Here is a 144,179-nt window from a genome sequence, read left to right as displayed (position 1 = left end):
GGTACCCCTTACGTTTTTTTTTTTTTGGGCGAAAAATTAAGTTTCTCCAATCTTCCCAAAACTCTGGATTCTGATAGAGGGCCATGAGACTTAGACCTGAGTGCAAAAATGGAGGCTCTAGCCCCTTCCAGAGCTGAGATATGGAAACTCAAAAATTCGGCCCGAAAAAAAAACGACAGTGGTACCCCTTACGTTTTTTTTTTGGGGCGAAAAATTAAGTTTCTCCAATCTTCCCAAAACTCTGGATTCTGATAGAGGGCCATGAGACTTAGACCTGAGTGCAAAAATGGAGGCTCTAGCCCCTTCCAGAGCTGAGATATGGAAACTCAAAAATTCGGCCCGAAAAAAAAACGACAGTGGTACCCCTTACGTTTTTTTTTTTTGGGCGAAAAATTAAGTTTCTCCAATCTTCCCAAAACTCTGGATTCTGATAGAGGGCCATGAGACTTAGACCTGAGTGCAAAAATGGAGGCTCTAGCCCCTTCCAGAGCTGAGATATGGAAACTCAAAAATTCGGCCCGAAAAAAAAACGACAGTGGTACCCCTTACGTTTTTTTTTTTTTGGGCGAAAAATTAAGTTTCTCCAATCTTCCCAAAACTCTGGATTCTGATAGAGGGCCATGAGACTTAGACCTGAGTGCAAAAATGGAGGCTCTAGCCCCTTCCAGAGCTGAGATATGGAAACTCAAAAATTCGGCCCGAAAAAAAAAAACGACAGTGGTACCCCTTACGTTTTTTTTTTTTTTTGGGCGAAAAATTAAGTTTCTCCAATCTTCCCAAAACTCTGGATTCTGATAGAGGGCCATGAGACTTAGACCTGAGTGCAAAAATGGAGGCTCTAGCCCCTTCCAGAGCTGAGATATGGAAACTCAAAAATTCGGCCCGAAAAAAAAAACGACAGTGGTACCCCTTAAGGTTTTTTTTTTTTTGGGCGAAAAATTAAGTTTCTCCAATCTTCCCAAAACTCTGGATTCTGATAGAGGGCCATGAGACTTAGACCTGAGTGCAAAAATGGAGGCTCTAGCCCCTTCCAGAGCTGAGATATGGAAACTCAAAAATTCGGCCTGAAAAAAAAAAACGACAGTGGTACCCCTTACGTTTTTTTTTTTTGGGCGAAAAATTAAGTTTCTCCAATCTTCCCAAAACTCTGGATTCTGATAGAGGGCCATGAGACTTAGACCTGAGTGCAAAAATGGAGGCTCTAGCCCCTTCCAGAGCTGAGATATGGAAACTCAAAAATTCGGCCCGAAAAAAAAAAACGACAGTGGTACCCCTTACGGTTTTTTTTTTTTGGGCGAAAAATTAAGTTTCTCCAATCTTCCCAAAACTCTGGATTCTGATAGAGGGCCATGAGACTTAGACCTGAGTGCAAAAATGGAGGCTCTAGCCCCTTCCAGAGCTGAGATATGGAAACTCAAAAATTCGGCCCGAAAAAAAAACGACAGTGGTACCCCTTACGTTTTTTTTTTGGGCGAAAAATTAAGTTTCTCCAATCTTCCCAAAACTCTGGATTCTGATAGAGGGCCATGAGACTTAGACCTGAGTGCAAAAATGGAGGCTCTAGCCCCTTCCAGAGCTGAGATATCGAAACTCAAAAATTCGGCCCGAAAAAAAAACAACAGTGGTACCCCTTACGTTTTTTTTTTTGGGGCGAAAAATTAAGTTTCTCCAATCTTTCCAAAACTCTGGATTCTGATAGAGGGCCATGAGACTTAGACCTGAGTGCAAAAATGGAGGCTCTAGCCCCTTCCAGAGCTGAGATATGGAAACTCAAAAATTCGGCCCGAAAAAAAAACGACAGTGGTACCCCTTATGTTTTTTTTTTGGGGGGCGAAAATTAAGTTTCTCCAATCTTCCCAAAACTCTGGATTCTGATAGAGGGCCATGAGACTTAGACCTGAGTGCAAAAATGGAGGCTCTAGCCCCTTCCAGAGCTGAGTTATCGAAACTCAAAAATTCGGCCCGAAAAAAAAACGACAGTGGTACCCCTTACGTTTTTTTTTTGGGGCGAAAAATTAAGTTTCTCCAATCTTCCCAAAACTCTGGATTCTGATAGAGGGCCATGAGACTTAGACCTGAGTGCAAAAATGGAGGCTCTAGCCCCTTCCAGAGCTGAGATATGGAAACTCAAAAATTCGGCCCGAAAAAAAAACGACAGTGGTACCCCTTACGTTTTTTTTTTTTTGGGCGAAAAATTAAGTTTCTCCAATCTTCCCAAAACTCTGGATTCTGATAGAGGGCCAAGAGACTTAGACCTGAGTGCAAAAATGGAGGCTCTAGCCCCTTCCAGAGCTGAGATATGGAAACTCAAAAATTCGGCCCGAAAAAAAAACGACAGTGGTACCCCTTACGTTTTTTTTTTTTGGGCGAAAAATTAAGTTTCTCAAATCTTCCCAAAACTCTGGATTCTGATAGAGGGCCATGAGACTTAGACCTGAGTGCAAAAATGGAGGCTCTAGTCCCTTCCAGAGCTGAGATATGGAAACTCAAAAATTCGGCCCGAAAAAAAAACGACAGTGGTACCCCTTACGTTTTTTTTTTTGGGCGAAAAATTAAGTTTCTCCAATCTTCCCAAAACTCTGGATTCTGATAGAGGGCCATGAGACTTAGACCTGAGTGCAAAAATGGAGGCTCTAGCCCCTTCCAGAGCTGATATATCGAAACTCAAAAATTCGGCCCGAAAAAAAAAACGACAGTGGTACCCCTTACGTTTTTTTTTTTGGGCGAAAAATTAAGTTTCTCCAATCTTCCCAAAACTCTGGATTCTGATAGAGGGCCATGAGACTTAGACCTGAGTGCAAAAATGGAGGCTCTAGCCCCTTCCAGAGCTGAGATATGGAAACTCAAAAATTCGGCCCGAAAAAAAAACGACAGTGGTACCCCTTACGTTTTTTTTTTTTGGGCGAAAAATTAAGTTTCTCCAATCTTCCCAAAACTGTGGATTCTGATAGAGGGCCATGAGACTTAGACCTGAGTGCAAAAATGGAGGCTCTAGCCCCTTCCAGAGCTGAGATATGGAAACTCAAAAATTCGGCCAGAAAAAAAAAAACGACAGTGGTACCCCTTACGTTTTTTTTTTTTTTGGGCGAAAAATTGAGTTTCTCCAATTTTCCCAAAACTCTGGATTCTGATAGAGGGCCATGAGACTTAGACCTGAGTGCAAAAATGGAGGCTCTAGCCCCTTCCAGAGCTGAGATATGGAAACTCAAAAATTCGGCCCGAAAAAAAAAACGACAGTGGTACCCCTTACGTTTTTTTTTTTTTGGGCGAAAAATTAAGTTTCTCCAATCTTCCCAAAACTCTGGATTCTGATAGAGGGCCATGAGACTTAGACCTGAGTGCAAAAATGGAGGCTCTAGCCCCTTCCAGAGCTGAGATATGGAAACTCAAAAATTCGGCCCGAAAAAAAAACGACAGTGGTACCCCTTACGTTTTTTTTTTTTGGGGGAAAAAATAAGTTTCTCCAATCTTCCCAAAACTCTGGATTCTGATAGAGGGCCATGAGACTTAGACCTGAGTGCAAAAATGGAGGCTCTAGCCCCTTCCAGAGCTGAGATATGGAAACTCAAAAATTCGGCCCGAAAAAAAAACGACAGTGGTACCCCTTATGTTTTTTTTTTGGGGGGCGAAAATTAAGTTTCTCCAATCTTCCCAAAACTCTGGATTCTGATAGAGGGCCATGAGACTTAGACCTGAGTGCAAAAATGGAGGCTCTAGCCCCTTCCAGAGCTGAGATATCGAAACTCAAAAATTCGGCCCGAAAAAAAAACGACAGTGGTACCCCTTACGTTTTTTTTTGGGGCGAAAAATTAAGTTTCTCCAATCTTCCCAAAACTCTGGATTCTGATAGAGGGCCATGAGACTTAGACCTGAGTGCAAAAATGGAGGCTCTAGCCCCTTCCAGAGCTGAGATATGGAGACTCAAAAATTCGGCCCGAAAAAAAAACGACAGTGGTACCCCTTACGTTTTTTTTTTTTGGGCGAAAAATTAAGTTTCTCCAATCTTCCCAAAACTCTGGATTCTGATAGAGGGCCATGAGACTTAGACCTGAGTGCAAAAATGGAGGCTCTAGCCCCTTCCAGAGCTGAGATATGGAAACTCAAAAATTCGGCCCGAAAAAAAACCGACAGTGGTACCCCTTACGTTTTTTTTTTTTGGGCGAAAAATTAAGTTTCTCCAATCTTCCCAAAACTCTGGATTCTGATAGAGGGCCATGAGACTTAGACCTGAGTGCAAAAATGGAGGCTCTAGCCCCTTCCAGAGCTGAGATATGGAAACTCAAAAATTCGGCCCGAAAAAAAAACGACAGTGGTACCCCTTACGTTTTTTTTTTTTGGGCGAAAAATTAAGTTTCTCAAATCTTCCCAAAACTCTGGATTCTGATAGAGGGCCATGAGACTTAGACCTGAGTGCAAAAATGGAGGCTCTAGCCCCTTCCAGAGCTGAGATATGGAAACTCAAAAATTCGGCCCGAAAAAAAAACGACAGTGGTACCCCTTACGTTTTTTTTTTTGGGCGAAAAATTAAGTTTCTCCAATCTTCCCAAAACTCTGGATTCTGATAGAGGGCCATGAGACTTAGACCTGAGTGCAAAAATGGAGGCTCTAGCCCCTTCCAGAGCTGATATATCGAAACTCAAAAATTCGGCCCGAAAAAAAAAACGACAGTGGTACCCCTTACGTTTTTTTTTTTGGGCGAAAAATTAAGTTTCTCCAATCTTCCCAAAACTCTGGATTCTGATAGAGGGCCATGAGACTTAGACCTGAGTGCAAAAATGGAGGCTCTAGCCCCTTCCAGAGCTGAGATATGGAAACTCAAAAATTCGGCCCGAAAAAAAAACGACAGTGGTACCCCTTACGTTTTTTTTTTTTGGGCGAAAAATTAAGTTTCTCCAATCTTCCCAAAACTCTGGATTCTGATAGAGGGCCATGAGACTTAGACCTGAGTGCAAAAATGGAGGCTCTAGCCCCTTCCAGAGCTGAGATATGGAAACTCAAAAATTCGGCCCGAAAAAAAAACGACAGTGGTACCCCTTACGTTTTTTTTTTTTGGGGGAAAAAATAAGTTTCTCCAATCTTCCCAAAACTCTGGATTCTGATAGAGGGCCATGAGACTTAGACCTGAGTGCAAAAATGGAGGCTCTAGCCCCTTCCAGAGCTGAGATATGGAAACTCAAAAATTCGGCCCGAAAAAAAAACGACAGTGGTACCCCTTATGTTTTTTTTTTTGGGGGCGAAAATTAAGTTTCTCCAATCTTCCCAAAACTCTGGATTCTGATAGAGGGCCATGAGACTTAGACCTGAGTGCAAAAATGGAGGCTCTAGCCCCTTCCAGAGCTGAGATATCGAAACTCAAAAATTCGGCCCGAAAAAAAAACGACAGTGGTACCCCTTACGTTTTTTTTTTGGGGCGAAAAATTAAGTTTCTCCAATCTTCCCAAAACTCTGGATTCTGATAGAGGGCCATGAGACTTAGACCTGAGTGCAAAAATGGAGGCTCTAGCCCCTTCCAGAGCTGAGATATGGAAACTCAAAAATTCGGCCCGAAAAAAAAACGACAGTGGTACCCCTTACGTTTTTTTTTTTTGGGCGAAAAATTACGTTTCTCCAATCTTCCCAAAACTCTGGATTCTGATAGAGGGCCATGAGACTTAGACCTGAGTGCAAAAATGGAGGCTCTAGCCCCTTCCAGAGCTGAGATATGGAAACTCAAAAATTCGGCCCGAAAAAAAAAACGACAGTGGTACCCCTTACGTTTTTTTTTTTTGGGGCGAAAAATTAAGTTTCTCCAATCTTCCCAAAACTCTGGATTCTGATAGAGGGCCATGAGACTTAGACCTGAGTGCAAAAATGGAGGCTCTAGCCCCTTCCAGAGCTGAGATATGGAAACTCAAAAATTCGGCCCAAAAAAAAAACGACAGTGGTACCCCTTACGTTTTTTTTTTGGGGCGAAAAATTAAGTTTCTCCGATCTTCCCAAAACTCTGGATTCTGATAGAGGGCCATGAGACTTAGATCTGAGTGCAAAAATGGAGGCTCTAGCCCCTTCCAGAGCTGAGATATGGAAACTCAAAAATTCGGCCAGAAAAAAAAAAAACGACAGTGGTACCCCTTACGTTTTTTTTTTTGGGCGAAAAATTAAGTTTCTCCAATCTTCCCAAAACTCTGGATTCTGATAGAGGGCCATGAGACTTAGATCTGAGTGCAAAAATGGAGGCTCTAGCCCCTTCCAGAGCTGAGATATGGAAACTCAAAAATTCGGCCAGAAAAAAAAAAACGACAGTGGTACCCCTTACGTTTTTTTTTTTTGGGCGAAAAATTAAGTTTCTCCAATCTTCCCAAAACTCTGGATTCTGATAGAGGGCCATGAGACTTAGACCTGAGTGCAAAAATGGAGGCTCTAGCCCCTTCCAGAGCTGAGATATGGAAACTCAAAAATTCGGCCCAAAAAAAAAAACGACAGTGGTACCCCTTACGTTTTTTTTTGGGGGCGAAAAATTAAGTTTCTCCGATCTTCCCAAAACTCTGGATTCTGATAGAGGGCCATGAGACTTAGACCTGAGTGCAAAAATGGAGGCTCTAGCCCCTTCCAGAGCTGAGATATGGAAACTCAAAAATTCGGCCAGAAAAAAAAAAAACGACAGTGGTACCCCTTACGTTTTTTTTTTTTGGGCGAAAAATTAAGTTTCTCCAATCTTCCCAAAACTCTGGATTCTGATAGAGGGCCATGAGACTTAGACCTGAGTGCAAAAATGGAGGCTCTAGCCCCTTCCAGAGCTGAGATATGGAAACTCAAAAATTCGGCCCGAAAAAAAAAAACGACAGTGGTACCCCTTACGTTTTTTTTTTGGGCGAAAAATTAAGTTTCTCAAATCTTCCCAAAACTCTGGATTCTGATAGAGGGCCATGAGACTTAGACCTGAGTGCAAAAATGGAGGCTCTAGCCCCTTCCAGAGCTGAGATATGGAAACTCAAAAATTCGGCCCGAAAAAAAAACGACAGTGGTACCCCTTACGTTTTTTTTTTTTGGGGGAAAAAATAAGTTTCTCCAATCTTCCCAAAACTATGGATTCTGATAGAGGGCCATGAGACTTAGACCTGAGTGCAAAAATGGAGGCTCTAGCCCCTTCCAGAGCTGAGATATCGAAACTCAAAAATTCGGCCCGAAAAAAAATTGACAGTGGTACCCCTTACGGTTTTTTTTTTTGGGGCGAAAAATTAAGTTTCTCCAATCTTCCCAAAACTCTGGATTCTGATAGAGGGCCATGAGACTTAGACCTGAGTGCAAAAATGGAGGCTCTAGCCCCTTCCAGAGCTGAGATATGGAAACTCAAAAATTCGGCCCGAAAAAAAAACGACAGTGGTACCCCTTACGTTTTTTTTTTTGGGCGAAAAATTAAGTTTCTCCAATCTTCCCAAAACTCTGGATTCTGATAGAGGGCCATGAGGCTTAGACCTGAGTGCAAAAATGGAGGCTCTAGCCCCTTCCAGAGCTGAGATATCGAAACTCAAAAATTCGGCCCGAAAAAAAAACGACAGTGGTACCCCTTACGTTTTTTTTTTGGGGCGAAAAATTAAGTTTCTCCAATCTTCCCAAAACTCTGGATTCTGATAGAGGGCCATGAGACTTAGACCTGAGTGCAAAAATGGAGGCTCTAGCCCCTTCCAGAGCTGAGATATGGAAACTCAAAAATTCGGCCCGAAAAAAAAACGACAGTGGTACCCCTTACGGTTTTTTTTTTTGGGCGAAAAATTAAGTTTCTCCAATCTTCCCAAAACTCTGGATTCTGATAGAGGGCCATGAGACTTAGACCTGAGTGCAAAAATGGAGGCTCTAGCCCCTTCCAGAGCTGAGATATGGAAACTCAAAAATTCGGCCCGAAAAAAAAAACGACAGTGGTACCCCTTACGTTTTTTTTTTGGGGCGAAAAATTAAGTTTCTCCAATCTTCCCAAAACTCTGGATTCTGATAGAGGGCCATGAGACTTAGACCTGAGTGCAAAAATGGAGGCTCTAGCCCCTTCCAGAGCTGAGATATGGAAACTCAAAAATTCGGCCCGAAAAAAAAAAACGACAGTGGTACCCCTTACGTTTTTTTTTTTTTTTTTGGGCGAAAAATTAAGTTTCTCCAATCTTCCCAAAACTCTGGATTCTGATAGAGGGCCATGAGACTTAGACCTGAGTGCAAAAATGGAGGCTCTAGCCCCTTCCAGAGCTGAGATATGGAAACTCAAAAATTCGGCCCGAAAAAAAACCGACAGTGGTACCCCTTACGTTTTTTTTTTTTGGGCGAAAAATTAAGTTTCTCCAATCTTCCCAAAACTCTGGATTCTGATAGAGGGCCATGAGACTTAGACCTGAGTGCAAAAATGGAGGCTCTAGACCCTTCCAGAGCTGAGATATGGAAACTCAAAAATTCGGCCCGAAAAAAAAAAAACGACAGTGGTACCCCTTACGTTTTTTTTTTTTTGGGCGAAAAATTAAGTTTCTCCAATCTTCCCAAAACTCTGGATTCTGATAGAGGGCCATGAGACTTAGACCTGAGTGCAAAAATGGAGGCTCTAGCCCCTTCCAGAGCTGAGATATGGAAACTCAAAAATTCGGCCCGAAAAAAAAACGACAGTGGTACCCCTTACGTGTTTTTTTTTTGGGCGAAAAATTAAGTTTCTCCAATCTTCCCAAAACTCTGGATTCTGATAGAGCGCCATGAGACTTAGACCTGAGTGCAAAAATGGAGGCTCTAGCCCCTTCCAGAGCTGAGATATGGAAACTCAAAAATTCGGCCCGAAAAAAAAACGACAGTGGTACCCCTTACGTTTTTTTTTTTTGGGCGAAAAATTAAGTTTCTCCAATCTTCCCAAAACTCTGGATTCTGATAGAGGGCCATGAGACTTAGACCTGAGTGCAAAAATGGAGGCTCTAGCCCCTTCCAGAGCTGAGATATGGAAACTCAAAAATTCGGCCCGAAAAAAAAACGACAGTGGTACCCCTTACGTTTTTTTTTTTTGGGCGAAAAATTAAGTTTCTCCAATCTTCCCAAAACTCTGGATTCTGATAGAGGGCCATGAGACTTAGACCTGAGTGCAAAAATGGAGGCTCTAGCCCCTTCCAGAGCTGAGATATGGAAACTCAAAAATTCGGCCCGAAAAAAAAACGACAGTGGTACCCCTTACGTTTTTTGTTTTTTTTGGGCGAAAAATTAAGTTTCTCCAATCTTCCCAAAACTCTGGATTCTGATAAAGGGCCATGAGACTTAGACCTGAGTGCAAAAATGGAGGCTCTAGCCCCTTCCAGAGCTGAGATATGGAAACTCAAAAATTCGGCCCGAAAAAAAAACGACAGTGGTACCCCTTACGTTTTTTGTTTTTTTTGGGCGAAAAATTAAGTTTCTCCAATCTTCCCAAAACTCTGGATTCTGATAAAGGGCCATGAGACTTAGACCTGAGTGCAAAAATGGAGGCTCTAGCCCCTTCCAAAGCTGAGATATGGAAACTCAAAAATTCTGCCCGAAAAAAAAACGACAGTGGTACCCCTTACATTTTTTTTTTTGGGCGAAAAATTAAGTTTCTCCAATCTTCCCAAAACTCTGGATTCTGATAGAGGGCCATGAGACTTAGACCCGAGTGCAAAAATGGAGGCTCTAGCCCCTTCCAGAGCTGAGATATGGAAACTCAAAAATTCGGCCCGAAAAAAAAACGACAGTGGTACCCCTTACGTTTTTTTTTTTTTGGGCGAAAAATTAAGTTTCTCCAATCTTCCCAAAACTCTGGATTCTGATAGAGGGCCATGAGACTTAGACCTGAGTGCAAAAATGGAGGCTCTAGCCCCTTCCAGAGCTGAGATATGGAAACTCAAAAATTCGGCCCGAAAAAAAAACGACAGTGGTACCCCTTACGTTTTTTTTTTTTGGGCGAAAAATTAAGTTTCTCAAATCTTCCCAAAACTCTGGATTCTGATAGAGGGCCATGAGACTTAGACCTGAGTGCAAAAATGGAGGCTCTAGCCCCTTCCAGAGCTGAGATATGGAAACTCAAAAATTCGGCCCGAAAAAAAAACGACAGTGGTACCCCTTACGTTTTTTTTTTTTTTGGGCGAAAAATTAAGTTTCTCCAATCTTCCCAAAACTCTGGATTCTGATAGAGGGCCATGAGACTTAGACCTGAGTGCAAAAAGGAGGCTCTAGCCCCTTCAAGAGCTGAGATATGGAAACTCAAAAATTCGGCCCGAAAAAAAAAAACGACAGTGGTACCCCTTACGTTTTTTTTTTTTTGGGCGAAAAATTAAGTTTCTCCAATCTTCCCAAAACTCTGGATTCTGATAGAGGGCCATGAGACTTAGACTTGAGTGCAAAAATGGAGGCTCTAGGCCCTTCCAGAGCTGAGATATCGAAACTCAAAAATTCGGCCCGAAAAAAAAAACGACAGTGGTACCCCTTACGTTTTTTTTTTTTTGGGGCGAAAAATTAAGTTTCTCCAATCTTCCCAAAACTCTGGATTCTGATAGAGGGCCATGAGACTTAGACCTGAGTGCAAAAATGGAGGCTCTAGCCCCTTCCAGAGCTGAGATATGGAAACTCAAAAATTCGGCCAGAAAAAAAAAAACGACAGTGGTACCCCTTACGTTTTTTTTTTTTTGGGCGAAAAATTGAGTTTCTCCAATTTTCCCAAAACTCTGGATTCTGATAGAGGGCCATGAGACTTAGACCTGAGTGCAAAAATGGAGGCTCTAGCCCCTTCCAGAGCTGAGATATGGAAACTCAAAAATTCGGCCCGAAAAAAAAAAACGACAGTGGTACCCCTTACGTTTTTTTTTTGGGCGAAAAATTAAGTTTCTCAAATCTTCCCAAAACTCTGGATTCTGATAGAGGGCCATGAGACTTAGACCTGAGTGCAAAAATGGAGGCTCTAGCCCCTTCCAGAGCTGAGATATGGAAACTCAAAAATTCGGCCCGAAAAAAAAACGACAGTGGTACCCCTTACGTTTTTTTTTTTGGGCGAAAAATTAAGTTTCTCCAATCTTCCCAAAACTATGGATTCTGATAGAGGGCCATGAGACTTAGACCTGAGTGCAAAAATGGAGGCTCTAGCCCCTTCCAGAGCTGAGATATCGAAACTCAAAAATTCGGCCCGAAAAAAAAAACGACAGTGGTACCCCTTACGTTTTTTTTTGGGGGCGAAAAATTAAGTTTCTCCAATCTTCCCAAAACTCTGGATTCTGATAGAGGGCCATGAGACTTAGACCTGAGTGCAAAAATGGAGGCTCTAGCCCCTTCCAGAGCTGAGATATGGAAACTCAAAAATTCGGCCCGAAAAAAAAACGACAGTGGTACCCCTTACGTTTTTTTTTTTGGGCGAAAAATTAAGTTTCTCCAATCTTCCCAAAACTCTGGATTCTGATAGAGGGCCATGAGACTTAGACCTGAGTGCAAACATGGAGGCTCTAGCCCCTTCCAGAGCTGAGATATGGAAACTCAAAAATTCGGCCCGAAAAAAAAACGACAGTGGTACCCCTTACGTTTTTTTTTTTTGGGCGAAAAATTAAGTTTCTCCAATCTTCCCAAAACTCTGGATTCTGATAGAGGGCCATGAGACTTAGACCTGAGTGCAAAAATGGAGGCTCTAGCCCCTTCCAGAGCTGAGATATGGAAACTCAAAAATTCGGCCCGAAAAAAAAAAAACGACAGTGGTACCCCTTACGTTTTTTTTTTTGGGGCGAAAAATTAAGTTTCTCCAATCTTCCCAAAACTCTGGATTCTGATAGAGGGCCATGAGACTTAGACCTGAGTGCAAAAATGGAGGCTCTAGCCCCTTCCAGAGCTGAGATATGGAAACTCAAAAATTCGGCCCGAAAACAAAACGACAGTGGTACCCCTTACGTTTTTTTTTTTTGGGGCGAAAAATTAAGTTTCTCCAATCTTCCCAAAACTCTGGATTCTGATAGAGGGCCATGAGACTTAGACCTGAGTGCAAAAATGGAGGCTCTAGCCCCTTCCAGAGCTGAGATATGGAAACTCAAAAATTCGGCCAGAAAAAAAAAAACGACAGTGGTACCCCTTACGTTTTTTTTTTTTGGGCGAAAAATTGAGTTTCTCCAATTTTCCCAAAACTCTGGATTCTGATAGAGGGCCATGAGACTTAGACCTGAGTGCAAAAATGGAGGCTCTAGCCCCTTCCAGAGCTGAGATATGGAAACTCAAAAATTCGGCCCGAAAAAAAAAAACGACAGTGGTACCCCTTACGTTTTTTTTTTGGGCGAAAAATTAAGTTTCTCAAATCTTCCCAAAACTCTGGATTCTGATAGAGGGCCATGAGACTTAGACCTGAGTGCAAAAATGGAGGCTCTAGCCCCTTCCAGAGCTGAGATATGGAAACTCAAAAATTCGGCCCGAAAAAAAAACGACAGTGGTACCCCTTACGTTTTTTTTTTTGGGCGAAAAATTAAGTTTCTCCAATCTTCCCAAAACTATGGATTCTGATAGAGGGCCATGAGACTTAGACCTGAGTGCAAAAATGGAGGCTCTAGCCCCTTCCAGAGCTGAGATATCGAAACTCAAAAATTCGGCCCGAAAAAAAAAACGACAGTGGTACCCCTTACGTTTTTTTTTGGGGGCGAAAAATTAAGTTTCTCCAATCTTCCCAAAACTCTGGATTCTGATAGAGGGCCATGAGACTTAGACCTGAGTGCAAAAATGGAGGCTCTAGCCCCTTCCAGAGCTGAGATATGGAAACTCAAAAATTCGGCCCGAAAAAAAAACGACAGTGGTACCCCTTACGTTTTTTTTTTTGGGCGAAAAATTAAGTTTCTCCAATCTTCCCAAAACTCTGGATTCTGATAGAGGGCCATGAGACTTAGACCTGAGTGCAAACATGGAGGCTCTAGCCCCTTCCAGAGCTGAGATATGGAAACTCAAAAATTCGGCCCGAAAAAAAAACGACAGTGGTACCCCTTACGTTTTTTTTTTTTGGGCGAAAAATTAAGTTTCTCCAATCTTCCCAAAACTCTGGATTCTGATAGAGGGCCATGAGACTTAGACCTGAGTGCAAAAATGGAGGCTCTAGCCCCTTCCAGAGCTGAGATATGGAAACTCAAAAATTCGGCCCGAAAAAAAAAAAACGACAGTGGTACCCCTTACGTTTTTTTTTTTGGGGCGAAAAATTAAGTTTCTCCAATCTTCCCAAAACTCTGGATTCTGATAGAGGGCCATGAGACTTAGACCTGAGTGCAAAAATGGAGGCTCTAGCCCCTTCCAGAGCTGAGATATGGAAACTCAAAAATTCGGCCCGAAAACAAAACGACAGTGGTACCCCTTACGTTTTTTTTTTTTGGGGCGAAAAATTAAGTTTCTCCAATCTTCCCAAAACTCTGGATTCTGATAGAGGGCCATGAGACTTAGACCTGAGTGCAAAAATGGAGGCTCTAGCCCCTTCCAGAGCTGAGATATGGAAACTCAAAAATTCGGCCCAAAAAAAAAACGACAGTGGTACCCCTTACGTTTTTTTTTTGGGGCGAAAAATTAAGTTTCTCCGATCTTCCCAAAACTCTGGATTCTGATAGAGGGCCATGAGACTTAGACCTGAGTGCAAAAATGGAGGCTCTAGCCCCTTCCAGAGCTGATATATCGAAACTCAAAAATTCGGCCCGAAAAAAAAACGACAGTGGTACCCCTTACGTTTTTTTTTTGGGCGAAAAATTAAGTTTCTCCAATCTTCCCAAAACTCTGGATTCTGATAGAGGGCCATGAGACTTAGATCTGAGTGCAAAAATGGAGGCTCTAGCCCCTTCCAGAGCTGAGATATGGAAACTCAAAAATTCGGCCAGAAAAAAAAAAACGACAGTGGTACCCCTTACGTTTTTTTTTTTGGGGCGAAAAATTAAGTTTCTCCAATCTTCCCAAAACTCTGGATTCTGATAGAGGGCCATGAGACTTAGACCTGAGTGCAAAAATGGAGGCTCTAGCCCCTTCCAGAGCTGAGATATGGAAACTCAAAAATTCGGCCCGAAAAAAAAAACGACAGTGGTACCCCTTACGTTTTTTTTTTGGGCGAAAAATTAAGTTTCTCAAATCTTCCCAAAACTCTGGATTCTGATAGAGGGCCATGAGACTTAGACCTGAGTGCAAAAATGGAGGCTCTAGCCCCTTCCAGAGCTGAGATATGGAAACTCAAAAATTCGGCCCGAAAAAAAAACGACAGTGGTACCCCTTACGTTTTTTTTTTTGGGCGAAAAATTAAGTTTCTCCAATCTTCCCAAAACTATGGATTCTGATAGAGGGCCATGAGACTTAGACCTGAGTGCAAAAATGGAGGCTCTAGCCCCTTCCAGAGCTGAGATATCGAAACTCAAAAATTCGGCCCGAAAAAAAAAACGACAGTGGTACCCCTTACGTTTTTTTTTGGGGGCGAAAAATTAAGTTTCTCCAATCTTCCCAAAACTCTGGATTCTGATAGAGGGCCATGAGACTTAGACCTGAGTGCAAAAATGGAGGCTCTAGCCCCTTCCAGAGCTGAGATATGGAAACTCAAAAATTCGGCCCGAAAAAAAAACGACAGTGGTACCCCTTACGTTTTTTTTTTTGGGCGAAAAATTAAGTTTCTCCAATCTTCCCAAAACTCTGGATTCTGATAGAGGGCCATGAGACTTAGACCTGAGTGCAAACATGGAGGCTCTAGCCCCTTCCAGAGCTGAGATATGGAAACTCAAAAATTCGGCCCGAAAAAAAAACGACAGTGGTACCCCTTACGTTTTTTTTTTTTGGGCGAAAAATTAAGTTTCTCCAATCTTCCCAAAACTCTGGATTCTGATAGAGGGCCATGAGACTTAGACCTGAGTGCAAAAATGGAGGCTCTAGCCCCTTCCAGAGCTGAGATATGGAAACTCAAAAATTCGGCCCGAAAAAAAAAAAACGACAGTGGTACCCCTTACGTTTTTTTTTTTGGGGCGAAAAATTAAGTTTCTCCAATCTTCCCAAAACTCTGGATTCTGATAGAGGGCCATGAGACTTAGACCTGAGTGCAAAAATGGAGGCTCTAGCCCCTTCCAGAGCTGAGATATGGAAACTCAAAAATTCGGCCCGAAAACAAAACGACAGTGGTACCCCTTACGTTTTTTTTTTTTGGGGCGAAAAATTAAGTTTCTCCAATCTTCCCAAAACTCTGGATTCTGATAGAGGGCCATGAGACTTAGACCTGAGTGCAAAAATGGAGGCTCTAGCCCCTTCCAGAGCTGAGATATGGAAACTCAAAAATTCGGCCCAAAAAAAAAACGACAGTGGTACCCCTTACGTTTTTTTTTTGGGGCGAAAAATTAAGTTTCTCCGATCTTCCCAAAACTCTGGATTCTGATAGAGGGCCATGAGACTTAGACCTGAGTGCAAAAATGGAGGCTCTAGCCCCTTCCAGAGCTGATATATCGAAACTCAAAAATTCGGCCCGAAAAAAAAACGACAGTGGTACCCCTTACGTTTTTTTTTTGGGCGAAAAATTAAGTTTCTCCAATCTTCCCAAAACTCTGGATTCTGATAGAGGGCCATGAGACTTAGATCTGAGTGCAAAAATGGAGGCTCTAGCCCCTTCCAGAGCTGAGATATGGAAACTCAAAAATTCGGCCAGAAAAAAAAAAACGACAGTGGTACCCCTTACGTTTTTTTTTTTGGGGCGAAAAATTAAGTTTCTCCAATCTTCCCAAAACTCTGGATTCTGATAGAGGGCCATGAGACTTAGACCTGAGTGCAAAAATGGAGGCTCTAGCCCCTTCCAGAGCTGAGATATGGAAACTCAAAAATTCGGCCCGAAAAAAAAAACGACAGTGGTACCCCTTACGTTTTTTTTTTGGGCGAAAAATTAAGTTTCTCAAATCTTCCCAAAACTCTGGATTCTGATAGAGGGCCATGAGACTTAGACCTGAGTGCAAAAATGGAGGCTCTAGCCCCTTCCAGAGCTGAGATATGGAAACTCAAAAATTCGGCCCGAAAAAAAAACGACAGTGGTACCCCTTACGTTTTTTTTTTTGGGGGGAAAAAATAAGTTTCTCCAATCTTCCCAAAACTATGGATTCTGATAGAGGGCCATGAGACTTAGACCTGAGTGCAAAAATGGAGGCTCTAGCCCCTTCCAGAGCTGAGATATCGAAACTCAAAAATTCGGCCCGAAAAAAAATTGACAGTGGTACCCCTTACGTTTTTTTTTTTTGGGGCGAAAAATTTAGTTTCTCCAATCTTCCCAAAACTTTGGATTCTGATAGAGGGCCATGAGACTTAGACCTGAGTGCAAAAATGGAGGCTCTAGCCCCTTCCAGAGCTAAGATATGGAAACTCAAAAATTCGGCCCGAAAAAAAAACGACAGTGGTACCCCTTACGTTTTTTTTTTTGGGCGAAAAATTAAGTTTCTCCAATCTTCCCAAAACTCTGGATTCTGATTGAGGGCCATGAGACTTAGACCTGAGTGCAAAAATGGAGGCTCTAGCCCCTTCCAGAGCTGAGATATGGAAACTCAAAAATTCGGCCCGAAAAAAAAACGACAGTGGTACCCCTTACGTTTTTTTTTTTTTGGGCGAAAAATTAAGTTTCTCAAATCTTCCCAAAACTCTGGTGTGGGTTCGCAGACGGTGGAATTTCGGGACGGCCCTTGGTGCCACAGACTCGGGGGGCCTCCCTGAGTGCAGTAAAATGGTTTTCATCCCAAAATTTTGAAAGCTAAGCTTAAAAACCACGTGTCCACAAACCCACTATTTGTCCAATAACCCACTATTTTTATAATGTCATAAATACCACGTGGGATCTCAATATCTCAGCTCAGGAAGGGTCTAGAGACTCCATTTTTGCACTCAGGTCTAAGTCTCATGGCCCTCTATCAGAATCCAGAGTTTTGAGAAGATTGGAGAAACTCAAAATTTCGCCCCTCGAAAAAAAACGACAGTGTTACCCATTTTGTTTTTTTTCGGGGGGCGAAATTTTGAGTTTCTCTGATCTTCTTGAAACTCTGGATTCTGATACAGGGCCAATAGACTTAGACCTGAGTGCAAAAATGGACTCTCTAGACCCTTCCTGAGCTGAGATATTGAGATCCCACGTAGCACTTATCCCATTATAAAAATAGTGGGGTCGCGGACGGTGGAATTTTGGGATGACGCTTGGTGCTACGGACCCCGTGGGGCTTCTGAGTGCAGCAAAATAGTTATCACGACAGGAACTTAAGTTAAAATGTCTATCAAATTTACCCGAAACCCCATTCAATAGATTGCAGGCGGGATGGTGTCCAATTGCAGCATGTTTAATGGCAAGTGATATTAAACAATGTCCTGGCCCTTCCAAGCTTTATATTGGCTGTAAATGGTTGTTTCCGTTTTGAAAGTCCATAAAAGTCCATCTATCCATGATACAAGTGTTTCTATCCATCATAAAAGTGCATCTAGCCATGAAAAAAATATATATTAATATAAAATATTTAAAATATTGATCAGTGTATCAGTGTATGACACACTGCCAACCCCAACAAACTTGTACAAGTGGGAGAGAGGACCCATTGTGCAAGCTTTGTGGGGAGAGAGGCACAATGGCACACATCCTGTCCGGGTGTAAAAAAGCACTCACCCAGGGAAGGTATAGGTGGCGCCACGACAGAGTGCTCATGACACTCGCCAACACCTTAGAGCAAGAGAGGAAAAAGAAACATCTACCACTTCGGAAGACAACATCAATCCAGTTTGTAAGGGAGGGGGGAAAGCCACCAACCACAGTAACAACAAGAGCCAATCTGCTACAAAAGGCTCAATCCTGGGAAATAAAGGTTGACCTGGGAGGGAGGCTGCAGTTCCCCCAGTTTGTCCAGACAACCCTGAGGCCGGATGTGATACTGTGGTCTGACGAGGGAAAGAAGATCATCCTCATAGAACTTACAGTCCCATGGGAAGAGGGGTGTGAACAGGCCTTTGAAAGGAAGAGTGCCAAATACCAAAACATTCTGCACGACTGCAGGGAGAAAGGCTGGCAGGCTTGGCTGTTCCCGGTCGAGGTCGGCTGTAGAGGATTCCCTGCCCAGTCAGTGTGGAAAATGCTCACAGCCCTTGGAATGACAGGGAAAGAGAGGAAGGTAGCAGCTCGTAGGATGGGGGAGGCAGCGGAAAGAGCCTCTTGCTGGTTATGGACCAGGAGGGAGGAGTTGAGCTGGAAGCCTGGAGGGGAAGATGGGCAGTGATCTGGCCACCACTGCCGACCCACAATCTGGAGGGTGTTGCGGATAAGGGTCGAAACACCCAATGAAGGATTGGTACCGCCTGATGACATCAACCCCTCCAGGCCAAGGCTACATTCACTTAAGGTGGATGAAGGTGAGAAGCATTTCCGGATGTATTTGTAATTCATATTTAAGTTGCGCTTTAGATTTAAGTCAAATCTATATGTTCTTTTGGCCGGAAGTTATTTTACTTTATAAAGTTTTAAATATGGATATTTTTCTTACATCTCCATCTTCCTCATTACTCCACATAAAGTCAACAACTGAGATATTTTCATCAGCTATTTGTTCAAGCACGAACTGTATATTCTGCACATGAAAAAGTTTCAAAAATGTATCGGTACTGTGATATATGTTTTTTTAATAAAAGAAATTTCAATCAGCAGACACATTTAAATAAAAATCCTGATTTAAAACGTGCAATTCTACAGTCGATTTTTAACTTTAATTAATAAGTTCAATCTTTCTATTTTACAGACAAACTATGAAATACTGGCAAAAATATCTACAAAATGTAAATACACCTTAGAAAATGTTGCTTGCTTCTGTGTTTGGAGTGAAGTGCTGCCATGCGTCTCTTCAATGTAGAGTTTATATATATATATATATATATATATATATATATATATATATATATATATAAATAATTACTACATGCAGAGCTTTACTGGCATTTGATTGGATGTCTCATGGACTGCAGGCTTTAAACTAGGTAAAATGCTCCAGAAGTTAAAAAAAGGGAGCTGACATGTGATGTCCATTGTAATGGACACATTGTCTGAATGGGTTAAAGGAGTAGTTCACTTTAAAAAAAAAAAAAAAAAAAAAAACTTTTGCTGATATTGCTTGTCATCCAAGATGTCCACGTCTTCAAAAATCAAGATTTTTGATGAAAAAATTCTTTCTCCATATAATGCACTTTACTGGTAACCAAACGTTTCAAGGTGACGATGAATAAGGGTCTTATTAAACGAAACGATCGCTCATTTAAAAAAAACAAAAACAAACAAAGTTTAAGTTTTATAAGCTCAAATGCTCGCCTTGCTCTGTTCTGTTTGCTCGTTTGTGACTCTCCTGTTCGAACTCGTTTATCAAAACGAACAAATCTTTTTTCGTGTCATTTTGAACGAATTGACTCGGAAAAAGATTTGATAATTTTGATGTTCTTTGTTCTTTTGTATAAATATGAAAAAGTAAAACACATGAATATATTTTTTTATTGCGAGTGAGTGATCTTATATATTTAATGTCACATTTTAATTATTCATTAATGTATATTTAGGGAAAATTTTGTTAGTATAAAATACTTTGTATTTTAGCGTTATTCATATTTTTTTTTTTTTAAATCTCAAAAACTACTTCTGTCTTTGGTTATCTGTTTAATAGTTTAGACTTTTTTTAAGCAAGCAAAAGTTGATTATCCAAACATGTTTTAGAAAAATCATGTTGAAATCTGAGTATCAAATATGATACAACAGACCTTTAAGGAACATTTATTTAGGGCTGTCAAACAATTAATTGCGATTAATCACATCCAAAATAAAAGTTTGTGTTCACATAATATATATGGGTGCACTGTGTATAATTATTTTGTATATATATATATATATATATATATATATATACACACACACACACACACACACGCATGTATATTAAGAAAAAAATATTTATAAAATATTTATATTTATATATAATTATATAAATCTATATACAGTATATACATGAAAATATTTCTTAAAATATATACAAGAATGTGTGTGTATTTATATATATATATAAAAATTATACACAGTGCACCCACATATATTATGTAAACACAAACTTTTATTTTGGATACGATTAATTGCGATTAATTGCTTGACAGAGATATATTTACATATATCTCGACATTAAAAATAAAGAGCTTTGATCATAAAACTAAGCATTTAAATATTATCCTTACTAAGACATTGTTATTTTGCTCAGTTTGGGCCTCTAAATCAAATTGAGAGTATTGAGTGTATATCTGGTTTTGGGTCTTTCACTATACAGTAAATGCCCTAACAGCATGATTCAGGCTTAGACTTATATGCAAACTTTTAAATTTGTTTTATATATATATATATATATATATATATATATATATACATATTGTCTAAAGGTTCATATGTCAGGATTTACAGGGTTAATGCTTTGCAGTCTCTCAAAGTGTTACTGTATTTCAGAATGACCTGAGCATAAAACTGAAGAGGACTGTAATAAAACCCTGAGGTCCACAGGGCGCATTTAATACCGCATTCTCTGAGCTGAGCAACTCAAACACATGGAGTTACAGCATGATAGAATTCATCAGAATCCATCAACTGCAGATCTCTGTCATCACTCGGTGCGTATCACACACCGACAACAGTCTCGCGTCTATCCGGCACTTGAACCCGATAAGATAAGACCATCTCGGCAGTTTTAAAAGGAAAGTGCTGTCTGAGGCGAGCAGAATCATGCCAGTGATCTGCTGAAGCTCTCAGTGGAGGGATGTGGCATCTCTCACCCTGCCTCTACGATGTCGAGTTTTCATGTATCAGCGGGTGAGAAAAGAGATGCTTTTGGTCTTTTTGTGCTACCGGATCCTGACATGTTTTGCTCTGCAGAGTCTAGGAAATCCGATTTTATACATGGATATCGGATCTGCAAAAATGACTGAACATTTACAGGCATTAGAGTCAGGTTATATATATATTTTTTTCTTCAATAGCCAGTTTCACTCAGAAAGCCTCACTTTGTGAAAGTGGGTTGCCAAGGGAGTTTCATGATTCAAAACACTAAATATGCATACACAACTGTTCTACGTAGATTTGACAGCTCTGTTGATTAGCCATTAAACGTAATCGGCCTGTGATATACACGCTTTAAACATAAGATTGTCGGCCTAAGCGCCCCGATCAAGCAGGTTGTTCTGTAAGCGGCAGGAGAATTACGAGACGGGAGAGATGCTTGTTTCTATTTGGTTCCTGGAGAACCATCCACTCTGGCTGTGTCAAATCTCTTGCACTCTTCCAGAATGCCTCCAGGTATATTCCACTTTCATTTGTCATCCAGAATTATGATGGCATCAGCTCTTCAACTCCACAGAGAGAGTTTTTCATAACACTGCTGCAAGACATTGACAATAAAATATCCACCATTCACTTCTACAGGGGCCTAGGTGAGCCGATTTACATTAGGATGTTTTTAATGAAATACTTGGTTCAATATAAAATCTCACGTTTTGCTTGTTTACATTAAGGCATATTAGTTTCCTTGCCTTCTGTACTGTATATGAAGGGTGTTGCACATGAAGAACACTTTTATTGATAGTTTTCCTATTTTTACCCAATGTCTAACGGACGACAACTCTGATGTGTGTGTCGAGTTTCATGTGTTTTAAAGCATCCTAACACTCTCAAAAACACCTGAAAAGAATATTAAAGCGTGATGCCTTGTCATGGTAACAACATTTAAGATTTCAAGAATCCCAGTTTTCCATCTGCAGTGTCTTGACATTATTCTGACCAGCATTCAAAAATTGACACACTTCCTGCTGCCAGTTGTTGGCGCTGTAATTTTGACTCACAATAGTCACATCCATGTGATCGGCCTGCTACAACGAACATACAGCTAAAGTTTCATCAAAATTAGTCGATCTATGCTGATGTTATAGCCTAACACATTTTCTGTTTCATCAATTCATTGTCTCGCCACAGCCAAACCGTTTTCGAAAACTTTGCAATTTAGCTTCGCAAAAAGGCCTTTAGATGAAACTGACCAAATATGATGGTGATCTGATTAATCTGAGCTAGTTAAAGTTTGATGCCTGGAAATGGTAAAAACTGCACAAAAATAGAAAGTGTATAATTTACTGTTCAGAAGATATGAGACTCTTCCCGTTTTCCTTTTTTTTGTCATTACGTTAATCCCTCACCATCAAGATATCCACACTGTAAAAATTAATATGCTATATCTAATCAATAAAATTGTGACAACAGATTACAAGCAATATTATTAGTTAAATTTAACGAATTAGAACTGAGTTATTAATCAAATTAATTCCTTAAAAGTTAACCATTTAAAATGAGTCAAATTTACACCAAGAAATAAACAAAAATATCTATATAACAAATAGACGTCAAAGATGAATGAAGAACTCTTTATTTTATATTGCCGATATTTCAGAAACCTTATGTTAACAAGCAGAATCACTGAAGGAGAAAACCATAATTTTAAGTGATCAATGTTTGTTTTAGTTGGGCTCTTAACCCTTAAGTCAGTTATTTATTAACCCTTCAATCATTTATATTTGTTTTAACATAATATTTATTTCACAATCATTTTACTGGGTAAGATTTAAGGAATTAATTTGATTAATTATTGCTCAATTCTAATTTGTTAAATTAATAATATTGCTTGTAATCTGTTGCCACAATTTTATTGATAAGGTATAGCATTTTAATTTTTACAGTGCAAAATGCGTTTGCAATTTAGTATTTTTTTAGTATTTACCTCAGTGTTTTGTCATCGTGTTGACAAATTTTGGAGTAAACATAAACAAGAAATTTTAACGTGAAATGTTATGTTTTTGGTTTAAAAAAAACTTAGATTTATTGCATTAGGTTTATAAAGGTTTATTTATACAGGCTAGACAAAAAATTCCATTTCAAAACCCAGGTTACACGTCCACTTTCTCCTGTAATAGTCTCTTTTATTCTTCATATTTTTCAATCGGTTTTAGGGTTATTTTTTGTTAATATTTTGTAGCTTGACAGCTTCAGTTCTCGTTCACTATGATTACATTGAAAATCAGAACCAGAATATTTTTCTGAATATTAAATCTTTTGTGTTCCAGAGACAAGAGAAATCAAGAGTGATGGGTAAATAATGAATTTTCAATTTTGGGTGAAATTTTCTTTTCACTTTACAACACTGTTGCAATAACAGTTGGTCCTCAAGCAGTCCTCTCAAAATGTCTTGGCATGGTACTATGAATTTTAAATACGATATTCACATTCACAAAATTATACTAAAGTGTGCAGCTCTGAATCTGTGACCTTCGGATCGGACCTCGGATTCTTTGTTGCGCTAACATTTGAGTAACATTTGTGTGAAAAAAAAACATGTGCTTTTAAAATAATGTCCCGGGTTGCACCATATGTCCTTCACAAAAAAAAAAAATACAAAACCCACTTTATTTTTTTTCTTCACACTTGTGACAATCATGGGTGCATAATGCTAAATCCATCGAGAAAAACGGCACGGTTGGGGCAGTTGGCAGTCAGACAAGAAGCGCATGAAATTACAGTGTTTGTGTTCCCCATGGCTCGTATTCAGCGCCAAGAGCTAGTTTTTTTTTTTTGCCAAAAAACCTCATGTTGCCAATTGTGACTATTTACGCAAGTAAAATCTGTATCTTTTCAACTTATTCTAAAGGCTGATGTCGGTGGTGATGGTGCAGTGGATAAGACACATGCCTCTGATGTGAGAGACCCGGGTTCGAATCCAGTGTGAGACACCAATGTGTCCCTTAGCAAGACACTTAACCCCTAGTTGCTCCAGAGGCGTGCGACCTCTGACATATATAGCAATTGTAAGTCGCTTTGGATAAAAGCGTCAGCTAAATGAATAAATGTAAATATAAATGATGGCAGTTTTCTTTCCAGTTTCTGTTGAAATACACCAGTTTCTTGCCAGTTCCACTGGCAGCTCTGTCCTTTTTCCTCCACTGTGCTTGTTTATTTATTTATTATTATTATTATTACTACTATGTAATTATCCATTTATTACAGTGTCATTATACATTTGTTACGTTTTTATTATACTTTTTGTAGCAATTGTTTTTTTAAAAAGTATAGTGATTATTTTTGAAAAAGGAGTAAAGATTCTTTTTGAAAAAAGTGTAGCAATTCATTTTGAAAGTAGAGATTCATTTTAAGAAATGTAGCAATTCTTTTAAAAAAGTATAACGATTCTTCCTGAAAAAGTAGTGATTCTTTTTGGACAAGTAACGATTCGTTTTAAGAAAAGTAGCGATTCATTTTGGATAAGTAGCGATTCATTTTAAGAAAAGTAGTGATTCTTTTTTTTTTTTTTAAAAAGTAGTGATTCTAGGGAAAAGTAGCAATTAATTTTGATAAAGTAGTGATTATTTTTTTTTGAAGAATTAGCGATTCTTTGAGCTTTTTGGAAAAGTCAAAATCTTTTTGAAAAAGTAGTGATTTAATTTAAGAAAAGTAGTGACTCTTTTACGAAAAAGTAGCAATTCATTTATAAAAAAACAGATTTATTTAAAGAAAAGTATCAATTCTTTTTGAAAAAGTAGCGGTTAAGCTTGAAAAAGTAGCGATTCGTTTTTAAGAAAAGTAGCGATTCATTTTAAAAATGTATCGATTCTTTTTAGGACAGTAGAGACTTTTCTGATAACTTTTTAATTTTTAAATAGACATTTAAATATTTAAACAGCAAAAACTGTTCTCAACATTAATAATAATTCAATGTTTCTTGAGCACCAAATATTACAGCATACAGTATTAGAATGGTTTAGGATCATATCACTGTATATATAACTCTGTTTTTTGATCAAATAAATGCAGCCTTGGTGAGCATAGCACAACCTTTTGAACACATGTTACACTTACCATTATGTAATGCTATGTTATATTTTAAACAAAACTAAAATTAGTCATTTTAAACGCTACAAGTGAATAAAAAAATGCAGCATTGGTGGATAAAGAACTTCAAAAAATTTTCAAAACTTACTATCTCCAAAATTTTGACCTTTTGGTACGAAAAAGTGTTATGCATGCAGCTTTTAGTCCCATCTCTGATCGTGCTGCACTACTGAGAGCTGTCATTAGGAGGAATAGTGGGCTAGAAGCAGGGAGGATTACACTTGCCTAATAACAGACATCTGGTGGCCATTCATTAACTTGACCATCCCTCATGTCCTCGACCCGGAATGTCATTTTATTTTTACTTTGTAGAGATTCAACTTTGGTCAAATCAACATAAGAAAAGGTGGAGAGGAAATAAGCTTTAAAGGGAGGGCAGAGGGACAGTGGTGAGACGTTCATTAGCTGAGTGGATTCCTGCCGTGGGACGTTTTAGAGCACTAGGTTTTTTTTTAGTTCACTAGATCAGAGGGATGGACAGGTTGGAGGATGAGAGCCACTGATCTCAGATGACCTGATTAACTGAGGGGAATTTGGTGCTTGTGCAACACGGGATCTTTACATTTTGATTTACCACCCTTAAGACAATCGGTTCAGCTGTAAGAATAGGACGGCTCTGACCTACCTAAACTTGCTGAAAGGTCATATTTTATCCATAACTGTATATAGATTTTCAGAGCAATATAAATACATGTTTGAGTTGTGCTTGTCTGTACAAAACCCAGTGTTGCTCCACAGTTCTTACGGTAGTTGTTTTAGTGCGATAAGTGGTTGAGTGAGTGGGTCTTAGAAGTGAAATGATGTGAAGGCCACGCATACTACTCGGAATTTGTCCTCTACATTTAATCCTTCCAAGTTAGTGCACACACATTAGGTGCAGTGAGTAGTGAACACACTGGCCTTAAGAGTCTGGACCAATAGTGATGCTTTGCTTTAGCAAACACTTGTTTCTTGCAGCTTAGTACAATAAAGGAGTGTCTTGTGGCAACACATTCTTTAGCTGCGCAGGTTTACTTTGGCCTTGAGCAAAGTTTGTCAAGCTAATTTATAGTATTACATAGCTGATAAAAGCATCAAAATCCAGGATTATCATTCATTTAAAACGAAAAATATACAAATGTATTTATTAAATTTTATTATAAAAAATATTTGAAAAACTTAGAAACAAAAAAACAAAAACATGTTGCCTTGCCTTAATAATACATGCTATATATCTCATATCTTATAATATTACAAAAAACTAAACCCAAAATAAATTAATAAAATTTATAAAATAAATAAATAAAAGCGAAATAGATTGATAAACATAAGCAAAAAATTTAATTAATAAAACGTAAAATTAAAAGAAAACCATAAAATTTAAAATAAAAGCCAATTCAAAATAGTAACTACTATATATAAATAAAATACAACTTAAACCACAATTAAACAAAATAAAAGTCAAGGGTGTTCTACAAAAACGTCATAACAAACATAACAAAAATTTCTAACCGGCATACACTGCTTCAAGTCAGCCACCAACAAGCCTATGTACTGTAGCTGTGTCCGAAATCGCATGCTTCCCTATATAGTAGACGAAAAACAGTAAATGAAAAAAGCAGTATGCCCAAATTCACAGTACTGATAAAAGAGTATGCAAAAAAGTAGCTGGATGACCTTCTACTTCCAGCGAGATTCTGGTGTGCATATGATATATAGAACATACTTTTTTTTCAGCAGCTAATTACTCAATTTCAAAATAAGCACCTACTCAAAGGAGTATGCGATTTGGTACCCAGCCAGTGACAGACAAGACCCAAACTAATACATGAAAAAAAAAAAAAAACCCAAAACAAGACATTACACCCCATCATATACCCCAATATCCTTTTTTTTATTTTATTTTTTTTAAGAAATGAAAATACAACATAGAATACTACTTGACAAATGTAAAAAATATTTACTTTGTTTATTTGACTTTGTTCAGCCATTAAACTGAATACTACAATAACTTATTTTTAAGGAATTTATCTAGATTTTTTTAATCATTAGGAATATAATAGTATGCAATCATAGTATGCAACATGCAATTACAGGTTTAAACTTTAGTGTTTTCGATCCTATTCATCTATTGTAATGTTTTAAAACAAAACAAAAATAAAATGAATAGCTAGTTTCATAGTAACATCCTACAGTAATTGACATAATTTTGTGGGAAAACAACACAGAAATCAGTAAGTATTAGCAAAGGATTTGATGAATTTAATTTGGATTTCTGACTGAGCTTGACTAAAGCATTTCTAAAGAATACTTTATCCTTTACACTAATACTTCCGGAAATTACAAGCATGTGCATGAATTTGAAGTTCAAAATGGACTACATAACAGAAATGACCCACATAATACACCTTGCCATTGTTTTCATATACCTTGTTCTTTGAATATGGCTGCCAGTTTATAAAACAGAAAAATAGTCATCTTATAATGAGAAGCTTATTTATCCGTTCAGTTTTAACACTTAGCTGCATTGTTGTTCCAAACTATGTGTGTGTGTGTGTGTGTGTATACAGGTATATGTGCGCCATGCATGCACACATCTATCCATTGAAATTACATCCACAATGTCTGGTGTTCACACTTCTTGCTTATCTACTGCTGGAAAGGGCATGCCGTAGGTCTAAATAATGCATTACATCTTTAGTTTATCTTGGCCATACTGCAAAAGAAGTCTATTTCCCCCACCGCCAGAGAAAATATGCTTGCAGTGCTGCTAAGGTGTCAGTGTGTGTACCTCAGAGAGAGAGAAAAAGAGAGAGAGAGAGAAGAGAGAGAGAGAGAGAGGGATAAATGTAGTTCTTGTATATTTGGATCTCTGAGTTTTGTATTCTGGAGAGGTGTGAAAAACTAACTTGGAAAATGGCAAGAATAATCTTCAGTCATACACCTGCCTCTGCCCCAGGGACTCGACCGTGCCAGGAAATATTTTTATTTGTATGTATTTGTCACATGAGGTTCGGTTTCTTAATGGAGCTGGGCTGGAATAATCTGGACTATAGTTAATCAAAACTGTTTTACCCACAGCTCTATTTAACACTATTTAAATTTGCATTACACCATATAAGGAATAAGTGACCATGTACCTTTAAATGAAACAGTGGATTTCCTTATTTTACATTTCTTGATTGTGATCGGTTAGTCGCTGCATTCAGTGACCAGATATTTCCCAATATCTCCTCCGAGTAACTATCCACAACTACTTTCATGGCCTCGTATCACACTATAGTCGCGCGGTCTTGTTTCATTCAAATGCTTTTGGGACCATCTTACACTATTATTAATTCTAGTGAAAATGAACTTCTATTAACATTGATGAATCCATGAAGAACTGTCACAGATAGACTGTGACCTCTGAAGAGCATGTACACCCATGAACAGTTTACACCAATAGACACAATCTAGATGCCAGCAAGGCAACATCAGATATACTAGATGTGTGGTTATTTTTCCTTTTAGGTGGTGTAATAGGCCCTCTGTTTAGTTCTATGGTTTTATTTATATAATATCCTTTTGTTGGTTGTTTGGTCTCAATATTTAATGATTTGTTTTGTTACAGTGGGGAGAACAAGTATTTGATACACTGCTGATTTTGCAGATTTTCCAACTTACAAAGCATATAGAAGTCTGTCGTTTTATCATAGGTACTCTTCAACTGTGAGTGACGGAATCTAAAACAAAAACCTTGAACCTGTTACCTGTATAAGACATCAGATAAAATGATAGACCTACACAGGGCTGGGATGGGCTACAGGACAATAGGCAAGGAGCTTGGTGAGAAGGCAACAATAGTTGGCGCAATCATTAGAAAATGGAAGAAGTTCAAGATGGAGCTATAAATATATGCAGTGTATCAAATACTTGTTCTCCCCACTGTATATGATTTAACATTCAAAGAAAGCACACTAAACCATTTTACAAATGTTAACGGTTTATTTCCCCTGCAACAAACATAAACATAAACATAAAAAATACTGTTGTACTCACATTGTGGGTCAAATCTCCACTGGCAAACCCATGTGTCTTCTTCTTCTTCTTCTTCTATTAGAGTTTTTTGGCGGTTGGCACACAATGAAATGGTGCACTACTGCCACCAACTGGTATGGAGTGTGGAACTGAATGACTATTACTTACTTAAAAATAAATAAATAAATAAATAAATAAATAAAGCCTCTCAATTATATTAATCATTCTAAAATAATGCAAAACAATTCCATAACACTTTTCTTTAGACTTTTTCCTAAAAAATTCTACTAAATCAAACCTTACTCTTTCCCTTTTCAAATTTTGGATTATTTCCCTCCTTTTTCTAGCTTTATTTTACTCATAAACTGAAAAATCCCATTATAAAACCAGCAGCACATTCGACTTATGTGTTCTGACGTCATACCTGCACCACTCTATAGCCATCTGCATAATTAACCAGAGAACTTTTGGAGTTTGACATGTAAATTCCCACAATAAATATTTCTTATTATTGTGTTAATTAATGCTGTAACAGATTCTAACTGATTTCCACGATTCCCATTTCAGTTTGCTCGCATTATCGCCTCTTATGTTTAAAACACCGAAGGTTACGAGTCGTGAAGTTTCCGCTGTACATATTCAGTGCATGCTTGTGATTCTTGAAACGTTTTGAATTCTGTTCAAATGTTCTTTGTTTTAATACTATTCTTTGTGCCGGTGCTGCTCACACACATTCCGGTGGCTTTTTCTTTGGAATTTCTCATTCTCATGAATTTCTTGAATACCTTTTACATTTCCACAATGGTTTGTCCTTCAGGAATCTCCAGCGCTCACACATGTTCTCCAGCACTATACTTCATTCAGGTATTCTATCTTAAGCGTGAAATCATGAACCCATGCACATTGTTGTGGGCTTAGATTCTCTAGTCCTTCAAATCTGACAAATGAACATCCTCATGCAGCCAAATACCAAATGCAGTGTGTGTTCTTCCCTTTTGAAAGTGCATGTTGCCAATTTTTTTGCAGAGATATTCCCATTAGCAGCAGAGGGAACAACATCCCCATGACTCCTCCAGGAGAAGGACTTAGATGGCGAGCCAAAGTTGGGCTTTTGTTCTGGGAAGAAAAGCGAGATGCTGAATGGTGGATAATGATCTTACCGAAGCGTGTTGGCGTTCTTCTTCTCCTTTGTTATCAACTTCAGATGGGTCTTCCAGAAACATATTCTGTAGTGGTTAGCAACACAAATATCTAAATACTTCCATGAGTTTTACTATGTGATATTAGCTGATAAAAAATAAAAGTGTTTGTAACTTTGAAGGTCTTACCCCGAGTAGGAAACCATAAATCAAAACCCTGAAATGGTCAACGCTAAATGAATCCTCGGTTTTTAATTCCTGTTATCAATGAAAAAGTTGGATGTGCCTAAAGTAAAAAAAATCATTATGTTTACTGAAGTGGAACTTCTTAACAAATGGAAAAGCTGATTTAAAAATCAATAGACCGCCTTGTTCAAGGGCAGATTAACTCCAGATGCTAGAAAAAATGACACGTTGCTTTAAGGGGAAAAATGCAGAAATGAAAACACTCACTAGATCTTTTTAGAAAATAATCTACAACATCTTTCCTCTTATAAATAGAAGAGAACAATGGGAACGATGCAGATGATTTGGCTGAGCCTGTTGGCTTGGTTCAAAGAATTTGTTGAATACACAGTGGATCTGCTGAGTATGTAGATGCACTGAATTGTTTATTCTCTTTGTCGGCGTTGCATATGTGATAAAGGGAATGTTGCATTTCTGAACCTATATATCTCAAATGTACACAAGGTGATGTTGTGAACTCGTTTTCACAGCCAGTAAAGAAATACAAGCGTCTCTGGACCAGTTGATCTGTGTTAGGGTGTACAGTTAATATATATATATTGTTTAAGATTAATTTCTATTAACTACCTATTTACTTTGAGATTCAACAGTTTCAAATTAAGAATATTTCAAATTAAATGATTAATCCCCCTTAAAAAAGGCAATTATGAAAACAAATTGAAGCAAGTTCCTTTCTAAAAATACTCTTAACAGAACTGAAATTTTAGTTTTGAATAAAAACATTTGAATCTTTAAAAAATCTGTGCAATTATAAGCCATTCATTTCTTAAAGTAACATTGTAAACAACGCATTCTCACCCCAAGGCGTCACCTTTGACCATGCTTCAATATTTGACGTTTTAGGCGCCCTTTAGCGTCACTTACATGACGCGATCCTACGGCGTCATCTAACTGACGCAAAAGGAAAGCGTCAGTTAGAGGACGCGGTTAGGTTTAGGTGTGGGGTGGGGGTAGGGTACACGCGATCCTAGGGCATCATCTAACTGACGCTAAAGGGCACCTAAAGCGTCAGATATTGAAGCATGTCCAAATGCTTCCCAAGGCGTCAGTTAAGTGACGCCTTGGGGGTGAGAATGGGCTGTTGTAAAGCAAGGAAAGAGTTGATAGATTATTATAATTTGGTCACAAATGTCCAAAATGAAAAACAAAAAATGATGATTGTGGTTTATAAAGAACATAAATGTGAATATCACTTTCTTTTGTTTTCTAAGCAGACACACACATACACAACACATGAAGATTCATAAATCAGCATCCAGTTTTTAAAGTATCACTGCAGATGAAGACAAACGTTCCTGAAGCATCTCCTTCCAAATGAATCATTTAGCAGGCCTGTGTTGTCACACACTCTATAATCGTGAAAACGGCTGTAAAACTTTCTGTTTAAAACAAACCTGTACGATAGATGGGCAGTTTAGTCACAGGCAAAACCAACTCCATAAAACAGGCTCTCAAAGAGACATCAATAGCTGTTAATATTTAATTTTGCCCATCCGATAATGCGTTTCACTGAAACAAATCATTACTCTATTGAATTTGAGATAAATGGTGTGTAGAAAATTCTGAGGCTTAAAGCATTTTCCACTGTTCTGCAAAGTATGCAATTTATATGCATGTTATATAAAGACATATGCGATTATTTATTAAAGGGGAGTCTTCATTTTGCAATAAAACAATACAACATAAAGTCCTTTTAAAGTTTTATTCACTTAAACTTTTCAGTGTTAAAGCAACAAGAAAACATTTAGAATGTCCTTTGGTGTGATTTTCTTTTTTTACATCTCAGTATATATACTGCATGTAAACTGATATTCTTTGATGCCAGCACGTTGCCAATATACTTTAGGAAAACGTCACAATCAAACTGAAGGAAAAGTGAAAAAAAGTGTAAATTAAATAAAAATTCAGACAAACGTAATCGAATATTTCTGTTTGCACCTTGATTGAACGCACTAAAATATTGCCCTTAAACACATTTCAGCAATAATACAAAAACGTTTATGCTCTACATCATCTTTACTCTGTCAAGAAAATAACTTCTGTTTTAATACAAAAATTAAATACACTGATGACTGTCTAAGCACTTCATCATTTGGGTGAAAACACATCTTTGACCATGGCCTGAGCAAACAGTCTGTCACATTTCAAAGTCAGAGTTTTTAATCGTATTTTTTGGAGGATGGGGGTTGTACCACATGAGTGTGACAAACATCACACAGACTGAAAGGAAACCAAAAATATATATATATGAAAGAGAAAAAAAATATCTCAAGGGTTACAGAATTACATTCACAAAAGCACATGGTGTAGGAAGGACGGGGCTCTTGACACAAAGGACACTCTAAAGTTTATTTTCGAGGGGTGGGGTCGGGGGTGTTGGCGGGACGAGCTCAATTTGAAAGCAGATCAAATGTGACATTCTCAATAGATTTCCTTGTATCCACAATGCACTGACAGCAAAGAATGCTTCTTTTCTCAAGTCTTTTTCTATATTATTACTGCTTTATCTTTATTTATTTTTTTGTAATTGTCCAGTTCACACGATCCAGACAGATTTCCATCGCTCTGTGTCACAATAGCCGAAAGCAGTCTACAGCCAACACGATACCCAGAATGGCTCAGGTGAGGGGCGGCAGCTGGCTTTACTTGTACATGCCGCTGGCTGAACGCAGCTCCCGTTGCCGTGGTGATAAAGGGAGGAAAGGGATGAGTATTGTCCGCTCCGATCCCTGTCACTCTCTCGTTTTGTTAGGGGAGTGAGTATCTATTATGGCTTGGTTCAAGTCTCTGCTTCCACTTATTTGCTTCATAAAGCATATGCTCAGGTAAATTCTATAAATAACACCTTGATTTTTTTTTTTTGAATCAATTTTTAGAAATGCTATTTTTGTTGATGTATTTATTTATTATATTTTGTCTGTCATCCTCTGAAATTTCGCTTTGATATTTGGGCACATTCCACATGGCCGGCCGAATGTCGGTGGGTCCGGTGCGCTGCTCATACAGAAGAAGCAGGATAGTCAGAGATCTGCCTCTCAAAGGACTGTGACCCAGCAGATCTCCAAGAGGAGAACGGGACCCAGGACGAAAAGCAGCAAAAGCAGGATCGGCACAGGGGGGCGGAGAGAAGCCTGGCCCGAGTACGACCCTCCGCAGCCGCCCGGCTCATTCTCACACCGCGGTTTCTCACACAGCAGGCCGGTGTACGCCGGAGGACACTGACAACGGATGTTGTTCATACACTCACCACCGTTTTGGCAACGCAGAAGTTCATTGTCACACACCCGGGCTGTGGTATTGAGAGGAAAAGGGTAAGCAGAAGACAAACACACACACACACACAGGCTACACCCAAACAAGTATGAACACTTCTATGATTACATAGAACTCTATCCTGAGATATCATATATTCATCTATAGCTGAAAATAGACAGAAATAGTCAATACAAAGTGCAGGCAAAGTATTGATTGAAATGAATCACAAGTAGAAAACTTAATATCATTAATAATAGAAAATCATAAGTAAAAAAATATTGATAGACATTTGTTTTACAGAAACTCTTCAGCTTCGATTATTATAATTTTGTTTTCCCTCAAAAAGTTTACTTGGCATTCCTGCTCATCGGCCACCTCAAAACTTATTTGAAAAAAATTGAAGTACTACAAACATGTCATTCAAGAGACCTCAGCACTGCCATTAACCCAAACCATTAACATGGCATAGTTTTCTACAAATCCCCAATATTTAACAACAGGGACGCCAAGGCCAGACCTGCTCCCTTCAGATGCAAGCTGTTGAGCAAGCTTCAGGCAAACCAATGCCAGTGCAAACTACCAAAACCAACATAGACAAATAAAAACCATTGAACAAGCCATGCCTCGCACATCTTCATCAAAGCTAGAAAAGCACTGGAAACCTGCTGATTGGAAAAGAATCATCTAAAGCACAAACACTGATCAATATATTGCGAGGAATGGTTCTGAGAGGACTTGTGCGTTGCAGCATCTGTTTAATGGCCGTTACCGAGCTATTTTGGGATGGACTGAGCTGACAGGAAGTGCTGGATGATAGAGAGAGGAGGTGTAACTCTCCCAGTCATAACAGGCTGATTAGGGAGCTGGCAGAACTACATGGTCTCCAGCTTCTCTCTCTCCATCTCCTGTGTGGATACGGGCTTTATGGTTGAGTCAGGGAAAAATGAGCCCCTGTTTGTGTCCATAATTCCCCCTGTTCATCACTGCCGAGTCTTTTTACGATGCAGATCAATCGTTCCCCAGTGAAAACCCACACTCGTACCACAAAACAAGACTCAGACACTGGACCTGCAAGATGAACAAGCTATTTGAATTATCAGTGATTAACACACATATAGATTGAATGCGTTCAATTAGTATTAGTCTCATTAGCATTTGTTAGAACAAAAACAAGCAAATCATACATTTCTTAACGTTTGGATGCACACTGATCTATGGAACCCCGCAAATGATATGCAGGAAAAAAATAGTAGGCTAAATTCTACGCACAATTTACTTATTCGTTCCTCCGATTTACTAAATCAAGCACACAATTTACTGTTATTTTTCTTGCATGTCTTGTGTGGTCTCCATACTATGGTAGCTTGTTGCAGACCCTGAATAAAAAATAAATAATTGCGACTTTTTATCTCACAATTGCGAGATATGAAGTCAGAATTGCTTGATATAAAGTCACAATTGTGTGATAAAAAGTCAGAATTGTGAGATATAAAGTCGCAATTCTGAGAAAAAACTATTTATCTCACAATTCTGACTTTTTTCTCACAATTGCGACTTTACATCTCACAATTCTAACTTTATAACACATAATTGCAATTTTATATGTCGAAATTCTGACATCTTTTCTCAGAATTGTGAGATATAAACTCGCAATTGTGAGTTATCAGGCTTATTCTAAGGGGAAAAAAGACTAACTTTTTCCTCCTCAGAAAAGTCTATATCTCGCAATTCTGACTTTATATCATGCATTTCTGACTTTTTAACACACAATTGCGACCTTATATCTCACAATTCTGACTTTATAACACAATTGCGACTGTCAGGCAATTCTGACTTTATATCTTGCAATTCTGACTTAATTTCTTGCAATTATGACTTTATAACACGCAATTGCAACTTTATATCTCGCAATTCTGACTTTATATCATGCAATTCTGACTTTATAACACGCAATTGCGACTTTATATCACGCAATTCTGACTTTATATGACTCAATTCTGACTTTATAACACGCAATTCCGACTCTATATCTCGCAATTCTGACTTTATATCATGCAATTCTGACTTCATATCTCGTAATTCTGATAAAGTCAGAATTGCGAGATCTAAACTCGCAATTATGAGAAATAAAGTCAGAACTGTGAGATAAAAAGTCTCAATTACCTTTTTTTATTTTTCATTCTGTAGCGGAAACAAGCTTCCATACTACAATTTAATTGTAATGGAAATAACAATTATGTGTGTTTATCTAAATGTTAAGAAATGATTATGACAATAAATTAATTGTAATCATAAACATTACCAGGTCAGTAAAAGGGAATGTTACATCATATGCTTCTTTTGTTCTATTGCTCTCTCTTCACAAATAAATTGTTTATATAACAGATCGCAGTAGGTTAATAAGTTAATCTAGTTTTTTTTTTCTTAAAATAATCAAAATATAAATTTAGACCAGTATGTTTTACTTTTGGGGCTCTAATGTGGTCATGAAATGACAATCAACTGTCCTTTTCCAAGCACATGTTTAACTTATCTAGCCTGCCCATAAGAAAAATTAAAGAAATTATGCATCAAAGGATGAAAAACAGCTGTTTTAAAATAGAGGCTTGTTTATAAAAGATGCTTTATTGATTCAATCTTTGTAAATCTCCACGTTGCCCAATGCTCTTTTATAGACACGATGTTTCCTTTTATAAAGTAATCTTATTTTAAAAAGATGTGTAGGGCATATTGACTCTTTGCAATTGAGACATCAATGTTGCCTCTTACCAAACTGTACAGAAAGAGGTAAGAGATAATGAGTTGATTGTGTCTGTGGAAAGACTTTTAGAACAACTCCTCTTTGCGGGAAAGAGCAAATTGATCGATTACCTTTTCCACAACTGTGGCCTTTGGCAAACGTGTTCTTGTGCTTCATCTAAAGAGAGACTTAAAAGAGGCAGTTTTGTAGATAATCTCTCAAGAGTTTTGGTCTTTTTGCTTCACCCTAAGAGTTCAACTCTTTCTGTCTCCTCAGTTTGATATCCCCTGATGACCAGAAAAAGTTGCTGAGGCAAGAAGAGCCCCGTCAGTGATTTATAGCTGGTATGGGTGCAAACAAAGCCTTTACCTTCCAAAAGAAGGGGGGTTTGGAAACTATTTACTCTGCTGTTGGTTGAGAATGTATCTCTCATATCCTACAAACTGTTTAACCTCTATATCCTACCTCACGCTCTCTAGAGCCCAGGCACAAGGCGGCGTTTTTATCTAATAAATACGAGAACCTATTTTGAGAGAGCAACAGAAGGTCTGTTTATGTTTAAAGCATGTGCACTCACAACAAGGAAAAATGTGCTCAGCCTCCATTTCTGCATTCATACTTTTCTTGAATGTAAATAAACCTTAATAAAAGAATAAATTGAGCCATTAATTGGGTTTGCTTTTGATAAGAGGGATAATATTTATTGAGAACAGCAGTAGATTGCATGGTGCGCTGGGAAGAAAAGGCTTATTTGAAGAAAGATTTGAGCTTTAATTGCATATTGAAATCTGCATGCAGATGGACGGGATCAGGAAAACGAGCGTTAGATTACATTTATCACACATATTTTGGCCTTTGGGACTTTTAATGAGACGAATGCAACAAACTTAAATCTCTTATCTAGGACATCTAACAAAAAAGCGTCTGTGTTGATGACAACATCAAATTAAAATGGTTATGGTGGCTTTACCGTAGTGCATACCATTGACTGAAACAGTCACATGATAATGCATCTTCAAGCTGGTGGGAGATGGATGTGTATAAAGAACATGTCTCTTTATTTCTCTTCGATCTTCTAGAAGAGACAGTAATGGGAGTGCATTTGCCACATGTCACCACTTGTACCAAACTCTCTGCATGGTTTACTTTAATCTTGTGACATGTGATGGTGTGAATTTCTGCTTCTCACACTAAACCAGCCTCGTACTGTTACATTCAAAGCCGCTTTGAACTCAACATACAGTACACATTTGCTGGACTGTCCATCTTACATTATTACAGCTAAAATCCCTTTGTGTTATCTGAGGCTTTGGTAAATGTTGACCTTTGATGCCGGGAGCCCATTGAAGAATACAAATCAATGCTTGACCTACAGATCGTTTCAACCGCAACACTTGGAGCCAAGAGAGAGAACCAACGATCATAATGTGGCCATAACAGCAAACAGCCAGAGAACACAGCGCAGGCGTCAAATGTTGTGCTCACTTCAAATATTAGCTCAGCTGTCTGCATTCATCTGCACAAATGCACATGCATGGGATTTGTTTGCATGATTTATCTCTGTGCTTGAGAAGAATTCTACAGTAATACTATTAATAAAAACAATTCTGATAAATTATGATAATATTTCCCTCAAAATTAAATCTGCAGTTAAACCACTAACAAGGCACCATAACAGGTGTGACTGAGCCTCGGATGGAAGTCAGTCCAAGTTTTTTTGGTTGTTCCCAAGTGCTGTAAGCAAACCAAGCTGCTCATTCCCGGGTAAGCCAAAAAAAGCAGCAGCAAACAGAGAAAATAGAGGGAGAGAAGGGAGAAGGGAGAGAGATGGAAAACAGAGCAAGGGACTGAAGCTGCAGGTTTGGTTGGAGGTTCTACTTACATTTGCAGCCATTGTCCCACAAATATCCTTGTAGACACTCATCGCACTTAGCCCCTGTCGTTCCCTCCTTACATTTACAATATCCTGTGCCATTACAGCGATCAGTGTCTGAGCCAAAGGGATTACAATTACAGTCTGTAGAAACAAGACACACACATACACACAGTGGAGAGATGGGGTCTGTGGTCTTCAGCCTCTCACATCAGCTCATGAATAAAGTCCCTGTTTTCTACACAAAAAGTAGCATTTTTGCTCAAAATGGGCCTCTGCTGCATCCTTCATGCACATTGCTATTCTACAAAGGACAGATTTATAACCCGTATAGCTGAATATTTACCTTACATCTTCCATTTCAAGGAAATATAATGAGAAGCATCAGCTGGGGAAGATGAGTGAGGGTGAAAAATGGAAAAAAAATGCCATTTACTTTAGTGAGGAAAACGTATGTTTGTGAATGTATAATGTCTTGGAAGTCCCATTATGCAAAAGTGTAGGGCGATGCAGACTATAACAGACTGTGCATTATGAATAATTTTATGAAAATATTTCTATATTTAGGTTAGCACTAAAATGAGTGGCATGAAGGGAAGGAACATACAAAGAGAAAAAGAAAGACAGAGACACGTGGTGTAGGGTTCCTGATTAGCCAATTTGTTTGCGGTAAGTGCATTAAAGTCAAATACTGATAATTTCTTAAAATAATCTCATAATTAAATCCTTTGATCCTACAGGAAACGTCATTGAAAGTCAACATGAAACAGCATTTGTAACACATTACACTTGCATAATTTTAAAATTAGATACTAAATAAAACCCCCTCCAAGTAAATGCTCAAGGTCATGGATCCCCCCTACTAACATTTGACCTTAAGAAATCCGGCTACTTCTTTTTAGTATAAATTCCCCAGTATGCCCAGCACAACAGAACTCTCTATATGTGTGAATATAGCCTTAAAGGGATAATTCACTTTTTCCACAGTATTTTCAATTTTGATACTTTTCGGTCAAACCGTTGTTGTCTATCAGTCATATAATGGAGGTTTAGGGGGTCCTCCCTCAGTTCACCTCAAAGGGCATGCACAGAGAAGTCCAAATTAAACATGATTTAATGACTCATAAATGTAAGTACACATTGATGGCCTAAGACACGAAACGAGCGGTTTGTGTGAGAAAACGAACAGTATTTATATCGTTTTTACCTCGTGTAACCACAGCCATGTCCAACTGATCTGACGGCACGGGGGCGCTTCGGTCTGCGCATGCGCTGGAAGTGATCGCTTGCGCTGGAAATTTTACCTTTTCACTAAACATATTTAGATATATCAAAATCATCTTCCATTGCAATTTCCTGTATATCTAAATATGTTAAGATCTTCACAGTGAACTGAGGGAGGACCCCCTAAACCTGCATTATATGACTGATAGACAACAACGGTTTGACCAAAAAATATCAAAATTGAAAATACTGTGGAAACAAAGACACCAACATCTTGGATGCCCTTGAGGTAAGCTAAAACATATCAAAAATTCATTTCAAAGTGAACTATCCCTTTAAGGTTTTTCTACAGAGCAGATTTCTACAGTAAGTAGAAGACATTAATACTTATTAATTATTAATGCTTTGCTAAAACACTAACACAGACCTCTCCCAAGATGCACTTCTCACATATTTTGACAGCTCGGTGGCCCTCCATTGAGTACAGAATTTGCTGGGTTGAGGTGGAGGTCAGAGTCTGTGACCTGTAACACCTAAAGATGTCTGTGTAAGTCACACAGCCGTGACCTGCTCCCAGACACCTCTCCCGCTCTCATCTTTCTCTTGCTGCTTCTTTCCCAGAGTGACATATGCAGCACGCAGCACCTTTTTCTGAGGGTGCCAGCCCTCCCAGACACCTCACAGCAGAAACGTGAAGGCAGACATCACCTCTGTCTCACAATGACACCTTTCTGACTTAATAGTCTGTCTTTTAGTTTTTCTTTGACTTTTCTTGTTCTTGTACTTTTTCCTTTCTGAGCTTTGTAATAAATATACAAAAATGATGTTTTATTAACAAAGTTTGAGAGGAGCTCATCCAGTTAATCCACTCAATTAGCATCAGGAGGTATATATACAGCAGACTTACCTCTGTTCTATGACAGTTTTCCAGCACCCCATCTCCTCACTTCTAACTATTCCTATCCCAACCTGGGATGGGGGAGCACTCTAGGTTCGGGTCAAATTCCCAGATCGGAGCCCTCCCCTCGGACAGCGCACCAAGTACGCGTAACCTTTACTCTATTTAATTCTATGTAAGTGTGAACTCGTGAAAAACGAATAAACATGCCAATTTTTCCTGACACGGTGTCAAATAATATAATCTGCCATGGATCATTTTGTCAGATACTTGCTGATTTTGTGGTCAAATATCGGAGGGATGTGGTTCAACGTGACGTTGCTGACTCACACAAGCATGCGTGAAGAGACTCGGGTGATGACAGAGAGATTGACAGACACTGAGAAGGGAGTGAAGGAAGAGATGAAGGATGATGGAGCAATAGAAAGGGAAGGCCTTTCTAGGCCAGATTTTGGGAGGGTGTGTGATGTGCGTTGGTGGATGGGAGTGCTGGAGGACTGACCTATGCAAACATTCTCATCGTCCAGCTCTGCTGAGGCATTGCGGTAGTATCCAAGCTTGCACAGTTGGCAGTGCTGCCCTCTAGTGTTGTGCTTACAGCTCACGCAAATGACGGTGTTTAGCACCTCGATGTAACTGCAGCGATTGGAGTGACTGAAGCATTCGCAGTCTTGCAAAAAGGGGAGAGAGATGTGGCTGTGTTTAGGGTAAGTGTGTGCGAGTCGCGGCGGCGCTGCAGAAGAGGGGCACCATGGCATGCGAGGTTTGGATGGTCTGAAACAGCGGTAGGGTGGCAGGCACTGCCATGGATGCAGCCAGCGGTGTTAGATGTACGATCACCTTAAGATGAATGGAGAAGCGGTGTTGTTATTAGAGAGTTCGCCTCGAGCAGACCACAGCAATGGAGAGGAAAATAAAAATAGGAATGCCACATGGAAATCAAACACGAGTAGATGTAATTTTCAACCTCGACAGAGCGCGAGTGCAATTTGAAATTTACATCTACAGAATGTATATTCTATTGCTCATGGAGAGTTGTCTGAAACAAGTGATGGAAGGGTGTTGTAGTGAAGGAGCTGGAACTTTCAAACATGAGAAGAAAACAATGGCTTCTATTTTCGATGCCCCCAAAATAACAAAGCCTCTCAGGTCGAAAATGGGTACACAAACGGTATCCTCTCCACAGAACTACTGCCATAAAAATGAAAGACAAAGCACTTTTTTCAGTATTGATTCTGTCAGCTCCAAAATGAGAAATAGCTCAACCAAATCAGAAATAACTTCCTATCTATTTCCCCACAGCCTCCAAAGAAACCAAACAACGTGTATCCAGGACCCGCAAGGAGTCTGTCCTAGTTTCAAAGTGAAGTTGAATCTCAATGCACGGATGCTGCTCTTGGCATAACATAACAAAGTGGCGCCCTGACCTGCCAGGGACACTTGCCAGGTCAACCAACTGGCCAGAACCCTCACTTCGACGGGTCTGACACATCTTCCCGTTCATAAAGCCTCTGTGTCCTTCCCTCCTAAGATGATTCCAGGGCTCTCGGGAGAAATGGAGGGATTCTCATTATCAACATCTGGATTGAGGTCAGACCTCCTCAGCAGCCTTTTCCCCTGTCCCCCGACTGGAGGAGTCGAGACAGACATATCTCCTGAAAAGCGATCTCTAAAGCTGCCTGGATATGTCAATCATTGTCTGAAAAATGTTTTAGAGGGCCCACTTTAACAAAAAAAAAATTGACAGGCTTCTCGCCTGTGAGCCACTGTGGAGTTATATCAGATTCAATGTTCTCATCCAAACTCGGATCAACAACATTGACTTTATACAACACATTAATCCGACAGAGTCAACATGATGCTTCCCCTTCTGATTCATCAAGTAAAAGCTTTGCCTCCTCGAATTTCGAAGTCCCAAAAGCATTCGGGACAGTTCGGGATGTTGATTCAGGATGGAGTTAATTAACGAACAAATCAAAAAATAAAGTAAACACAATAAAATCATTATCTTTTTAATGGTACATCTTGATACTACGGAAAGCGGGAAAAGTAAGGTCAGGGATAGATAGGTGTTCTGCAAGTACAGGACTCACTCTGGATTCATTCAGGGGATGGTGGTGGGGGTAATTCGGATGACATACACTGACACAGTAGTGAGAGGATATGAATCGAGTCCTCCTACCTCTCTTACTGTTTGCAACTTGTACAGAAGGAACGGTTGACAAAGCAACTTGAGGAGCTACTGGACAAAATAAAGACAAAATAAATCAAATGAAAACATTAAATCAACAGAAACCCCAAATTATATTATGAACATCAATGTTCATACCAAAAGAATGAAGTTGAAAGAATGCAGACTATTTAAATCCCGTTTTTTTGTCATGAATGATAAAAATAGACAAAAATGTGCACAGTGCACGTTCCATCCCTTCCTTGCAGCTGTTGTGGTTTGGAAGTTTTCAGCGGCTCTGGAAAAGAAAAAGCCTGCAATTGCTGGCAGAAAATGCTCAGCTGGCATTAGCGCATTTGTGCTTCCCAGGCTTCTTGTGTGAGAGCACATAAGGCTTAGATCCCTACGTCCCGCTGCCAGTCCGACACAACAGCAGAACAACAGGGCTCAGAACAATCCCAAAGTTATCAGCTTATCATGCATTCACAAATCAACCCAAGTTTCTATGAGCACTGTGTCCTTTCCTAACCTCCAACCCCCAATTCAATCAAAAGCACTGTTTATTCAGGCCTTCTGTTTGCATGATGTTTCTCTTCTGCGCAATGTATTAACTTGAATTAGTATACTTAAAACAGCCATGAAAACTCCCTAGCAGGGCTGAAAAAAAGATTGAGAGGGCCCAAGAGAGAGCGCCATTCCTAATTAAAATGGAGGGCTTTAAATCATCTTCGAGTGTCTTTATGTCTCGTTTCTTAGAAAAGCTGATTGCTCAAAAATCTCACAGCTTTCAGAAATGTCAGAAACTCGCACGTGAAAGAGAAAAAGCAAAAAGAACATCTGGAATGAGTCAGTATACAACAAATGTACAAAAAAAGACTAGCTGTCAGCAAACTTCTGCTGGATCTGTTTCACTCTTATAGCAGTCTAAAAATTGTTCTGTGAGTCAAAAGGAAATTTTATCCAAGTTGAAAAATGTACCCTACCTTGATTTCGGTTAGCGACACCTAGAGATGAAATGTTCTGCCGAACTGCATGCAAGCAGGAGAAATCAGGTGTTAATTGAATGCACTGGCTGTCGGATGTCAGATGCACTAGGACGGCTCAAGTTTGGACTCATGTACACATAAACAGCTACACACATCTCCAGATGGGTCATTCATAAAGTCGAGCTGATAGGCTCTTAGAGGACAAGCAACCAATAGACCAATCACAGGTCATCTGTGGTCATTGTGGCTTACTCTATATTAACACATGGGAAAGACGGCTGACAGAGATGAAGGGAAATTGTGACAGTGTTTCGGATTGTGCACGAGTGTGATCATGGTTGCGTGAGATACTTGTTCAATTCATCAAATTAATTCATTTGAAGTGTGCTTCCGGTTGAAAAAAGGCTGACAATTGAAATGATGGGAATATCCTTATAATTACATACGAATCATTTCCTTAGATGCGGAAATATTAAGACGGGGAATGGGGCAGTCTCTCAGTCAACTTCAGAGGCAGCACTAAAGCGAAAGGACCGAACCAAACGTTCCTTCCCTCCAACACAAACATGGTTAAGTCCCTTATGTGCTGCTTCATGGTTGACCTCAGTGTGTGGGAGAAGTGTGTAAAACGAGGACAGGGTGCAGGAATTCCAGTGAGACACGTCTATGAATTTGAATTCGATTTTTTTCACCAGGGACATAGCATGGTGTTTGGGGACTCAGAATGCATGCAGACGCAGGTTACTGACAGAGGAAACCCATCTTGAAGACCCATTATAAAATGGCCTCTATGTCCAATCACATTGGGAGAAATGACTTTTTTTCCATGTGATTCTGGGAATTCCGTGAAAATAACTGAGTTTTCAGTTCAAGCTCCAGTAATATTTTATGATGGAAATTAAAGATGAAAAACAAATAATTGGTCTTGTAAGATTACTAAGATAATGTTAGCTGAGGGTGTGTGTACATTGTAAAGTGTTTCTCATTTCAGCATCACTTCATCAGTTGAAGTTTTTTTTTTTTTTTTACTCAACCTCATTAAAAGAGACTATAAAAAAATAATGTTTTTACAATTATTTCAAATTGTGATTTGGCTTTAATTTGTAAACTAATACATTTTTCTAAACTAAAAAAAAACAAAAAAACAATTTGGATCCATCAAACGTATCTAATATTTGGAGAAACACTTTATTTTCACACAACTCTTTTCTAGAGGTTTTCTGTCTCTTTATTTTTAATCCAGTTAGACACAAAGAGTGAGAACACAGCAATGAACAATATCTTTTTGGAAGCTCTCAGATTGACAGATGAATCCAGTTATCCTCTTTCATCACATTACATGACACTCACACATGGAGGAGCCAGTGTCATGATACCCATGGGACAACGTTGAGCACTTTATTATTGATATAAAATGTGTTCTGTATTACCAAGTCATTAAGAGCGATGCTCATCACATCTGCTCTTCATTAATGTTTTTGTTGGTGAAAATTTGGAGAGAAAAAAATGGTTAAATAAGAAGTGAAAGCCTTTAATCAATGCCATCCCAGTAATGAAATGCAATCCTGTACAGTCAAAATCTCATCTTAAAATATTAATTTTGCTCTAATGCCTGCATTAGGCAATTCTGGCAGGCTTAATAAACTTGAAATAGAATTGGGAAAAGTCAATAAAGAATTCAATTACCCTCAAGCAACTCTGAGGAAACTGCAGTGTTTTCTTTTTCAGTCTCTGGCAAAACATTTCCATCCTCAAGGACTCACTTTACAAGGTCTCTCTCTAAAGTTTTTTTATGAAAGAGAGAGAGAATGGTGTTTATAATTGTTATAGTGATGGTCAGAGGACAGTTTTTATGGCTTCAGCTCTGTTTTGGTGCTAAAGTATCATCCAACTGTTCAGGACCCTAGTTGTACTGTGAGTGTCTCATCTTTGTGTCTTTCTGGACGGAGGTGTGTAAATTCACCATGAGGGACAGTGAGTGGATGTTCATGTTGATGATTGTATAAGAAATAATGGAGGTAGCCCATGCAGAAATGGCACAGCACAGACCATGCTTTACAGCCAAAGACAAAACACACTTGAGGAGGGTGTCCACTTGGTTTAACGTACATTTCTGATTAAAAGTGCAACTTGTAGTGCAATGTTTTTTGTTCACTAATTTCTTCTCAACAAATGTTTAGTGGTAACACTATATTGTATGAATAAATCAGAGATGTATAAATACTTATCAACTCCTGTAATGATTGAATATTTTATTTGTGCAATGCTATCTCATACACCTTTGATATGTTACACCAATCTATCCAACGAGGAAATGAGTATATTTGTCCTGGACCCAAGAGAAGTGAAGCGTGTGGAAATATTCTAGACTCTACATGCATTCTGACTTGTTCAATATCTCTATGGCTCCAGTTTTCACATTCAACTTCCCTGCACCTGTAACTCTATCTGTCTGCTGGCTTATGAGGCCCCTGGTCAGACCAGATAATACCAGATAGAGCTGCATTTCTCAGATTAAAATGATATTCTCCCCTTTCTGCTTCTAAGCTTCTAATCTTATTATGTGGCAACACTGCTGTTTGCCAGAAACAGCTAACCTTAACCCTGTTCTAATTAATTTCAAAACTAAATCACATTAGGTTGCACAGTTTATACTCAATAGGTCCAATGAAAATCAGAAATTAACGTTTAACCAGAAGTGTACATGAGGTAAAGTGAGAAGCAAAGCTGTTCATCTCGCACTTCCTGTTGATTTAGATCTATGAGTTTGTTTACTTACTAACTGGACCAACGCTATTTGGGAGGCCTAAAGGAGAGATTAGAGAAGAGATTATATTAGTAACAATATATAGCAATAGCAACAATTAGCAATTTTAAAATGTAATAAAAAAGTTGTAAAAACAATACTAATAATTAAATAATCATAACACAATAAATACTGATAATGCATAGAAATAAATATGGATAAAAACACATACAATATACATAACATGTAACATAGGGTGTGTTCACACTTATAGTTTGGTTCATTTGGACCGGACCAAAAATAAAAATAAAAAATTAGCCTTATTCATTCAAAACCTGATTGGTCAGCTTTAATGACGTTTTATGACGTTTCCCGAACATCCAAACCAATGCTATGTGCTGGGCTAAATTAGCCCGTTGTAAGTGCGTAGCCTACATATGATGGTGTTTTTGACTTGTGAAGAGCTTATTAAATGTGTAAAGGAGTCAAAACAATGGCAGAAATCCAAAAGAAAGATCTGATGCGAGGAGTGTTTCTGATACCTGTATCAAACTGTGATGGGAAACATCACGTCTATGATGATAAAAAAACAGGTATGTGTTAGCATTCTGTCCTTTTTAGGGTTGCATCATGTGACATCATGTCCCGTTTACATGCCTTTGGTCCGTGTTGCGTTCATATATTTAAACCACAACAGAGTTTGTTTGGAAGTGGACGGTGACACATCTTTTCAGCGGTCTTGGCCCATTTGTTTGGTGCGCACATCGGTTTGTATGATAGTGTTCAGAGTTATTCAAATGAACCAACAGAGCAATCGCACCAAGGTTCATTTTAATTGAACCAAAAATGCCAAGTGTGAACACACCCATAATCAGTTTTTATGTAATAAAATAGTTCGTAGTGTATTGCTGGACTATCTCTCGCTATAGACCATTTCAAAAGATGTAAACAACACTGGTCCAGAAGCACTTCCTGTTTCAGTTTTTTAACACTACATAAAAGCTGGGATAAAATACAACCAACAGAACATTTAAAATTGAATCAAAAAGTTGAACAAACATCTTTAAGATGTTTTCTTTACATGTGAAATAAAGAAAACAGTTACAAACCGAAACAGGAAGTGTTTCTGGACCAGTGTTGTTTACATCTTTTGAAATGGTCTATACACTATACTTAACAAATAAACAACCTAGTAAAAAAACTATTTCAAACAATTGACAGCAGAGAACCCCTCTAGAATAATTCATAAAAAAACACACAAAGCAAATCCAAAAGTAGGAACAGGTTCAAGTATTTAAATAAAAATAAACCAAAAAATGGTGAGGTATAAGCATTGCTGCAATGTTGGAGAGCAGTGAATGAAGATTTTCCTTTGAACGATGGAGAACTCTTGGAGACAATGCTTCGGTGGCAGAAAGAGAGCTGAACTCACGCCCCTGCAGTGTGCCATTGATCTAGTGTGTGCCATCTAATCTCTCTCCCTGATCTCTGCTTCATATGGACAGTTAAGAGTCAAATGTATGACCTTTGGAAAGAGGGTTGAGAAATCACTTGGAAAATAGGCACCTCCAGGCACCTCCAACGAACATGTGTGAAGACTTAGACAGAAAGATGGTAGAGGGAAAGGACTACAGAGGACAACCTGCATGGGGAAACACACTATAGAATCATGCTTTTGCATTCACATCTATTCATGCCAATACCAAAGAGACTCGCTAATTGAAAGAATCCTGCTTGATTTTCATTGATGAAATCAAGAGAGAAATCTTTCACCCTTCACAGAAGACTTTATGTAAGCTCAACTATATATGCAAACTATAGCACATGGGAGTTTTACTTGCAATAGCACGAAGTTCTTTATTTATTTATTTTAATTCAAAGGAGCGCATCCCTAAAGCTGGGTGAAAACTGGCTGAAACTGAGGCCGGGTGAAAACAGCGAAAAACTTTCGGGGGTGGAACTTTTGGGTGTTGAGCATGCTGATTGGTTGAGTTCATTTCAACCACCATTTTAAAAACCTTGCGGTGCGTGTAGTCCTAACGTCACCGGACTAATTTGCCTAATCTCCATGGTACTTTAGACTGCAGTGGAAACGCAGAAAGGGACAAATTGGGACAATTGAGTAATTTCGGTGGAAACGCGGCTTTAGACTCTATGATATTCTGGTCCATAGATACAGTAAGGCTTGGTTCCCTCTTTTTTTCTTTACCTGAACGTCATCATGGAAAAATGACAATGATTGACGATGCATCTGACACCACAGAAACAAATACAGACGTCTCTATATACTCTAAACAGCATCAACAGTGTAACACAGCACCTCTCATAGCACATTGTCTGCTCTCTTTGCTTTAAATACAGTCAGGCTTTTAGTCATGGTTCTCATTCATCCTCACGATTCATGTAAGTTATTAACATCTCCTCCTTTGAGTTGGACAGTCGTCTGCCTGAGACGGACACAAAATATCATGTGTCATATCATTAGATTACCTTTCAATCAGAGCGGTTTTCAGCCCCCCTCACCTGCTGGAACTCTCCATTATGTCAGAGAGCAGGAATCAAATTGTGAAGCCTGATGCAGAAACACATTAGGCTGCTTATGTTTATTGCACGCTCCATTGATTTTTACCATCTGAACTTTTGCACTCTGGGGTCACTCAAGTCTCCAGGGTCAACTGATGATGGGCAGGAGTGTGTGTGCTAAATGAATATTTGTGCTAAATTAATATTCTGGAGGATTTTTCCATTCTTCCTGTACCTGATTTTACAAATTTTAGGTTGTCATCTTTTATGCTATTGTTTGTTTAACACCTAAAATAATTGAATTAACTCTCTACACTGCCAGAAAATGTTTGCACACACTGTACCTTTAGTAGCTTAATGGCTTATTGGCTTGTTGTGTTGTTAAGTGTTGCTTATTGAATAATTATTGATGTTTGTGTGTGTATGACAAAATAACTCATATTACAATTATGAAAAACAATGACTTGATAATCTCAAAAATTAGAAGTAACTTATTAATTCATAAAAACAGAGAGAAAAAAAATTGTTTTTCAAGAAAAAAATCTCATAATTCAGAGATAATTAATTCGTTAATTCAGAAAAACAGAGTCGATTTTGTTTCCTCAAGTGAATGCAATACGCTTCCGTAGATTCTCATTGCATCATGGGAATTTTATGTGATGTTAAACACCACAGAGATGTACTGTATTTTTTAAATTTGACGAAACGGTCTCTCTGACTGGCACCATTTCATCGTGCTTTTTATTTTCTAATTTTTGCCTTGACCATTGACCATTGCAAAATGCAGAAATATAACAGCGCATAACTATACACTGTCTGGGATTTGTCGTGTTGCGCCGAAACATTAAGGGTACTCCGATTGATCGATCGCCGATCACAATCGGCCGATAATTGCTTTGGGATGTGTGATCGGTGGTCTCTATAAAGGCCGATCCAGACAAGCCGTTCAGATGATTTGTTCAGAGCAATTGCTTGAATAAGAGCATGATCATTTAATGTAATGTAACGCTAGCCAAAGGATGATGGGAAAAAATGGTTAATGCGTTAATTGTGTAAACTATTTTTTACTGAAAAAAATAATTTAGGCAAAAAATAATTCAGCGCAAATATATAGCAGTGTGTGGGACTTATTCCACATTCCTTCAATTCATATTTTAAACAAATACTTCCACAAATTAATAAGACCCCTTTCTCACAATCAAGCAATTATGCCATCAAAATACACCTACAATGTTATATCAACCTGCACAGAATGATAAAGAATAGACAGTCTCTTGTGGGGAAAATCCACCCACACACACCTAAACACATGTTATACTGACAGTTAATTTTTCAGGCTTCCTCCCAGAGGTTGACGGGACGTAATTAACCCAACCTGGGCAAGATACCAGATCTGTCCTGCCCTACATAACACACTCACACGCCTGCCAAGTCATCCAGCTTGAGGGATTCCCGCTGGACCGCATGAAAATTGTGACGACTTCCTTTTGTCTCATTTGAAAGCCAATCTGTTCCTTAACCGCCCACTTCCGTTGCCAGCAAAAAGGACAAACCCCTCTATGATGCTTTATTTCATGTTGGAAACGGAGATAGTTGAATTGCTGGTGTCCTCATTATTGTTGTTCTAGTACAACAACTTCCTGACCTTCACATAGTCTCATCTGTTTGCTTTTTCCGTCCACCTGGTCTTATCTATAAAATTTCTACCCTAGGCAAAGTTTGTAATTACTTTCCCTGGCCACTTACATCTCATGGCCATCCATCATCCATTTTCTACACGGATACGAGCCGTGACGTACACAAGCACTGCACCGGTGGAACTTGTCGGCCAACCTCTGCTATAGTAACGGCACCTCCATCTGAATGTCTTACAGGGCAGAATGAATAGATTTGAACGGGAGATGGCAAGTATGAAAAAGTGCCTGCGATGAGTTACAGTCACAGTTAAGATTCTGGGAATGCGACTTGCGGCGGAAAATCCTGTGAAGGAAGAAACAAATATTTGAAAGAGAGATTACCGTTGCGGCAGCACGGAGAAAGATGTGGAAAAGGCAGAGTAAACAAACCAGGTCTCATGGGGGAATAAGGAGAACATAACAGAAAACAAAGAAAGAGAAAAAAGACAGAAAGAGAGAGGGAGCGTAATATGCTTTCAGAGTTGACACTACAAGAGTCAAGATGGAAATGGTAACTGTGGTGGTTGTGGAGGACATGCAGCCAGGGTGGAGATGTTAAAATGAATAATTAGATAACACAAATGGTACAAAATAACTCTCCTCTTCTGGGAGAAGACAAGATGGCCACCTGGCCCTTCAGATAACACTAATTAGAGCATCCGTACGGCAGTGGAATGAGGATCGAGGACGCGCTTAATTACACTTCAAGATCGTCCATGTTACAAAACAAGGAAGGCAAACATCTTCTACAGGACTGAGCACGTTCTAAGGCTGGAACTGTCTTCTTCACATGCTTTTCCTCTAAGAAAGTTTGCACGTCTGAGGATGGCAGGTGGGGGAGGAAGGATACAGCTGTTGTAGTTTCAGCCCAGGAACGAACCATTTGATTCAAGGACGCCGAACAACGGCAGGCGAACACACTGACATCTGGCAACCCTTTACTTATGTACACTAATTAAAAAACAAAACCAGCCATCAGTCGTACACTACGGCGCCGCTGATAATAATTTACTCTCATTGCGACTGTCATCTCCAGATGTGTTGGGCTGTCTTCGTTAGCTAGGCAGAACAGAAGTAAATGAGGTATTATGAATCTCCTCCCTCGGTGGATCTCGCTCAAGCGTGATTTCCGTGACTTCTGTTGTATGCTGAGTGGAATTTTGTATCCAAATAATTAAATGTTAAAAAGCTGTAAAATCAATACGTCGCATGAAAGCACATATCATGTTCAGCTTTTATCTTCACGGACTGAAGCCGAGGTCAATGAGGAGTGATAAAAACCGTGTCGGGACACATCTCTCTTTAAGTGCTTTGATCGCGAGTAATTTACAAGGCCAGACCGGTTTGATTTGAAGTTTCATTTGCACAGTTTAATCCTGCCAGGACAAGAGGAATTAGTCAGTTCTCTGTATAGAAGTGCTGTCTTACTTAAACCACAGAGTATTACTCAGCAGAGACGTGGAAAACAATTAGCATTGCTTGCTAATCCTCCCGTTTTTAAACGTTAACAGGGGCTTGCTGATCATGATGTGCGTGAACCATCCCAAATGCCACTGCTTCGCTTGGGGACCAGCAGGCACAGTGCAGATCAGACCTTATTTTCACTTGTGTCTTGAAACCCTACATCAATCTGACAACCCATAAAACACACAAACATTAGTCAAGTTCAAGAAGGCATTTTAGATTCAGATCAGCACGGGCCAGAACATTGTGTGCGAGTCCCGTTGGCGCCTTTTCCAGGAGGGAGAAAATGGGGGCGCCCTCATCACTTCCCCTCTCTTCGAAAGCAGAAATGGTCTGTCACTGCTAATTCTCCAACTGATCGCTCTCCGACTCGCCGTTCTGATGTGAAGCGAGAACCTAGCTACTTCCCAGAAGTCCGAGCACGCTTTGACGAAGAGTGATATCCAGCTCTTTTCTTGATTTGTCTGACCCACTCGGACTAGGAGGAACAACTCTGCATTCCAATGACACAAAAAAAGGAGAACTAACACTACATACTATAAATGACCTACAAATTACTCATAATTTAAATTAGTAAAAAAGTGCCAATTAAAAAAAAAGCATTGGGATAAACAGTAACACTTATTTAATGAAATATTTTGCTTCAATAAAAAAGATGTTGGCAGTAAAAAGGTTAAAAAAAGCACAATAATGCAAATTGTATATAAAAAGCTGAAAGTTTTAATTATTTTTGTTTGTCTCCATTGCCCTATATGGTGTCAAGCACAAAGAACTGTTATAAAATCAGCTGCAATTGGTTTTAAATCGACAAACTGCTTTTCTTCTGTTTAAATTATTATTATTGTTTAATTGAATTATTTTCAATCCAATTGGAATGATCTAAGAGCCTGTCTATTACAGCATTATTATGTTATGGACTTCTCCCTCTCCTCACACATAAGGGGTTTAAGGTGAGGCTGTGTTTTATAGTGGGTCCAGAGTCAGTGCTGTCTTTTTTTTTTTTTTTTTTTTTTTAATAATGTCCTGTCAATCTCAGTCCTTCAAAACACTCCACCGGCTCCAAGAGAGTCATGAGGTACAACAGCTGCCAGAAGACACGTGTCGCTCGTGTATACTCTCGGACGGACACAAACACACAAACACAAACACGGACGGACGGACAGACACAAACACGGACGGATATGATGAACGAGGTGCCAGAATCAATTGGGTGTGTAATTACACTTCATCATTTGGATCTTCTGTGCTCTGATTCTGTTTCTCACAGTAGAAACACACGCACATACGAACGCATGCACACACACACAAGCATGCACGCTCACCCACCCACCTTCTAACCTGCTGAAGACTTAAAAGAAAGTTTTGGCATGCACACAGTTTCTGTGCATGCTAAGGTCATATCCGTGATATGGGCTGCTGCTTTAGTCCCAGAAGCATATGGTGAGTGCTAGGGCAAACATTTTGTGAGTTGGATTGAAGGCTCTTTCTCTTGCCATTTGAAATAAACTGCAGTGGTGGTGTAGTCCCCAGGCTTACAGACAGCACTGGTTTTCTAAAGGCTAACTGTCCTTCTGTTATAGTTCTAACATTTGACATGCGCTGTTTTCTGTGAAAGAAAGTTCATGCAATTGTTCTGCATCTTTCTGAAGGGTAAACACTCCTTAAAGGGATAGTTCACTCAGCTCACTTCTGTCATTAGAAATTTTTTTTTTTTGTCTTTCGATGGACAAAACAACTGAAACCTTATTCAAAATATCTAATTGTGTGCTCCACAGTCATACAGGTTTGGAATGACATGATGGTGAGTAAATGTGACAGATTTTTTAGGTAAACTATCACTGTAACCAATAGGCACTTTCATGCTATTGCGGTCATTAAACCTAAAGGACATACCAAATGGAAATTCATGTTAAATGATTCTATGCAGTTTTTATGGTTATATGACTTCTTTCGGGTTGAATGGTGGCCGCCCTCCCCATAATCAAATATTAAATATGTCTGATAGCCCTTCTTAAAGTTGAGAAGTTACTGTGATGTGTCAAAGTTCCTGTGAGGACCTGGTTTTAAATTGGAAGTAGGGTAATGGCTTCTGGGGAGACACCGTGAGCACATTGTGAAAGGTAGGACAGGAGTATGAGAGATGGTTTATGGTCAGAGTAAAAGGACATGTGAGCCTTGTTATCCACAAACATAGAGCCCATATTGTTCTTTCCAGTAAGTGGAATGGGAATGTGTGTGTGTGTATACTCACAGATATTTGCTGTGCCCTTGGGGATGGGGAGATAGGATCCAGCGCTCCAAGCTCTGGCCTGATAATTCCTCTTACAGCGGCCACAGTCAGGTCCCGTAGTGTTGTGCTCACACTCGCAAGTGAGTTTCTCTTTGTCAAAGATGCAGCTGTTGGCATGAAGGTTGCACTTGCACCTGTCACGGTAAAAAAAAAAAGGAAATAAAACATATGCCCTTGTGGATTTTCAATTGTGGAGTTCAATTACACCCGAGAGGGGAGAAAAAAAATGGAACCAGCACTTAGAGACCAGAGTGACCTTGTAAATCATTTGCATTTCAAGTAAATGTGCATCTGCATGTGGAGGTATTCTGAAGCTTCCAGAAAGTGACTTCAAAACCTTGCACATGGTGTCAAGGATTCTGCAAAATCCACATCATTATTTTCCCCTCTCGAAAGACAGGTTATTTATAATTATCCCAATGGAAAAGAAATAATTACAGACAGGTCACACTTTCAATGAGAAAAAGAAAACAGTTAAATAATTTAAAAAAATATTAAGTGGTATATTTTAGACATATATGTTGCACACTTCTATATTAACATATTCACAGTTGTTATCATTTACATATTTTTTACTGTACATATATATATACATACATACATACATACATATACATATATATATATATATATATATATATATATATATGATGTATAATATAAATAAATAACTACTGAAGCACTTGTGAATGCTTTTTATCCTCAGAGGCAGTCATGTTTTAAATGTTGGTTATACATTCACTATGGCCACTGAGGACGACCCCCATGCAAGTGTCTCACAGCGAGGTTTGCTCTCCCCAGTTTCCTCTCAAAGCACGCAAATTGATTTTGTATGCATGCAGAAAGTCAACAGATGGATATTTCTGAGACACTCATGCAGTACTGACATAAAGAAATGTGATGCGGTTAAGTGAAACGGTTCAGCAGCTAGAATGGTGTAGCTTAACTTGTTTATATGTGTTGGTCTGTGTTTTTCAGTTCACCATGCAATTCTGTAAATTATATTGACCATCACTTGCACAAATATTTTTTTATACTCATAAAATGAATAACATAAACAATATGTGGTGATAAAAAATATGGTCCCACTTTATATTGGGTGTCTTGGTAATACTTTACAATAAGGTCTCGTTTGTTAACATTAGTCAATGTATTAACTAACATGAACTAACCATAAATAATATACTTATTAATCTTTGTGAACGTTAGTTAATACAAATATACAGCTGTTCATTGTTTGTTCATGTTACTTTACAGTGCATTAACAAATGTTAACAAATACAACTTTTGATTTTAATTATGTATAAGTAAATATTGAAATTAACATTAACAAAGATTAGTAAATGCTGTAGAAGGGCAATTCATTATTTGTTCATGTTAACTAATTAACTAGTTGTAAAACGAACTAGTTTACAATAATTAAAAGGGTAAAGGGTAAAACCCTTTAGGGAAGGGTAAAATTGACGGTTATTTTCGTCAGTTAAGGCTTGTTAGATCTAGCATTCGGACTGCTTTGTATCAGACACAGAGATAAAGTAGTGCATAAGATTAAATTTATTTGAATGAATTAACTATAGGATTAATGTGAATTAATTATTGAGAGAGAGAGATGAGAGATGTGTAACTGCATTTGTTCAGAGTATCTCATATTAACAATGAAGCTGTCAGAATAGCGATGTAACCCCCTCATGCTGAGAAATGTAATATAGCGATGCAGTAGCGAAGCTATATTATTAATAAAAGCCGCAAGGAAGTGTTGATAACAAGCTTCTGTGCTTCTAAATGTTTCTGTGTGTGCTTTTTACAATCTCTGCCCTCTGTGTGCGAGTGATGTATGTGCTTCAATGAAAACAGCACATTAATATAGAACGGTGATTAAACTGACTTGGAACTACCTGTGCATTAAACGGTTTTCCTTCCAGCCAATCACAATCGAGTATTCATGGTATAAATATAACTAAGAAATAAAAATGCTGTCCATAGATATTATGTTGGAAAACAACCTTAAAGATGCTCAGCGTGATTTTAACAGATTAATAATCACTGTAAAAAAATATCAAAAGCAGATCAGTCTCTAGTCTTTGATCTAACATTTTCCAGACTCTTGATGTCTGCTGTCTCTCTTTCTCACACAGGTGTACGCAATGCTGCCTTATCTTTAAATTAGGCTATTAGTATTATTTGAAGTTAACATTATAAAATACGTAGACCTACACCACAAAACTAGTTGAGCATAAATTATTTAAAATTGGGGAAGTCCCGCATTATGGACATGACATTTGCAGTCAAAACTTGAAATAAAAATTCTCAGAAAATACATGTATTGAAACGTATATAGGCTACTTCCTTAAAGGACTCCATACATTAGACAAATATCAGTCTATGTTTTATTTTTAATATTAGGGAAAAGACACACATTCATGCGTGACAAAAAAATAGGAGGCAAAATATATTTTTTGTAATTCTGTTAATTACACTGCGCAAATCGGATGAGGAAGGGTTGGCTCTCCAGTCTCCATAGAACTTAAAATATTCATTTTATTTTAGTTTTCGTGTTTGTGTTCGCATTTATGAGGAAAAAACAATGTTACAGACGCGACCGCTCTGAACTGGCACTAAAAGACTGCTTTAAAACTTTCACATAGTCTGTTGCCTTTAAGAAGTAAAAGCAGACAATACACTGTAATACAACTGTAATACAAGCCTCACTGAACATGTAACGAGTAAAATATTACTGAAAATTGATTAGTAATGCCTTACACTACTGCGTTACAGCAAAAAGTAATATGTTACTACAGTAATGTATTACTTTTGTAATGCGTTACTCCCAACACTGGTGTCCGAAGAGATGTGCATGCAGGGGCTGATAAATGTGATCCACCGAATCACGTTTGGAAGTGACAAATGACTGCTCAGTCCCTGCAGGTATACACGGGCAGAATAAATGAGGGGGCATTATTCTCCAGACACCCTGATTTGCATCTTATTATCGGTCTTTTTTCTTTTTTTAATTTAACAGAAGGGCATGTCAAATCTCAATTTTATAGGACATCCTCTTTAAAACTGGCACCTGTCAGCCAAGCATGAATCTGTTGCTTCTGTGACATGTCAGCAAGCTTGCACACATAAAATCTCCAACCAATAATGACATATGATGCAAATTAGTTGCTGATATTATGGTGGATCATTAAACTGCATATAAACAGTGATAATAGACTTCTGAGACATATTAAAACCACACAAGAGTAAAAACCATAAAAAAGGGCTGTTTTACAGGGGCATGAAACATGCAGTTTCCAGTGGGCAATGAGGTACTGGCTTGCCCAGCGACCGAGCAAAACAAAGCCATCGAGCTGCAAGGAGTTAAAGGCATGCGTGGCATTCTGATTAGGCCTCCTTGTTCAGTTCAGGTGGAGGTCTCAGATTCCATGCACTGCACTTCTTGGAGCTTGACCTTCATATCCTCTTATCACCATAAACATTTTAATCAGGGTGTTGATATGAGGCAGAGCTTTGCTGCTGATGTAATGAAGGGGACACAGCAAGGGCCTGCCGGGTCCCTTTGCCGTCGGCATGGTAGCATCGCTAACAGAGACGAAACATTCTCGTTCCAGTCTGGTCACCAGGGGAGATGAGGTGCAGTAGCTGCCTCAAGGAGAAGTGCAGTAAAAAAAATATATTTAATTAGACTTTAATGCCAAAGCTGCTCTCCAGGGCTCCACCATAGAAACTGTCTGTCTTAATTTAGCCAGGCTTTGCCACATTCAGAAGCACTGCTTTGTTCTGATAAAAGATTATGATGCATTTTGCTTGTGTGAGTTTCTAAAACATTCTAATATGTTGTTAAGGAATAGTTGAACCAGATATTTAAATTTGCTCATCTTCATGTCAATCCAAACCTGTATGACTTACTGACTTATGTGGAATTTGACTTATTGCTGATTGTCCAACCTATTCTTTTCCATTCAATTGTGGGTGTCAAACACAAAATTAACACAAAAGAGCACCACAAATGTAGTCCACATGACTATACTAAGTAGAGCCAGACCGATAAAGGATTTTGAAGGCCGATACGATACAAATATTTGTTTTAAAATCCGATATTCCGATATATTCCGATATATTTTTTTTAATTTCAGAAATGCGCAACAAATAATGCATTTTAAAAAGAAACTTGTTTCTTTTATTGTCACAACAGAACAGACTGATGATAGTGGCATTAGCTAGCTTTGTGGTTAGCTAGTCTATGATGAGCCATAATTTAACAATGCATAAAGTCATACTGTGAAACGTAAAACATATTTTCAATATAACAGGCCAGGGAGAGATGATACGTCTCATTGCTATAACGGTCACGTGCTATTAAAGAATGACTTCAGTCACATAGTCAAAAGTTAAAAGGACAGTCAGTCAACTACACTGTAACAACGTAACGTAATTATTACAAGCTAATTCCACTTCATTCGGCTTATTTAACAGCAGAAAAACTGGACATAATAGTCACAAATTTTGTCATGCTTATTTGAGTTAAGAGAACTGATGCGGATGTTCTTTTAATTGTTATTCAAGGTCACGAGACGTATGTCAACAGGGACTGTGTAGAGTGCCCTCTGGTGGACAAACTGTACAACTCCAACACTCGTGACCGTTTTCAGGACCGTTTCGTCCGTTTTTATTTTATTTTTGAAATATTAATTTATCGGCCATTAGAACATGCCAATACTGATAGTTTGGAAAATGCCTCATATCGGCCGATAACATCGGCCTGCCGATAAATTGGTCTGGCTCTAAAACTAAGTCTTCTGAAGTCATACAATAGCTTTAAGTTACTCACAAACCTCATCGTTCCAAACCTGTATGACTTTGGTTATTCAGCAGAAGTTTTGATGAATTTCAAGTGTTCTACAAAATTAAGTAATGCATACAGGTTTGGAACAACACGAGGGTGAGTAAATGATGTCAGAATTTTCATTTCTCACTTGTTTAAAATTGTATGGCTAACATGCCACAAAGACGAATATGAAGGAGGTTTTTGTTCAGTCAGCTTTGAGTCTAACAAAAAAGTTTAAAGGCTGAATGTTCTCCTTGGAAGGCAGGAGGACGAACTGGCTTGTAGTGATTTATTTATTTATCTTTTATTGAAATAGTAGCCTGAAGCACATAAGTCTGTGACCTCCAACATAATAGAAGCTTGATAGACAACAAAAGCGCAAACAACACTGTAGTCTCTCTTTAAATAGTCCCCCTCACAACTGACCTCTTGGAGAAAAAAAAAGAGCTCATCTTCATCAATTCATATCTTATCTGCTCTCGCACCAGTTCAGAAAATTGACAGTAAAACAGCCCCCGTTCTCTAGCTGCCTTGCGCCGTACTGACTTATCAGTGGATAATTATTAGCAATTATCTCCAAATGAAGCTTACACATGCATGGCTAAGCATGCTGATCCAACCAAAACAGGCTGAGCAAAGACAGAGTGGCCTGTGAGTGAGCGAAGTAAGTGAAGTAATTATGTTCAATTAAATGTGCAGCTGTTTTTGTAATTCAGAGAACATGGTCAAAACTCACTAAAATAATTGTTTGCTCATGTCAATGTATAAAAACCATTGTGCAAATCATTGAGATATGAGGAGGCAAACAAACTTTAAATAAATATTTAAAGTTATTCCTTTAAAGTTTATTCCTCAAGCCTGTGGAAACACAGATTTCCAGAGGTATTTCCATTGCGACGAGTTATGCTTGTCACGTTTGTTGTTTAAACACCTTTATGTCAAATTATAATTGAAATGATTATTATTGCCGCTTCCATCGACATCAGTGTATTTAACAAACTAGTTTGTTTGATGTTGTTTTGTTATTGCCTAAAAGTCTGAAACCTAAATTTATTTATTTATATATTTATTTTTAATTTAGTTTGACAGGGACATTGTACATTAATAAACATTCCTGTTAATGTACCAGAATTAGCCAAAGGCTATTTTTCATCCGTAGTCCCTGGACAAGATGTTACAAGTCAACCTAAAGAAAAAAAAAAATTATTAAGAATACATAATAGAAACTTTAACAATTACACAATACCATAAAAAGCTATTTAAACAGTTTTTATCAATTAAAAACAATCAAGAAAAATAAATACAATAATAATAGGATAGCTAAATCCATAAATTAAACATTATGTGATTGAAAACACTGAATAGTTGTGATATTTGAACAGCGCTGAGCATGTCCATCTCTGGCTCAGCAGTTGAAGAGCAAAGATACATAAATTTACCAGTTTATCACGTCACGCATTGAAAGTTCTAATCATCACACCAGTGTAATGTTAAAAGGGTTCAAATTTATCGTGTTTCGGGGAGATTGTTACTGAGGGGGCACAAATCAGATCTGAGTGGGCAATGTCATCATTAGACTGTTAGTACTGAAGGCAAAGTGCTGTGGTTCTGAAGTGGACTTGAGTCCCCAAATGTCTAAATGCAGGAATTCAGGTGTAGTATCCTGGGCTTTTTGAGGAACAATGGCTGCTCTTTTGAAGCAGATGGGAAAACTGCAGTGCTGCTTTCAAACACACTTTGAAAACGTTCAAACTAAAACATCCTGGCCAGCACAGTGTTACATTTCGATCATCTATCTTTATCTTTTAAAATCTTTCAGTAATTTTGTTCAGCAGCATCTGATCTTGCTTTTCCATTTTTTGAAGATGTTGGCTAAATTTTGATGATGGGTTTGGTTGATGTAGTGTGCTTTGGGGGTTTTGAGCAAGGCCTGATTGTTTCTCGTCTTTGTAGTTCATGTAATCCTGTATAGGCTTCCCCTATTTTAGATAGATAGCTGGTTCAAAATTGTTTCCCCAAATATTAAAAAGAGCCATCTTTCCTCATCTAGGATGCCAAGTTATTAGACACCTTTGTTTCTTTCAGTTCTGATCTACATGGCCATATGCTGCCACACTTCTGATAAACAAGCTTCAAATTGGACACCAAACAGAATTGAAGAAGTGAATCTCTGAGGTGAATCTTCTCATTTTATTTATTTATTTTTTACATTTCCTGTAAAGTGTTTACTTCTACATCCACTGTAAAGTGATTACTTCAGCCAGTTCTCTCTTTGTGAGTGTTTGTGAGCAGTAGCATAGCCTATCATAGGCTGACAAGGTGAGGCCTGAGTACCGCACCTCACTCTGAATCTGAGATAAATGAAACGGCATCTCCTGTGCCGGCTCTAATTGCCTCCTGACAAACACAGACAACTGCTCCGCAGCACAGCATAGGAAGTGAGAAGTGGGTGCAATCTCTCCGAGACAACATCTGTGCAACCATTGCTTTTTGCTAAACTGCATGTACTTGACAGCAAGTTAGATTCAGAGACAGCTTAATGCCTTGGAAGCCAAAGGTGACCATCTGAGAAAGCAGCTCCTCTGAACTAGACACAACAATGCTTACTAAAAACAGTTGGTAACAACCTGACCCACATTAATCCTCTCACTCAACTGCTAATGAGTGACAAACAATGACAATTCAAGTGGTGGATGTGTAATGGATATTCTGCACTTTGAAAAGAGGACCGTGGATGTTGTCTAAGGCTCTAGGCTCACAATTATCAGACGGCTTCACGTTTGCTAAATAACAATGTTGACAGGATGCAGTGAGGAGCTAAATTGGAATAAATCTGAATGACCCTGAAGCCAAACATTGCCACGGAAATTACAACACTGTATCCACAATTCATTTAACAATTTAAAGAACATTCAGTCGTCCTACTTTTGTTTTGTACAGCAGCCACAAGCTATTACAGATTGTTATTGTAAGCCCCAAGACATTCATATTATTCAGGGGTCAGTGAACTAATCACAAAATAAAGAAAAAACTGGAGTAACTGGAGAGGCAAAATATATTCTGGGCTAATGCGGCATTCAAATCAACTTGAAAAGCCTGAATTTCAAAATGACTACTTGAGAAAGTGCAATAGAATGCCAAATGAAGTTGTACGCATGTAAACTTTGTCAGAACTCTAGAACATTGCACTGAGGCCAGGTGTATGACATGACACACACAAAAAAAGATATGAAAAATAAAAAAGGCAAAAGTATGAAGACAGTTGATCAAAATAAACGAGTTTAATAAAAATGAAAGATCAATAGGCTGTATGAAACTTGTGTATTGTACTGGTGATAATAAAGGCACAGTCTGGGGTGGGTTGTGAGATAAATGTCAAGGAGATTCTGCTAAAATGAAGCAAGAATATTCCTTCATTTCTCCTTGCGTGAACCTTTACAGGGACCAAAGTGTGTTTCATTTATTTCTAGCACCTTCAATTCTAGAATAAGATTGAGAAGCTAAAATGTAGGTGCAATGTGCTTTAATGCAGCATGTCTAGCCAAAATACTTCAACATAAAATTGATCATCTATCTATCCATCCATCTTAGATCAAAAAATCCGGAATATAATTTAAATCTAAATTCATTCTCAATTCAATTCTGTAGTGTACGATGGGTAAAAAAAGGACACTGAAATCATTGTAAAATCAAAAAAAGAAGAGAAATAAATTCCTATTCATCTGAGCCCTGCTCTGGTTTACACCGAATCTCACAGCGCAGGCACCAGAAAAGCCCTTATAAGCCTGACAGCCGAGCTCACCACACGCCTGCCATGACCATACAGATGACATGGCTCTCTCTGACGGAGTATCGCTGCGGGAATTCGTTTTAAACAAAACTCACGAATCTGGCTTTACACAGCCAATCTGTTGTCTTGTTTCTTGTCCCCTTCACACCACTGCAGCAAACAGCTTGTGTTTCAGTATTATCATTCTGGAAAAACAAGGGTTCGCGACCTTCTTCGATTGAATGTGTAGCGTGGTGGATGAGGGATGTATTTAAATCTTAATGTGCCGGGTCTGAAGGAGGCGGGTAAGAGGAGGTCGGAGGATATCTGTGTTGTAATGATGCATGGCTGTATGGAGCTGGTGAATTGGCCAGGCTCAGATTGCCAAGTTCTCCCCAGACGCTCTGATTAAAGACTCTTAATCCATCATCACAGGCGGCCTGAACCGCACAGATGTGCCCGGGGTCAGAGGGCAGTTCGCGATTGGAATCCTACAGTGCTTTGGGTCTTAATCTGTCCCATACAACAGGCATCAAGAAATATTAGATGTAAGCAACTCATACATTTTTAGCAAAAGCATCTTGAGACATAAAATATGTCCATAATGCATGTAAGCTTTGCACACATAAGAAGAGTGACATCTAAATAGGCCTATTGTGTTTGTGTGGGTGGGCGTGTCAGATGGTTTAGGGTGGGGTTATTAGAGGCAGAGATGTTGAGTGAAGGTGAGGTCAATGATTACTCATAGATATCCATCAACAGTCATGTTATGAGTGACGTGATCCCGCACCCCCTTTCCCCCTTTTACTAATTAAATAGGTCATGCCTAGGGGTGTGCCCGAAGCCATACCTTATTCGGGAAGGCACGGATAATGGCTTTAAGATAACGAATAATTCTGCTGAACACTAGAAAAAAAATATTTAGCTGACACAGTCACTCCTCGTGTTTGCTGGATAACAGGTGAGTCAGGAGATAGTGCGATATTAAACAACCTCTAAAATCACTATCAATAATGAGTGGGAGGTGAATGAAAATATTATGAATACATTTAGTGCAAATCAAAAAGCCACGTTGCCGTTTCCGTGTGTCTTTCAGAAATTAGCTCTCGGTCAAGAGTAATAGTTATACACTTACTGAAAGAAGATACTAAATCATAAACATTTTCTATTAAAATAATTATTTCATGAGTTATACAAGGCATATTTGTTCAATGATAACTACAGAGGAAAGGTTACTAGGTTATACATTTAAAACCCTAGACTTAAAGGAATTGTACAAACTTCCGATTGAAGCCCCGCCCACTTCCAGTTTTATCCGAATGCAGATACAAAAACTAATAATTGTGTTTTAGCAAGACTGTTAAAGCAAGTACAAATATTGGCTCCACTGCACACCACTAGTCATGGCTATGAACACAGAGTAGACCATCAACTAAAAAAGAAATATGTGGAAATAAGAAATTTGCTGTCAGACTCTAAAACGGAGAGTGACGCAAGTAGCTTTGAAACAGAGCGGTCATTTGACCCCGACCATCGCCTCAAGAGGAGAACGGGGAAATTGTCTGTGGACACAGGGCCATATCAATTCCAGCTGCTGGCTCTGTGGTCTTAACTCCTGCATCGCGATAGGCATCTGAGTTTTGTTGAGTTGATGTAAATTGCGCTCTCTGTACGCATATATTCATATTGATATTTTGTCGCTATGTGAAAAAAATCCAGAAAAATGTGCCTGCGCGTTTGTCGACCCCAAAGTATTAACTTTAGCCTAACCATAAATTGTGAACCAAAAACTCGTAATTCCAACTCTTGACTTGCAGTGGTTTTGACGAAACAAGATGATTTTTATACTACAAAGGGCGTGGAGAGCTGGAACCTGCTTGCATCAACTTTCACCGCTTACGTAATGAAGCACCGCAAACATCCAATAGGAAAATTCAACTGCAGTAGCCACCGTTCAAACTGAAGAGGGCAGCACTCAGACGTTTTTACACCATATATTGTAGAATTGAGACACTTTATACCCAAATGTCAAAAAAGTTACTTGAATCAATGATCAACACTAATAAAGCCCCATTCTTACAGATCATTAACTAAAAAAAAAAAAAGTAGGTTTAGAGTTTAGTTACCCTTTAACGTTTAGTATGGACATTGTTTGAAGCAAGACAGTGAATAAAAGCAGCTCAGACTTTCCTTCTCAGAAGGAATGACAAAGTCAACCCTGAGTTTGACACATTAACATTATAATTCTTCTGTTACAGTGCTAATCTGGAGGTAGGCTAATAGCTTTATTCCATTCAATGGCTTTGAACGGGATAGGGATTTTGCTGGAACCTCTAAATGGGATCAGCCTTTCCGGGGTAACACTATGGCTTTGCACTGTAAAAATCCTCCCCAGTATTAGCCCTGCTTATGGTGCTAAGCTGTGTACACATTTGCGTGCATGTATGTGTTTATGTGCATGTAAATTTGCACATCTATGGCAAGGAATGTCTGTCTGCATTAGGGATGGGACGGTCCGAAAATTTCATGTCACGATTATAGTAACCAAAATTACCGTGGTTATCAATATTATCACGGTTTTGTTAAAACAAGATGAAAGTGTTTTTAAAGCAAGATTCTATTCTGTGGCATTTCCTTCCTTATAATGACCATCGTCAATAGCAACACATTATAACACAGCACATCCATGTATCACGCACTCTCATTTTATTCAAATACAACTTGCCATCTTCTTGAGTCTCCATTTTTGATAGTATTGAAAATGAAATTAGAGATGATTTATAATTTACAGAGTTTGATAATATTGTGGAATAATAAAATGGAGGTAAGATTTAAAACATTAATCTCAATTCAATATGTCCCCTTTATTATGTACGTGGTAAAAAAAATCGATATAATAAGTGTGCAATAAATATATAACGTTGCATTATTATCTCTTAAATGTCATTGTTCGCCACTTGCTGCAAAGTTTTCTTTGCGGAAGCTTCACGTTTATTTCAAGTGAGTGAGATTTCAACTCATAATAACATTTTGTGCCCTATTTCCCAGACGTAGTTTTGGTATTGGGGTCAAAGTTCGCTATAGGTTAACGTACAACCGTGGGTGATGGTCACAAGAGGAACGGCAGATTTGAAGTGTTTCCCCTTATTGTAGCGATTTTTTTGTGCATGTTCTGCAGACAGGGTGACCATCCTCGATTAAATTTCCCTAAGGACTTTTGTAAAAACCTAAACATGACCATACCTCCAATTTTGTCCTCTACAAGGCAGGAAAATCTCCAGAGCACGGTCACTGCCTTCCGCCATTCCTTCTCAAATAAAAAAATAAACAACTTTGCGCACTGCGCACCTGCGTCAGACTGATTCAATGATAATCGAACACGGTTTTAATGATAATTCAATTTTGGATGATAATACTAACCAACAGTACATTTTATCATGGTTTATAATGAAACCGGTAATCGACCCATCCCTAGTCTGCATGTGTTGATTTTTCACACTGTGTTTGCACACAATATTTTCTACCCTGAAACACATAATTAATCCATTTGTGTAGTGATTGCACACATGTTCCTTTGCTGAGCGTTCTGTAGAGGAGGAGGAACAGAATAAGGGCTGTGCCATCTGTGAGTGATCGGGTCAGAGAGAGATAAAGAGAGAGACACAGACAGAGACGGTATGAGTGAGTGGAATGCAAATCAGCTCTGCTTGGGAGGAAGGAGACTTTGTGACAGTGAGAGAAATGTTCATCTTCTAAACAGTGATTCAGGCACACACACACACACTAAAACTCGAGAAATATTCACACTAATTGCTAAGGCACATCAACAAAATATACAGAAATCACTGGTCACATCAGTTCCATTTAATGCACATGAAATGACGTATTTTAATGTGAATATGGGCAACGTTTCTGATCTGATCGGCACATTGCAGGGGAACACTGAAATATACAGCACCTTTCGCATTTCTTCTTTTAAAATTAATTTTAATATTTGATGTGAAGTTTGTATGTTCTCCCTGTGTCTGCATGGGTTTCCTCCTACGTGTGATCTGGGTTCCCCCACAATCCACAAACATGCCATATAGGCGAATTGGATACGCAAAATCTTCCATAAGTGTGAATGTATGTGTGAATGTGTACAGGTATGTGTGAGTCTCAGGCCATGTAATGGGGAGGGGTGGGGAAAGACCAGGCAATCGACCCGGAAAAAAAAAATCATTGCCAAAAAAATCATCTCTCGTGAATGGCGAGAAATGGCCCATAGACTAAAATGCTAATGATGAATTAATATATATAAATTAGAGCTGCACTATTCTGGATAAATTGAGAATCATGATTTTTTTGTTTCAAATCTTGATTCCGAACAAACAACTAAACAAAATAACGTAATTTATAAGAGATTCTGACAAATTGTTAATTGCTGCAGTCTATTTAAAATGTTTAATTAATCTTAATTATTAAAAAAAAAAAAAACTCTTTGAATGAATGATTCAATGACAAATACATTTTTTAACAGTCACTTGTCACCACCTAGTGGTATAAATCTGTTATCTTTATAATAGTTTTTTAAAGAGCCGTGTTAGTTTCAAAAGGTGATTTACTCTATTTTGACCACTACTGTAACATCAGTGTTTATAACCGAACTATAAACTTATCTCAGTACATCTGTGATAATAATAATATTTGTAACAGAAATAATTATACAGTGTGGTAGAAAAGACTGTTTGTGAAGCTGTTTTATACGTGAGAACGGCTCTTTCTGGCTCAGCGTAGATCTGAATGTGACACTGTGATTTTGTCAAAGGTTTAACAGACAAAGGTGAATTGTTGTCATTTAGGAATGAGATAAAGCGTGGTTGTTTGAATCGCTTCACAGACAGCGCACTCATACAGTTTTGAGTTCTTTTTTTGCATCCCATCACACAAATCTTGAATGTTTTAATAGCACTTAAATGAATGATAGCATCATCATAATGTAACGCAAGCCAAAGGAAGCCAGGAAAAAAAAAAAAAAACATGCTGCAATAATTGCGTTAAATATATTTAACACGCTGAAGTGAAAAAAATACTCGCATGGGTTAACGCGATAATTCTGACAGCCCTAATATATATATATATATATTAGGGGCTGTCAGCTCTCACTTGTCCGAGTAAAAAAGTTGCTTGACCAGTGTGTGTGTGTGTTATATAATTATATATCATTTATACTGAAGCAATATTCTCATCAGTGTTCAATCAGCTCTGATATTTAAATTTGCATACTGTAATATCTGCACATTTAAAGAGCAAGTGTATATGTAAATGGATAATTTGAACTGTTTATTGACCTGTTGTATAAAATCAATGTCACATTTTCAATCGTGAATGTGAGGTTGCTTAACTGTGTCATATGTTAAAAATATTAAAAGTCCACACTTTGAATTTTTTTTCAGTAGTAGGGATGCACCAAATATTTGGCCACCGAAAAAGTTAGTCTGAAAATGGCCCAAAAGAACGAAAGACTTTTATCACCGAAACAATACGGCCGAAATGTTGTGATGACGTGCTTGTTAAAATCTCTTTTAGGCCTACTTGTCTTTTAAAAAAATCCACTTGTCCCGGACAAGCGTTAATGTCGAGCCCTGACACTCTATATGTGTGAATATGTATATATAGACACAAACATGCACACAATGTGTGTATAAAAACATTAGAGTATGGCCACATAAAGGTTTTAAGAGCATTCTGCTAACGTTATATGATTTGGCCTTCTTTAAAACAAATTGCTGCCTTAAAGGACAACTCCGGCGCAAAATGAACCTTTAGTCTAATTACACATTGTTACCTAGTCAACCGTTATCTGAGATTTGTTTTCATGATTGCCGAATGTAAATAGTTTTATCTCTAAAAACAGTTTAGCCTATAACGCTAGTATAATGCTAGTATATAGGGCAAAGAGTAATGACAAATAAAAATCGCTTGTTATTACCCCTAAAAAGGCTCAAAATATCCCCATACCAACACGACACCATAATAAGGGTCCCTACATTCAAAACGAAGCATTGAGAACTTTGTCAGTGTCCATACAGTTTAATAAGCAGATATTTTATACACACAGTAAATTTCGCGAATACAGGAAGAAGCCATCTTGGAAAAATAGTCTCTACCAGTAGATCTACGAACGCCGATCCAAGTGCGCTGGTGAGATGTGAATAAGGTGATGAAGTGAGCGCGAACAGTAGGCTACGTGTACATATTGAAGACAAATAAACGGTTTGTGTTTGTGTTTCTTCTGGAAACAACGGACCATATGAGATTCTGCACAGTTCAGCGCACTTGGATCGGCGCTCGTAGATCGACTGGTAGAGACTATTTTTCAAAGATGGCTTCTTCCTGTATTCGCGAAGTTGACTGTGTGTATAAAATATCTTCTTATTAAACTGTTTTGACACTGACAAAGTTCTCAATGCTTCGGTTTGAATGTAGGGACCCTTGTTATGCTGTCGTGTTGGTATGGGGCTATTTTGAGCCTTGTTGGTGGTAATAACAAGCGATTTTTATTTGTCATTACTCTATGCCCTATATTATACTAGCATTATACTAGTGTTATAGGCTAAACTATTTTTAGAGATAAAACTATTTACATTCGGCAATCATGAAAACAAATCTCAGATAACGGTTGACTAGGTAGCAATGTGTAATTAGACCAAAGGTTCATTTTGCGCCGGAGTTGTCCTTTAAATCTAAACATGGTATATTGTTTAAGAAGGGTCAAAGAGTTTACAATACAGGGAGACTGGTTTGCTAACACCCTCTAGGCTATGGTCTGTCTCTCTTCTGACTGAATGTGCTGGATCAGGCAGTCGTTGGTAATCAGTTAGGGTGTCTAGAGGGATCCAAACTTTCAGCATGTTATCATTAACACAGTTCTCAGCAGAGTCCCAAAAGACACAACATTCTCTTCACAGAGAAGCAAATGCATTTCTCAGTCTCTGGATGACTGCTGCATTAATGATAAGTCAGAGTGGTTCAGCCGTTCTTCTTACTTAATGTCAAACAGGTGAAATAATTATCAGCATGTTTCTAGGCTTGCTGGTTGCAGGTCTGACAAATCTGAAATGCAACTATTAATTTTTTTGTTTGTTTTTGTTTTTCAAATTTAATGAGAACACTCAGTCTCATGAGCTTATTTTCTTTTTGATGGACTTTCAAATACATACAGTATTTTAATTCAGTGGTTTGTGTGTGTGTTCATTTGTGCATCAACCAAAACTTCTGTGAAACAAGTGAAGGAGAAACAGACAACTGACAGACAACTATTAATTTCCTTCTCTGTTGGCTTCGAGATTTCACGTAGTAAAACTGTGTTGTATGTCACACACAGGCTCACTATTGGCCAACGTTGGTTATGTGTTTAACGTGCAACCTAGAATATTTGCGCAGTTACACTACGTGAACGAACTCTAGGCCCACAGAGAAGGAAATTAATATTTGAATAAAGTTTTTTTTTGTTTTTTTTTTTGGCGCACAAAATGTATTCTCATTGCTTGATAAACTTAAGGTAGAGCCAATGTAATCACTTTACATTGGACTATTTTAACGATGTCTTTAATAACTTTTAGGCTGGCCAGTTTCGATCCCTAAAGATGCCTATGGAGGAGTGATCCAGCTCTCAGATTTAATCAAAAATATCTTCATTTGTGTTCTGAAGATGAATGAAAGTCTTGCGGGCTGGAACAACATGAGTGTGAGAAATTACTGGCAGAATTTTCATTTTTGGGTGAAATAACCCTTTAAGACAGCCTTTAAAGACACAACACAAATGCTGCATTTAAATTTGCACACAAATTTAACTCTCAAAACATAGGCTGCATTTTAAGATGCCTTGATTTTCCTGAAAATTCAATCAGCACTTCAAATATATGGCAGTCACAAATATTCACTGTGACTGACATGCTCAATGAACAAAGAGAAACGTGTGGGTGTTTTATATATATATATATATATATATATATATATATATATATATATATATATATATATATATATTTGTATGTGTGTTTATTAATTGGTGCCTATTAAGAGTGTTCTCATGCTCACTGGGGTTTGGGACAGGACGTCATGTTGATCCACTAATAATAACACATATTCACTAGGGTTGTCAAAAGTACTAGTATGATTCAAACTGCCAGCAAATACATTTAATTATATATATTTAACAATATGTTCAGTGTCAGGAGTACTGAATGACGGACAGGCTCCTTTCCGACTTGGAAAAGTTGGTCAAATGTTGAACAAACATATTTTCTCAACAAATTTGTAATTCATTTGTTACTGTATTAATAGCTTAATATGAATCAAATTAAAAGAAATATTAATTTGATTTTAATTTTATTGGTTTTTGTATTTACAACTAAAATTTTATTATTGAGACGTCCCTATTATGCACTGAATGTAATAAATTATTTTTAAAAAATAACTACAAAATGCGATACTTGATGGAGGTTTCCTCTAGAGTGGTGTCTGCATTTAGTTTGCCACCATAAATTGCTCCTTTATAATTCATAAAATCAATTGGCCTGACAAACAAAGAGCACACCAGCATTTTTTTTTTTAACAGGAGCTAATTAAACATGTGAACTGCGGAGCGATTCACATGGAACAGAGAGCGATTAGCCCTCCCCCTTTCAATTCTGACCAAGCATGGCAGTCACGCATCAGCCCAGCACGACACACACACATGCACACGCACACACATCTGGGACCTGGCAGCTGGGCTACCCAGATACAGCGTATTCTGCTTCTGTTTTGCCGCACAACCCTTCTCTTCTCTCCCTCATTTTTTTCTACCTCTACGGTCTGCAGGTGCACTGCTTGGGTAACTCTCAAAGCAGTGGGTATCTTATTATGGGGAGGCGATGGTGGAGAGAGACAGAACAGTGAGCCCCATGTGCTCAGACAGGAAGTGCTGGGAAATATGTGAAGCTCTTTGTATGAAAGCCGGTGAAAACCACAGGCAGTGAAACACCAACAAGCAGAACTGTTATCCGTAAATAAGTTAAAGAGAGTGTACAGCTCAGGTAGATGCAGGAGGAAAAGATCTGAAAGCAAAACACATGCACTGGGAGATTTTCTGGACTGCAGGAGTGTCAGTGTTTCTGTTTGTTACTTGTTAAGATGCTTTAAATGAGCTTCTGCGGGTCTAATGGTAACAGGGCAGACAAGCCAGGTGTCACCTTCCATTTCCTTGAGTGATGCTACCTGTCCGCTGTTCATTCATTCTGAGATACAACTGCCTGCTCAAGAACAACAGAGAAGATGAGCCACAAAGAGATACTTTTAAAGGCATACTTCACCTTTGAGTATTTAAAATGGGTCATGTAGAATAAATGTGAAAATATTTTTGAATTTGGAGCTTTCTAGCCTGAGAAAAGCCAGAAAATGTATTTTTGGCTTATGTGGATGAAAGACAACAACTCCCAGAATGCACTTGCATCGCTGCCATACCGGTAACAGAGCTCACTAGTTACACAACAAGTCTAGGCTACTAGTGAGTAGGGTTGGGTATCGTTTGAATTTGAACGATTCTGATTCAGATTCCGATTCCTTGTTTCGATTCCGGTTCCTAAAGATTCTCGATTCCGATTCTTTTAAGAGGCAGGGTCAAAAAAGTTTAGCTAACCTTGCTAACCAACGGTCTTTCTGAAGGAAATACTCATTCTGTCACAAATACTCCTTTTGTCACAAATTTTGCATTTTGCTGAGATTTCGTTATTTTTAGAAAAGTGAAGCCACACTTTGGATTGCCGACGTAAGGTACTCATGTTCGACTCGCGTGGTTATGCCAACACTTCCGGTAGATGCTTCTTCGTTGGTGTTGTTCAGCGGTTTCTTCTTCCAGTCGGCGGACTGTGAATATCGAAACTAGGAATCGAAATTTTAACTTTTGAACGATTCCGGGAAAAACGAAAAGTTAGTCCCGGTTCCAATCGATACTCGATTCTCGATACCCAACCCTACTAGTGAGTCTACGTGATGAGTCTGCCCGAAAATATGTTTTGAGATCGCCCAAAATGTCTGGGATTTGGCTTTTGCGTTCTACAGTCGCCATTCATTGTGTTTACTGTGGTGAGCAGAACGGCGCGAGGCCAGTGGCGAGATTGCCGATGAGCGACACCTGTGAGACGCACCGGTCTCGTATCTCTCACAGAGGAGCGGGAATTTTCGTAGCAATGTTAAAACACACATCAAATGATAACTTGTTTAGCGTTTATGTAAACACTAAATTCAGATTCACCAATGGAATAAATTCAGTTAGATTGGAACTAAAGCTGTGCATGTAAACAATGAATGGCGACTGCAGAAAGCAAAAGCTGAATCCCGGACATCAACGGCCGGACATGTCCGGGAAAAAGAGGATGATAACCCCTACTACTCAGCTTTCTCCACAGAACAAGAGCCTACTAGCTTAGCTTCCAAAAAAAAGATGGCTGACACTATGTGTACATTATGTGAGTGAGATCCCAACCTCTATGGGCAGGTTGAGAACATATGGGACAGCCCCTCTTACTGACTTTAGCCTCTGGCCAAAAAACTTTTCCAGACAAAAAATTCATAAACCTTTGTCTCACGGGGATATGAGGGTGGAAAGCATGGTAATTCGAAAATACTACAGGTTTTCTACTAATACAAAGCTTAATGCTAAATCCTAAAGTATTCCTTAAAGTTTGTGCATGAAAAAAGCATTTACTCTTTATTGTGTCGCAATTCTTGTTTTTATTTTTGGTTTGCTTTCTTTTTCTATTTTTATGTTTTATGAGTTTTTGACATGTGAAGTATTTTCAGCTGCTATGAAAGATGCTATACAAATATTACCAATACTACAAATAAATAAAAATTATTATTATAGCATGATCTATATATGAAGAGTTCAGATGCAAAAGCCTCTAAGTGCCATTTGAAATTTTCTTCTAGAATGATCATTTTTATCAAGCTTGTATATTTAAGTTCATTAATTTGACTTAAATGGGAATGAAGATTACCTATGAATTGTCATTTAAGTGAAATTACTGAACCTAAATATACAAGCTTGATAAAAATGATCATTCTAAAAGAAAATTTCAAATGGCATTTAGAGGCTTTTGCATCTGAACTCTTCATATATATATATATATATATATATATATGAAGAGTTCAGATGCAAAAGCCTCTAAATGCCATTTGAAATTTTCTTCTTTAATGATGATTTTTTATCAAACTTGTATATTTAAGTTCAGTAATTTCACTTAAATAACAATTAATAGATAATTATCATTGCCATTTAAGTGAAATCACTGAACTTAAATATACAAGCTTGATAAAAATGATCATTCTAGAAGAAAATTTCAAATGACACTTAGAGGCTTTTGCATCTGAACTCTTCATATATAGAAAGATACACAAACAATGGAATGTTTTTTTTCCAAACAATTTCTTTAAAACTCAAAATTAATCTAAACTTCAACTATTATACAATTTATTTAAATATTAAGATAAATATATGATATAAATATATGTTAAAAATCATATATATTCTTAAATTGGTTCTTACAAGCACCTGCTTTAAAACGCTTTAGAAAACGTGTATGAGGACTGATGAGAAAGGGCCATGGTCTTTGACCAAAATCAAGATCAGGATTTAGAAAGATGTGGACACAGGTAATCAGATGCAGAGAACAGAACGACTCATCAATCATGGGGAGAGCAGAGTTCCTCTGAGGAATTGTGAAAATTAATCCATCACCTCCATTTGGTTTAATTCCCAAATCGTTGAAAGGAGAAGTCAGCTAATGCACTCTTATGAGTGAGAGAGAACACAAGAAAGCAAGTTAAACAGCGAGAGATACGACTGATTCGGGCTGTGAATTCTGGGAGACTGAGAATAAGAACTGGAGTTGGCTCAAGGAATGCAGTGACAAAAGCTATGTATCTGCAGGGTGAAGTGTGTATTTTTACACATGTAACTGTTTTCTTAGCTGAGTCGACACCTGGAAACGGCGTTTGTGAATAACATGATGACTGGGTGATGAACGAGGTGCCAGAATCAATTGGGTGTGTAATTACACTTCATCATTTGGATCTCTTGTGCTCCGATTCTGTTTCTCACAGTATCAACACACGCACGCACACACAAAAGCACACACAGTCTCAGATTAACTGCCTGGGCAGCAGCTTCCTGATCTGTCAATGGTGTTAAGAGGTCAAATGGAATTTATCTAAATCGGTGTCCATATCAACCACTATCAAAAGTTGCACTGGAATTCGTCCATCTTTGTAACAATAGCACAAAATCAAACGCTTTAAATAAAAATCACAGAAATGCAAATCGGATTGCAATCATTTGAGGCCGGGAGGTTATAACATGATTAGATTAAGTTTTGTGGTGAATGAGCATGTGGAACAGAAGACTGCTGAAACATCAGATGACCGGACCAATGAAATGTGCTGATGTGGAAGAGCTGAAGTGCAGAGCGCAGCACATGAGATGGCAAGAGGAAGATACAGAGTGGAATGACTTATTCTACAAGGGGCGGGGGTGTGGGTAGAATCTCGAAATTAGCACAAATAGATTATCTGTCCTCCGGTTCCTGGCCTCAGCACGGTCTAAGCAGACTGGAAAAAAAGAAAAACACATTGACTTCTCAGCAAACGACTGCCCATCCGAGCAACCAAGGAGGACCGCAATTAAGCGATCAATCACCGTATCATCGATCCCCAAGGGAGACAACTGTATCCGGGCCTAACTAAATATGCAACGGTTTTGCACAGATAACAGTAAAGATAAAATTCTTTAACAAGACTAATGCATTCATCTTTTTTGGTATGATATGTGCCATATCATACCATCCATGATAATACCGATATAAATTTTTACATTATAAAAAAAAGTGTCATATCGCAATATCAATTATATAGCTACACGATGACACATGGTGCATGATGGATCGATACGTCTCAAAATGGATTGCACAGGCCTAGCACTACAGCCGTTGATACTCCACTCTCGCGTTTAGGAGTCAGAACATGACGGAATTGTCACTAGCACAATCGGGCCAGCAGTCTTATCAGATTAAACATTCAAGCGATTTTAAACTATTCAGTACTCGCACACTCTTTGAGATGGTTTTCTCTGCTTGCACAGATACAATAAAGCCGCCTCGCAAACAGCTTGCGAGTAACAAAAGTTATTTTTCACGGATTATATCGCTTTAACAGGAAAAAAAAACAAATTCAAGTCTTGGTTAGCATATTTGTAAATGGTAGGTTATGTCTTAAATCATTTTAAATAAAACACGTGACAATGTAACAGACAGGAAGTAATGTTGTCGTCAAAACAACAAAAGTGAGCTTTGATTGTAAAGAATCAGAATTAATAGCCTATGTGTTTAATTTAATTCAAACATTTGATTACTTTATTCAGCTTCAGTAGTATTTCTGAATACTTGTCATAGACCTACCAAAAAACTTTTCTCTTTACTTTTATTATTTTTTCTACTTTTTCAATTTTTCAAAGATTGAAATCAAGCTTCCTTGTGTTGTGTCTCTTAACAACAAAATTACACCAAAATTACACCAATTACACCAAAATTACACCACTCAAATATTTGAGTGAGCAAATATTTAGGTGAGATTAATGTAATAAAACAATTGTCTACAAAAATGCCAATTGGGTATTTAGCTCATTGCAAAAGGATGGAAAATGCCCTTCATTTTGTTTGCACCAATAAATACTGCTGATTGCCAGCAGCAATCACCAATAAAGCATTCCATATTTTTTTTCTATATCGTCAAAAATATTATCTCAAATTATTATCATTATCATAATCATCATAATCATTATCTCAAATATTCTTGGATTATTGTGATATAATTTTGTATGTAATATATATATATATATATATATATACACAAGACAAACTAAATCCAGAAGAACTGCATCAACGTCTCCAAGATGCTTGAAGAATCCTGCCTGCAAAGCTAAAATACTGTGAAACATTTTAGGCACTTGTGCAAAAATGCTGTAAACTGAGGATACTTTCAAAAATAAGGTCACAAATAGATTTTATTTTATTAAATAAATCAAATCAGTATTTGGTGAGACCACCCTTTTTGTTTAAAATTGCTTTTGTCAGAGGAACACATTTTCAGGTATAGGTTATTTCAGGTGTCTTGGATTTGTTGCTGCAGTTCTTCTGGATTTAGTCTGTCTCAGTTTTTTTTTTTTCTGTTTCTTCATGTAATCATGGATTGTGTACAGTATATACATACATACTCCCTCTTTTAGTCAATAGGGAAATGTCAAACAGTTAATAAGCCTATACTAGTCAGCTGAACTGACACTGACAACGACCTGCTCAACGCAATAAATGACCCATCCAACCGCAAACTACTCAAATGACTTAATAATAAATTAATGCTTATCTGTAAGATTTGCTAATTCAAGTTCTGTCCAGACTGTTTATCATGTAGCACACAACGATGCATTAATCTCAAAAGACAGCATGACAGTAAGTGATTCAAAAACGTGAAGATCGTCTTTTAGACATGGCTGCTCAATGAGACATTTACACCCCTCTTTGTCTTCACAGCAAACTAACAAGGAACAGTAGGAGTCTTCAGTTCTCCTGCAGAGACTATGGTTGAGCTCGAGAGAAGGCTGATGTATAATGCATACATTATACATCAGAATGAGTGAGGGCCAGCAGTGTGTCAGAGGAGACAGAGTCAGACTCAAGCTGTTCCTCCAGGAGCCGGCTTCATCCCTCCTTTAATTACACTCTATTGATCAAACACAGATGGAGGGGGAATGAAGGATGGAGTAAAAGAAAAAAAAGAGAAAGACATGGAAGAACAGAAGTGAAGAAAGGGAGAAATAAGTGTTGTTGTGTGTAGTTTTCAGACTAAGAGGGAGAAAAGGAGACTATTTACTATTGCTGCAGTATATTATTGTAGTATGTATACACTACACAGTATGCAAACTATATGTGACCTACTACATTTGCCAAAATACTTACTACATGAAATAATGTATCTCACAATGCAATGTGCTTGACTTGATTGTGTGATGGATAAACGTAAAGTAATATCAGCCACAAAAAGGTTACTGAAAATGGAAAATAAACCAATTATAATGAATTTAATTATAATTTAAATATTTTAATGCATTATATTTATGAATATATAGATTATAATATTATATAATACATTTTAAAATATAAGGAACTGGCAGTATACTGTGCAGTATTTAGTAAGTAGAAAGCTAGTATTCCAGACAGAATATAGCCAATCTAATCTAATCTAATAAGGTTCACATCAGGGCTTTTCAGCATTACAAATTCAGAAAAAGGTCAACCTCAAAAAACAACATATCACCTCTCAATTTTTATTTCGAATATTAGATATCAATCTGCTATTTCAACACTTACATACTTGACCTTCATAATTAAATATTATATTAAATTGTTTTTATTCATTCTAGGGCTGAATGATTTGGGGGAAATGTCATATTGCGATTATCGAGGTGCGTTTGCGATATAATAAACAAATGGTTTCACGAGTCAACTTGCTAGGTTCTCAAGTAACATTTTACAGTTTGTATAGAACATTTTTGAACAGTAATCGCTATAAAATAGGACATATATATATAAATGACTTCTTGTGTGGGAAATTCACACACATCTAAAGTGCAGTGTTACGGTAGAACCATTTCCTTCTTTTCACATCCAATATCCAAAAATAAAATTCATTTTCTTTTCTGACATATACTCCAGTTCTTGTTAAAACACACCAGACATGAAAATTCGGTGCATTTTGGGCACTTTTGTGTGAAATCATATTCCATCAAAAGTGTGCTTTCACTTTAATTGAGCGTGAGCAGAGCAGCAAAAATACACCCTGCGCCGAAACCCGCGATTCAACGCTGCTCCTGCTCTAGGTGTGAATGCACTCATTGATTAACAAGCACAGCGGGAATAACGCTGCTCACGTTTGCGGTGTGAAACGGCCGTAATTCACGAGGTTTCCTACATGTGCCTTATAAAATCGGGCATAAAATCGGCATATATCAGACTGACCGGACAGTGAAATCACGTGAAGATCACGATCGGCCAATTCCGGTCACCAGCCGATCAATCGGTGCACCTCTGTTTAATAGTGCAATAGTCTAAAATAAATATCATACATGTGCCCAAACTGTCTAACAGTCTTTCTGTGTGTCACTGCAGTCATGACATCCACAGGCAGCGCGTTCTGTTGTTTTGTCGAGCTTGAAAGCATTTGCATGGATCATATAATGTAACACTAGCCAAAGGATGACAAAATGAACGGATGCTGCGTTGATTGCGTTAAATATTTTGGACAAAAACAATGTACTGTATTTAACGTTGACAGCCCAAATTTATTTATTCCACAAAATCGCAGCATTTTGCGTCATATAATCACATAGGTTTGACATCGCGATTGCGATATAATTAACCGTGCAGCACTAATTCATTCCAAATCTAAATGCAACAAATGTTAAGTGTGCCACAAAGGTCTAAAGTGTATATTCTCTTCTTTTCTCTTTCATTTTACTGACCTACTTAGCTCTCTGTTCCAGGGCTGCATCTTGGCTCCTTTGTTTAATACCGATATAGACTGAATCTCTTCTGAGATCAGGAATTTCTGTGCTTGGGGTCATCCGCCTCCTGCCAGACTCTAGTGGCTCATGCACCGTGAGGCAGAAACACATTTCAGGGGATGAAGGAGTGTATGCTTCCTGTGAGCATGTGGAGGGAGATGAATCATGATTCTCCATGACAGGGAGGCTCGGAGAAAAACCCGCTACAACGGGTATGCTGCTGAACTCTGGATTACCTTTTTAGAAACAAAACGACAAGTCACTGCTCTCATAAATATCCGTCAGAGATGACACTCACCGATCATCACTGTGCACCATTAATGAGAACACAGCCTTGAGGGTGGGTATATAATTTACAGCTTTTTGTGATCAACTGTCATCTCCACCCAGTAACAGGGTTTAGAAACATCCACACACTCAACACACAGCATTGTACACTCGGATGTGAAGTATACGGATTAAATGTTCTTTTCCTATGCAGTCTAATTTCCCTATGATACAACAATACTGATTGATTACTTGTTTGTAAATCATCATCATCATTTCATAACCAACATCATTATTATTATTAATAGTAAATTATATTTATTAAATTATTATTGCATAATTATTATTATAATTATATCATTTAGATTTATTTCCCATTTTCAGGTTAATTTGTTGTGGGAGATTACTTCTGGTGCATCCTTTCAAAACAGAAAGGTACACCAACATTAGATACGTTACCTGTTAATGAATTAGCATGTTAAGAAAATAGCAGATTAAAGAAATGGACAAGCAGGGATAGATGCTGAAATAATTCGTTTTTGTTTTGAAGTTTTTACTTTTTAAGACCGGAAAATAAGAACATGCTGTATAAAGGTGAGATGAGATGTGTATAATTAGAGAATGAACTCCTGTTTATAGCCTAGGTGTCAAAGAGTGAATTTCACAGTCTTGAGATTGATCACAAAGTGTCAAGTAAGAAACTCAAGCTGCACAAATTCTGACCATGCAAGAGTTTAGCAAAACATGAACACCCCAAGGAAGCTTTCTAAATTAAACAAGGTTCTCATGGAAATGAAAGAGTTAATGGGGATAGTAGTTAACGATGCTTGATTTCCAAGGTATATATTTGCATATATTTCATATTTTGCGGACGTGAAGCTCTTGCCATCTAGAAAATATTGATCCTCTTTTAGTTCACCTTTTGTCCTAAAGTCTGCTTGCCATGATCAATAATGTTTGAATGAAATAACAACAGCATGAGCGTGCCACTAGACGTAACGCAGTTGTCCACGTCTGTCGCCATGGTTACTATGGCAGTATGAGCGGAAACCAGGGTTAACATTGATATCACGTCATTGACAGGCGACAATGACCAGGGATGAGCCATTATTTAAAATTGGAATTTCTCTGAAATTAAAAATCAATATTGTACCTTTAAACTAAATGTTTCATCCAGAATTTTCTTTTTTAAAGTAGTTAAAATTAATTGTAAGACAGAAAAGGTGTTATACAGTGTAGTTCTGTCTAGATGTTTATATAAATCAAGACATAACCCCTAAAATATAAAATATACTGCCTCCCAATACACAGAACTACAAAATGAGAAACAGATTGATAGGAAATGTAAAAAAAAAAAAAAAAAAAAAAGAGCCGAGGGCAACAATCTACAAGCAAAATTCGACTGCAACAACAAGTAAGCCAAATGTCTTACCTGCCATGTACTTTAATGTCAGAGATAGCGTAGAAGTATCTTGAAAGGTTGTTCTCATCCACCATGGTGGCGCCCGTGGCAGGCCTGAGCAGACGTACGCGCAGGTCAGTAATGGTGAAAAAGTCTCTCAGGTTCTTGGTGGTGTCCAGTTGTCCATACAGCGAGGCCATATTGTGCAGCTTAGGCCCGGCGAACAGTGCGAAACGGTCTTTGATTTCGAAGCGTACAGTCTTGTCATTCTTCCACACGTAACCTCTGGAATATTCTTCTGTACAGATAATGTCCAGCAATGTGTGCTGAGTAATGTCTTTCACCGTCTTGGCCTCCATAGTGAAAGCATCAAGGCAGTCAGTAGCGTAGAACTGGTAGGGCTGCCAGCTCCGTCCATAGTCCAGAGACTTCTCCAAAACCATCTGCTCAGGCCGACCTGACTCAAAAGTGATGACAATGTCATCAGTCAGCTCAATGGTCTTGTTCCATGACAGGGTTATGTTGACCGCCAGAGGTTTAGGGTATTTCTTCCAGGAGGTGGACTGCCAGAAGGTTGTCGGGTTACGGCCCTCAAAGTCAAACATGAGCTCAGGAGGGTGGGCCAGCTCATCCGTGGCTGCGTCACACTCGTTGTTGCACATGTAGGGGTTTTCCTACAAGATAAAGAAAAGAAAGAAGACAACAGTTCAATGATTAAATTTATCACGTTTGCAGAAATGGGGTATAGCTTGGTGTACGCAAATGAGATGAAGAGTACTCATATTTCAAAGGCACTGGCCTTGGTGGTGGCACATCAGTGTTATTATGGATAGGATGCAGTGGTCCAATCTATTCTCAAGCTGTTGGCTGAATCTATATAAGGACCCGCCATTAAATGCCCAAAGACTCATAGACCTTTTATAGAGCCATTTAAAGTCAAGTTCCCTCATGCACAACCAGTAAAACCAGTCTTGTTTAACACATCATTTATTATTGCCTGTTTTAGGTTCCACCAATCCATGATAATAAAGAGCAAGAGAATTTAGTCTCTAAAGAGCTTAAAATGGACATGGATTCATGTTAAAATGCTCATTAAAAAAGTGAAAAATCAGACTGACAAAATGTGAATAATACACTCTCCTCAAGTCATTCTTTTGCATAAAGGCAACCTTGTTCTGCACCTTGAGGTAAGGACACCCAGAGGTGCACTTTTGTCACAGCCACCACTGGCAGGTGAAAAATATACCACGGATCTACAATTCAGAAAGAGGCATTGAAATAAGTGTGCTGCTGGCTTGTGTGAAGACTATTGGTGCCCTAATGTCAACTGCCCTCCGTCACCCTGTACCATCTCCCTCTCAAACATTCACACTAATCAGCACACTGGTACGTTCTGCTACGCCACATGCTAAGCAGGGGCTCGTGGGGCTGTGACGCTGTAGGGTGGTTGTGGCGTCCTCCAGGAAATACCTCTCAAGAGGAACAAGCTCCAATTTATCTGAACAAGGAACACAGCAGCTGATTAAGTGGGAGATGTCTGTCTCGCTGCGGGAATCCACAGGCCTGGACACTAGGGAAGAGCACAGTGATAAAGTATAGGTGGAGAATGGGACTGCGAAGAAGACAAAGAGCGACACAGAGGCAGAAAGCCGGTACACAGGGGAAAAAAGGAGAGCTTCTGCTAATAGGCTTTTCCTCTTGCCCTGACAACCATTGAACCTCTTAATTTTGACAAAGTGCCATTAATATGCTCTCCAGCCAGTCTTCTATAGCTATGCATATATGCTTGGAGAATGATCAGACCTAACATTGGAGTCAACATGCCTCTCACTAGAACATCCAGTCAAGAGGCAGAGCTGTTCATGCTGTTCTAGCGTCCTCAGCATGTGATTTAGACACTAGTCCTCTAATGAAGAATTGTGATTGGCGTCTATAGCACTCTATATTTAACTAGCAAGCATCAAAATTACTATTGCTTATACTTATAATTTAAGATTAAGGATTTTAACAAACCCCTACCCCTAAGAATTAAGCTTCAGTGCATCATTTTCCTGCAAATTATGTTCGGTTTTTGAACATAAATAATACCATATATTGCACAGCTTGTTAAAGGGAGGTGCAGTTACTCGTGAAAAACAATAAAACAGGCAAACAAATTGCATAGACTATCATCGATGTCAAGTCTAGAAAGACTTTAGGATGGGCTCTTTTGACTTTCTAGCAGCTGAATAGCAATGGATCTTTTCACCTTAGTTATCCAGCATTGTGCCACAAAGTTTAACGTACCACATTTAAAGGACTTAATTAATAAATCAGGTTATTTCCCTGGTAAACATAGCCTGGAGTATATATAAATGGAGTATTCAATTTATTATGTCTGTTGTGGCGGTAAATAAAGCATCAAAAACCAAAAAGTATGCATATCAGTGAGAAAATTACAGACATATACCATCCTCTAATGCAGTTACAGATGCGGCGAAAAGCGTGGATGTGCTAAAATGCACAGTAAGGATGCTTTCCTGTCATATAGCCGGTCATATATCTTATGTGCACTTCAACAAGACCAAAGAACGAAGGTTAATATGTTTACATGCCAGAGGAAATCAGGGTAAGGGGGAAAAAAAAAATCAATCGCTGAGTCGATCAGTTTATGCTTAAGCCGTTTATGACTTTACTTGGATGAAGGAAACGCGTTTACATGACCACATGTGAAAGTGAAAGTGAAACCTGACCAAGCTTTTGGCATCTGAATCAGCCTAAGTATATTACAGCATCTCCAGAGATATTATACTAAAGGGCCACAATCAGAATTTTTGTCACACACACACACAAGCTTGTGTTATTTATTTTTTATGTATTTATTTTGTCCACAGGACAGTAATCTGTAGTTTTGCAGCAGCACAACTAGAGGCTGATGTGAGGAAATAGGCCACACAGTTATGCCTTATAAAGATTGTGTTTTTCCCCAGTCACTGCAAACCACTGAAAGTTATTTCATGCCACTGAGAGCATGTTAAGGTTTGACTAACATTAGAAAAACCGATATAGCAGTCACCTTCACAAAAATCATTAATTACTAAAGATGTTTTTATTAATCCTAAACTGATCAGGAGGACACCCAAGATACTTGTTGAGTATACTTGCCAGGATACTTTAAGTTGAGAATGAGAAGTTTTGAGTTGGACACCCTCACATGTCAATGTTTTCATTGAGATTTCATTGTAAGTGCATAATCGGCTTTTATTTGTGTGTCTTTTTACGTATGTACTGATGTGATGCAATTTTGCTGCCTATCTTGGCCAGGTCTCCCTTGCAAAATAGATTTTTTAATCTCAATGGGGTTTTACCTGGTTAAATAAAGGATAAATTAAAAAAACTTGGACGGGGGCAAGGGATTTTGATGGCTGGGCTCAGTTTGAAAATCAGACAGCTTTCTGTGAATTGGTGTTAATGACAGTGTGAGGCTCCACGAATAGGTTAATCCCATCCACAAAGAGCTTGATGAACAAGAAAGAGGTCCAGAGATAGAGTGAAAGCAGGGCAAGAGAAAAAGAGATGTACTGCACATGCACTCAGCTGCCTGGTGGTTCTAATCCGAGCGAGCCTGTTGTCCCCATTAAATGTGTTCTGGGTAATTTCACACCAACAAACGCACACAATCGTCATGAATCATCTCTCACTTGCTTACTAAACACAGCCTTAAAAACCCACCCATCCTACAAACGCTGTTTGTCTGTTGTTCAGTGCCTGGCTGAGTGTTTTTCTCACGGCTGATCACACATCTCTGTGGAATGAAAATGTATTATCAATGCAATAATTTGTCTCGAACAAAAGAGTGCAAATGAAAGCCATGTCAAATGCCTGCCTCTTCACAGCTACAATTAACAGTGTATGCTTACACTCAGTAATGACTCCCATTATTTTCCTCCTGATAATCTCACAAATTGCAGGATCTAGACTGAAGGCTCTTTCACATAACCTAACTCATGTGCACTGAACTCCATGGAGCCTCGAGCAACAACATTACCACTCTCTAGCATGCAGGGCATTGTAGCATGACTCTCAGAGATCAGACAGTATTAACTATGACCTTGTTTGCCACTGACCGTTTGAACCGCAGTCAGTGATGACAAGGGAATTCGCATGACGCATCAATACAAGGGTGGTGCAACAGAGTTGCGCACCACTCAGAATTTAATTGAGAGTGCCTTTAATTTCCTGAACTGTGATTTGAAATTGAATATTACGAAGTAGAATTAAAGGGATACTCCACTTTTTTGGGAAATAGGCTCATTTTAGGCTCATTTTTCTCCCCCAGAGTTAAACAGTTGAGTTTCACCGTTTTCAAATGCATTGAGACGATTTTCTGACATTTAGAAGAATATCCGTAACCAGATACTTTCTGGTCTCATTGACTTCCATAGGGAAAAAAAATACTATGGAAGTCAATGAGACCAGAAACTGTCTGGTTACTGATATTCTTCTAAATATCAGAAAATCAGCTGAATGGATTCAAAAATGGTAACACTCAACTGTTTAACTCTAGGGGAGTTGTAAAATGAGCCTATTTCCAAAAAAAGTGGAGTTTTTAATGCAAAAAAAAAAAAATGTAAAGTAATATACCTCATTTTTAACAATAAAAACAAAGTGTGTCAAGACAAACATTTAATGTTGCTTTGACAAAGCCTGGTTATTGAAAGAAAGTTAAAAAGACTTCGAAACCTCACAAAACATCCTTCAGTGATGCTGTCTGCAGTACTTTTCAAATGGAGGTCATTGTGGTGAATAAAGCTTGAATGTATGAAAACGAGAGGGGCATTGAAGCCCTGTCATAAGTCATCTGAAATGGCCTCAAAAGCATTAACTGTAAAGACAAATAATAATAGTTTAGGACCTATTCTGACCAAGCCACGTGAAAAATTATTATTCGGCTGGGAATTTCTTGTCGAGGGCAGAAGCAAATGAGATACGACTGTCCCACTGGCAGGCAAGGCTTCAGATTACCAGATCACCAATGTGACTGAGTATAAATTTACTGTGGCTGACAGCAGACTGAGATATATAAGACCAACCAATCAAACAAATCCTTTTGTATGACAGATGTTTGTGACATGCAATCCGGATCAAAGTTTGCGCTCTCTCGCTGTCTCCATTTCTCTCTCTTTTCCCATTCTATGCTCCATTAACAAAGCACATATGTGCAAATATGCGTCCATACATTCAGACTCACATATGCCCACACACCAATATGCATCGCAACTCGGCAAGCGTTTTGTCTGCTCCATCACTATCTTGCCATGCTTTTCACGTATTTGATTGTGGCTGTTTTGAGCTCTTCAGAAATGACAAATAGATCAATATCGTTTCATTGGAAATGAAATTACTATGCAGCGGCCACACTGAGATCAGTGCTCACGTTGTGAAATCTACTGTGTAATTGTCTCAGCTAAAGGAGACCAGTGTGAAGAGCGATTTCTCCTCGATCATTTCAAATGTTAATGTCTAATCTGTCAGAAGCCGTTTTGCCAGACCGTATGACAGGCTCAGGTCAGTCTTTTTGCATATCTCCTTTTCTGGTGCTAACATGAAATGATTTCAATCAAACTTGTTCATATGACCCGACATTAGCTACTAAATTACAAAGTAGCAAATTTGATTTTACGAGCATGGCTTGAAGGTGTTACAAATAAACATGAGGGTTTGAGCACATGATTTCTTCTCTTTTTCTCTTTCTGTCTCTCTCTCTCCTCCCAGACTGCGGTTAAATCCATCACTTGTGCATAAATGAGACCTTGGTGGGGGGATAGATTTCTCCAAGGCCTTCGGTTTGATTGAAGCTCCGACTCCTTTTCAATCTGCCTCGGTGCTCTTGCAAGCACCTTTGAGCTCGTCCTGCAGAATAGCCACAAACGCACTTGGGCTTCACCGCCACGCTGCTTGAATACAGGAAACACCAATTACTGTGTGTAATAGAGCCCAGGATAAATCCCACCAAGAATTACAGTCGCATTTTTGAACTAGAGGTCAGCAGGACGAGATAGCGGACAAAAAGTGAAGCCAGTTCAATTCCTACCTGACAAATGCCTGGGCACATAAACACTATGCCTAGATTTAAAATATACATTATTCACAGATAAATAAGCTTTTAAAAGGGTCATGAAACCCTAAAACACATTTTTGAGATCTTAGATATGTACAGGTTGTGATGAAAATAACAATAGCACTTTTATTGTTTATTATTAGGGGTGTAACAATATATCATGCCTTACAAAAATATAACAATATTCAAAAAAGCAATTTTATGATCGAATTTTCTAACGCAGTTCGACTATTCGAAGATCGTGACTCATCCCAAATAAAAACATTACGATTCAAAAGACACCACTGAACAGATGCAGATCACACCTACTGACTTCAAATATGTCAAGGTGATTCCTTGGGGGATAAAAATTGAACAGCTGCCTGCACCTTTACAAAATGGGCTTGGTAAAAAAAAAAATACAAATAAAAAACCCTTGAGAGCAGAGCTTTGAAGATGAAGTCTCATTCTTATATTAGTTGTTTCTCAAAAGCTCACCACTAATAATTGATGGCTTTCTGCTGCCATTTAGCATTTAGAGAGATCACATGTCAGATCTCAACCTGAAGTGTTGTGACTGCAGAACTCTCTCCAGCCTGCAGTTGTCTGTATGTTGTGCTGGGTCAGCATTATCAGGGCCAGAGCTTCAAGCCCCCTTTGATTGTTTGAAAATGAGAGCACAAATGAAGTCAGGACGAAGTTAGATTTTCCACCCCTAATGTTCTAAGTAGTACAGAGAACTTCAAGTGGTAGTAATTATTTCCTCTTTTCAATGCAATAAAGTGCATTCATCTCTTTTCTTTATAAAAAAGCAGCCATTACATGCAGGGAAGCACCCATTGCGAATCTCATTAGACAATCACAAAAGATCAAAAATACCACACAAAGTTGTCTGATGACCTGCCTCGCTCAGTTATTCCTTCTTTTGATCTGCCTGAACTAATCAGCGATATTACCACAGAGCACAGACTCACCACACACACACACACACACACACACACACACACACACACACACACACACACACACACACATCGCACTTACAAATAAAATGAAAATTACTCAACTCTAAACAAAAGTCTAACATACGTACACACTCTTTTTAAAGAGACCATACAGTTGCATGAAAAATAGCATTTAGTTTTTTTTAACTTTCTGGGGTTGGCAATCACGTCAGTGTGATCTGCTCGCTTTTTTTCTTATCGGCGCAAAAAATACTCTGTTCATTTTGATCTTACATATAAGCAACATGTGGGGGACGTTTGCCAAACTTGTTGCTATCTTTGTATAGTGTATATCGTTCCGGACATTCTCCAAGTTTAATTTTGACCATCGTCCCTGATAATTTCACTCCGACCTCATATTTCAGCATGGATTGCTTTGAGAAGCTTTCACAATGTAAGCTTTGCAAAGACGCTGATATTGAATGATGGGCCAGCGCCAAATTTATATGACCTGATAGCAAATTTGAAACATAACTGTGTTACTTATTCACATGGGAATCATAGCAGAGCTTATTTAAACATAGAAGCCTGCTAGCGAAAATAGCTTGTTTAATTCTAAGAGTTTTTGATTACAAAAAGTTGCTAATATATTTGATACTCAGCCAAAACACAAAGTAGCCAAAAAGATACTTAAGTACAGTAACGAATTACATTAGCTTAAACACTTTACACCACTGATTATAAACATTATAAGAGGGTTTGAGACAAAACATGCTAAACATACACAGTAAATCCCCTTTAATAAAGCACAGGGAACAGTTCAACAAACGTATTAAAACAAATTCATTGGCTTTTACATAATTATTTACACAATCTTATTGTGCCACCCACTACTGTGATCAATCTCATTTCGAGTCTCTCTGGAGTTAACAGTTAACACAGATTCATTCATCATAGTGCATGACCACAATGTCGTAGACCTGATAATCCCTCCTGTCTTGAACTGACTGACAGATCATATTCCTTCTTTCTTCAGTCCTTCTTCCTCTTCATGTGTGTTTTCAACCTTCGGTCAGACATACAGGTCTGCTTCGCCGCTATGGCTGAATTAGCTGAATGAACAAATGTCTCAGTGTTGACTGCACCCTCCTTTGAGGGCGCCCAGGATAGAAAACTCATTTCACGTAAGGTGTTCAATTCTGCAGCATTTCCAAAAGACTAATATTTTTTATGACAATAGTAATGTGCTAGATGCGAGGAGACAAGCGTTGGTTGAAGAGATCCACAAATAACATTGCTGCAATTCATAATGTCTTGTAAAGATCTTTGATATGGACCCATATTGTTCCTGCCAGCTACAACTTGCATTTTAAAAGTAATTTCTCAGCCATGTCATTGGTGAATCTCTGTAAATAGCAGCCTGAGGGTTTCACTCAGAATAATTTCATAACAACTCTTCTGGGTTTTTCTTTTCTGACAGGGGAATTGTCCCTTGATATGAGAAAACATCCTTTGAAATCTTAGGCCTTTAGAACAGCTATTTAACTAATATAGTTTTAATATTTTGTGTGTGCTTAATTAAAAGTCGCTGTGCAGACATTAATTACTGTCGGCTGAGAGATCTCCCTTTGTGTTTAATCTGGTTTATATTGCAATTCTGAGTATCTCAGAAAGGGTTTACTGCTGAAGGTTTTAGTGGAAGAATTTGCTCATGATTTTCTGGGTACTGGAACACGGTGGGATGATTAAACTTAATAAGGTTTTGAATGTCGCCTGAGACTGCTTTAGAGGTGTTTAAATTCAGCTCCTACCACCCTTGCCGATCAGTGAACCCTTTTTGGACCATCCGCTGGGGATTCTTCTTTTACTCTTTTTCACCGCTGAATGTGAAAAATGATTGACAGATGATTCTAGGGACCAGAGAACAATCCTCTGTACTCTGCTAGACTTATTCATGTGTGCACATGGCACACACACAAGCATCTTTTGTGTTTACAGAGAAAGAAAGGGGTGAGAGAGACAGACACTGGGGACAATGGGAACAAAAAAATGTTTAAAGGTGAATGTGCTTTCTAAGCATGCCATGGAGATGTTTTTTTTTTTCCACGCGTAATGAAACCAGGATGTCTTTCAGTCCAGGAAGACTTATTTGCTTCTTGACAAGCTGCTATTAAAAACTTAAAAAGGACCAACTTGGCTGATTAACTTCACTCCTCGGAAATAAAAGATGAATTAAGCTCTTTTAAAGTGACTAATTAAGCCTTGCGACTAATCTAACGAGATAACCCAGAAAAAAACATGAACAGCTACATTTTCATTCTACACTTGTCAGGGCTCAGCATGGGGGTCCACGTGTGTGAGAGTAGAATCAAGTAAGGACTGGAGAGTTCAGTTTATAACTTTAAATGTCATATCATTTTACAGAAATAGTAATAATACAGAAATATTTAAATACATTAAAGAAAATAAAGAATTCAAATATCTTTTTTTTCTACATAAAGTGGATCCTTGCAGGTTTTGAATAGCACCACTCAATGAAAGAGTTCCACGAATTCAAATTTCTGCAAATTCATGAAAGTTCTATGTGAAAAACAAGACAGTCTAGAATTCCTCAGTTTAAATGGAAACAAAAAAACCCTGTCTTTTTATATCAATAAATAAAAGAGCAAAACAATTCCTTCTCTCATCTGGAACAGTTTACGACAAACATATTTATCATACTTCAGATACTGGACCTACAGCATCCTAACAAAACTACCTCATAAATGACCGGCTCAAGGGACTATGAAGAGGCACAAATTTTGTTAACAGCCACTTGTGCACTCTGACTCACACAATAGATAAACCTAACATTCGCAACTGATTCTGATGTTAGCATGTGACTGCCGGTATGAGACCACACTTGACTAAGCACAACATCCACATCAATATCGAGAGCCATGAAAAATACACACTACTGTTGAATATTTGGGTTTATTATTATTTTTTAATTGATACTATTCAGCTATCAATGTGAGAGTACATTTTTATTTACATGGTTACACTTTTTTATTTCAAATAAATGCTGTTTAAACTTTCTGTAAATCAAATTATCCTGAATGCATCAAGGTTTGCACAAAAACATAAAGCAGTAATACTGTTAAAAGTTGCTAAAGCATCAAATCAGCATGATTTCTAAAGGATCACATGACATAGAATGGAGTAATGGCTGATGAAAATTCAGCTTTGCAATCACAGAAAGAAATTACATTTCTAAAGTATATGTTAGCCTACGCATATATTACATATGTGTGTGCTTTCTTTGAGTAAAGTTTAACTTTTGGGTGAACAGTACCATTTAGGTCCATGTTTTTTAATATCTAGAGTCGATGTTGTTGTTGTTGTTTTTTTTTACTAATCTAAAGCCCTGGAAGAACTTGTGTTTTTATCTGTGAACAAACTAAAAAATAAAACTGTATGAGCCTGCACAACCCTGCAAGCACTTCCACCCCACATTTTTTATTAAAATATTTATTTCCATGTTTTAAATCTCTGTCACAGACTGAACATTCCGCCATATCCTCCTCCTCCTTCAGTCTCAATCGTTCTTTCCTTTCTCTGATGTTTATTGTCAAACTTTTTTTCATTATTGATGTTTATTGTCAAACTATTCATATCTCCTTTTCTGCTATTCCATCTGTTTCTCCAACAGGCCCCTTAGCTCCGACTCTCAGCCACTTCTCTCGACTCTGTCTGACACATCTCTCCTTGAGATCGATGCAGCTGACAGCTCCGACTGAAGTTCTGCGCGGGGGCTTGTGATTTTTAGATGCGAAACGGCACAAAAAACCCTCCCTATCCTCCACTAAAACATTTTTCCTGTATTTCTCCCTCACACTCTCTTTATGTCATATTCTCTAAGAAAAAATAATATATTTCCTTTGGTTTGTATCTGAATTATTTAATTAGTTATGAGAGTGTAAGGTAAGTAATGCACATGTGTCTTGTATAATGCTGGCCTTACAGTGAGGGAGCTAGACCAGCACTGGTGTAGCTATTCACAAGCACATGCGCACACATACACACAGTGATCTTTCCTTCCCACACTCAGTACACCACAGTAGCACCTCTCTGTAGTATCTGCCACTGTATGTCTCAAAGCTGCCCCAGATTTAGCTGTTTGTGTCACCTTAGAATGAAAACTAAAAGAGGCAGGGTTGTGTTTTATAACATAATTTGTAATATAAATTGTAGACACGTATAACCAAGAGCTGAATGAAGTCATCAAGTACGCCGCTGTTCTATTTCGTCGAATGACCGGACTGCGTCCCTGGGAGTCAAACATGTTAAGTCCGAACAACCAAGTACGCAAGTTCAAACTTGGCGTTCTTGGTTTGGAGAAATGCCTAATGTTTGAAATAAAAATAAAAAAAAAACATTGCTGGTCAACAGTCAACATTCATTCAGAGGATCTTGACGCTGATCTAATCTGGCCTTTTCAATAGGGCTATAACTCAAAAAAAACGTAGCAATGACTATTTACCGTATATTAACTTTGAGACGTGAAACAAATATCTGCTTTTTTATTTTGCCCCCACAACAAAGTAATAATATCTAGAGCTAATAATATCTAAAGACACCAAAAACGTAGATGCTATGTTCAACACCTGTGCTGTCAGCAAACCAGGAAGTCAAGTCAAAAAAAATAATAGAATCTAAAAAAATCACTTCTGGCAAGCCTTGACATTACATATTTCTGAGGTAAAAGGTCATACCCAGCAGCACCTTGCATAACTCGGGGAGAGGTCCGAATTAGTTATATACCCTTTTGAGTCGAAAAGTCATCAGCCATCAATTTGAGGGGTTTTCTAAACAACAGCTCACACTGAAAAGATTTAGATTTAGAGAGGTACACGCACAAAACATTTAGCAGAAATCCTTAAAACAATCCCTTGACTCTCTGTAGAAAGCACAAGTTTTAAATGAATTAATCCTGAATTAAATAAATTAAATTATCTCTCTTTAGAGTGGACTTTGTGGAGCTTTGTAACCTGACTTTGAGATAGATAGATAGATAGATAGATAGATAGATAGATAGATAGATAGATAGATAGATAGATAGATAGATAGATAGATAGATAGATAGATAGATAGATAGATAGATAGATAGATAGATAGATAGATAGATAGATAGATAGATAGATAGATAGATAGATAGATAGATAGATAGATAGATAGATAGATAGATAGATAGATAGATAGATAGATAGATAGGCTCTAGCCAGCGGCAGGGGGAGCTTGGCTGTTGGCAGAGAGGGGTGATATCCCTGCCAATCCCCTTCTATCCCTCCGCCCTCAGATGGGAATATGGAGCTCGCTAGAAGTAATTAAATCAGGCGCCATTCAGCTGCATAACTGCCTAAATTACAAGAATGACAGTGAAAAGAAAACATCAAAAGAATCACATTGTGGATCTGTAATTAGTTTGGATTTAATTTGGCGTGCTACTGACGTATTTGCAACGGATACCTTCAGGCATTATCAAGTGCTCAATCAGTAATTTTGCAACAAAAAAATAAAAATATTTAAAGATATCTGGTGCCATAGAATTGTGTTAGCTAACAGGGTGATTTATATTCATTTCTGAAATTCATACTTGGACAGTTACCTCAAATAATAGATCACTTTAAATTGTAATGTAGACACACATTTTCTGTAAAGCTGCTTTGAAACTTTATGTATTGTGAAAAGCGCTTTACAAATAAATGTGATTTGAACTGAATGGCACAACAATTCAACTCGAGAGATCTGATGGACCCTTCAGGGCCTATGAACCCAGGGGTTCGATCATGCAGTGTGAACAAGGGTTTGAATAAGGGTCTCTTTCCTCGAACTGTGTTTAGCTGAGGCTTGCAGTGAAAGCAATCCTTCATTTAATGTTGGCAGACAGAGAGGAAGTGAGAATGCATGGGCTGAATGTAGACTGGAGTGGTTTTAACTGTACCCTGTCAGACAACACTTAATATCACATTTATCAAGAAGGACAAACGTGAATATTCTACAAGAAGATGCACAAAGAGAACACTTTCCTGCAGATATAGCCTATCAAAAATAAGTGCACTTCAATAAGCCCAAAAACACAGGTTAATATGTCTGCATGTCGGGAGATATCGGGGTAAGAAACAAAAATCTAGCTGAGTAGATCGGTTTATGCTTAAGCCATTTATACTCGGATAAAGAAAAACGGATTAACAAGTTTACATGGCCGCATGCATTGTTGAATTATAGGCTACAGCATTCAGCATTGGGTTAAGAGCGTGCATGTAAATGCGCACACTTATTCCCTGAAAGTAAAAGTAAAACTGTCCGAGTTTTGACATCTGTCGCTGCATTAAAGGCGCATAAAGGCGACCCTAACAAAAGCTGATAACAGTAGTCGGTAGGCCTATATCAACTAACTTAATTTACTACTTGTGGACCATACATTAATTACAAGAATCAATATTTCTAGTTTACAGATTACTGATTTGTGTTGTGTTTGGACCTAAAGACTTATTTAGATATTAGGCATATGTCATTTTAGTGATAGTATTGTTAGTATCAATTTGTAATTGTATTGTTTTTAGTGTTATTAGTGTAATTAAATGTTTTGTTAATGTGCAACAATGTCGTTTTCATCTTGGCTTAAAAAACAACTGTATAAGAATGCACCTCTTTTACAACAAGCACTCATGACAATTTGTGAATAGATTTCTAGCAATTCTATTTTAATGTGGGATGTAGTTTTGTAAGGAAAGGCATATAAATAAATAAATAAAATAATCAAAAGAAATTAGAATAATTAAAACAGTTTAGAATAAAAATACAGTCCAAACAGTCGGATGAACAGTGGCACAGTATTCATTCAGTAAATTCACAGCTAAAAAGATGTGTTTTGAGCCTGGATTTGAATGTGACAACTGAAGGAGCACATCTGATCTCCTCTAGAAGCTGGTTCCAGCTGCCGCTGGCATATAGCTCAAAGCAGACTCTCTTAGTTCATGCTTATAGTGAACCCTTGGTATTTCTAGCAGATGTGATCCTAATGATCTAAGCGATCTGTTAGTGCTCTTTATTCAGTGAGCATATCTGCAATATATTGAGGTCCTAGCCCACTGAATGATTTATATATCAGTAATAATACTTATTATTGATAAATAAAAATCAATCCTAAATGCATCGTTCTGTATGAGCTGCAACTGTCTATGGTCTTTTAGGAAGGCCAGTGAGGAGTCCATTACAGTAATCCACCTTGAGTCCTCATTCCTCAACAGTATGTCAGTGTGGTTATGTGAGGTCGTTGTGAAACTAGGGAAGGCAAATTGATTGTAGGCCCTAATATTAATTCAAAATTTCATAACAAAAGCTGTTCCATGTGCTGAAATGAATAAATAAATTAAATGAAATTATCGCCTTGCTAATATTGCAATCGCCGATATACGATACTATTGTGTATCGGGCGGCACAACCCTAACACTTCCCATTGTTGAGTGACAATATCCTTAATTACAGCAAGAAAACGCAACAAATTCAACTACATAATCTGGGTAAGTGAAACACCCCCTGGGAAAACTCATGCCTTTATCAAGCTATCTAACAAAACCACACTAAATTAAAAGGCAATGTGGCCACTGTGATAGTCAAAGGAAAGAGCATTTGTTTGCTTATTAATTTTTAATTGTTGCACTTAACTGAATGGTTTCGTAAGATAAAGCAGCACTTTACTTCAGTTCATCTCCCAAGTGTTCGTTAGTAAATGTGAGATATAAATCATCCAAGCAAACGCAAACTCAAGGATCCTTGGCTCTCAAGGTTTTCAAGCAAGACATTTTTTTTTTCACATAGACAGTAAATTTGTGAATCTAGATGTGGAGGTATAAGAAAAAGTACACAGAGAGAATAGGAGCTCAAACTGTGTCACTTATTGGTTTTCATGTTACTGCTTGTTTTATGTAGTTTCGTAACAGCCCTGTAGTGACTCCCGAGTGACTGAGTACACAACTATTCTGCATGGAATATTATGAGCTGCGGCTTTGTGATCATCTAAATATATCTACAGAAATCAATAGCCCTAATGGGCAAAAGTGAAGAGCATCAAACGGAATAGAATGAGATGATGAGTAGATAGATAGATATTGATGGAAAAGGGGGAGCGGCAACAAATTCTGATTAGAAACAGAATTAATTGCAAGAAAATGAGAGACAGCATTTTTTTCTTCTAATCATTCAAACTGGATTTCTACTTCCTGATACTGTTCCTGCCACTACCATATCTAAATGAACCCCCACACCTTTGCCTTCTCACTCTCTTTCTCTCTTGTCTCCCAGGGCTGATTACTTCCCAGGTCGGATGTCATTTATCCCCTTAGCTGTCGAGGTGTGGGCCAGACTCCTCTCAGCTCTCTGTCAGCTCTGAGGGACCAATGTTCTGAGGTTGTGACCGTGGTTAACTGGCTGTCCTTTTCGCCCACCCCGGGATGGCACGCACTGACACCATGAGTCAGCCTCCTGTCTGTTCCTGCACACCCCCTGGGATCCACTGGCCTGGCGAAGATATCGAGTCTTATTTTCAAATTGCACCTGATTATAGTATATTGCTGTCAGGGACATGGACATAATTTGAATATAAACTGTGTGCAATATCATGATGGTAATGACCCTGCTGAGATAATGTGTAATTGTTTACAATTCAACGCGGCACTGGATAATATTGAATATCAACCGATTATACATGTCAAAGTTTTTGCCCAGACTAATGCAAACACGGGGCGGGGGGAGGGGGGCAAATTATATAGTAGATTTTTGAATGCAGTGGACCTAAACCCATCTGCTCTTGAAACCGAAAGCAAGACATTTTGATGACTCCCAAAGGTGAGAGTGAAAAATAAATGCATAAAATTCAAATGCACTAATTGAGAAAAATAGAAAACTCCAAATAAATAAACTAAATTTGCCAGTGTTTGTGACAGCTGTCAGCAGTATTATTGAGTGAGTTTGTAATTGTCATGCAGCGGATGGTTCATGGCCGAAAGGGAACGATTGAAGATGTTTTGGTGCTGCCAGTCAGAGACATATCAGCCTTCCAAAATGATCCACTGAATATTCATTAGGTTTAGCTCACTGAAAAAGAGGTACGCCTAGGGTTGCTTCATAATAAAAGCTGCAGAAACATTAGATGTGTGTAAGTTAATGTGTGTAAGTTAATGAGCATTGGTGTTCTTTTCTGACCTCCTTTGATAGTGGTAGCATGCCTATGCATTTTCATTACAACTCAGTTATATGAATGCCATGTAACAGCAGAAATACAGGAGGCTTTCTGAATTATGCATGATGACATTGACAAAGTCCAATATTCTGAGCAACCACACAGAAATGTTTGGAATTCTGCAGATGAACACATTGAATTTTATTAAAAGTCCTAATTAACTGAATTGTATTGAACATTTTAATGGAAAAATAAATAGTGCTATTCAACTAGATTTTTTAAAAAAAAAAAACACAAATTAAAGAACAGTTCAAAAGAACCAATTTGAGTCAAAAATGACAGTGAAAAGAAAAATGAAAATGAGTCAGCTATATTAAGTATATTTAATATATAAAAATAAATAATACTAAATTATTAGGGCTGTAAAACGATTAATCGCGATTAATCGCATCCAAAATAAAAGTTTGTGACTACATAATAACATGTGGGTGCACTGTGTGTGTATATATATATATATATATATATATATATATATATATATACACTCTAAAAAATGCTGGGTTGTTTTAACCCAACTTTGGGTCAAATATGGACTAACCCAGCCGTTGGGTTAAATTTTTACATTACATTTTTAACCCAACATTTTGAAATTAAAACAACCCAGCATTTTTTAGAGTGTATATATATATATATATATATATATAAAAATACACACACATGCGTATATTTAAGAAAAAAATATTTCTATATAAAATATTGATATTTATATATAATATAAATTATATATAAATCTAGAATATACATGAAAATATTTCTTAAATATATACAAGCATGTGTGTCTATTTATATATATATATAAAATAAACATACACAGTGCACCCACATATATTATGTAAACACAAACTTTTATTTTGGATGCGATTAATCGCGATTAATCGTTTGACAGCCCTATAAATTATACATATTAAATTATATACATAATTTAAAATGTAAAAATATATATGATCAGAAATAGTAACGGGACGTAAACTTAAGTGCTGCATTAAATCGAGCCCTGTGATATTCACTATTCATTTCAACGTATTTATACAATCAGTGGTTTTGCGTACAAAATATAAAATGATTGAACAGAACAGATTGATTTCTTTGTCATAATTTTAGCATTTAACAGCTATTTTCCATTTCACTAAAACCAGGCTTATTGGAAGTTGAGGAACAGTGGTAAAATCACCACAGACGTCAAGAAATAAGGCAGACAGAACAGTGTTCCAAACCAGATTCGACTGGGACAGTAAAGACACTGTCTTTAGTGTACACCATCTAACCTGACATGGACTTACAAAGCAATAAGCCAGTCACTCAGACAGCAGCCAGACTTCATATGCTAAGAAGACCACTTCAACCTAAGTAATGTCACGCACCTTAATCCAGATCCTAAAATTTCAGCCTTTATGTTTCCTCTGCCCACATCTGAAACAGTCACAAGGAATGAATGGGAGGTGAATCCCCCAGAGAAATCACCTGATGCCCAGAGTCAACAGAAAGGCTATTCCTGTTCCACTTAAGCCTATAAGCAACACAAGCAAACTGATAGACAGACACCCAGGGATAATGGTAACATTTTACAATAAGGTTTCATTAGTTACAGTAACTACTTTAGCTAACATGAACTAAGAAGGAACAATACTTCCATAGCATTCATCATTAGTTCATTAATTGCAACATTTACTAATGCATTATTGAAGTCAAAAGTTGTATTTGATAACAACATTAGTTAATGCATCGTGAACTAACATGAACTGCTGTATTTTACTAATTTAAATGATCAGATTTATAAATAACAAATGTATTCCTTATTGTTAGTTCATGTTAGTTAATGTGTTAACTAATGTTAACAAATAAGCGTTACCGAGATAATATTCTCAACATTTGAGGCTTTAAACCCTGAAATCCGATCCTACAAACGCAGCAGCCATTAACCCCAACATGGGTGAGAACAAAATGGCTTATTTTAATCGCAAATAATTCATCGACTAAATGCAAATAATAGTACAATTAATGCACTATAAAAATTAAATGAAACAAAATTAAGATTTCATTAATGTAAAGAAAATGTGGCAGAAGTCACAGCTATGCTGCACATGACCTAGAAGCAACATCTTTATTGAAACGAGTTTACATGAAACGATTATGGCAGAAGACATGCCTAGACTTCCAAGATGCCTGTTTAAAAATAGACAGCAGAAACAACTTTGGACAGAGGTAATTCCGTGGAAAGGCCTGTCGACTGGGGAGAAGAGCGGCTTATGCTGTGTTCTAATCTACGAGCAGAATAAACCCCGACGCCGTGACACATGGCACGCTGGCACACACCTTTACTTTCATCCATTCTCTGAAAGCAGAACAGGGTTCAAAAGCATTAGCAGAATTCAGTGCGAGTGTAAAGCACCGCTAGAGATCTTTAGTGCTCACATACTATGACATTCTAAATAGGTTTGCTCTCAGCAGAAGAATAACACACTCTGATAACATTGACGTCCAAGCTAAAGTGCTATTAATTGGCAGAAGGCTATTGCAAAGTTCACACAGATAACCATTTAAGCCTGGTTTCGTACCATAACCTTGTTTGCCAATCACAATAATATGTCCCGTAAAGCAGTAAAAGAGTTTTTTTTGTAATTGTTGCGGCCAAAAATCCTTGATTATGCGGTCTGTTTTCTTAAAAAATGTGATGGAATATCAGTGGTGGAATGTAACGAAGTACAAATACTTTGTTACTTTACTTAAGTACATTTTTCACATATTTTTACTTTACTTAAGTAGAATAAATAGTGCATACTTTTTACTTTTACTTCGTTACATTTTGCAGCAATTATTATACTTTCTACTCCACTACATTTCTACAACTTCTGTTACATTTTCATTACATTTTCTGATCAGTTTTTCCCCTGACAAAATGTAATCTGACCGTCCGTTCGTTGCACGTTCGTTGCTCGCCAGTGACGTTTGGTTGCCATAGATACAGTATATCAACCCGGTTACACTAAATGCGTCTCGCACGCAGTGTGTTTATCGTGCAATTTATACCCGAAAATTTGTTTTTACGTGCATAGGAAACACACCGTGTGTAATACATGTTTGGTTAGGATTATGGCAAGCCAAGAGGTTCAGAATTACACCATAAATTAATCGTGTTTACTGCCAAACATAGTTATTTACATATAGTAAGGATAAGCGTGGTGGGCATATTACCTAATTGCAAGCTTGTTTCAGAAATGGTGACAACAATTTTGTTCTATCAATATTGAACATCATTATAGGAGTATTAGGTTGAATGAGTTAGAATTAAATGTTTTATTAATCATTAGAAAATAGTCATTAAGAGAATACATTTTTATGCAAGTATACTTTTACTTTTAGTACTTAAAGTACATTTAAAATCAGGTACTTTTTACTTTTTACTTAAGTATGGTTGTCATTGTGTTACTTCTACTTTTACTAAAGTAAATATTTATCTGGTTATTTTTACTTTTACTTAAGTACTGAGATTCAGTACTTCCTCCACCACTGTGGAATATACTGTATATTTATGCAATTTTATGCGATGAAATTGCGGGAACTTGCAAAAATTGCTGGAATTTTCAAAAACTGCGGTTTGATGATAAAGAAGCAAGCATACTGTACTACTGTACATCACAAAGTGCTGGGAATATTAAGTTTTCATCTTGTTTAATTTCAGACCTTAATAAACACATCAAACTTAGAAAACATTGATGAGTAGCTTTACAAAAAGAATATGCTACAACCTCTGTAAAAACAAATAAATCAAATATAAAAAATAAAGTGTGATCCTGTTTTACAGCTTTTCGATGATGTTCACGTCACATAATACGGAACGTTTACCCCTGTTGCCATGGGAACATGGGAAATGGCTGCTCTTGTGTGAAGCAAACTTTTTTGCAACGAAAATGCGAGGATTATGAAATCATGCAACCCGGTCTCAACCCAAGACGTCCTATAACTGACGTTTTGGGACGTCTTTTGACCATACGTAAATATTCGCCTTTTTAGGGCCCCCTTAAACGTCGGTAGATGAGGTTATGGGATCCTACCCCAGACCTAAACCTAACCCTAAACCTAACCCGTCACCTAACTGACGTTAAAGGTAAAGCGTCAGTTGTATGACGGCCCGGGATCGCCATCTACCGACGATTAAGGGGGCCCTAAAAAAGCGGATATTGACGTATGGTCAAAAGACGTCCCAAGACGTCAGTTATATGACTTTTTGGGATGAGCCTGTGTTAAATCATGCAATTCCTGCATATTTTGCACAGAAATCGCCAATTTATGAGGCGAAAGTGTGGCGTATTTGAAAATATGAGGACTTCTGCTGATCATGCACTAAATAATGTGATCGCATAATCACGTTTTTTTCTGGAGGGACTGGTAAAGTTTTTTTTTAATAAAAGCTGATCATAGTTAAGAGTAAATCACACCAACAGCTTTAAGCAACCATAATGGGCCCTGCACTCATGGCTCACTCTAGAGGAAATGTTTGAAGGGAAATACATTGAGAGGAGTAATTAGGATTATTAGCAGGGTGTAATTTGCTCAAGAGGAATAAAACAAATTGCTGAGGCGTTTCTAAGCTAAATCGAAAATGAATGCAAAATTAATGGCATGATGAATAGAGGGATTTTACATCTGTTGACACGGGGGGCCATGGTGTCACCACCAAACCGCCTAATGAGCGGAGAACGCCACAGGGTCCAGGGATATTGTGCCAGATACTGTAAATGCTGACCTGGGGTTTTCATGCAGCCATCCTTTCAGTTCATATTCCAGCCTGGTCTCATTGGTAATGCATAAGTATTAATACATTTCAAAGACACAAAACATACTTTTTTGTCCATTTGGATGGATGCTGAAAGGCACGATACATATCGGAAACATTTAAATATATATATATATATATTTTTATTTTTTTTTATATTTTTTTTTTACAGCTACAAAACATTAAATATTTACAAATCTTTCATATCCCTTTTACCATTTTATAGATAAATGTAAGATCCCTTAACCCTACTCCCAAACCTAACAGTAATCACAATAATTTATTTATTTCGAAAATGTAAAAAGCGGTACCAAAATTCGTTCAAAATTTTTGTGTTGTAGTCACAGTCCTCTCTGGAGGTATATAATAGTTTTGTATGAGGTACATAGCAGAATTTTGGTTATTAATCCATGAAAATGTTAATCAGGCTTCCCTCCGTGAAGGTGCGCATTTCCCAATTTCAAATGTACACCGAATGAAACACGGCAGGTCGCAAGCTGTGATGAAGTCGGCAAAAACAAATGAGCTATTGATATCACTGCCGTAAAACATGTTGTAGCGCTTCTTGAGAGCGCAATTTTTGAAATTCAATTCATCATAACGAGTGCAATAGGTAATACGTAAATATTTTACGTTTCAGTGCTGTGAATACGTCAATATTATGTTTCAGTGTGTATAAAAATATAAGTAAAATGTATGTGTGGTAGAGATATTTATTCACCCGTACGAGTTATTAAATATAAATAAGAGTCATCATCACTTGCATGCATCATGTCAGAAAAAAAAAAAGAATAATATATATATATATTTTTTTTTAAATTGAAACCAAATAAAAAAATCTTTACTTTGTAATCATCTTTTCTGGATAAGGGAAAAGGGAAGTCAGTCCTCAATACAGATTTACAGTTTTTTCCTCATGCATGCAAGGTTTTGTTCTTCTCTCTTTAAGGCTGATTCACTGTGAAATAGCAGCTTGAAACAATAGGAGCTATAAGAAAAGGCTCTAATGAGATTTCTACAAATTCCAGCATACATCAGAGAAAATAGCCCGTAGTATGGCGGCTGTCGTTTTGAGCTATGAAGTTTGGTGGGGTGGGAGAGAACGAACACATTAAACACCATTAAAGAGCCCCTTAACACGCCCCCAGATGAGCCGTGACTCCCAGAGCAACATCTGAGGCTCAATGTGTGTCACTAAATCACTTAATTTCTATTCTCTAATGTGCAGCGAGAGGATACAATACATTTAAAGCCAAGGCTTTTGAAAACGACGACCCATTGAAGTTATGAGAGTTTCTCTTTACGTTGTCTTCTCTAACTTTGGACAACGATAACCAACACCCCCTGTAAAATATACAAGGATATTATTCACGGAAAACGATGAATAATGCTCTCATTTGCCTCAGTGAGATAATTAAAATAAAAAAAGAAAAGAATATAATATAATAAAAGGCAATGTTACATTAGACAAGCTGTGTGGTTTGCAGTTAAGACAAGATCTATCTATCTATCTATCTATCTATCTATCTATCTATCTAAATTGAAGCATGAATTAAGCATTAATTCAGCATGCAAGACTACTCTTCGAATTATTAAAGGACTATACAAAAATACACATTACCTCATGCATGCAAACAGGCTAGAACAGTACATCAATTAATGTGAAAACTGTTTTTCTGAATTATGATCTGAGTTTCCAAGCATGTTCATGTCTTCTTCATAGCCTGCAGGTAAATGGACAGACCCCAAAATTGGCCAATCACAGCAAGTAGCACACAAATTCTGCTGACATTCAAATACAGTCATAATTATGCTGTTTTAATGACTTCCTCATGTTTGTGGCCCCTTAACTAAAGTGATGAATTGGTCTTTTGAAACACTGATGAACAATGTGATTTCTGATCCCAGTTACCCAGCATGTTCATGTCTTTTCCAAGTATTGCGATTAATTTAACTGGTTTATACTGTTTCAGAATAAACAGCCTGGTCTCATTGTTAATACGTAGGTATTAATACGTAAATCAGATAGAAAACATACGTTTAGGTACGTTTGGATAGATGCTGAAACGTATAATATGGACATATCTACCGCACTCGGCCATCAAAACTAGTCCTGAGCCGCACTCTGTTGCATTGGGTCCCGTGGGTGCTGGTCTCTCTAGCTCCAACTACTTTAACAGCTGATATCTGTGCCCATTTCGGCTTTTATGAACAACCTGGTAATCACGACTTGGAGAAGACACGCTGTGTGTTTAAATCATGTCACGAACAAGTAAAATATGCAATGGGTGAAGTAAAATTTAAAATTGAGGATGCAGTGCATCGTCAATGCATCGTGATATCTGAATCAACCGAACCGTGAAACCAGTGTAGGTTCACACCCATGATTTCTTCAAAAGTAGATCGTGGAGACAATTTAATTGTCGGCAATCAAAAATCGTGATATCGCACACCCCTAGTCACAACCACAAGCACATTAACAATATGACCATATTTATATATCAGCACCTATTCTGCATCTTGGTCTGCCCTGATAAACACCAGTATACACAGGTTAGCCATATTGGTCCAGGGGGTAAAATGTTTCAAATATGAAGAATGTGTTTGTTTATTTTTAGAAAAGAGAAGAATAGATAGGGAAGATGAGAGGGGTTGAAGACAAAAAAGATGTCAGTCCAAATAGAAGGGAGTGAAAAGGGAGAAGTTTAAATGCCAGACATGTGCTGGCTTCTGCCTGCGGGACACAGACTTGCAGACACTGCAGTCCATCCACCAACAGACTCAATTTACAGATTGGAGAGAAGCAATAAAGAGCTAACAATCTCACTACAGACAGCACTTCTGTAACCGTTCTGTGGCACATCCATTTCTCTTCTTCTCCTCGCCCTCTCAAGAAACTGTAATTTGCTCCTGTTTTTTAATCAGGGTCTCACTAATTAAATGAAAGCTCTTGGGTCTCTCCTAATTTGGTCCTGGGACAGTTCTATTGTGCAGTAAATACAGATTATATCAAAAAAGTGTGTTTGAGATCTGAAGGTTTTGTCTCTTTAATCAAAGAAAAGGGGGATTTTTCTGGAACTGACTGCTCTTCGACAGTAACAGGACTAAAAAGGATAAAAGACTGTGATGTTCAGATAATAACATTTACATTTTAAACATATTATTTAAGAAAATATTTATAATTTATTAGTAATCATAATCAGAACACACAGTTTATATGTGAATAGTGCCCTATGATTTCCGCGATCATGGAATTGGGGAATTGGCCAATTAAATCAATATAATAATTTATATTACTGGACAGTTTAAAGCTCATAACCATATTTTGTTGTTACTTGAAGAGTTCAGTGTTATGTTGTCATCATGCAGTATTTGTCCTGAAAAGGCTACTGAGTAAATGTCTGTATTACCTCAATATATTTAATGTCATTTCTAATTTATTTGTATTTTTTAATACATTTTAATCATTAACTTTAAAAGAACACTCTTTTTACGACTAAAATAACAGTCAAGGGTAAAAAAAAACCTAATTCCCAAAAATTAAAATGGAAAAAAACGGAATTTGGTAAAAAAATAAAACGGATTTTCAGAATCAGAAACATTTTCCTATGGAAGTTTTTACTTACAGGCAGAACCCATCCAATAAATGTGAATGAAATTAAGTAAGTGTCATAAATATTTGTAAGCAATTTTGAGCTCTTCTGCAGCAGTAGTCACACATGACTGTGGGGTACTAGGAATAAGCTCAGAAGCAATCAGCAATTCATCAAAAAAAAAAAAAAAAAAAAAAAGCAAATAGCATTCTGCAGTAAATGTCTAGGGAAATATTTAGCATTTGATTCTCATTCTGATTGCATTGTCATTGATTTTAAATTTTCCCTGCACTGCCTGGGACAGACATAACAGATCATTGCATTTTTTGACTGTCAGTCAATTGAGGAGCTCCGTCTGGGGGCCAGTGAAGACAACCAGTCTCTCTCTCTCTTTCCTTCTGTCTTCACAAGGCTCTCAGAAAGAGAGATCCAGCCCTCGAGGCCTGCAAAGAGCCTCCTCAGCCCTTTTCTCATTGCCTGCTATCTCTTGAAAAGACAGCTTTTTCCTTTTCTTTCCTCTCTCAATGAAAACGAATAACCCTATTAATCCATCCTCCACTGACCATTCTGAAAAAGACAGAAAATGAGAGAGACGCCTTGAATTGTGTGCTTGGCCAAGAAACACTGCTGTTCATGGTCCATTGCCCATTTAAGGAGATCAATGTTTTTATCGATAAGGTCCTTCCTTTCCTCAGCTGTTTCTGTCAGTCTCCAATTAGTAAATGGCTTGGCTTTGACATCTAGAAACCAACCAGCTCTCTGTCCCTTCGCAAACACACACACACACACAGTTAATGTGGCTGGAATAGTGGATCCCTGTGACCCAGTGCAACACTGACACAGTGAATGATACCAGCCTTCGTGGATCTAATTCAGCAGTGCCAAAAGCAATCCGTGTCCTCGTACAGCACCCCGAATGTGAAGTGGGTAAAATATTATAGGTGTCTTAGCCGTTAGTGTGTGATGCATGTGTCTATGTTTAATGTTTTTGGATAGTAGTTTATTTTCTGCCGCTTGTTGAATCATTTTACGTTTCACTTGTCCGCTTTTTGAATGCCAAACAGATTGTGAAAGAAAGAAAGAAAGAAAGAAAGAAAGAAAGAAAGAAAGAAAGAAAGAAAGAAAGAAAGAAAGAAAGAAAGAAAGAAAGAAAGAAAGAAAGAAAGAAAGAAAGAAAGAAAGAAAGAAAGAAAGAAAGAAAGAAAGAAAGGAGAGGGAGGGAGGGAGGAAAAGAGGGAGGGAGAGATCTGTAGCCTAAAGGCAGAGACAGCAATTAAAAGTAAATGGATCCCAGGGCCCATTTCAGATACTGTAGGCTACTACAGATTTCTGCCTATTCTTAGAAGCCGTCCTCAGAGAAGGTTTGAGCTGAGAATTTTCCATGCGTGATGAACTGTGGAAACCAACAAAAGCCCCATTACCAGGAGAGGGTTTTAGCCTTGTCTTGCATTAAGAGAGGGAGAGAGAAAAGAAGCCCTTAGTCAAATGGAATACATTAAAGAAAATTCCCTGTGTCATAGAAATGAAAACCAGAAGCCAAATGACAGTGCTCTCATTATCTGCAAACTAAGAGCTCCAGTGGGACATATTCATAGAGCAAATTACAGACCAGACAAAATTATTTTCCAATAATGCACAGTTTGACAGTGACTCGTAAATGTTTGCGTTAATTTAAGGTTATAATTTGCAAATTGAGCAGCCTTTGGTAGTTATCTTTTTTTGTGCCATTTTGTAAGGGTAAATGTCAGGATAAATGTTTATATGAAAATCATTTTAACTTAAGCTATCTGTACTTCCTCCAATCTTTACAAGAGAAATATAAGATGGCACACTGTGTGTGTGTAGGTGGTAGGATTGTGACAATTGACAATAACGTGTATCATGTTGGAATACTCGGTTTCGGATTTTAGGCCACGTTTACACAAAGCGAAACGAATATTTTCCCCCTCTCCGTTTTCAAAAATAACATCGTTCACACACCCGCATAAGTACGCCGTCGAGCGCAATCACAACTATGCCAAACCTATTGGTGGATAAAGGATAAAGCCATGCAAGCCAATCAGAATCCTCAGAATCGACAAGAGAGAACCTAAAAGCCGTTTCTCCCAGTTCCCACGACAACACATAACCGGCGTTTTCAGAAATCTCCACTTTGGGCGGAGTTTTTAGAAATAATCGTTTTCTGTGATAAAAATGGGGTTTTCATGTAAACGAGAGGCCAAACCGCAGGGAAATATCTGTTTCCCCTTTGTGTAAACGGGCCTTAATGCTTTATTTAACATCACAACAGACATAATAAAATAGAAAACTCAGAATGAGATACACAAATGATAGGCTATGTTTTTAGCTCACTAGCAGGAAATAACCTGATTTATTAATACTATTACAAACAATCCATCTTTACTAGAAAGATTGTCATTTTCTATGATTATAAAATGAAGTAAATAATTAAATAAATGAGTAAAGAAACAAGTAAACAAATGAATGATGAAATAAGAGTGTTAGGCTCTGATACAGAGCAGCCACTTCAGGTTGTTGCTACAGCAGCCTTTGATTTCTATCAACTCTACGACTTGGCTAAAAAGAAAACAAAAATATATCAATCATGCAGCACAACTCCTCAGATGTTAAACAGCTCTATTGAAAAGTAATTAGTTTTTCAATAGTGTTAAAATGCAAATATTAGCCTCAGTCCATTCATGAAAGTCAGCACTTTTGAAAAGCTGCTTTGTGGCTGGTTTTGTGCAATCTCTCAGCATGAATTCGGCATGAATAAACTATTTGATTAAAGTCGAATGTCACCATTTGTCTGAGACAACACTGTATTGGCAGGAGCCTTTTCCCCTCGGCTTTCATCGAGATGCACATTTAAATATGAGAGGAGGCATATTGTAGCTGACAGCACACTCAAATCTCACTGAAATGTCAATGCTAAGCCACTTGAGGAATGGCACCGCTTTGAGAGAAGGCTGATGAACCAAAATGTCTTCCATCACTTCCTGAGCTCTGCAATATCATGCAGAAATATGCAGGAAAAGGTCAGAATTATATATCAAAACATAAATAAAGTGGTGTCACTTTATAGAATAATGAAAGCTTGAGTAATGCTGCAATGGGACAATCTTCAGATAAAAGCCATTATGATTTTCAAACCAAAATTTGGTTATTTTTCTGCAACTGTGTAATTGTTTGATTTTCCTTATTAGAAACAGCTCTCGTCATTCTGTAAAATATCACATGATGAAAAGAAAGGTCTTTTACGGCGGTTGCATTAGTGAGGACGTCTCTCTGAATTAGTGTCATGCCACATCACTGATGAACAAGCCATTTGAATTATATCTTTTCTACATGTAGTCCGTACAACAATTTAATTTCAATAATCCTTTTAGTGATGCGTGAGGTCAAGCTTACAAATGTGAGCCTGTTTTTTTACTAAAACTGGCTGAATTGAAAGCTGGAGAGATCAAATCTAATACCGAGGGGGGGGGGGGGGGGGGGATCAGACCAAAATGAGTGTGAACATGGAGAAATTGAGAAGCAAGGTGACAGAAATGGCTGATATAGCAATGACTAGGTTGGAGCCGTTAGATTAAAGTCTAAAGGTAGTGATGGCAAAGACCAAAAATTCTAGCAATTACTGGAAGCCAGCACACATAGACCTGAGCAGAAGTGTAATATGAGAGAATTTCCAGAGGTTAAATACAAGGGACAATTTTTTTTTTATATGCTCAAGGGACCAAGAGCTTGAGGTGATAAGCATTTATTATGAAACGCTAGAGAGATTTCCTTTAAAATTTCAGATGTTGAGACCGAGAATGAGACAGCAGTACGAGGTTTTCTGGTGTAAATAGAGAAGAGGGGCCAACTACCACCCCGCTAGTGATTGCACAAAGGGTGAAAAGGTAGATGTCTTCTACTGACGTGGGCATTAATTTCCCAAGTTTGGACAACAAAGGCACAATACAAAGACAAATAGCACTGTCTACAGCTCATACTTCAGCTTAAAGAACGCCTGGATAGGTGTTAATGTGGGTTAGGCCACAGAGGGTCAAGTTTTAGCCATAGAGAAGGTCATCACCCATGGCAATATAAAAGCTTTTCACAAATGGATCTGTCCAGCTTCCTGCACTTCAGATTGCAGGGTAAAGCATCGGTCTCTCCAGTGCTCGCCGGTTCTCTCCAGCCCGTAGCGGGTTTGCTGTCTGCCTGCGATGGCTGTTACGGGTCTAATCAGCCCAACAGCCTCAGAGAGTGAGAGAGAGAGAGAGAAGCCCATGGCCAGCCTGAGTAGAAATCAATTACGGAGGATTGAGCTCTTGTATAAAGAACACTAATGGCAATAGCCGGAAATAAAAGAATGATTACAGACATCATAAAAACTGTTATTGGCATAATCAGTATATCTATGTAATGTCTGCCGCCAATTTATGGCTAACAGCTCAGAAATTGATCGGTCTCGATGCACTGGCAGAAAAGCGAGTGGGCTTCAAGGCTGGACAATAGCAATGTATGTTGCTTGACAACACGGGGGCCTGATAACCTAGCAATAAGAGTATTATATAAACTTATAATAATTTATATACACATAACTGTTAAATCAGGCATGTTGCAACAAGGAACTATTTCTATTATAAACACCACAGACATGTTATAAGTATACACTGATAAAAAATGATTTTGTGGTGAAGTAAATACTACAGAAAAAAACTATGTAATTTACATGAAAAAGTTAGTTCAGGCAAGAATAAAAAAAATAAGTAAATTCTATAGTAGAACTCAATTCAATCGTGTAGAAATGAAAGCTTAAATATCAACATTATAAAATTAAGTAAAATTACTCAACTTTTCTGATACTGGTGTTCCCATCATGCACTGGGCCATGAATAATTAATGAGATTTATTTTTCACTGTTCTCCAGCTGTATTCACACTATTTTATCATCACTTTTGTTGTCAGGATTAGAAAGGATTTTGCCATTTTGTGATATTTGGAGTTCATTTACTACTTAAAATGACACATTCAAACACAAAAACTATCAAATGTTACCGTCATTGTGTATTGTCTACCAAGTATTGAGGTCTGCGTTCACACATTCAAATATCTAAAGTGATGAGACACACTGCAAGTATTGATTACTTAAATATTTCTGAGTAAATCATATACTTTAAAAGTGTGGTCAAATTCAAAGTTATATTGTTTGAGTGAAATGTTGTACTAACAAAAATTCAATTAAATATAATAGATATTACTTAACCTTTAATTAGCTAAATAAAATTTACTTAATTTCTTATGTAACTTTCACTTAACTTAGTTAAGTGTAATTTACTTAATTATATGTGTGAAATTTACTCAAAAAATATCAGTGCAAAAACTTGCCTTGAAAAAATTAAGTAAATTTTACTCATTGTTTTTTTTTACAGTGTAGAGTAATACTGAAGCAGGAATGAAGGCAGGTGTGACCAGTGCAAGTTGTTTGTCAGTCATCTGTTACTGCAATAATAACTGGCTGGTGTCCTAGGGTGAAATTATATGTGTCAATATTTTTTTTTTTTTTACTCGGGGCCCTTGGGAAACCAAAGAGTGGAGATATATTGTGACAGTGACCCTCCAAAATGGATAACAGCCCTTGCTCTAACCTTGAGAATCTATCAGAGGGAGTCAGCATTTTTAAAAGTGCCTCCCAGATATGGCTCTGAATAATGTATCCTATGAATAAAACACATTAGTGACAAAACATACTGAATAATTCACTTTTCATTCCCTGCACGCCAGATATTAGGTCCTCTGTCACTCAGCGGACTCTCATTGGATTGTCCCACTCCACTCGTTATTTTCACCTCTTAAATACTGTAAACGGCCTCTCGCTGACTCTCTCTGAACCTGTAGTAAAGCTCTTCTTTTTCTTGTCTTGAAAACCAGATTTTTGAAGAGCCTTTTTCATCTGTCTCTCTCCACTCCTATCTCTTATTCTTTTCTTGTTCTCATTTCAATGCTAATGACAGACAGCATTTTGTTCACAAAGACCTAATGAAGGCTTCCCTCAAAGCTGAACTAGATAACTGAAACATCCAATGGCCCGACACAGGAAATGGATACCACTTGCATTGACACAAATTTGACGTTAACTGAGATTTCAGTTGCAATACTTCTTATTAGCAGTTCTAATGACTTAGTCAGGTACTTTTGAGAATCTCAGTTCCTAACGGTGGTAGATTTCACAGATCCACCCCACATCCTCAAAACTAATCTGGCACCATGCATTTCAAATGTGAAGCACATAAATAAGTGAAATAAAATTAGATGAAGCCACAACAAGTAGTAAATACACTGTAGGCGAAATCATATGATTCATTCACTCACCAGGGTGCAGTAGGTCTCTGGTGGGTCTCCACAGGTGATGTTGGGTGGGTCAAGAGTGACTTTTAGGTACTTGGTCATGTCCGCGGCTTCGGGCTGACAGGCCATGTAATACCAGGTCGGGCCTTCGTCCGTGTAGCCATGTGACTTGCACAAGTCATAGTGTCCCCAGGTTGTGGGATAGTGTTGCGTGCCCTGACACACAGTCAGCCATAATGCCTGCAGTGTCAAGAGCAGCGGGAAATGCATGGCTGCTTCCTTTATTCGGGCCGCCCCTCTAATAGACTATTCACTGTGATGTAAAGTATCCGTCTGCTCCCTCCTCTCAAAAACGCATGAGCGAAAGAGAGATAGAGAAAGGGGGGGTGGAGAGGGAGCTCTAGGTCTGGTTTAGAAAATAATCCAACTTTTGATGAGCGTAGGCCAGAAGGACTGCGGCAGCATGCCAGCTTCCCTTTGGTCACGGTAAGGTCGTCAAGTCTGATGCTTCAATCTCCACCTCTGGTCTTTATTGTGTCCACTGGGAAGGGGCAGGATGGCAGGCAGTGCCAGCAGAGATAAGAGAAGTGGAGGCAGAGAAGACTAAATGATCAGTCAGGGTTGGAGAGAGAGTAAGGCTTCTGAAACTCTGGCTAGATGTTGACTGACAGCCGTCTCAGCTTTGCCTTCTGTCAATCATCCTCTATAGCAGCTTGGCCTCTGTACTCTGCACAAAAAAATGAGAGAGGTGATGGTTAGGGGATAGAGTTTGACAGCAAGAGGAAATTAGTGCTCTGATTCCTCTGAGGTGGTGCCATTCAGGTGTCTGGTGTGCGTCACAGAGAAATTTCGTACATGGAAAATGTGGTCTTGAAAGCTTTCATACATTCATTCCTGGCTTTAGCCATAATCCCATGGCATGCAGGCCCTTTCTCTTCAGTCATGCCTACACTTAAAATGCACTTTTGATACCGTGTATAGATCAACAGCTACGTGTAACACTAAACAAAATTACAGGATGTAGAGGGTTCAGGTCAGAAATCAGAGATTACGTGCAAAGCTGATAATTGCTTCTGATGCCTTTTGTATGAGAGTTGATGAAATGCTGAATAGGAGGCAGACTCACGAGGTTACCATCACAAAAGTTACTATAGAAACACATGTCATCTTCTGCTCAGCAGGAAGCTGAAGTCACTTCGGAGCCTCTGAACGGGCCCTGTAAACTGCTTGTGTACCTCTCTTACACAACATTAAATGCTTTTTCTCTGTTATTATTAAAATAAGCTCAACATCTAAATATTTCACGGCACATAGAAACCAGAACGACCTGGATAATCCAACGCATTTTTGACTGACAAGTTTACTCACATAGCCGTAGAAGCAGGATTGATCTGAACATGAAAGTAGCCCTATTAGGTTGAACTAATGATTTTTACACCAGCAAGAGAGTTGTACAGTTCTAACCATTATGTACCATACTTTACAAAAGCTGACAATGAAATTATTGATGGATTGTTATGGTCGCACATTCCCTCCTCTTCACTCATGATCCTACAATGATTTCATTGAATATATTTTAATCAAAGACAAGTTCTCTATTCATCCAGAATCATCCAGTGACTCATTCACTCAGGCATGTGTGGGGTCTTTGAAATGTTAAGTCTGAAAATACAAAGCTGCAACAAGTAATGGAACTTGCAGAAAAACTCCACTTCAACAAAATTCTTGTGCTTCAGAAGTTCAGAACAGTAAAACGATGTACTGAAATAAAATCAAAATACAAGAGAAATACTAGAAGGATGAGAAACAAAGCAAGAAAAGAAGCCATGACTATGGTTGCATGAGATCTTTGTACAACTGAGCAGTTTTTTAATAAAAAAATGAATCACAAAAAAAAGAGAGAGTATAATTAAGTTCGCTTGAGTAAAAACAATAGGATACTATTTAGATATTTTATATGGGGGAAGGGGGATTGGTTTTTTAAACTATGAATGTGAAACCATAGTAAAAACAATTGGCATTGATTGAAGCCAATCGGACTTTCATGTTTTTTTTTTTTTTTCCCGTCTATTTGAAAGTTAGGCTAATAAACATGTTGCATTCAATACGGCCTGATTATGTCCTTTTTTAAGTTACATAGCCTGCCTCCAGTTTTCCTCAACTTGACCAATTAAGAGGTTATATTTGACCGGCATATCAAACATAAACACTTTGACCGGCACAATTTTTTCTAGCGGAAACTCTGCTACACTCTAAAAAATGCTGGGTTGTTTTAACCCAATTTTGGGTCAAATATGGACAAACCCGAAATGTTGGGTTAAAAATGTAATGTAAAAATTTAACCCAACGGCTGGGTTAGTCCATATTTGACCCAAAGTTGGGTTAAAACAACCCAGCATTTTTTAGAGTGTACTGGTAAATGAAAGTAGTAAAGATACAGTCAAGGTACCCTAGTTAGTACACAACAATCAAAATGTAGCTAGCTACATTTAAACTTCATTGATTTGTTTGTTTTTTACAATGACTTTTTTTTACAATGACATTGTATATTACAAATAACTTAATAATTTTTAATGAAGAATGAAGAATTTAGGTAGGCTCACACTGTGCTTTGCTCTGAAACACGATGTTACTCCCCAACAGCACTACTACAGTACATTTTATATGTTTACATGCATAATCTTGATTACGATTAATAAACTGACAAAGTTTAAGGTAATTTAAACACCTTAAATGATTAGTTCACTCCAGAATTAAAATGCAAAATAAATGTTGAAAAAAAATAATATATATATATATATAATTAAAATTAATATATTTAATTGGAATATATGGTTGCTGATGAAAAAAAGGGATTTGTTGATTTGTATCTAATCCCTTAAAACAGGGTTTTATAAATCAGCCGATTTCTGATAGTTATCAGTGTTGTATGCATATTTAAATGCACATCAGAAGATTCAGTTTTTTAGACTATCAATATACTTGTCAGGCAGTGTAACAATTTCTCCAATATTATATTATTGTTTGTTAGATTCAATCAGTTCGTAACCCTTGCAAAGAGCGATCAATACGGAGCAGTTAGAGTCGCCCATGTTCGTTTCGCAAACGCACGGTTTCTGCACAGCCCAGCTACAAAATGAAGAGGGAGCAAAGGTTGCCAGTTCCCCCTGATGGAGGCTGGCAGAGGGATAATTGACGACGACTTACCAAACGTTCTAAAAGCGGGGGCCAGGAGCATTTTAGTGCTTGTTAATCAGTCTGTCCAGTCAATACAGATGCTGACCCCACACTCATCCCGTCACCAGTCCCACAGTGATCAATTAACCTTGTGAGCCCCAAACGAGTTGAGGCGGTGAGTCAGATTACAGCGCAGTCTCGCAGTGGACCACCCTCAGATAGGAGCTCTTTTCTCACCAGAGCAGAGCTCATCCACATTGTAGTGCAGAAATGATCATTTGCACAATCACTGTCACTGTAAAATCAAAGACTTGAGTAATCTCCATTTAGAAAAACACGGAGCATGAAATCACATCTCAATCTGACTGTTCACCAAAGCTGCCTAAACAAAAGGGTGTTTGGTGCCAAAGATCTGGATCAAAGAGTGAACTTGAGCAGATCAGAGATGTACTTAAACGTTGAAAATCACAGATTAGTCATATTGGCTGTTATGAAAGCCGGACCAAAACCATGCCTTCAAATATGCATTAGGAGGGAAAAAAGAAAAACAACACATAATGAAAGAACATCATTGCGACTATTTTTTTCTTAGACATTTAACCTAAGGATTAATCCAAATGAATACAAACAGAATTGGAAAAGGACAGTTTTAATACATTTTAGAGTATGGCCATGCCGTATTAAAACTCATCACATCCATCACAATGACCACTATTCAGAACTATGGATGGAGGGTGTGATTAGATTTCTCCAGATTTAATAAGGACAGAGTAGTGAGGGAGAGAAAGAGACAGCAGAAAGAGAGAGAGAAAGACCAAGATACTTCTCAGCAGCTGTAATGTTGAGAACAGGGACCAAAAAAACAAAGAAAAAAAAAAAGCGAACTTTTGGCATGTAGCTCTCCATAGCATAGGCACAAAATCCAAACGTACAGGAACGAGGCACTGAGGGAGAAAGACGAGGGAGGAAAAGAGGACAGTGTAATGAGCCATTAGAGATACAGGGAGGATAAGTGTCTAGGGCACATTAAAGATCACACAAGCCCGCTTGTTATCACTTTCCATGATCCATATACGAGTCCTCTTAATTATTCTGCGCTGCCTCCGGTGATGTGGCTGGCGCAGAGTGGAGGATGCATTATGACACGGAGCGGGGTGATTTGAGGCAGGGGGACATGGGATTTAACATGGGACCCTGATGAGGAGATTCACAAACATTATCTCAAACATCATCACAACATCTCATTGTTTAATCCCACCATTACAGAGCAGTCAAATTCATATTCATTATCTGCTGGTTTAGCATGGGAGGGGAAAAGAAGCTAAAAAATAGATACTGCTGTGAAAACAAGCAATTGGCTTTATGCACAGCTCCACTACTTCATGAACTTCGGCCAGCTTTCCTGTCTTCCATTATTTGGACAAACTGATTAATCCAGGTGTGTCTGACCTCAGTAGACACAACAACAATAATCAGGCACACTGGAATGAATCAAGTTTGTCTAATAATGGCAGACAGAAAACAAGGAGCTGGCTAACGTTCAGGAAATAGTGTAGCTGTGCATGAAGCCTATTCAGCAAGCAATTTAAGAGTGATTTTATAATTTGAAAAAAAAAAAATGTTTTGCAAGAAATATTAGTGATTACTGGTGATTTTTGCTGTTCCAACAGGAAGAATGTGACACCAATGTTGATAAAATAATTACATATTATTTAGCAAACCTTGAAATATTCTAAGTGCATGCTGCATTCCATGGCCACGTCTTTTTCTTTCATTTTTTTTTTTTTTTTACTGTTTACTTCTTTAAAAAAAATATTCAGGGACTTTTATAATTTTGTCACTAAATTGCTTATATTCACACTTTTTCTTTTTTCTTTCTTTACTCTGGATTAAAGTGTTTTTTTGTTTTATAAACTTTAGCCAAACTTTCAAAAAGACTTGATATAGCAAAATCTAATTTCTCTTCATATCGAATACAGAAATTAATTTGCTTTCCCCCCACAGGTGTAGCAGCAGTCAACAAACCAGAGCCAAATGACAAACATGCATCCCTTCACTCAGCTGAATTTGTGTTTAAGAATGAGAGTTTCACCAGTAAGCTACTGTGCATGTTAATATTACATTTAAACTGATCATTCACTGATTTCATATGACCATAAAGGACTTGTTGAGGCTCCGTGAACCAACCCGGTCTCATCCCAAATCGTCATATAACTGACGTTTTGGGACGTCTTTTGACCATACGTCAATATTCGCCTTTTTAGGGCCCCCTTAAACGTCGGTAGATGAGGTTATGGGATCCTAACTCTACCCCATACCTAAACTTAACCCTAAACCTAACCCGTCACCTAACTGACGTTAAAGGTAAAGCGTCAGTTGTATGACGGCCCGGGATCGCCATCTACCGACGTTTAAGGGGGCCCTAAAAAGGCGGATATTGACGTATGGTCAAAATACGTCCCAAAACGTCAGTTATATGACGATTTGGGATGAGACTGTGTTACGTGAACACACCCCTCCTTTTTCTGGTGTCCACTTCGATCTTGTCCCCTGGACCATTGAAGCATGCCTGCATGTCTAAGCCTCAGAGGTGCTCATAAAGGATGACCTGCTAAACTATACATGCCAGAATACACGTCTGCTTTTAATTTCATTAAATATCAAATTCTATAAACCAGCCTCCATCTTGTATCCCAAAATCCTTTTCTCGTCGCCACATTTCTCTTTCTGCCATTCACGTCTCGGCCTGTGATAGAGGGAGGTTCAGCGCTCGACGAGATCTGCACTCTTGGGATTTCAGCGCCCGCCTGCACGGGATCAGTGATTCTACCATAAACAGCCTGCCAATATGACAGGTCTCATAAATAAACATTCAGTGCAGCAGGGAGTGAGTATGTTTTCCCTAAACATGACAGCCCAACACATACACCCACAGAGTCTGATGATCTCTACTCTAATCCAGACTTAACCACCACAGCACAACCAGCCATGTCACCTCTTCTAATATTCAGGTATCAGAGATATTCCTTTCATCGTATAATGTGTGGCAATTGCAAGCAGAATGCATGATGATGGCTGCATGTGACTCAGTCTGTCAGTAGAAGGCAAAATCAAAGCACAGGTTTGTCTACATTTCATGAGAGCTATTGGACCTGGCAGACGTCCTATCCCATAATGCAATCTGATTTTCTGCAATAGACAGGTCCCTGGCCTCGGAAGAAAGGGATCTCCCTTAGCACAGCTGCTAAGCCTGGCTTGACTTCTCCCTCTCTTGCTCTTCATTCCCTCGTTCTTTCTCTCTCCTCGCCATGTTCTGTCACTTTCTGTTCATGTGTGAAGGCGCAGGACGCTTGACAGGGCGACTCTCGACTCTACCAATGCCATTTGTGTTGTGCAGCTTAGCTTCAGGGGTTTGTTTTTCAATCTCCGCACACAAAAGCCCCTATAAGGCTTGTGTTGTCACAGACCTTCTCCCCTACAATCCCCCTCTGCCCCCACCGAGCGCACACTTTGCTGCGACATCGGAACATGTTATGCATTATTAAATATACTTTTCCTAAAAGGCTGCTGTGGCATTCACTTTTCGTCGCGATATGTCAGACTGCTCAAAATATCCCACTGGAGAACGAGGCTTGAAATCATTATCTTGGAATGTTGAGAATAATTTTGCACTGAACTAAAGCTCAATGCACAAGTGCGTGCTATTATTTCCTCATTCCGTATACTTACATGAGTGATTCTGCTAAATCTGAGATGTCATAAACGCCTGATGATGATGATGATTGATACAATTCCCCCACTCACCATACAAATATTTTGCAACAAAGCATGACTCAAACACAACCTCTACCCGGTGCATTTTTGCTTAAATTAAGGCTAAATAAAAGTAGATTGTAAAGATAACATGCACTGATTATTTAAAAAAGAAAAAAAAAACAATTATGTTTTATGTCAGAATCTATCTAGTCATCCATCCATCTAGCAAAAACATTTTAAATGTATATGAATGTATATAGGCAGCATAACACATTTATGACAATTCTGTTTAAATAGGAATGCATGTCATCAGTCAAGTTCTATAAGCATTCCATTTCAACTAGTTCAGATTTAATCTAGTACACTGAAACTAACTTAAAATCCATAACAAACCACCTGAATCAGTTACGGGAGAACAAGGACACACAAATAAAAACTAAAGTTTTAATTATTCATTCAGTTTGAGGTTTCAAGTAAATTTAAATGCAAAATAAACTAGAAATTGACATTACACTAATCGCACTCCATGAGCATTTGCTAACCACTATCGAAACAGTAGTACTGTGTAAATGAGGTCCTATCGAGTTTGATCGAGTTTTCTATTGAACAAAGTTGCCTACTTCGACAAGTTAACACAAATTAAGGCATAGCAGGTATACCTCAGTTCTTATAAGAGTTTACCGTGCCTGACATGAACAATAAAAGCATGTCAACCGCAAGGGGGCGCTTCCATTCGCATTTTCTCAAAAGAAAAGTCCACTCTCCAAGGTGATGAAATCATATTCAGTTCGCATACATTTTCAACTTGTCACAAATATAACCTTTTCAAGGTTACAGTAGAGCTTGCAAGCATTATCAGGTTAAAATAATAGGCAATAAAATACAACTATTCTGAATGAAAGCTGTGAAAAGTTAAAGCTGCAGCTAAACAACATTACTAAAATCCCATAAGTTAACAAATGTGTGGTAAACGGACAAATATTCTCACAAGCCAAACTAAACTTAACAAGGAAGGGGAATACTCACGTCATTGACATTCACTCTCGATAGGAAGGGTCCCGCGGAGGACTGGGTGTTCAACAAGTTCATGAATGACCACAGAGGATGGCTACTCTTAAAGACGGCTTGTTAATCTTAATGTGATGAGTTCGGGGAAAACGGAATCTCCCCCCACCTCCACCCTATCTAAACGGGCTGACTAAACAGCGACTGAAGGTGTCTGGAGGCACGTCAATCTTCCCTTAAGACGCGTGCCACATCTTTCTAGTGCGAGACGTTACTGAAGCATTCATTTTTCTGAACTTCAAAGGAAATGTTATCAGTGCCAACAAAATGACCATAAATTCAACCTCTGCGTGTGTCCCAAACAGTATAAACTCATCAATCCCTCAATTTTACCTCCTTCATCGTGTTTTCTTATGTGAGCATCATGGCAATCACATCAGAACAAATAACCGTCCTCACTAAACTTTGAATAGCCGAGTGTCCTTTCCTCCCGACGGCTTTTTTCAACCGCCCTATGTCCCCAAAAAAGAGATTCCCTTCTTGTTTGAGGGGATAACGAAAATTGTTCTTTTTGAGAGATTTTCACTATCTCCTCGACGTTTTGGTCGTGAGCGAGACACGTATCGCAACGATTAGACCCGCGCGCCCCGAGTATATCCTCACGCGCATTTCCTAACGCGCATATTCCGCTAGTGTTCGGTGGGAAATGATGGCTGGGGAAGATTACGCACTTGGACACTCCACACACACACTCTGCTTTTACACATCCACTCAACCCTCGCTGTTTTCTGCTTATCCTCTCACTCTCTCTCTCTCTCCCTCTCTCGTCTCAGCAGTTTAAAACTCAGATGGGACTTCAGCAAAGACACAAACGGGACAGAAAACAGTCCCCTTTTTTTATTCGAACAAATGGTGAAGGAGATGGTTTTACAGATAGTTACAAATTTGAGTCTGATGTTGGGATCTCTTCACTGTAAATAGGCTACTAAGAAGGATATGCCATCCACTGGGTCCTAAAGGTAGCATATAGTACTGCCAGAGCTTCTATCTTTGATGATTGCAATTCATTATCTATTCAACAAAGAAAATTAAATGTAACCTATACCTAAAATCTTGCCGCTTTTCTATAAAAACTACTCACATAGCCAACTATTAAAAGTTTAAAATTGAGCTAAAAATCTATATAAAAATTCCAAGGATGAAATGGAACATTGCTTTAACTCACACAGACCAGAAATAAATGAAAATTTTATTTATAGGCTATGGCAACGAAAAAACACTTACGACGCTATACGACGAAAAACACTTATATGGCAATAATAAGTGGAGAACGACTTGCTTTAGATTTTAGCTGTAACGCCTACAAAGTTGTCCAAAAAAAAATCTAATAAAGTTCAAAAAGAAATTAATTTAGTCAGAAAGAAACAATAAAAGCTAAAGTTATTACTATTTGGAGAAGGTAAAGTGATGTATTGCAAAATACTGATTCTTTTCAGGCGTATGTTCCAGTCTCCAAACTGTTGTAAAAAGTCCCCCCCTCAAAGCAACAACTGAATTTACGGTATCCAAGTTCAAGCACCCTATCAATATAAATAACTATAAATGCATTTAAAACTTGTACTGTATTATATTTATGAAAATACCATCTTCTAAAGTGTGTAAAATACTCCAGAAACGACCGCTGCAAGTCAACTGGACCGTCACTGAGCAGTGAGTACTACAGATAAAAAGAAACAGCTAGTGATCATCATTCATCACATAAAGAGGCAATGAGTTCAAGCTCTGCTCATTTATGTAGGCTAGTTGCTGTCAGAAAGCGTTTTATGGAGATCCAATAAAGTAGATTATTGCCACTGGCAGTGCGTGACATACACATAACTTGATTGCTTTTATTTTTAACCTATGAGTAATATCTAAAGTAAGGTAACAGAAATTTTGCAACTTATACAATTTTTTTACACCACCAGCAAGGTCCACTGCCAAAGCCATAAACAAAAAATAGACAGAAGTGCGCAAAAGCGCATGGTAGATTTTACGCACTGCAGGCGAAGGAGAATAAAAACCATCCATTTAGGGTGGGAGGGGGATCCTTAAACAATAAAACTCGTTTTGTATTAGCGTTTTAAGTAGCCTAAATTGCATTTAAATTATGGCGTAAGAACGCCGACAAGCCACGGTATTCCCATAAAACACCTTACGCACATCAAAAGTTTGGGCGAGAAGCACCCATTACTCATGCATGCATTGAGATAAAAAGTCCTCATTGGCCTCACCTTCACTTAAAAGCTTCAATCCAAAGCGTCAATCCGAACAGTGCGATGAGATCTCATGTTGCACAACGATATTTGACGGCTTTCAATCGGGACATCTTGGAGACGCGCAGGTGCGGAGCTGAACTCAGAAGCGACCACTCCTGTCCTCGGCTCCGGGAGAATGGTGGTCTAATCGAAGGCACAAATGGCACTTCAGCGAGTCAAACAACTCAGCAAACAAATTCGACGGCGGAGAAACACTTTTCCGGCTTAGTGTTAGGTTTTGGCGAAGCCTAATTTCTTTGAGGTGAATGTGACAGTTGAGATGTCTTGGGAAGGTGGGGATTACATTCAACATGTGATGTGGCAGATGGTCGTAGCTGCAACTTGAAAAAGATCATTACACATATTTACCGCAAATCATTACAAAAGTGATAAAACTATCATCACTATTGTGATTCTATACTACATCTAAAAAGTACTAATATATATATATATATATATATATATATATATCAAAATAATCACATGATCAGTATTAAAATAATCAAAATAGTGATATATATATATATACATACATACATTAATGTCAAGTCATGTCTAGAGACTTTTTGCACATAAGTGCATATTTGGAAATTAAAGGTTGTAGCCTATGTCCTTTAGGGTTCCTCAAACTAAATGAATGCCAAAAGAAATGAATTACTTTATTAAAATGTTTTATTGCAAGGATGAAATTAGCAGATTTGTCTTTGGCTCAAAGCTGCACATCTAAATTAGTGATGGAGAAATAAGATACACTTTCTGTCACGGACCATTTAACCTAAAAGTGGCCAGTCATTAGCTCAGACAGGAAAGGTCAAGTCACTGATATGAAAACCTAAATGCTGCTTGTCTACATAAAAGAAAATTGAAAGTGACTGCAATACTGAAGAGTAATTCATGTCAAAAATATACCAAACAGCCTTCTGCTTATCATCATGCAAGTCAACAGCAAACAAACTAGAGATTAAGGCCATCTATAAGCAGATAATGTATATCACCAATTGGTGTACGCCTCCTAAACACATGCTTTAAAAATCAATTGATTTTCTCCTTTCACAGACAGTTCACATCCGCGTGTGTTTACCATTTGATATTCCGCACAGCCATGCATCTTAAAATCTATCATAAAGTTCAATAGCTCACTGGTGCTGCAATTGACTTGGACAGGCAATCACGTGACTGCATCAGCCAATAGGAGATGACGCCTGTGTTTCCTTCAGTGCTGTCATACCTTTCAGTTATTTGAGAATTGATGACAGCCTCTCATGTGGCTCATCACTGTCTCTCACATCTGAGGAGAGTATTGAGTTTCATCAGTTCCGTCCAGTGCATTTCTGTCACATGATAAGAAATATAAAGAGAGATCACTATGAAGTAAGATGTTTCAACCCTTAAATAGACAATATCATGTTAAAATGTAGACTAATTCCTCTTCTGATTCTCCAATAATATGGTTACACTTTGATTTATTGTGACCTATAAAAGACTTTACAATGAAAGTTGGATAAAAATCAAACCAGATTTGATCTTTGCTCATTTTGTTCAACAAAAGAAAGTAAGACAAAGGTTTGTAACAGCACAAGGATGAGCAAAATTGTAATTCAAATTTGGGGTGAAAAATAACTTTTAGGGGGAAAATATAGGTGTGTAATCAAAGAAAATATGTCACATAACAGAGATTTTCTAAGACAAAGCCATAAATGTGACAAAGCCTTATTCACAAGCATCTTTTCAACACATTTAAAACTGAGCACCATAATCATAAATTTTTATATATAACCTCTAGCCTCTTCTTAAGTTTACTGACATAGAAAGGTAATATTCAGCAGCAGATGATGTTCCTGATCTCATCAAACACACAAAACCTCCAAATCCAGTCAACACAATAATCCCTAAAAATTCTAATTTGTTTTTAGCTGCTGTTCATTACATCGACTGCCTTGAGGGCAAATATCACACCATGAGAGACCTTGTCACCATTGTTAATGAAAGCAAACTGGCCTGCTAATGATAATGATGACAAATTGAAGATCCGCCTAGTGCCTTGGGATCTGGTCTTCTAAATTAGGATTAGTCAATAAACATGCTTCCAATATGTCTTCTCACGAATCAAAAATATTGGTTACTGTAACTGGTAGGCGGCAAATTATTTCCCCTGGTTTATTTACAGTAACATCATTAGCATACCAGGGGGATGTATTGGATAAAATGATATGCCTTTGTGGATGAAACTCATTGAGGCTGTCTAGGAGACAGAGACAGCTCTGATTTAATTTGCTCATACCGTCTAAACAGATATTAATAGCAGGATTCAATTAATTAGATGCATTTAATTCTTAAATATGGTAAGATATTTTGATCTATTGGTATTAAATGGAATACATCAAATCAAGCGTGGCTCTGAAAGCATGTTCATGACAGATTGTTCCAATTAATCGTGACATAACATCAAATAAATACAAAGAAAATGAATTTGCTTTGCAACAAATCACTCTCTGCGATGTTGAGGATTAGTAAGTTCTTGCATCCAAAATGCATTCAATGGTAATCCGAATCACAGCTTAAAAACTGATGATGATTGCGTCATAGCAGATCATTGAGCTTAAGCTAATACACACAGCAAATGAGAAATTAGTTCTGAATGGATTCCACAGCCACAAATGTCCCTCAGATCATCACTTTGAATGGCCTGTACACACACTTCAGTAAATACCTTAGGCTGCACCCGAAATTGCTTTCAAATTAAGTACCATAAGAGAGTATGCGATTTCAGACACGGCCAATATTTCTATGCCAATATTATTCTTTGTGCCAAAAAAATAAAATAAAAAATATGCCAAATTTAGTACCCATTGGTCATGAAATATGTTTAATGGGTAGGATAGCTAGGATAGGTGTGAAAAATTACACAGTAGGACTTTCGTTTATCTTCGGAACACAAATGAAGATATTTTTGATTCAATCTGAGAGCTGGATCACTCCTCCATAGGCTTTTAAGGGATTGAAACTTGCTGGCCCAGAAAAGTTATTAAAGACAACGTCAAAATAGTCAAAGTGACTGGCTCAATCATAAGTTTATCAAGCGTCAAGAATACTTTTTGGTTGTACGTCACACGCATGCTATGCAGTACACTCTAAAAAATGCTGGGTTGTTTTAACCCAATTTTGGGTCAAATATGAACAAACCTGAAATGTTGGGTTAAAAATGTAATGTAAAAATTTAACCCAACGGCTGGGTTAGTCCATATTTGACCCAAAGTTGGGTTAAAACAACCCAGCATTTTTTAGAGTGTATATTTTAATTTACCAATAAAAATATTTTTGCACAAAAGGACAAAAAGGGTCACCAGCATTTCTAAAAACCAATGATCTAACCTAAACTCAATGGCTGTGTCCGAAATCTCCCACTACTCACTATATAGTGATGACTATAGTATAGTGATGATTTATACCCTATATGGTCCACTCAATGTATCCCAGAATGTATTTTGAAAAGTAGTGTACAACGGATGGTCACTCACTACCCCAAGCCCTACATACCATCATGCTTTGTGCTGATCATAAAAAGACGGACAGGCAATGACGCAATCAATGGTGCTGAGAGACGATCGAGTAGTGTCCGAAAGTGGTGTTTATACTATGCTGGTGAGCTCACTATATAGTGCTCTACTTCCTACCCCCTACACAGGAGGTAGGGAGTAGTGGTTTGAGTGGAGATTTCGGACACAGCATATGATTTGCAAATATTTTCCTAAACCTTATCTTGAAACTGAATGGTTAGATTATAGCCAGTTGTTCCTGTGGTCCTCAACTACTGGCCAAACAATAGTGGAATGACTGTTCCATTTTTTTTTTTTTTTACACAATAAGCAACATTACAGAGCTCAGGCAAACAATGTTTATTTTGCATAACTTTGCACATGTGCTGTCCAAAGACAGGAGTTTAAACCTGATTCCCCGCCCCCCAAGACACTTCATACAACTTCAAGGAATATTTCGTAGTGAAAAGTACGTCATGTGTGAAACAAAAACAAACAAACCAAAAAAAAAAAGGAATGCTGATGGAATTTATCATTTATAACCATAATTTCAAGCTAATCACAAATTATTTTAATGAGTCATTGCCAGACCAACAGAAGATCCTATTGGATAAACTTAAATTCTATGCGTGAAAATAGGAATTTCAGTGTATCCAGGACTCTTTATTAAAATACGTTAATTCCAAATTCCCATAAAAACAACCAGCATTCCTTAATTGTTTGACTAGGTAAACTGCAAATAGGCTATGTAACGGCCGCACTTTATTTAACTTCTAAATACTGATCAGGAATAGTAAAGGTTTTGGAGTGTTTCTTCTGTTCACCTATCACATAGTCCACATGGATGCATATGTGTCTAGAATTCTCCTCTGAGGGATACAAACTGATCTCCCCCTCAACATTAGTGTCCTGCATCACATCCACAGCATCATCCAGATACAGCACAGCCTGCTTCCAGTGCGTCTCTGGTTTAAATGGAGATGTGGAGAGCACCAGGGCCTTCTCCTCAGCGGGGAAAGTCACGGTGAACCACACGCACAAGGCGTGAATGGAGGACGAGCCGAAACACTGGCAGCGAAACACTCCCCTCACATCTCTGAGCTGCTCGAGTGTGACTGTGTTCAAATCCAGCTCGGCAAACTTGCACGGGTGGGAGAGCACATCCTCCACCGTCACCGGATTCACAGTGATGTCTTTGTTCATGATGCACTTCCTGGCAAAGTCGGTCATGCAGGACATGTCCACGCCGTACTGTCCTTTAACGGTGCTCCAAAAATTCAATCTGCCCTCCACCACCAGATCGTTTATGGGAGCGATGTAAAGATCCGCCCGGGACGGTAATATGAGGCCACCGGGTTTGAGCCACTTATCCCGGGCATAAATCACAGAGTTCAGCATGGATTCGTGGAGGAGCGCGTAGCCCATCCACTCGCTCACAATCACGTCCACCTGTTCGGCTAGTTCGATCGTCTCTAGTGTAGCTTTAATGATTTCTATTCTGTCCTCCATCTGATTCAGTTTTACGATTCTCACAGCCTGATCGGCAATCGAGCTCGCTTCGACTGCATAAACCTTCCTGGCACCCGCTTGTGCACAGAATAAGCTCAAGACGCCGGTACCGGCTCCCACATCAAGCACCACTTTCCCCTCTATTGACTTACTGTTTTTAAGAATGCCCATTCTGTACGCGTTCGTGCGCACAGTGTCTGCAATCATCTCTTCGTGAATGGTGACATCGGAGTAGCTGTCAAAGTACATGTAATCCTCTGTACTCCGGTCTAGTTTTCTTTTCTTAGTACCGTGCTGTGACATTTTCCCCAAGTTTGCCATGCGTATTTAATTTTCTCCCAAGTAGCTTCCGTTTCTGAAACGCTGCTCGAAAGGCATCATGGGACGTGTAGTTTTTAAACGTTACCTTGTTCGTCGGATAGAACGTCAATTGGTTTAAAAATTAACTACACTTCCCATGAGTAGACATATGTCGTTAAATAAAAACGCATTTTTTTCCATTAAAAATTAATGTAGTGAATGATATTATAACATGTCCCTATTCACATTTTTGGTAGCTTTCTTTGCTATAAATAAAAAAAGTTATAATGTGACACTTAAATCTGTCACAGTTAAATGTGCCATCTCCCTTCAAAACAACCACATGGAAAGAGACAATTCATAAATAAACTACTGGAAACATTGAATAGGCTACAAGTGCATCAAGTAACTGTACTAATCTATCAGAAATTCCTGATATGCAAGATGAATGTACTAGCCTAGCACTTGTTTATCACAACATATCCATGGGGTACTTAAGTTAATACTGCATTCTGGCCCACACAAATAAGTGGATTAAGCATGATAAATTCTCATATTTTTTTACAGTGAGTGTTAGCATTGCTGTCTGCCCGTTTGGCAGAAGTTCCGGGACAGCTGTTTAAACTGACTGTGCCCAGCTGCAGCCCTACTAACATAACACCAGGGCTCCGTCTGAGCCAAACTGCATTTTCCACCATGACGGATAGCATGATCTGCTTTTAACCTTAATAAAATAGCTCTGCCTCACCCTGGGCCGTCACTCTCTCCGTGCACGCTAAAGGCTACACACTGACAGCAGGCTATTCCTCTTAAATACAGTGTGTTTTATGATTTCTTCTGCTTTATCTATGGTGATAAATGTTCATAGTTGGATTATAAGATCCCTTTTTTTCAGCATTGTCCTCAGGTTGAACTCATGGAGTAGGAAATCATAGGCCATGGATGCACATTCTTTATCTACCTTTTAATAAATGACACCTACACAGATTTACTTTAACAGAAAATTAAAATATCACAGAAGGACAATGCATAAACATGCAAGGCAGGCAACTTTTCCGTTTAGCTTGAGGTGAAAAAATATGGAGTAGAGTGTCACTAAACTTAATTTCATTAAGTGTAGTGACTACACAATGTTTACACGGTACAATGACTACTGCACATCCTCCTTTTTTAAGCGAAACACCCACATGTGAAAATCCGAATCAATAACCGATACATAGAACCAAGTCCCCACTCTACATTTTTTTCTTTTTTGATAGAAAAATGTGCATAACAATACAGAGGGAAAAAAACTGTCTCTTCGGATTCATTGCGACTTTAAAGTGAATATGAAATCAAAATTGACCCTATTTACTTTCTTAATGCACGTTACTGGTCTTATTGTGAACGATGCATCTATGCAAAAGGTCATACAGGCTATTAGGTAGCTAAAGAAGTAGTTCACTTTAAAAAAAAAAAAAAAAAAACTTTTGCTGATAATTTACTCGCCCCCATGTCATCCAAGATGTCCTTGTCTTTCTTTCTTCAATCGAAAAGAAATTAAGGTTTTTGATGAAAAACATTCCAGGATTTTCTCCATATAATGGACTTCAATGGGAACCAAATGGTTCGAGGTTCAAATGAGAGTGCAGTGCAGCTTTAAAGGGCTTTAAACGACACCAGACGATGAATAAGGGTCTTATCTGGACCCTTCGAGTCATGACTCGAAAAAAGATTTGTTCATTTTGATGAACGAGTTCGAACAGGAGAGTCACAAACGCTCATCACAGAACAGAGCAAGGCAGTGTTGTAGTACTCGAGACTCGGACTCATCTCGGACTCGGTCTCGAAACCATATTTTAATGGTCTTGGTCTTGTCATGGACTCGTGTGCATTTGGACTCGGAATTGACTCGTACTCGAACATTTTTTTTTTAGGACTCGGAATTATTCCCGAGTCCACTCGAGTTCAATTAAAAATATTTTTCATGATTATTAATGTATGTTAATAAAATATTTCTTTAAATTGATTGACACGCCCAGTGATTGGTGATTTTCTAGTGCGCAACTGCGCATGACAAATTGTAATAAAATTACTTTTAACACCACCTACTATGTGGCCTTTTTACCCTAAACTGATCATATTTTTTTAAACTCTAAGTAAATTCAGTAAAAAAAAAAAAAGAAAAAAAAAAGGATTTCTCTAAGTAAATAAAAGTAAATTAGGTAATCAACCCTTCTCGGTCTCGACTCGGACTCGACCGTCTCTGGTCTCAGACTCGACTCTCTTTGGACTCGGTCTTGACTCGGACTCGACTCTCTCTGGTCTCGGTGTCGACTCGGACTCGAGTGAGGTGGTCTCGACTACAACACTGGAGCAAGGCGAGCATTTGTGCTTATAAAACTTAAACTTTTTTATTTATTTTTTTAAATGACCGATCGTTTCGCTAGATAAGACCCTTATTCATCGTCTGGTGTCGTTTAAAGCCCTTTGAAGCTGCACTGAAACTCTCATTTGGACCTTGAACCGTTTGGTTACCAGTAAAGTCCATTATATGGAGAAAATCCTGGAATGTTTTCATCAAAAACCTTCATTTCTTTTCGACTGAAGAAAGAAAGACATGGACATCTTGGATGACATGGGGATGAGTAAATTATCAGCAAAAGTTTTTTTTTTTTTTTTAAAGTGAACTACTCCTTTAACCACAATAGCTATGTAGGTATTGTTTCAGCAAACTAGCATTAAGCCTGGCTCCATTCTGGTAGGTAATGGTCAGTTTCCCCGTCCAATAATTTCTTGTCAACTTTGACTGTTTATTTTACTTGTAAATATGTCAAATAGAAGTAAAACATTATAGATATCTTCAAAAGGTATTGGAAATATTTTCTCATCCTTTTAAAAAGTTGATAAAGGTACCCCCCACACACACTTTTAGGTGTCAACCCACCCGTTGAGGAGAAGTGTATTAAAATGTGCTGTTTTGCAAATTTCCTTCTGTTTCTCTCTTTCAATATCTCCCTTGGGTAGTTTTGAGTCCTTGCAATGATAACAAAGAACTTCCACATCCCGTGAATGTTTTTACACATTCTGAAATGATTGAGGGGGAAAACTGTGTTTGCACAGACATTGGCACCTGATCTCGTTTTAATTAAAATTGCACATCACTGTTTGCCCATCTAAAGCACAGACTCTGAGCTGATTGGAAGGGGATGGACTGGCAATGAAGGAAAAGACTTTGCTCAGTGGCCCTGAAACATGTCTGGAAAACCTGAGATAATTTCAGAGCAGAAAGATGGTGGCTTCTGCAAAGGGAAGAGACTGGTTGTTCAAGCATGAGTGTAACAGCGGGAAACCAAATCATTTTGGACAATGAAGGATGTCCTGAAAACATTTGATAACACAGCTCAAACAGATTCTTCCTGGGTGGCTCATGTTGTTTCCAATCCGCCTGCCGAATCTTGTTTGGTTGGATCAGTTAAGGGTGAGGACATGTGATAAGTCTGCTGTAAGGATGAAACTAGAAGGGGAAGTTGCAATCACTGCAGCGTATTGGTGGTTTGATTCAGTTGTAGCAGTGCCAGTCTTCCGGCACGAATTTGATTCCTATCTGAAACAGCAAGCACATTAAAATCTTTGGAAGCAACCTGTCGAACAGTCAGAGAAAATGTTTCTTTCAGTTAAATAAAACAATAATGTTTTCTTCTTTTTTGACCTCTTTTGAGAGGATTTGTACATATTGTACAAATGCAGTATTTTTAACAAACTTTTTTATCGGGAAAAACATGCCTCTACTTATTTTTTTTTTTTTGCAAAACTCCCAAAAATTAAATACAGACCGAATACAATGATTAGACGAACATTATATATATATATACGTATATATATATATATATACGTTTAGACCACTTAACTATCAGGAAGTGAAGGGACATTCAACCAGCATAACAAAAAAATTTTCTAGAACAAATCACCTATATACTAATCTAAAATGGCATAGTTTCTTCCGCAAATGCATTTTTTATGTTTGATGTTTGATTTTGTTAACACAATCTTTTAGGTTTATAGTAGGTTTAGGTGGTAGGTCTACTCTACATTATTTTCAAATTCTATTTACAGCATTAACCTTTAAAGTAGTTCACTTTTTAAAAAACTTTTTCTGATAATTTATTCACCCCCATGTCATCCAAGATGTCCATGTCTTTCTTTCTTCAGTCGAAAAGAAATGCAGGTTTTTGATGAAAACATTCCAGGATTTTTCTCTATATAATGGATGTCAATGGGAACCAAACACTTCAAGGTCCAAAAGACAGTTTCAGTGCAAACTGTTCAAAGGGCTTTAAACGATTTCAGACGATGAATAAGGGTCTAATCAAGCAAAAAGATCGCTCATTTAATTTTTTTTTTTAAAGTTTTATAAGCTGAAATGAACAAATCTGAATCTTCCTGAGTCAACTCATTCATTTCATTGGTTAAACTAAACGACACGAAAAAAGATTTGTTCAGTAGAGTCAGGAGAGTCACGAACGTGCATCACAGAACAGAGCAAGGCGATCATTTGAGCTTATAAAACTTAAACTTTATTTATTTATTTTTTTTAAATGAGCTATCGTTTTGCTAGATAAGACTCTTATTCATCGTCTGAAATCGTTTAAAGCCCTTTGAACAGTTTGCACTAAAACTGTCTTTTGGACCTTGAACCGTTTGGTTCCCATTGAAGTCCATTATATTAGAGAAAAATCCAGGAATTTTTCATCAAAAACCTTAATTTCTTTTCGACTGAAGAAAGAATGACTACAAGTACTACGAGATTCATGTTGATCTGTTTGAAATAAAACTGAGCACGTTTTAATTCTCCTTATTTGCGTGTTGCAACCAGTTTCACAATCAGTAACGATTTAAAAACTCCTTTAGTCTGAGCCACCTCCGGAGGTGAACCTAGAAATCCGTACAAACCAAAGATGACTGTTAAAATTTTATGAAATCACACTTTCATTCAAGTCTATTTCAAAATATGTGCATGTGTGTCTTACTTCTCTTGCCAGTTGCTGTCGGATTTTGTGTGCCTATGGGGAAATCCTAAGTGCTGACAGCAGGACTGAACCTGTCACCTGCCTGACCATCGTCCGCGGCTCTCCATCAGCGTCAGGCCTGCGGGCAGTACCGCCTGCCAATCTGCCCACTGTCACGCTGGCCTATTCAAACATAAAACCCTTCTGAGAAATTAATATGTGATGCTCTGGCTGAAGATCGATTCCAGCTGGATCAATATGGAAGTGCCTTGATATTTTACTCTCGTTGTGAGGCGCACATTAGACAACAGCAGTTCGTTGAAATCTGCGTTTTACTGAACATTGATTATGACTGCAATCTCTTTCCATCTGACAAATAGGTTGATAAATAAGAAAGAGAAAAGACATTAGTTGGCTTTGTAAGCTAAACAAAAAGGCCTGTTACAGATGTAAGGCACGTTGCATTCTTTATTATCCTATTTCATTATCAACTGGTTTGATTTAGGAGTGAAAAAAAAAAAAAAATACCCCTTAAGATTGTGATAAGATAATTGGATTTTGCGAAAATAGAATAATTTGATTTAGTATTTTATATTAACAGAAATAGATAAATAAATATTAATAAGAACAAAACCAAAGGTCTGTAAAAGTTTACCCAGGATGGGCTTGCCCTAAACAGGAGGCCATATGTAGTGGGGTTAGATTGCTTCTTTGAATATTTGTTATCTATGACCGCTAATTTAGCAAATGTTTTATTTATTTTATTTTGATTTATTTTAACACATTGGCTAATGAATCATCATCCTGCAGACAAAAGAGTTTTTAGACTTAGAGTTTTTCCCCCACAGTGTTGCTTCATGTTTAGAAGGTATTTACAGAAGAGATCTCCCCCACTGGGCTCTAATCAGCATGGAGGGACGACACACTGGCACTACCGAGCACAAAAATTCAGTTCCACAGCATCATACGTGACTCTCAGAACAACTGATATGTATTCTGATTCTATTCTATTATGTTCTATTCTGTTATGTTTTGTTCTATTCTATTATATTCTATTCCCTCCGTGCTGTTCTTTTTATTCTATTCTGTTTTGTTCTGTTCTATTCTGTTATGTTTGTTCTTTTCTATTCTATTCGGTTCTGTTCCCTCCGTTCCATTCTATTCTATTCTGTTTTGTTCTGTTCCGTTCTATTCTATTGCTCTCTTCTATTGTTCTATTCTATTCTATTCTGTTTTGTTCCCTCTGTTCTGTTCTATTCTATTGTTCTATTCTATTCTGTTCCGTTCCCTCTGTTCCATTTCGTTCTATTCTATTCTATTATGTTCTATTCTGTTATGTTTTGTTCTATTCTATTCTGTTCTGTTCCATTCCCTCCGTTCTATTTTATTCTATTCTGTTTTGTTCTGTTCTATTCTGTTATGTTTGTTCTTTTCTATTCTATTCGGTTCTGTTCCCTCCGTTCCATTCTATTCTGTTTTGTTCTGTTCCGTTCTATTCTATTGCTCTCTTCTATTGTTCTATTCTATTCTGTTTTGTTCTGTTCCCTCTGTTCCGTTCTATTCTATTGTTCTATTCTGTTCCGTTCCCTCCATTCCATTTCGTTCTATTCAATTCTATTCTGTTCTGTTCCGTTCCCTCCGTTCCGTTCTATTATATTCTGCTTTGTTCTGTTCGATTCTATTATATTATGTTCTGTTCCTTTCCCTCCGTTCTATTCTATTCTATTCTATTCTATACACAAATATCATGTTTTAAGCATATATGATATAAGCCTTATGCTTAGAATTAGACACAATTTGCCAGTGTGATAAGAAAATGAACTTGATTTAAGATTGTCTCTGAAAACAAGTCTTGTTATCTAAGGCAATTTAGCTTCTCAAGCAAATGCTTTAATCATGATGTTAAATTTTTGTGGTAAAATACTGATTAAGATTTTTTTTTTTTTTTTTTTCAGTGTAAAAACCTGATTACCCAGAAGGGAGGGGAAAAAACGCAGTAAGAGAAGCGTTGTGGAATGCCAATTAAGCATCAGATATTTTTTGGGGGGGTGTTTGGTCTCTGGTTTGCCAGCATGAGGTGAAATCTATTTTTACCTCCAAAGGCTTGCATCCTACTGTGTTCATACTGGACACTATCAGAACATCACCAATTAACAGGCAGGTGCTAATAAGGTAGACACAAGCCAGATGGAGCAGAAGATGAAAAAAAAGACAGGCTACAAGACACCGCTTGTTCTTTTCATGATCAGAAATCAAAATATATTCCTACAAGCACATTCAAGTGTAACTAGAGGAAATAGTTGCACAGCACATCTCACGAGGAATCTCCAACTGAGACGAAATTATTTATATATTTATTTAAACCTTTTTTGTCTGAATTTGGATGTGGATCAGTAGTCTACTCACATACACTGGACAGACATCAAGTCATTCAAAGGGAATCTATGGGATAGGTTTCATGAAGCATGATTATGTATATTAAATGTTTTTTAATGTACTAAGTAGATCAATAGCACAATAATCATTAAAAAGAAGGAATGAAGCATTTTAAACTTAAAAAATAGAACATAGAACTACTAAGGTCCATTTAAAAGCCTTATATGAATCTCTGGTTATGTCTGGCACCATGCACTACACCAGACCAAAGAGAAAGCCAAACCTCTCTCAAGGAAAGATTGAAATTAAACTCCTTGAAATTGCTCTCCACAAACCTGACCTTGAAGTTCGGATAAACAAAATCAGTGACCCTCAGATAACTTGGCAAAGAACACAACTCTCTTGAGGGAACGGCAGCTGAGAGGGTTCTTGTGAGACGGTTCCTTATATCAGCCTAAATACAGACCTGGGTCCGCTCTCTAAACAGAACGCCTTCATAAGCAGTCAGACTGAGCCTGTGAAGAAAACGTGAAGAAATAAAAGGAATCCATTTAGTACATTAGCAGGAGGTATAATTGGTAAGATCTGTTTATGTAATTGCACGTATTGATTTTGGCTGTGATGATCAAAGTTAAAATTAAATTAAGCAATGATGAAACATTGGGAATTTATATTTTTGAAACCCAGCTCCTGTGTAGTGAGCAATGGAAACAGATAGATAGATAGATAGATAGATAGATAGATAGATAGACAGACAGACAGACAGACAGACAGACAGACAGACAGACAGACAGACAGACAGACAGACAGACAGACAGACAGACAGACAGACAGACAGACAGACAGACAGATAGATAGATAGATAGATAGATAGATAGATAGATAGATAGATAGATAGATAGATAGATAGATAGATAGATAGATAGATAGATAGATAGATAGATAGATAGATAGATAGATAGATAGATAGATTGATTTGGCATGTTGCAGTTGGTACCTTTCAGAGCTTTGGTTTATTCACACACTCCCAATCACCATTGCAGATCTGAACAAGAACATGTAAGTTTTCTTATCCTCTGTGGTCAGTGGACTTTTCCCACATGCATCTCTGACTCAGAGATTCTGCTCCAGGTGTTGGGATACCAGCCGACACTCTTGGGTATCTCCGTTCTTGGCCGCTGAGTTGTGTGTGTAAGCTGTGTCTTTGTGAGGTGAAAGAGTCCCAAGGCGTTTAATCTTCCCAATACCACACGCTCTTAAATAAATCACAAGTGTGAGTGATTGGGCGTCGGACACAGTGGACGTTCGACAGGACTGTTCCCGACAGAAATCACTATTTACCTCAGGTATGCAAGGCATGTTCAAGGTTCCTACAAACCACTGAAATATTAACACTGCCCACCTGCACTTTTTCTCCTCTCAGTGAATTATACAAGACGGTCGCAAAGTTCTTGCCATTTGCTAGCTAACTTGCTACCTCTCAGCACATCTCTTCCCTCATTCTCACTGGTTTCTGCTATCTATCTATCTATCTATCTATCTATCTATCTATCTATCTATCTATCTATCTATCTATCTATCTATCTATCTATCTATCTATCTATCTATCTATCCATCCATCCATCCATCCATCCATCCATCCATCCATCCATCCATCCATCCATCCATCCATCCATCCATCCATCCATCCATCCATCCATCCATCTATCTATCTATCTATCTATCTATCTATCTATCTATCTATCTATCTATCTATCTTCCATCCATCCACCTACCATCCATCTATCTATCCATCTATCCATTTATCCATCTATCTATCTATCTATCTATCTATCTATCTATCTATCTATCTATCTATCTATCTATCTATCTATCTATCTATCTATCTATCTATCTATCTATCTATCTATCTATCTATCTATCATCTATCTATCTATCTATCTATCTATCTATCTATCTGTCAAATATGGACAAACTCAAACATTGGGTTAAAAATGTAATTTAAAAATGTAACCCAGTAGCTGGGTTTGTCCCAAAATTGGGTTAAAACAACCCAGCATTTTTTAGAGTCTATCTATCTATCTATCTATCTATCTATCTATCTATCTATCTATCTATCTATCTATCTATCTATCTATCTATCTATCTATCTATCCATCCATCCATCCATCCATCCATCCATCCATCCATCCATCCATCCATCCATCCATCCATCCATCCATCCATCCATCCATCCATCCATCTATCTATCTATCTATCTATCTATCTATCTATCTATCTATCTATCTATCTATCTTCCATCCATCCACCTACCATCCATCTATCTATCCATCTATCCATTTATCCATCTATCTATCTATCTATCTATCTATCTATCTATCTATCTATCTATCTATCTATCTATCTATCTATCTATCTATCTATCTATCTATCTATCTATCTATCTATCTATCTATCTATCTATCTATCATCTATCTATCTATCTATCTATCTATCTATCTGTCAAATATGGACAAACTCAAACATTGGGTTAAAAATGTAATTTAAAAATGTAACCCAGTAGCTGGGTTTGTCCCAAAATTGGGTTAAAACAACCCAGCATTTTTTAGAGTCTATCTATCTATCTATCTATCTATCTATCTATCTATCTATCTATCTATCTATCTATCTATCTATCTATCTATCTATCTATCTATCTATCTATCTATCTATCTATCTATCTATCTATCTATCTATCTATCTATCTATCTATCCATCCATCCATCCATCCATCCATCCATCCATCCATCCATCCATCCATCCATCCATCCATCCATCCATCCATCCATCCATCCATCCATCCATCCATCCATCTATCTATCTATCTATCTATCTATCTATCTATCTATCTATCTATCTATCTATCTATCTATCTATCTATCTTCCATCCATCCACCTACCATCCATCTATCTATCCATCTATCCATTTATCCATCTATCTATCTATCTATCTATCTATCTATCTATCTATCTATCTATCTATCTATCTATCTATCTATCTATCTATCTATCTATCTATCTATCTATCTATCTATCTATCTATCTATCTATCATCTATCTATCTATCTATCTATCTATCTATCTATCTGTCAAATATGGACAAACTCAAACATTGGGTTAAAAATGTAATTTAAAAATGTAACCCAGTAGCTGGGTTTGTCCCAAAATTGGGTTAAAACAACCCAGCATTTTTTAGAGTCTATCTATCTATCTATCTATCTATCTATCTATCTATCTATCTATCTATCTATCTATCTATCTATCTATCTATCTATCTATCTATCTATCTATCTATCTATCTATCTATCTATCTATCCATCCATCCATCCATCCATCCATCCATCCATCCATCCATCCATCCATCCATCCATCCATCCATCCATCTATCTATCTATCTATCTATCTATCTATCTATCTATCTATCTATCTATCTATCTATCTATCTATCTATCTTCCATCCATCCACCTACCATCCATCTATCTATCCATCTATCCATTTATCCATCTATCTATCTATCTATCTATCTATCTATCTATCTATCTATCTATCTATCTATCTATCTATCTATCTATCTATCATCTATCTATCTATCTATCTATCTATCTATCTGTCAAATATGGACAAACTCAAACATTGGGTTAAAAATGTAATTTAAAAATGTAACCCAGTAGCTGGGTTTGTCCCAAAATTGGGTTAAAACAACCCAGCATTTTTTAGAGTCTATCTATCTATCTATCTATCTATCTATCTATCTATCTATCTATCTATCTATCTATCTATCTATCTATCTATCTATCTATCTATCTATCTATCTATCTATCTATCTATCTATCTATCTATCTATCTATCTATCTATCTATCTATCTATCTATCTATCTATCTATCTATCTATCTATCTATCTACCCACACCACACTCTCAGAGGCAACTCTGACTAACAGACAGACAGACAGACAGACAGACAGACAGACAGACAGATAGATAGATAGATAGATAGATAGATAGATAGATAGATAGATAGATAGATAGATAGATAGATAGATAGATAGATAGATAGATAGATAGATAGATAGATTTAAAAACCATATTAAACTTGGCAGTAAAGTCGCTGTCTGGTAATGTTTTGCTGCGGCATAAAACACAGCTGGTGAAATTTAGCCTGGGGGAGCGAGTGATGGCCCTACACAACCCTCAACCGATGGCTGTGGGCATGTCCCCGCAGGGCACCAGAGTGAGTGGCCACAGTGAGACTGCTGGATCGCACAGACACTGGCCTTTATCTAAAACAAAAAGAGGGCAGTATCTCTATTTTCATCCACATATAACTAACACAAACACCTCTATGTATGTGCTTTAGCTTTATTGCTGTTAGCTTTGTTCTCTAAGTGTGCTCTTCATTAACCATATTATTCCATTAAATCAAACAAGCACACAGTATTTTGAAAGTTACTGCTGAACAGCCTCCAGAAGTCTTAAATAATTGCAGTCCTAATTGGTGCCTTCTGTCACCACTGAAATTTGAAAACAAGCCAGTGGCGCCATCGCAATTTTTTTTTCTACCCATGGGTAGAATCCATTCATCCATTTTTTTTTTCTTTGGGAAAAGTACAAATACAGTGAGTGAAAAAAAAAAATTGTGATGATAGAATTATCCAGTGAGGTATGGGGACACGGGAAGGATAGTGGAGAGCACAGCATGTCGTTCCGTAACACCCTGCTGCATTCAGCTAATAAGCCCTAAATAATATCCTGTGACCAGCTTGGCTCTTTATCACTGGGATTTGTCCTGTGTAATAAAGTCAAATTAAGCTGGATCAACCATTTTAAACTGCATTCACAGTGCACACTCAATGAGTCTCTGGACACAATGGACTGTGCCGGTTGTTTGCTGGCTGTTCATAAACCATTGGGAATTATGCACACACAAGCATTTCCACTGACATCATACAGCCGCTCTCAAATGAATGCAGATGGTTCCTATTTCAGATATTTTTTTTCTCCCAATTAATGTGACATTGCTCTGGATATTTGGTGTTGTAAGGGAATACACAATGCACAAGTGTTATGTATTGATAAAAAGTCTTGTTCTCTTGATGTTCTGTTATGTAGTCAAAGGCTTTAAAGGGACAGTTCACGCGAATTGTAAAGTCTGACATCATTTACTCATTTACTTTTTGTCAATAAAATGAAACAACATTACACTTCATTGATTTCCATTTTATGTCCAAAAATGTCTCATATTCTCCAGAAGAACACAAATGAATCAACATAAGGGTGAGTAGGCTAAATTATGACAACATTTTCATTTTTTCTTTTAAGTGTGAACGTTTCCTCTTTACATTCATGTACCTCTCTTGTACGTTAATTTTAACATAAGGATCATTCATTTTTAGTATTTATTTTTACTAAACACTTTTGGTGGGAATCTCAAGTGAGGAAACTGACTGAGAACGTAGATAAAATATGCTGACATATATAAAAATCAAAAAACATTTTTCATAAGAAATTCCTTGTTATATTTTCGATGACTATGCACTTGAATCTTCATAAAATTACATGAATTGATTAAAAAGAGGAAGACGAGAGGAACAGGAGGAAACTTGCATAACTCTTCCCTCCAAGATTCATGCAAACCAAATGAGACGTAATAATGTAACATGATAGATTAAGCACATCGGTCACCATACTTTGCATAATTTAAACCACATAATGATCTATATTTAACTGTTCAGAATCTCCTCTCAGAGTCTATAAATACAGTGGGAAGCTACAGCGACACTGACATTATGGCCACACTAATGACCAAATGAAGAAAATGTAATACTTTAGCTAAAAAAGGCTGAACTGAAGTTTCCTACAATAGAAGCGGGTTAGATGATGAAAACCACTCCCATCCTTCTTATCACGTAAAACGTTGATTAACTAAATACTTTTAAAGGACAATGTGCAGGTTTAGAAAGAAAAAAAGATTAAGAAAGACACTCAAAAAATTTCAACGTAAACCCATGTAGCCATTGTTAAAGAAACTAGCAAACACAAGAGTGCCAGACTTTCAACTTTCAGCTCTCTGAGCTACTTTTGTCAGGGTTGTTTCATTCGCCGTCAGAGACATGCTTGAATTATTGAATTGATTTGTTCAAGGCATCAGGCAGGCTGAAGTGTAAGATCTTGACCCAATCCGTCCATGCATTGTACCAGGCTTGTTTATCCGTGGCATTACAACTGGCAGCAGTTTCAGCCACGTTCAGCTCTGCCGTTGGCCACGAATGAGACATCACACCTCAGTTACGTCCAGCACTCTCCATATAAAGGAGGCAGAATCCAGCTAGTAACAGAAAGGGTTTGCTCAAAAGCTTTTTTCAAGGCATCTAAAGCTGGCTTCCCTCCGCTGCCCAAGGTCCCACCGCTCTTCAAGGTGACTAATTTCATTTCCTTGATTTAAATGACCTTTGGCAGAGATGTTTTGAGTGTAATGATTTCCTGTCCCTTCTGCTCAGCCAGTAGAGCGTTCTGAGTGGACAAAAGTTCTGCTTTATGTCCTGGTGGCTCAGATTAAATGTGTAATGAGTTGTGCAGAGTTGTTCGTGCGACAGAGGTAGTGACTGCCAGGTTTGTCACCTCAACCCACACCTACCAATGGTAGTCTCAACTACTATTCACCTCCTCAATCTCAATTTACACTTTGATGCTGTGGCAATATTTTTGGGTTGTTTTACTGTACTGGTGGAGTTTAGTGATCGTCAATTAATACTAAGTTCTGTCATAAAATTCAAGACGGCAAAGGCTGATAGGTCCTTAACTCAATCTGCTTGCAATCCCATTGTTCTCTATAGGACACAGCTGATTGGTTCCTGTTCTATCAGTAGCCAATGAGCTTTCTGCTCAACTTTCAAATACTTGGTTAGTGGAACCCTCCACCACGCTCCATTAGTGTAACTAACAGTAGCAGCAGCGTAGCAGATCTATTCCGCCAAGACCAAACATATTAACATTGTCACATCCATTCCCATGCCAAACCCTTCAAGAAATGTTGTCAGAAATGTTTTCAGACGTGTTTTCAGGCTCTGCTTTTTTGCCAAGGGGATTTTCTGTTGCTTGACAAAAAAACTACATTTGATCAGTAAAGTTGCACCTGGATAAATGTCAAAACATCTCCAGAAAAAAAAAAAAAAAAACTCAGACCCAAGAGGGTTAAACTGAAAATGGTGTCATCATCTACCTACCCTCACTTATTTTATACAACAAAAAATGCATAATGATTTCAGGGTTTATTAAAAATCATATATTAGTTTGGGATTTGAACCCTCCCTTTGCTTGCTAAACAAAAACTGGAATTACCCGAGTAACACCTTTCATGTATCACATAACTACATTTAGCTTCTGAAGTGTATATATATATATATATACAGTATATACACACTGTAAAATGCAAACACACATGCAAAAATAGTTTTTACATATAATATGTATATTACAATAAAATATATTTTCCAAATATTTGTTTCTAGAATAATTAATGTAACTGTTAAACAAAACGGAATTGCTGCTAAGAGAAATCTGAACCAAAAATAAAATCATTAAATAATGTATAAATCCCATACCTGCCACTGCTTAGTTTCTCGTTTCGCATTGAATGACTTTTATTTATTTGTTCTGATGTTCACTTTCTTTCTTTAGTTCCTATTTGCCTGTATTTGCTTTTCTTTTCTTACCCGTGCTTCATCGTTTCCTTTCCTCAATTCCTTTCCTCTCATCTTAGTTCCACCCCCAGAATGCGAGGAGGGTGGATTCCTCGAGTGTATCCTCGTTTATGACTCCTCAGGAAGCCTCCTCACGGTGCAATTAGAGAATTGAGATGTCCTTGAAGATGGCTGAGTTCGATCGGTTTCCGTGTCACGGGCTGGAGGAGAAAGCAAACGAGCATCAACTTGAGTATTAAGAAGCACTCTTTGTTTCCATTGCTACCTTCTTTGTCTCCAGTCCATAGTTACCCTTGTTTGTTAGCGATTGATTACCCTCACCTGTTCCTTGTTAGTTCTTGTTATCCTGTGTACACACATGTTGGACAATTGTTGTTGGTCATAGGTTATACATCCCCCTTGTAAAGCAGTTGAGTTTGTCTTCTTCTGCCTTGTTTTGGTTTTCTGTGTTGTGTGTTTGTTGATCAAAACTGCTGCACTTAGATCCTCGCCTCACCTCTTTCTTGCACGTTCGCAACACAAAGTGTGGATGTTTTCCACACTTTACACTGTAAGCATATTAGCTCATTCAGGCTATTTTTGGCTCAACTCTGCAAACATCTGTAGGGCACAGAACTTTCAGGCACAGATGTCCTTCAGAATTCAGCATGAAGACACAAGAAGAGACGGAAAGTTTATGATTCATAAACATGTGAGCAAGGAGGGAAAATACGGATAAATTGTTGAGTTGTTTGAAAATGTATTCACATCCCGCTCTCCCATAGCACACACATTTTTCATTCGTGCGGAAATGACTCTGTAGTAGACTTTTGATTTTTTTTGACAATATTGAACATTAAAGTTATGGCAAAGTCGTCCCCTGTAGCCAAGCTTTTCTCGTAACGCATGAACACGTCAATGCAAAATGAGCATTTTGCAGTACCTGATAGACAAATGGGTTGGCCAAGCTCTCTGGGGGCACTGTTCTCTGGAGAGGAGAGAAATATTTGATGTCAGGTTGCTAGGGCTCTTTACGTGTGTATTAATACAGGCAGTATGAAATATGAACACACATTTTAATATGATTAACATTGAGTTCTCCATACTGCCTTGTGCTGTCTTGGAAGCATGACCCGGGGAAAGAGTGGCTCTTTAACGTATGAAAATGCACTCTTTAAGTGCTTTGTTCCACTCTATAACAGGGAGGGGAATCCGGAGGCAGTGAGCAGCCTGGAAGCCCTGGGAATATCATCTTTAACAAAGAGTCTATCTTAGACAGGCGCCCAGCAACCAAAGAGCTCATCTCAACATTCTCAAAAGTGTTCCAAATCACGTTTCATATCCAGTGGCTGCTCCCAGAGTGTGGAGCTGAATTTAGAAGTCACATATCTTTGTTTTGTCTTTTTCAACCTGTTACGAAAAGCCACAGAGGTAACTCCGGTGTTAGTAGCCTACTGTTGA

At 38.0% G+C, this 144,179-nt stretch overlaps 2 protein-coding genes across 9 annotated transcripts; both read right to left on the bottom strand.

The window, feature by feature from the left end:
- Positions 1 to 31,979: 31,979 nt before the first annotated feature.
- On the bottom strand, positions 31,980 to 122,543 carry ntng1a (netrin g1a). Of its 8 annotated transcripts, none has more exons than XM_039681267.2 (8): positions 122,268 to 122,543; positions 112,081 to 112,783; positions 81,078 to 81,721; positions 54,101 to 54,273; positions 46,220 to 46,246; positions 40,787 to 40,954; positions 38,172 to 38,306; positions 31,980 to 33,583 (listed from the first exon to the last, which is right to left on the bottom strand). In XM_039681267.2, exons 2-8 carry the CDS (start codon positions 112,324 to 112,326, stop codon positions 33,330 to 33,332), a joined length of 1,647 nt encoding a protein of 548 aa, XP_039537201.2. In that variant the 5' UTR covers positions 112,327 to 112,783; positions 122,268 to 122,543; the 3' UTR covers positions 31,980 to 33,329. The 8 variants fall into 8 exon arrangements, with proteins under 8 accessions (XP_039537201.2, XP_039537200.2, XP_039537203.2 ...); XM_039681266.2 differs by lacking the exon at positions 122,268 to 122,543 and adding an exon at positions 120,016 to 120,775; XM_039681269.2 differs by lacking the exons at positions 40,787 to 40,954; positions 122,268 to 122,543 and adding exons at positions 43,438 to 43,482; positions 120,016 to 120,774.
- A 3,629-nt stretch (positions 122,544 to 126,172) lies between these two features.
- prmt6 (protein arginine methyltransferase 6) lies at positions 126,173 to 127,695 on the bottom strand. Its single transcript, XM_039681263.2, has one exon. It carries the CDS (start codon positions 127,655 to 127,657, stop codon positions 126,590 to 126,592), a length of 1,068 nt encoding a protein of 355 aa, XP_039537197.1. The 5' UTR covers positions 127,658 to 127,695; the 3' UTR covers positions 126,173 to 126,589.
- Positions 127,696 to 144,179: the final 16,484 nt, after the last annotated feature.

This window comes from Pimephales promelas, chromosome 22 (assembly GCF_988280905.1).
Source record: "Pimephales promelas chromosome 22, fPimPro1.hap1.1, whole genome shotgun sequence".
In the NCBI taxonomy this organism is placed as follows: Eukaryota; Metazoa; Chordata; class Actinopteri; order Cypriniformes; family Leuciscidae; genus Pimephales; species Pimephales promelas.
This window is presented reverse-complemented; position numbering and strand designations above follow the sequence as displayed.

What these genes read in the sequence shown, in the direction of transcription:
- ntng1a (XM_039681267.2), bottom strand. Translation starts at nt 112,326, where the DNA reads ATGCATTTCCCGCTGCTCTTGACACTGCAGGCATTATGGCTGACTGTG. An exon ending in CAAGGGCACAGCAAATATCT is followed by an intron (nt 46,247 to 54,100) that starts GTGAGTATACAC and finishes TCTCTCCTTTAG; the next exon opens with GCCTCCCAAATAGCGTTGGT. An exon ending in AAATAGCGTTGGTCCAGTTA is followed by an intron (nt 40,955 to 46,219) that starts GTAAGTAAACAA and finishes CCTTTTTGCAAG; the next exon opens with ACTGCGAATGCTTCAGTCAC.
- prmt6 (XM_039681263.2), bottom strand. Translation starts at nt 127,657, where the DNA reads ATGGCAAACTTGGGGAAAATGTCACAGCACGGTACTAAGAAAAGAAAA.